At 37.3% G+C, this 144,179-nt stretch overlaps 4 protein-coding genes across 4 annotated transcripts; 1 reads left to right on the top strand and 3 right to left on the bottom strand.

Moving 5' to 3' along the window:
* Nucleotides 1–30,447: 30,447 nt before the first annotated feature.
* On the top strand, nucleotides 30,448–32,143 carry LOC139737875 (uncharacterized). The gene is made up of 3 exons (XM_071648542.1): nucleotides 30,448–30,558; nucleotides 30,780–31,269; nucleotides 31,683–32,143. The coding sequence occupies exons 1-3, from the start codon at nucleotides 30,448–30,450 to the stop codon at nucleotides 32,141–32,143; spliced, it is 1,062 nt and encodes a 353-aa protein (XP_071504643.1).
* A 34,709-nt stretch (nucleotides 32,144–66,852) lies between these two features.
* LOC139737874 (uncharacterized) lies at nucleotides 66,853–77,672 on the bottom strand. The gene is made up of 5 exons (XM_071648541.1): nucleotides 77,627–77,672; nucleotides 76,284–76,478; nucleotides 71,299–71,397; nucleotides 70,011–70,181; nucleotides 66,853–67,148 (listed from the first exon to the last, which is right to left on the bottom strand). The coding sequence occupies exons 1-5, from the start codon at nucleotides 77,670–77,672 to the stop codon at nucleotides 66,853–66,855; spliced, it is 807 nt and encodes a 268-aa protein (XP_071504642.1).
* Nucleotides 77,673–99,469: 21,797 nt separating this feature from the next.
* LOC139737873 (uncharacterized) lies at nucleotides 99,470–99,847 on the bottom strand. Its single transcript, XM_071648540.1, has one exon. It carries the CDS (start codon nucleotides 99,845–99,847, stop codon nucleotides 99,470–99,472), a length of 378 nt encoding a protein of 125 aa, XP_071504641.1.
* A 5,226-nt stretch (nucleotides 99,848–105,073) lies between these two features.
* Nucleotides 105,074–107,735, bottom strand: LOC139737872 (uncharacterized). Its single transcript, XM_071648538.1, has 4 exons — nucleotides 107,246–107,735; nucleotides 106,659–106,936; nucleotides 106,052–106,589; nucleotides 105,074–105,816 (listed from the first exon to the last, which is right to left on the bottom strand). The coding sequence occupies exons 1-4, from the start codon at nucleotides 107,733–107,735 to the stop codon at nucleotides 105,074–105,076; spliced, it is 2,049 nt and encodes a 682-aa protein (XP_071504639.1).
* Between the last annotated feature and the right edge of the window lie 36,444 nt (nucleotides 107,736–144,179).

Below are 144,179 nucleotides of genomic sequence, written 5' to 3'. Positions count from 1 at the left end.
TCAATTTGCACAGACAAGATGGCATCTGAGTAAAAAGTGATTATTTTGTGAAATGATCCTTGTAACATGGTCTTTGCGTGTGCAAAATATGGGAAAGATAAGACATGTATTCACTAAGATACAGGGTGAAACACCTATGACCTTTGACCCTAATTTACATACCCAAGATGGTGTCCGATCAAGTAGCTGTTATTTTATGAAATAATTCACGTGACATGAACTAAACATGTGCAAAATATAGAAGTGATAGAGGCCGTTTTTCTTGAGTTATTGCAAAGAAAGTTGCAGAAAGAAAGAAATATCTCAATACATCGAAGATAAGCCTGAATTTCAACCCAATTTTTTGACGTGATTTTGACATCGTATGAAAAAACGAAGGGCACACTTACGGTAGCGTAAAGTCTCAGCTACAACATATTAAAATCTGGGAGAAATTTACCGAAGCTTAAGTGAGCTAGTGCTCGATAAAGATAGTCATGTCAATTTTCATTTCCAGAAAAACTGCACTCCCATAGAGATAACACGTAAACTGGTCAAATTTGACAAGATTACTTTTAATCCATTTTTACGAGGTGATACCGTTATCCAATCAAAATATTGTAATTCTATGTTTGAAAGAACATTAAATAAGCTACATCATACTGAAATCTGGGTGAAAATTGACTAAGGACTAGTGAGATATGCTCGAATGAACTTGAAATTTGATGACGTCATTTTGAAAATTTACTTTTTTTACTTTATTAAGAAATTTGATATCTTTTAATCATTTTGTCAGCATTGCCACCCCATGAAATGACATGTACAACTCATCAGCTTTCAAAATATGTACAGAAAATGGGGGGTCACCGTCCATCCTGACGAGTAAAATCGGATTTAAAATTGGCAGTTTTTTGGCATAGTTGCACTGTATATCGCCATTGACGCGCGCGCGGAATTTCAACTTTGACGGGCCCGTATGACGTCATATTGAGTCGGATTGATTTGAAACTTGGTATAAATATTCCTTAACATTTCAGACATCCGATCAAAGTGAAAAAACTGGAAATTTCAATTGCACATGAGCTGTGCGTGCGTATATGCGCGCGCGCGTACGCGTCCGTCCGATTTTTTCAATTTTTCAAAAAATGCTCCAAATGGTCTGAAACGTGTGCAAAAAAATTTTGAGCTCGATTGGAGCATACAAATATTTCAACGCGCGCGTACGCGCACGTTTTAAGAGAAAATATGAATTTTGAGAACATGAGTAGAATGCGCATAATTTGAAATATATGTGACGTAAATTTCATTGAAAAATTTCATTCCATTAATGAGATATGATTGAGAATGTGTTTTCATATAATGACGTCATAGTGACGTCACGGTCCACTGATCACAATGATACATTAGATTTGTCGTCTTTGGGACATGATGCATACATGGTATAATTTTGAAATTGATAGGCAGCGGACTTTCTGAGCTAACCTCTGCACAACTTTTGCGGAGAAATAAAGAAAGAAAGAAGAAGAAAGAATCCGTACAGATACAGAAGGTGATCCGAAGGATACTCGGATCACCTAACTAGAGATTGTAATTTGTCATCACTGACAAATTAAGGTGATCCGATTTTTTTTAATCAATGATTCGAGTGCTAATAGTGCAAAGTCTCAGCTACAACATATTAAAATCTGAGAGAAATTCACCGAAGCATAAGTAAGATAGTGCTCGATAAAGAGAGTCATGTCAATTTTCACATCTAAAAAATTCCCTCCCATAGAGATAATACGTCATAGCGAAGATAGAAAAAGAAGTACATATGACCTTTGACCCCACTTTGCACAGACAAGATGGCATCTGAGTAAAAAGTAGTTATTTTATGAAATGATTCCTGTAACATGGTCTTTACGTGTGCAAAATATGGGAAAGATAGGACATGTATTCACCAAGATACAGGATGAAACATCTACGACCTTTGACCCTAATTTACATACCCAAGATGGCGTCTGATTAAGTAGTTGTTATTTTATGAAATAATGTTCGTGACATGAACTAAACATGTGCAAAATATGGTGGTGATAGGGTATGTTTTTCTTGAGTTATTGCAAATAAAGTTGTAAAAAGAAAGAAATATTACAATATATCGAAGATAAGCTGTAATTTCAACCAAGTTTTTTTACGTGATCCCGACAACGTATGAAAAAACAAAGGGCACATTTACGATAGCCCTACGTCTCAGCTACAACATATTAGAATCTTAGAGAAATTCACCGAAGCATAAGTGAGCTAGTGCTCGATAAAGATAGTCATGTCAATTTTCATTTCCATAAAAATTGCACTCCCATAGAGATTACACGTAAACTGGTCAAATTTGACAAGGTTACCTTCAATCCATTTTTTCGAGGTGATGTTGTCATCTAATCAAAAATATGTAATTACATTTATGAAAGAGCATTTCATAAGCTACAACATATTGAAATTTAGATGAAAATTGGCAAAGGATAAGTGAGATACGCTCGAGTGAACTTGAAATTTGATGACGTCATTTTGAAAATTTACCTTTTTTTACTTTAGTAAGAAATTTGATATCTTTTAATCATTTTTCCAGCATTGCTAACCCATGAAATGACATGTACAACTCATCAGCTTTCAGAATATGTAAAGAAAATGGGGGGTCACCGTCCATCCTGACGAGTAAAATCGGGTTTAAAATTGGCGTTTTTTTGGCATAGTTGCACTGTTTAGCGCCATTGACGCGCGCGCGGAATTTCAACTTTGACGGGCCCGTATGACGTCATATTGAATCGGATCGACTTGAAACTTGGTAGAAATATTCCTTGACATTTCGGACATCTGATCCGTGTGAAAAAATTGAAAATTTCAATTTCATATTAGCTGTGCGTGCGAATATGTGCGCGCGCGTACGCGTCCGTCCAATTTTTTCAATTTTTCAAAAAATGCTCTAAATGGTCTGAAACGTGTGCAAAAAAATTTTGAGCTCGATTTGAGCATACAAATATTTCAACGCGCGCGTACGTGCGCGTTTTGAAATAAAAATGAATTTTGAGAATATGAGTAGAATTCGCTTGACTTGAAATATATGTGACGTAAATTTCATTGAAATATTCCATTCCATTAATGAGATATGCATGAAAATGTGTTTTCATATAATGACGTCATAGTGACGTCACGGTCGACTGATCACTATGATTTTACTTGTGCTGTCGTCTTTGCGACATGATACATATATGGCATAAGTTTGACATTGAGAGGCAATGCACTTTCTGAGCTAACCTCTGCACAACTTTTGAGGAGAAATAAAGAAAGAAACAAAGAAGAAAGATTCAGTACAGATACAGAAGGTGATCCGAGAGGATACTCGGATCACCTAACTAGAGATTGTAATTTGTCATCACTGACAAATTAAGGTGATCCGATTTTTTTTTATCAATGATTCGAGTCCTGATCGCAATAGGCATGACCATACAAGTTTCATCTGTGTTTAGAGACATTGGCCGTGTGATGTTTGCATTCTCATTTAGAAAAGGGAGTCATATCTGCCATCTTTGGTACCAAATTCTGTATACACTGAATAACGAAGATACAGCAATGAATACATATGACCTTTGACCCACCTGTGCACTCCCAAGATTGCATCTGATGAAATAGTGGTTATTTTGTGAAATGATTCTCGCGACATCGTCTATACGTGTGAAAAATATGGGAAAGATAGGACAGGTATTCACTAAGATACAAGATGAAACATTTATGACCTTTGACCCTAATTTACATACCCAAGATGTTGTCCGATCTAGTAGTTGTTATTTTATGAAATAATGTACGAGACATGAACTAAACATGTGCAAAATATGGGGGTGATAGGGCGTGTTTTTCTTGAGTTATTGCAAAGAAAGTTGCAGAAAGAAAGAAATATCTCAATACATAGAAGATAAGCTTTAATTTCAACCAATTTTTTATCGTAATTCCGACATCGTATGAAAAAACGAAGGAAATGAAACGATAGCGCAAAGTCTCAGCTACAATATATTAAAATCTGGGAGAAATTCACCGAAGGGTAAGTGAGCTAGTGCTCGATAAAGACAATCATGTCAATTTTCACATTAAAGAAAATTCCCTCCCATAGAGATAACACGTCATAACGAAGATACAAAAAGAAGTACATATGACCTTTGACCTCAATTTGCACAGACAAGATGGCATCTGAGTAAAAAGTGATTATTTTGTGAAATGATCCTTGTAACATGGTCTTTGCGTGTGCAAAATATGGGAAAGATAAGACATGTATTCACTAAGATACAGGGTGAAACACCTATGACCTTTGACCCTAATTTACATACCCAAGATGGTGTCCGATCAAGTAGCTGTTATTTTATGAAATAATTCACGTGACATGAACTAAACATGTGCAAAATATAGAAGTGATAGAGGCCGTTTTTCTTGAGTTATTGCAAAGAAAGTTGCAGAAAGAAAGAAATATCTCAATACATCGAAGATAAGCCTGAATTTCAACCCAATTTTTTGACGTGATTTTGACATCGTATGAAAAAACAAAGGGCACACTTACGGTAGCGTAAAGTCTCAACTACAACATATTAAAATCTGGGAGAAATTTACCGAAGCTTAAGTGAGCTAGTGCTCGATAAAGATAGTCATGTCAATTTTCATTTCCAGAAAAACTGCACTCCCATAGAGATAACACGTAAACTGGTCAAATTTGACAAGATTACTTTTAATCCATTTTTACGAGGTGATACCGTTATCCAATCAGAACACTGTAATTTTATGTTTGAAAGAACATTAAATAAGCTACATCATACTGAAATCTGGGTGAAAATTGACAAAGGACTAGTGAGATACGCTCGAATGAACTTGAAATTTGATGACGTCATTTTGAAAATTTACTTTTTTTACTTTATTAAGAAATTTGATATCTTTTAATCATTTTGTCAGCGTTGCCAACCCATGAAATGACATGTACAACTCATCAGTTTTCAAAATATGTATAGAAAATGGGGGGTCACCGTCCATCCTGACGAGTAAAATCGGATTTAAAATTGGCAGTTTTTTGGCATAGTTGTACTGCATATCGCCATTGACGCGCGCGCGGAATTTCAACTTTGACGGGCCCGTATGACGTCATATTGAGTCGGATTGACTTGAAACTTGGTAGAAATATTCCTTGACATTTCAGGCAGCCGATACGTGTGAAAAAACGGGAAATTTCTATTGCATATAAGCTGTGCGTGCGTATATGCGCGCGCGCGTACGCGTCCGTCCAATTTTTTCAATTTTTCAAAAAATGCTCCAAATGGTCTGAAACGTGTGCAAAAAAAAATTTGAGCTCGATTTGAGCATACAAATATTTCAACGCGCGCGTACGCGCACTTACCAAGAGAAAATGTGAATTTTGAGAATATGAAGAGAATGCGCATAACTTGAAATATATGTGACGTAAATTTCATTGAAAAACTTCATTCCATTAATGAGATATGACTGAAAATGTGTTTTCATATAATGACGTCATAGTGACGTCACGGTCAAATGATCACTTTGATTTTAGTTCGATTGCCGTCTTTGGGACACGATACATACATGGTATGAGTTTGAAATTGATAGGCAGAGTACTTTCTGAGCTAACCTCTGCACAACTTTTGGGGAGAAATAAAGAAAGAAGAAGAAGAAGAAGAAGAAGAAGAAGAAAGAATCCGTACAGATACAATAGGTGATCCGAGAGGATACTCGGATCACCTAACTAGAGATTGTAATTTGTCATCACTGACAAATTACGGTGATCCGATTTTTTTTTTTAATCAATGATTCGAGGTCTGATCGCAATAGGCAACACCATACAGGTTTCATCTGTGTTTAGAGACATTGGTTGTGTGATGTTTGGATTCTCATTTAGAAAAGGGAGTCAAATCTGTCATCTTTGGTTCCAAATTCTGTGTACACTAGATAACGAAGATACAGCAACAAATATATAATTTAGGCATGACCATACAGGTTTCATCTGTGTTTAGGGACATTCGCCGTGTGATATTCGGAATCTCATTTAGAAAAGCGAGTCAGATCTGCCATCTTTGGTACCATATTCCGTATAACACGTCATAATAAAGAGACAGAATGAAGTATATTTGACCACTGACCTCACTTTGCACAGCCAGGATGGCATCTAAGCAAAATGTGGTTATTTTGTAAAATGATTCTTGTAACATGGTCTTTGCGTGTGCAAAATATGGAAGAGACAGGACATGTATTCACTAAGATACAGAATGAAACATTTATGACCTTTGACCCTAATTTACATACCCAAGATGGTGTCTGATCAAGAAGTTGTTATTTTATGAAATAATGTACGTGACATGAACTAAACATGTGCAAAATTTGAGGGTGATAGATGCTGTTTTTCTTGAGTTATTGCAAAGAAAGTTGCAGAAAGAAAAGAAACATCTCAATACATTGAAGATAAGCTTTAAATTCAACCACGTTTTTTAACGTGATCCCGACATCGTATGAAAAAAACGAAGGGTAAAATACAATAGCCCAAAGTCTCAGCTACAACATATTAAGATCTGGGAGAAATTCACCGAAGCATAAGTGAGCTATTGCTCGAAAAAGATTGTCATAGCTTCATTCGCAGAAAAACTGCACTCCCATAGAGATAACACGTCATAATGAAGATACAGAAAGAATATATGACCTTTGACCCCACTTTGCACAGACATGATGGCATCTGAGCAAAAAGTCGTTATTTTGTGAAATGATTCTTGTAACATGGTCTTTGTGTGTGCAAAATATGGGAGAGATAGGACATGTATTCACCAAGATACAGGATAAAACATTTATGACCTTTGACCCTAATTTACATACCCAAGATGGTGTCCGATCAAGTAATTGTTATTTTATGAAATAATGTACGTGACATGAACAAAACATGTGCAAAATATGGGATTAATAGCCATTGTTGTTGTTCATCTATTGCACAGAAAGTAGTAGAAAGAAAGAAAAATAAAGAAAAAATTATGTTATTTTTATAGAAATTTGAAGGAGAAGCATGAAAAAATCAGAAAAAGATAAAGTTAGGAAAGGAGATTAAGACTAACTAAAGAAAAAAAAAGGAAAAAAAGTGTTCAAAAAAAAAAAAAACTGGCAGGGGTGAGCATCGAACCAGGGACCTTAGGATTACGAGTCGGATGCGCTATGCAATGACCTATTTCATGCTCCATAGGCCCTGTGTATTAAGCAAAATGACGCTGCATCGAAGCCACATGCAATTTTTCAACCAAGTTTTTCGATGTGATACCAACGTTGTATGAAAAAATGGAGGTCACATTACGATAGCCCAAAGTCTCAGCTACAACATACTAAAATCTGGGAGAAATTCACCGAAGCATAAGTGAGCTAGTGCTCGAAAAAGAGAGTCATGTCAATTTTCACTGCCAGAAAAACTGCTCTCCCATAGAGATAACACGTAAACTGGTGAAATTTTACAAGGATACTTTCAATCCATTTTTACGAGGTGATGCCGTTATCCAATCAAAATGTTGTTATCACATTGATGAAAGAACATTTCATAAGCTACAACATACTGAAATCTGGGTGAAAATTGGCGAAATTTAAGTGAGATACGCTCGAGTGAATTTGAAATTTGATGACGTCATTTGGAAAATTTACTTTGTTTACTTTATTAAGAAATTTGATATCTTTTAATCATTTTTTCAGTATCGCCAACCCATGAAAGGACATGTACAACTCATCAGCTTTTAGAATATGTCAAGAAAATGGGGGGTCATCGTCCATCCTGACGAGTAAAATCCGATTTAAAATTGGCGGTTTTTTGGCATAGTTGCACAGTGTATCCCCATTGACGCACGTGCGGAATTTTGAATTTGACGGGCCCGTATGATGTCATATTGAGTCGGATCGACTTGAAACTTGATAGAAATATTCCTTGACATTGTGGACATCCGATCCGTGTGAAAAAACTGAAAATTTCTATTGCATATGAGCTGTGCGTGCGTATATGCGCGCGCGCGTACGCGTCCGTCCGATTTTTTCAATTTTTCAAAAAATGCTCTAAATGGTCTGAAACGTGTGCAAAAAAAATTTGAGCTCGATTTGAGCATACAAATATTTCAACGCGCGCGTACGCGCACGTACCAAGAGAAAATGTGAATTTTGAGAATATGAGTAGAATGCGCATAACTTGAAATATATGTGACGTAAATTTCATTGAAAAACTTCATTCCATTAATGAGATATGATTGAGAATGTGTTTTCATATAATGACGTCATAGTGACGTCACGGTCGACTGATCACTTTGATTTTAGTTCGATTGCCGTCTTTGGGACACGATACATACATGGTATAAGTTTGAACTTGATAGGCATAGTACTTTCTGAGCTAACCTCTGCACAACTTTTGGGGAGAAATAAAGAAAGAAGAAGAAGAAGAAGAAGAAGAAGAAGAAAGAATCCGTACAGATACAATAGGTGATCCGAGAGGATACTCGGATCACCTAACTAGAGATTGTAATTTGTCATCACTGACAAATTAAGGTGATCCGATTTTTTTTTATCAATGATTCGAGTCCTGATCGCAATAGGCATGACCATACAAGTTTCATCTGTGTTTAGAGACATTGGCCGTGTGATGTTTGCATTCTCATTTAGAAAAGGGAGTCATATCTGCCATCTTTGGTACCAAATTCTGTATACACTGAATAACGAAGATACAGCAATGAATACATATGACCTTTGACCCACCTTTGCACTCCCAAGATTGCATCTGATGAAAGAGTGGTTATTTTGTGAAATGATTCTCGCGACATCGTCTATACGTGTGAAAAATATGGGAAAGATAGGACAGGTATTCACTAAGATACAAGATGAAACATTTATGACCTTTGACCCTAATTTACATACCCAAGATGTTGTCCGATCTAGTAGTTGTTATTTTATGAAATAATGTACGAGACATGAACTGAACTTGTGCAAAATATGGGGGTGATAGGGCGTGTTTTTCTTGAGTTATTGCAAAGAAAGTTGCAGAAAGTAAGAAATATCTCAATACATAGAAGATAAGCTTTAATTTCAACCAATTTTTTATCGTAATTCCGACATCGTATGAAAAAACGAAGGAAATAAAACGATAGCGCAAAGTCTCAGCTACAATATATTAAAATCTGGGAGAAATTCACCGAAGGGTAAGTGAGCTAGTGCTCGATAGAGACAATCATGTCAATTTTCACATTAAAGAAAATTCCCTCCCATAGAGATAACACGTCATAACGAAGATACAAAAAGAAGTACATATGACCTTTGACCTCAATTTGCACAGACAAGATGGCATCTGAGTAAATAGTGATTATTTTGTGAAATGATCCTTGTAACATGGTCTTTGCGTGTGCAAAATATGGGAAAGATAAGACATGTATTCACTAAGATACAGGGTGAAACACCTATGACCTTTGACCCTAATTTACATACCCAAGATGGTGTCCGATCAAGTAGCTGTTATTTTATGAAATAATTCACGTGACATGAACTAAACATGTGCAAAATATAGAAGTGATAGAGGCCGTTTTTCTTGAGTTATTGCAAAGAAAGTTGCAGAAAGAAAGAAATATCTCAATACATCGAAGATAAGCCTGAATTTCAACCCAATTTTTTGACGTAATTTTGACATCGTATGAAAAAACAAAGGGCACACTTACGGTAGCGTAAAGTCTCAGCTACAACATATTAAAATCTGGGAGAAATTTACCGAAGCTTAAGTGAGCTAGTGCTCGATAAAGATAGTCATGTCAATTTTCATTTCCAGAAAAACTGCACTCCCATAGAGATAACACATAAACTGGTCAAATTTGACAAGATTACTTTTAATCCATTTTTACGAGGTAATACCGTTATCCAATCAGAACACTGTAATTTTATGTTTGAAAGAACATTAAATAAGCTACATCATACTGAAATCTGGGTGAAAATTGACAAAGGACTAGTGAGATACGCTCGAATGAATTTGAAATTTGATGACGTCATTTTGAAAATTTACTTTTTTTACTTTATTAAGAAATTTGATATCTTTTAATCATTTTGTCAGCGTTGCCAACCCATGAAATGACATGTACAACTCATCAGTTTTCAAAATATGTATAGAAAATGGGGGGTCACCGTCCATCCTGACGAGTAAAATCGGATTTAAAATCGGCAGTTTTTTGGCATAGTTGTACTGTATATCGCCATTGACGCGCGCGCGGAATTTCAACTTTGACGGGCCCGTATGACGTCATATTGAGTCGGATTGACTTGAAACTTGGTAGAAATATTCCTTGACATTTCAGGCAGCGGATACGTGTGAAAAAACCGGAAATTTCTATTGCATATAAGCTGTGCGTGCGTATATGCGCGCGCGCGTACGCGTCCGTCCGATTTTTTCAATTTTTCAAAAAATGCTCCAAATGGTCTGAAACGTGTGCAAAAAAAATTTGAGCTCGATTTGAGCATACAAATATTTCAACGCGCGCGTACGCGCACGTACCAAGAGAAAATGTGAATTTTGAGAATATGAGTAGAATGCGCATAACTTGAAATATATGTGACGTAAATTTCATTGAAAAACTTCATTCCATTAATGAGATATGACTGAAAATGTGTTTTCATATAATGACGTCATAGTGACGTCACGGTCGACTGATCACTTTGATTTTAGTTCGATTGCCGTCTTTGGGACACGATACATACATGGTATAAGTTTGAAATTGATAGGCAGAGTACTTTCTGAGCTAACCTCTGCACAACTTTTGGGGAGAAATAAAGAAAGAAGAAGAAGAAGAAGAAGAAAGAATCCGTACAGATACAATAGGTGATCCGAGTGGATACTCGGATCACCTAAAAATGCAATGACGATGCTTTGACTTTGGGAATTCTGAATTTCGAACCTTCTGGAAGATAGATTATGCTATGTACGATATGGATTTTGGCTTAACAAAATGTGACGATTACTTCAGGAATATCGATTCTGGAGCATCCTCCCAGAAGAGTAAACCCTTACTCATAGAGGCCTACCCATGAATTTAATATTTGTATACTCTTAGTGACAGAAAAGGGTTCTTACGATTTTGTTATAGGCCTACATTTGTTCTCATAGATAAGACACATAGAAAGGGGATTGACCCCTACATAATATTTCGACATCGGTTCATTAGTGACATTGGTTCACTGAAAAAAAAAACTACCTATCCATTTTTTACTGGACTCTGAAATCATTAGAGACAATTAGGAATGGAAATTGCAATTTCGAAAACAAACAATGCAGTTCATGCTTCACAGCCCTCTTTCTCCTAGAAGGTAATTTCCCAACAGTTTGTTATTCAGCATGTGTTTCAAAGGATGGGTAAATTCACGATGTGATTGATTTGAAAGCTGGATGAAAGCTGAAAATGATCGCCTTAGACTATATGTAACCGAAAACAGAAGAAAGAAGAAAATAAACGATAAATGACATGTTTAATTTCATGACATCATGTGGGCCTGTATCTTTGTAATACAGAACGTTTCTATAAATTATACAGATCATTCTGTTGTCGATAAACCACATCATGACATTAAAGACAATACCAAAACATTCAATACTTAGTCCACCAACCAATGCATCCATGTGGTCATTATTTTGTCATAGGCGTATCAAAAATAAGTTGATTCAAACTATTTCGTTAAAGTCTTCTTTTTTTTTCTATTTTTTTTCTGGAGCTTAAGGTATAGTGTTCCATGAGACAACGAGAATTTTAATCGGTTTTATCATTACCTATAAGAGTCCACCATGATTATGATTGATGATACTAGACAAAATATCCTTCATCGGTGAAAGTGTACAAGGTTGTTATCATTAAATGACTCGTAGTTTCACACTTCGAGTCACACTCAATGATACAATTCTTTAGTTTTCTTACGCAAGGAGACACTGTGTTATAGCACAAATTGTCGCCTGGCGACAATTTGTGCAGAGGGCTGACTGCACAACTGCACTGCACAAATTGTCGCCTGCCCTCGAAGCACACTGGGGTGGGGGGGGGGGGGGTTACGGCACACTTTGGTAATTTACCAAAGTGTGCAATTTACCGAAATGTGCCGAAACAGGGGGTAATATCATTCTTAGCCTTTAGCCAATGCGGTCTGGGTTCATATCCTCTGTGTGTCTGAATCGAGACTAATTGCAACATTATGTAACATTGCAACATTATGTAACATGTGCCTCGCTCATGATTTCTGTATTATCTCCTGAACTTCCTTTGTACACATTTGGTATCTCTGCTATTGTACACTGCATCTGACTTGTACCTCGCTCGGGTGATCACGCAACACTCAAGAAGTCTGTGCCGCGGACATTGTTTTCATTGTTTTCTTTTTTTCTTTTTCTTTTTACTTTTTGGCGTTTATATTTCTCCAATTCAGAAATTGTCATTCCTTTAATTACATAATCAAGTAAGAAATAATCTCACATCCGCATCTGGGAATCTACACCCTACAAGCAATGCTTCTATGTAGATTCCTCATATTTCACATGTTCTATTGTCTTATAAGCTGTACGTGACAATTCATCCAGGCTTTTGTATTGTGATGTTTATGTTTTATGTATTTGTTGAAATGTGGAATATGGAACAATAAAAAACAAACAAACAAACAAACAATTGCGCTAAAGCAATGATCACTGCTGTAAACGCTGAGAGGAAAGCAGCGCGCGAGGCCTTGTCCAAAGGCTATATCATTCTTGACACAGACATTGGAATGGCAACACACAACTTACATGGCTACATCCATGCAAACAAGCCATGTACAAAGCTAGTTACATGTTTCGAGGAAGTGTGTATGTGCGCGCGGTCACGATAATTGAGTGTCCGTTTGTGTGTGTGTGTGTGTGTGTGTGTGTGTGTGTGTATGTGTATGTGTGTATGTGTGGGGTACGCATGAAGAGGAGAGGAGCGGATGAACCGGGTAGGGGTTTGAGAAACGTTTGTGAGTGTGTGTGTGTGTGTGTGTGTGTGTGTGTGTGTGTGTGGAGTGGGGGATGATGAGTGAGTGTAAGGGAAATGGATGTGTGTATGTGTGTTATTGCATATGGAAGAATGTGTGTTGATTAGGTTAATCAAGATAGCTTTTTTTTTTGAGAGGTATGCAGAATTTCATGTCATTTCCATTACATAAACATGGTATGATTTGAATATATATATATATATATATATATATATATATATATATATATAAAGAGTTTCTTTGCAAAAAAAAAAACGATGAATCCATATTAGACAAACGGAGATATTTGCGATTAAAGGTCAAGAAAAATAAAGAGAATAATAAGAAAATTTTGCTTCTTTTGACCATAACTCCAAAAATGTACCTTCATATGTAGTGACGAATATATCATTTAAAAGGTATTGTTTTGTACTTTATGACAGAGACCTGTACTTCAAAGTCTTCAAAAATGGACTTATCGGTTTTTGCAAACAAACTCTTCAATGTGCTAACTGCACGTTGGGAAAAAATGATTTAGAAAGAGAAGAATACAGCTGCTTTTTTATGTCAATTTCATTGTTAACATGGACCTGATATTGAATAAAATTGAAATAGACAATATCATACACCCCCCCCCCCAAAAAAAAAAAGTGTTGGAGGTGGTAAATGCATTATACGGATTTGTGTGAGTGTGTGTTAGCACTTGTTTTATACGTGTATTTGGGGGGAGTGTGTATGGCAGTTCGTTTGTGTTAAAATCAACTAACAACTAACGGATCAGGAGTTATGAGCCATAATAGAAAAGCGCCTTAAAAACTTAACATTGACCTCTGCCTGTGTCGTTTGACCTTGAGGTGACCTTCATGTTTGGTAATACCATTATGTGAAACTTTACATAACCGCCCTTCCCTCAAAGGTTGACTGAAATTGAAGCCCTGGGTACAAAGCTCTTTAAGTTTTGTGTAGCGTTACGGACGGACGAAGGACGGACAGACGTCGCAGGTGATTCCTTATTACTCTCCTCTCACCTCCCGTAGGATCGGAAAAAAATAAAAAAGACTCATACACATACATACATACTGACATACATGTATGCACACACACACACACACACACACACACACACACACACACACACACCTATTTACACGCCTTGCACCCAGCCAGCAGTGTACCTTCTGTCTCTGTACAGAACAATATACGCGACAGCCGGCGAATGGGTATAACGTGCCTTTGTATTGAAAACTTCGAAACCACCTCTCATGCTGCCTTTGGTAGAATTCATCATTTAATTCATTTCAGTTCATTCTATATCATGTCATTTATTTCATTCTCATTTTTCTTCCAACAAATGATAACACAAATTAAATCACAAATGTAATTATAAGCGTATATTATATATTGCAAAGTATGACAATCAATAGTAATCAACATATTAATAAAGATATACACACATACTGGAAATACAAAGTTATGTTTGCAGGGTAAAAGTGAAAACTGAGAGGTCCACTAAAAAGCACTCTATCATTCATTCATTCATTCATTCATTCATTCATTCATTCATTCATTTATTTTTTCCATCTCCAACAGAACTTGCAAATACATTTTTTTTTTGTCACGTAAAACGTAAGTACATAATGCGTCAACGATTACAAGATATGAAGTATGATATTTAAGGAAAAACAAATGATAGGGTAAAAAAAAAAACACAAAACATTTTGAAGTTTAGAAAATGCAGGAGATGGGAAGGAATGCTGAAGAAAAAATGCTTGTAGGGTGCATTTCCCCCGCCCCCAACCTAATAAAAAAAAATATGCATAACATATCATTAATATTTCACTTTTGTACACGAAAAAATTCAATTCACAAAAATGAGTTACACAAATTACCAATAAAAACCTAACTAGCCCTAGACAGACACCCAGACAAATCCAATTATTACGTCGCTGCCAAGCAGAAAATAGAACGGGAGAGAAAAGGAAGATAATATGGTTGGAAAACAGAAGAAAGAAAGAACTATGTCGATTGAGAAGTGAAGAGTGAACGGAACCGCTGTTTAAAGGCATACGCAAAATATGAAGGGGAAAATGAGAGTGAATATTCCAGTAATTCTGAAATTATTAAAAATTCAACAAAATTTGACCTTTTTAGATTATAATGTGAAATATATATATATTTAATGATGACGTTCAAATGAACTTTTATAAATACATCTAAGAAAAGATTCTTTAACTTAACTTTAAAACAATTCAAACTTGGAGCAGTTTTTAAAGTAACTGCTAAGGCTTTTCCAAAATTTTGGTCCAACAAAAGTAAATGTGGATTGAGTGAATATAGTTCTGATTAATGGTAAATGAAATTCATTAGAATGACAAGTGGGATATCTATGGAAGGCGTTGTTTCTCACAAATTCCTATAAAAGTGGAAGGTAATAGATTATTAATGAATTTATACATGAATTTGCCAAGATGATACTTATACAAATCAGTTACCTTTAAAATTTTATTTTCAAAAAATAAAACGGCTGTATGAGATCTTCAAAATACATTGCAAATTATACGCAGGGTTTTTTTTTTTCTGGAGACGTAACAGTCTATTGAGATGCATTGAGTGCGTATTACCCCAAGCTATGATACCGTGATTGAGATAGGGCAAAATCAAAGTTAAAGGGATCGTACAGTTTTGGTTGAGACCTAATTTCAGGTTTCTAACATTTTTTGGTGAGATAATGAGAAACCTCTTATGAAATATGAAAGAGCATGTAATTCTATGAGGAATTCAACGTTTATTTGATGAAAATTGGTTTTGAAATGGCTGAGATATCCAAAAAGAGCGATTTTGATAAAGTGTGGGACCCACACTTTATTACGATCGCTTTGTTTTACTTTGTTTTTGGATGTTTCATTCATTCCACACCCGATTTTCATCAAATAAACTTTGAATTCCTCTTAAAATGGTATGCTTTGTACTATATCAAAAGTGTTTTCTTGGTATCTCGCAAAAAGTTAAAAGCCCAATTCTCATCTCCACCAATACTGTACTATCCCTTTAAATATATCATATGGAGGGTTGGAATGGGAAAATACAACTTAACTTTATTTATAACACCAATGTTACAAGATATTGTATGATAAATATTATCAATATGTGTCTTTATTATCAATTGTTAATTCGAAAAACTTCGTTGATGAAACTACCTCTATAACAGTATCATCTAAAACTATGAAATTATTAGGAAGACTATTCGAAGAATTACTCAATAACATACACTTAGTTTTGAGAAGATTCAAAGACAATTTGTTTGATCTTATCCAATAAAGCAACTTTTGAAGCTCTGAATTAAATATATCCACCAAAATGTGGGGATCCGAATGGGAAAGAAATACATTTGAATCATCTGCAAACAATAAAAAAGAAAAAAAAAGTGTGAAAAACATTTCTCATATCATTTATATACGTTATAAACAAAAGAGGTCCAAGTAAACTGCCTTGGGGAACACCGCATCTGACTGATCTTTTAATGGAACTTTTACCAGATAAAGAAACAAATTGTTTGCGATCAGTAAGGTAGCCCCTGAACCACTCCAGGGCCTTCCAATGGATACCATAGTGATACAATTGAGTATATGAATATAAAAACGACCCAAGTCCAATTTTTGGCCAAATTTAGTTTGACATGGGAAATTGTAGCTTATGCATGGACTCATCTTTTGTGTAAATGATAAATCCTAATTACCTCCGGAAGTGCTCGAAATGAATGAGTTAAATCTTATATTAATGTAAGAATGAAGGACTTGGATCATTCTTACATTCATATAATAGCGCCCTCTCTCATCCTTCTCCCATCTCTATAGCAGAATATCATGTATATGAATCAAAGAACGACCCAAGTCCATATGAATCAAAGAACGACCCAAGTCCACCACACAAAATGGCCTCTCCACAATTAATGTAAATGTTAATTGTCATAATAATATATGTTCTAATTTGTATATACAATGTTGCCTTCCCATCACAGTTAAATAGAATATTATTGGACAAATAAAAAAGAGATATGAAGTTTTTTTTTTTAAGTACTCGAAATGATCTTCCATGGACTTGGGTCGTTCTTATATTCATATACTCAATTCATAAAGAAGTATTTCATGATCTATGGTGTCGAAGGCCTTGGAGAAGTCCAGGAAAACTCCCACTGTATGATAATGTTGGTCAACGGCTTTGCTTGTAGATTGTGCACCACTCAATACTGTCTTTAAGAATACTTTATAATTACAAGCACATAATATATAATACAAAAAATAAGACAAAATGAAACAAACAACAGAAACACAACAACATAACATGAATAAACTAATGGGGATACGATTGAAAAGAATAGGGCAAAAATGAAATCAAAGGAAGACGGGAAAGATAGAAAGAAAGAGGATGCCTACACGCTGAACAAGAGAAACGGAAGAGCGGATTGAGGAAGTATTTCGGACAACTGGTGACTGCACGCAGCTGTGAAAAAATTATGGAAATAAAATACAGAATTCCATTACTTTACAATGCCATTTTTCATTGCGTAAGGATGAATTCAATAACTGATGATGAACCTTATGTTTGCTGTAACCTAGGTAATGAAAATAAATATCTCAGCCACAAATTAGCAAACAAGATTTCAAATTACGCTTAAAAGAGTATAACGATGGAGAACTTTTTATTTCAGAACTTAATGAATTCCCAAATTTAGGGCCGGTGTATATAAATGTATTCTGAGCTAACAAAGTTCTCAAAAGGGGTAGATGAAACTCATTAGACCGCCAATTAGGATAATCGTGAAAACATTGATTTCGTCGAAACATTGAATTAGAAATATTGGGGAGAGCATCTGTGTTGTATTTGAACACGAATTGACCCAGTTGAAAAAGACACAAATCTTAATCTTTAAAATCTTATAGTTGATGAAAATTGAATCTGAGTGGGAACGTGGCAAAACCCCATAGATATTATACGAAGTACTTTTTTGTTTTTGCAATAACAATAATTCATCTAATAAAATTTGATGGGCGCTGCCTAGTGCTAAAGTTCCATAATTGAGATAAGGTAATATTAAAGAAAAATACATTGTTAACAAAGGAGACGATCGAATGTGAAACTTAAGTCTGTTAATCAGCTCTTATCAACTGAGTCACTTTTTTTCAATTCAGAGTTGACGGCGTCTACGAGAGTAACTGGGGTTTGATGAGAAAAGAAAACATTCGAATCATCAGCACAAAATATTAATGAGAGTATGTCAGATGATTTGCAGAAGTCATTCTATATACCATTCAAGAAAGTCGATCGGTTTTGGTAGAACGGGATGCACTACATCTTGTCATTTTAACTCTGGAAACTTCTAAACAGTGTAACATAACATTTTACTTTCTACCTCTATCCAATACGAGCACATTATGTACGCTGGTAGGGCCTATAATATGGTGGCGTGAGCAAGTATAGACTTATTGCAACTGATTGACAAATTGCCCTATATCGACGTGAATAAACACGGAATTGATCAGTGTTTTAGTAGTAGCCATGAAAAAAAAAATCATGGGCGTACATACTCGAGCAGGATTCGAACCTAGGACCTCCTCATCACCGGACAGGCGTCATTTCCACTAGACTACCGAGCTTTCGCCCGACAGCAGCAAGTTCTCATTGTAACTGATTGACAAATTGCCTTACATCGACGTGGCTACTACTAAAACACTAATCAATTCAGTGCTTATTTACGTCGTGTAGGGTAGTTTGTCACTCAGTTGCAAAGAAAACATCTCGACGGAAGAACTTTGTGAATTAAAAAAAAAAAAGTACAGGCTTAGTCTTATTTCCAGACCCTTTGCCAACCTGACTCCTCTGCGACAAATTCGCTGTCTTTGCCGAAGGCAGGACAAATCCACTTAAAACTACACCAGTTTTCGACGTTGAGGGCATCAATATCCTGAATAGCAAAATAGTACGAGCAGTGGGTCTGGAATTCATACCAATATAGTCACATTTATTATGTCACTCCGCACGACTTCTTTTTTTTTTACGTTTCCCTTCATCATTACCATCATCATCACCATCATTATCATCATCATCATCATCATCACCATTATCATCTCAAACATGACCTCCTGAGATAAATAAGGACTATTGCAGCTTCAGCAATTCAAAAGGAACAACAATGCGCTGAAACAAAGAGTGCAATACTTAATGTAATACATAAGATACTGCTTGAATTTATAGTTGCAATGCTGCCACTTTTAGGCAAACCACAGAGCAACAAACACTCAGGTATCCTTACAATTCTCAACTGTTTCTATCATCTTGTAGTGTTTACAAAATGCGGTTGTAATCTTTAAAGTAAATGAACACGAATATGATCACAAATACTTTCTGAGTCTATCATTTTCTTCGGGGCGGGGGGAGGAAGAGGGTTGTTATCATTTCCGATAAATCGTCGAGTAACTATTGTATCATGGTGGTGACTGCATGGCATTGAGGTGTTTTCCTACAGCTCCTGAATAAGAAAGGAAAATGACTATCGAATGAGGCTAAAGATACCTGAACAGGTATTTTTAATTTGAACATAGTAAACTTTGATGAACCATTCAAGTGCAGTACAATCCCCGAGAAGATGTGCTGAAGGAATTGTACTGCATAGAGTTACACTGATTTTTTTCGTAGAATCAAGAAACCTTATACATGCAAAATACATGACAACAATTTCGAATTGTCGTCATCATGTTTGCCAATAATTCCAGCAATATGCATCTGCAAAATTTAGCAGAAGTATTCTTGAGATATATCATCGACATTCATCTATCAACTATTAGGAAATAGAGAAGGAAAACATGTTGGTAGACATAATTCGACGGATAAATGACTGGTAAACAGATCGATACATGGATAAGGATAATTGTAAACAGTCAGAAGGACAGAAATAGGTGAAATACCAATAGCTATATGATCACTCCAAGTGCAGTGATACCTTATCTCTAAGATGAAATCAGCGAATGAAATAAATCTGATGGTGAAATCAAATGTGACCCTGCACCACGAAACAAACAAAAAGTCGCCAGACATGAATTTTCAGTTAAGACCAAAGTCTGAAAGAGCAGACTTTAAGCTTTAAAATGATGTATAACTCAAATCAAATGGACTCTCCTAACCTATCTAAATATTGGGAAGAAAGCACAAACTCAGGAAAAGTGTGAACTGAGAAAAGAGGCTCTGAAGTACAGTGTTATTCAAGCGCTTAAAGGGGAAGGCTATTAACTGATCAGTGGGACTCAGTGGAAATGCTGGGAGATGATTGTTCCAATCCTTATGGGATACATTCAAGAGTTCATTGCATATCTATTGTGTGAAAATGATTTGCTTCAGAATGGTCTCATATTCAAGTAATGTGCAGTTTAATGCTTCCAGGTTAGCGTCCCTGGTCAGTGACGGAGCATTAATCTGCACATTACTTGAATATGAGACCGTTCTGAAGCAAATCATTTTCACACAACAATAGATATACAATGAACTCTTGAATGAATCCCATAAGGATTGGAACAATCATCTCCCAGCATTTCCACTGATTCCCACTGATCAGTGTGCCTTCCCCTTTAATCTAAATCAAGCCGTGCTGGCTGTGAGATGAATAGGACAAAAAAAGAAACAGGAAGTAAACCACCGGAGTAACAACAATGAAGGGATTATCAGATTAAACTGAAATTAAAGATGTCTCATTAACACATTCTGTCAATAATCAATGCCAACTGTCAAACCAGTTGCATTATCCTTTCAAAAGTTATTAGAGTTGAAAGTGAAGAGTGTGTACAAGGTTTTTCAAAAATGAAAAGGGGACTCTAAAGACACACCTAATCACACAATTTTACCTAAAATGTTCGAGATAAACTGCTAAAAAAAACCACTTTTTCCTGCCCGTTTTATGATCCCAAATTCTAGTATGATGTAAAAGAAGACTTGCTCTTTCAGAAAATATTAAAAAGTCAAGATTGGCTAGGTTGACCCATTTCACATTTTTGTTCAGTCTTCATACAAAATCAGTGTCTGCGACTTTTTGTTCGTTTTGTGATGCACGGTCACAAATATATAAAAAATAGGAGCAGATAAACAAAATAAAAAAGTGTACACGATATTACATTGAGGAGGCAGATTGGGTGAAAAAGAATCACACCAATTTTGGCAATTTCATCAGGTCTTCTTGCTCTTCTTACCAATTGCATGAGAACAATTATGTTTAGCGCGCTCTGGAGAAGCGTCTCAGATCTATTGTACGTGTGCATGTTCATCTGATGAATATCTGCAGCTCATGCCAATGTACGGATTTGAAACCTGGGAAGTGTTTTATAAAGCTGTTTGTAATGTTACGAACAACTTACGAGGGACTGGTGATCAGTTGCGATGTGCTATACTTACTAGAATTTCAATAATTCACCACAAGAACTGATCACCAGTCGCTCGTAAGTCGTTCGTAACTTTATAAACAACTTTATGAAACAAGGCCCTGAACCGTAATTTCCACAAATGCCATGATTGAACGGACTGACCGTTTGTGGTCAGAATCGTCCCACTAGCAGCAGTCATTGTTCCCTTTTAATCAAAGTGATGGATAAATTAAGATTAACACAAAACCATGATATTTTCTTTGAAAGGAACGTTTTATTGAGTTTATTTCTAGCATCCGGTTACAATAAAAAGAACGTTGTGTTACACAAATGAATCGATACAACTTTTTATACATCAATGTTTTTGCATTAGATATCAATTTCATGTACACGTTTAAGAAACCGGCCCGCGAAGTATTACAGAAATTGCACTTGTCAAAACAAAACAATAATATTTTCTTTGAAAGGAAAATTGACTGAGATCATTTTTACCCTCTGCAGTTACAACATATTAAATGACGTCGTGTTAGAGAAATGAATTGATAAACATGAAAGCTTTTCACATACTGAAAAATGCTTCTGACTTCTTTGCAATAGACATTTCATATTTTACAAGTTACAATTAATTTCAACTAAAGCGGGGGAGGGGGAATTGGGGTTGGAATTCTGTGCGAGGGAGAGGAGCGACGGGGGGGGGGGGGGGGGGGGGGTGTCCCCATCCAACACGAGGAAGATTTTGCACTGTCAGACCTGAAATGTACTGATCTGGTGCACACTTCTGGTGAAATTTTGATTTGTTTTCCTGTAAAAAAGAAAAAGTAAGAAAAAGATATTGGTAAAGAATATTCTCTAAGCACATCCTAAAGTTGTAATTTACCTGTGGCAGTTTCGACGACGGGCTGTCATCTTTCTCAAACAATGGCTAATATTGGCAACTCCACATGACCGGAGCTTTTGCATTGTTAGGATTGACAAAGAACAATCCAATATGTAAATTTGTGGAATATTCGGAAAATTGTTAATCCCAAAGTGTGCAGAGTCTAAATCAATGGATGGGAACCGAGAGGGAGAATGGTAAATGACAAGAGAATGAGGGAACTTTTTAAATTTATTATACAATTGAAATAATAGATCTGATGCACACTTAGATTAAACATTTGTATATCTGTTTAAATGAGCACTAAGTATACAGGAAAATGACCGAACGGGGATGGAACTACGAGAGAGAGATTATGCATTTTCAGAATTGAAATTCAGCAGTCTTTGGTGCACATTTTGGATAAATATTTGGATAATTTTCTATCAAATAAACAAGAAACAATGTCTCATTACTGGAATTGATTGCCCCTCCCCCCTCCATCCATATGTATTACATGTATTGATTATATACGTATACATTTCTAAAAATATTGCCATTAATACTCCCACTCATTAAGTAAATCTTAAAAAAAGTCTAACATTATATTTATACAAAAATTCATAAGTATTTTACTTGTTCAAGCGCACATGCAATAACACAAACGCACACAGACATACCCACTCACTCACTCACTCATTCAACATTTACTCGAGGTGTCTCTCAATATAGGCTCTTTTCTTTAGTTTGATTATTTTGTCTCAAACAAAAAGGTTCAATGTTATCCTTTGTAAATACAGTGTATTATGCTGAATGATGACTATAGTACAATAATTCATTAATGATAACAAAAAGAAAACTGTCATGTTAAACTCTTCATTGGGTATCAATTCCAATGTATATTACTTGGTCAATAGAAACGAGCTAAAGATGACATCAAGTGATAAAGCAAGCATTCAAGCGACTTCTTTTTATCTCCTCCAAATGACAAACAACGTAAAAAACTGCGTAGCCTTCAGACACTACGCCACTTCTGCCTTTCGAATCTCAGATTAAACAAAGCCATCACTACGAAATTATCGGTATGCACCAAGAATCACCACAATCTTTAAAGCATCTAATGATCATGATCATCATAATCATCATCATCATCTCAAATATTGATTTCATTTATCCGTATGACAGCACTGGCAGACTGATAATGATTATTGTAATTATTATTATTCCTATCTTCATTGAAAGTTGTTAATCTCGTCGTGTTGTTGTACTAGCTAAAACCTTGTTTCGAGGGTCTAGAATAGGCTTTTCGTTGACTTTGTCTACTGATTGTTCTCTGCCTCTACTACGTGCCATTTCAGTGTTGGTGATTTATTTCCCGCAAAAGGAATGAAACTTCCATTCCCCATCTGCACCAAATCCAGTAAAGACTCCGACATAGTTGATTTGTGTAGTGTTCGGATCTTCCACGTCCAGCAGGGGAACATCGTTGCCATAGTGACCGAACTTCAGACGACCATTGCCAAAGTCAAGTCAGAAGCGGTCGAAAGTAGGCCGTCCGGACAGGGTCAATGTGTCATTAAAGGGAGGAAACTGACATTGATCCACAGGCCAAAGACACCACCGCATGCTTCCCTTTGTGTTTTGATAAGCTCCAATTGCTTTAGCAGCCAACAAAAGCAGACGAAAGAAAACATAAAACACATGTATGTGTATATGTACATATATATATTATATACATATAATACGATGGAAGCCACCGAAAATTTGAGTTGCTCAATAAACTCTATATTGGCGAAATATTGCATTACCGGTTTATTCTTCGTTAAATTGGAGCCAATACGTGAATTCGCAACATATATATATATATATATATATATATATATATATATATATGTATATATATATATAGTGAGAACTTTGAGCAAAGAAAATGGGTTTTCATCGGGATTCGAACCAGAGACCTCCGGATTACTAGACCGTACCGACTGAGCTATTGAAAGCCCTAGATCGGTGTTCGTCCCAAACCCTTAACACTCTTTGCTGTGTGGTCAGAAGCTATAGTGTTTGTATGTGTGCCACACACACACATTAACCTGACATAAACCCAAAGGATGTAAATCAACTTTGGAATAAATGCGAGGGATCGCCGAAGCGATGCAGCTTTTTGTAATATATTTTGAAACAAGAGAGGGAAAACTGACTAGAAACAAATAATAATAAATAGTGGGAACTTTTCTTTGCTTAAAGTTCTCTGTCATAAAGTATAAAATAATACCTTTTAAATGATATATTGGTCACCACATATAAAGGTACATTTTTGAAGTTATGGTCAAAAGAAAACGAAATTGTATTATTATTCTCTTCATTTTTCTTGACCTTTATTCGCAAATATCTCCATTTGGCAAAAATGGACTTATCGGTTTTTGCAAACAAACTCATCATATATAACGAATTGATTTGTATACATTGTACAGGCCTACATCGCATGACGGGTCATTCGTATTCCTTTAGTCTTTGTACTTTAAAGTATATCATTGTATAGTGTCTACCAGTCGCATTCGTCAATATCCAAATCTTGCCGTGTTGACAATCAGCAGTTTCAGCATTCGAGTAAAACCTTCAAACATATAATCTATTATTTCAAGCAACCCTTAAGTAAATCTGATGATTACCGTTTACTGCAAACAATAACTGACCAATTCAAGAAAGAAAAAAACAACAACAAACAAACATGGATCATATTCCTGGTACATAAATCTATATAGACATGTGCGTTGTAGGTGAATAATCCTTCAGCATTTCACTGTTTGACACCATAATACTGATATAGCGTATCCCCCCCCCCCCCCCCAAACAAAACAAAAAAAAAATACAACGGGAACCTTCGCAAGGATATCTTTATAAATAGTGAATCAATCCAAATACAAATTCAGGCTATGAAACTATATCCCATTGCCCACATCTTAGAGAAAACCCCATTCGGTTTGCTTCTGTGGTCAAAGAGAAATGAGGAATTTTGTAGAGGATGTCAAGAATCTCTTCCCTCCAAGTTCTGTCTATTGTATTCATGCACAAAAGCATGGAAGTGCTTAACTTGGAAGAATCAGACTCATGACATACTTTACAACAATCCACATTTCTCTGTCACCGCTTAACCAAATTGAATAGGGTTTTCTGCAAAATAGAGTTAAGATTTTATATTTTAAGACTCTGAAGTAGCATTTAGACAGCTTAATCATATTGGGTGTTATCTATGCAAAATTTGATCGTATTTTTTTTTTTTTTTTTTTTGGGGGGGGGGGGGACATACTGCATAATGTGTTTGATACCGACATAGTTTGCAGCTAGCCGGTCAGAACAAATATATGAATGCGATAACAATTATTCAGATGCTGTAAGTAGCTCTCATGAAACAGTTGTTCCTGATATTTTACTAAATAACATGATGATTTATTAATGACCACTGTACAATGGACTTTGTTAATCTTATTAAAAGTTCCATGTGACAATTGCGACTAGCAACTGAAGTTATAGGAATGCGCTTTTCCCTAGCCTGAGAATAATTTCGATATTTCCTTAGCAAGGGCGCCGGAAGCGGGGGAGGGGGCAGAGGGGGCATTCCCCCCCCCCCCCCCCCGGCCCAATTCATTTTTTTCTCTCTTTTTTTTTTGGGGGGGGGGGGGGAGGGGCAAAATGAGCCCCCCCCCCCCCATGCGTAAACTGGAACAATGATAATCATTTACAAAGACCAATATGAACAATAAAGGTACTTTACTTGTATAAAAATTTTCAATTTCATAGAAACTGAAAAGCAAAATTGCCGCCCCTAACGGGGCACTTACACCTATAAGTAAATTTAGTGTAGGGCCTATGAATAGTAGCCTCCCATCCTTCAACGAGTGTGTCACCTGAAACATACCTTTAGTAACCCCTTTCATTTTCCTTTTCTTGTAAGTTTCTAGCAATAAGAATAATTTACATTCCTCGAGCAGTGCGATCACGTCTCACCTTTTAATGAATACATTCAGACTAAAACCTAATGACAAAGTAAAAATGGCTCACCAATGCATTATGGTGCTGACCTAGCCTATGCATGCCCAGCACCCAGCGGCTCATCCGCATTAAGATCTTAGGGGTAATGGCCAATCCAAAGATTGCGAACGAGTAGCACTTTCGTGACTTTACAATGAATATTTTCAACAGTTTCGGCTCATTAATATTAGGTTATAGTTAGGAACAGCTATCAGGGTATGTGCGTTCATGAGAAACGAATATGTACAATGATTCTGAGCTCTCGCTCGCGTCCTCCGCCCATATAGATATGTCGTTTAATACATATTTCTAAAGGATATTGCATGACAAACATGACTGCAGTTATTTTTGTGTCACTTATAGAGTATAATGATATAAAATTAAGTTTTATCAGACGTGAAAGTCTATATAAAATCCGAAGCTCTCGCTCGCTCGGAAATTACTAGTAAAATGAATAGGTTTGTTTTGATAAAGCAGTAATCAACAGTGATTTTTCTATGTTTAATTCAAACTGTTTAAATGCTCTATATACACGACTTACATACTCTGTTTATACAAAAAGTCCCAACCTTGCCAGGGGGTATCCCCATCCCACAACCTCCCCCGCTTGTCTCCCCTCGCAGAGGATTATTTCATAATCATAGTCCCTCGCAGTGTCCCTTTTACTATTTAATTTTCTAGAAATTTGTTTATAAATGCTCAAAAAAAAAAAAAACAATCGGCTTTTTTATTCTGTATGTACATATAATCCCAACCGTGACCCCTCCCATCTCCCTCCCGCTCTGTCACTTCTCTCCCTCGCCGAGGATCTCACACCGTCACATCGTGCCCCCGTCGGGATTTTGCCCCCCCCCCCCCCCCGAAAAAAAACAACAACAGCAACAACAAAAACCAAAAGTGTTCCTTGTTTTTTTGTTGTTGCCTTCTTGTTGTTGCCAAATTGTTTGCTGAAGACATTTCTGTTAAAGGGTGTGTACAGTTCTGGTCGAGGTGAAGATTTAGCTTTTAACGTTTTGTGAGATATTCAGAAACCATTCTATGAGATGCCAAAGAGCATGCGATTCTAGGGGTATCAAAAGTTTATTCGATGAATATCGGTTTTGAAATGGCTGAGATATCCAAAAACAAGGTGAAACAAAGAGTTACTAATAAAGTTGGGGCATGTCGCCTTTTATAATTAGCACTTTTTTGGATATCTCAGCCATTTGAAAACCAATTTTCATCAAATAAACGTTGAAGCCGTCTTAAAATTACATGCTCTTTCATATTTCATAAGAGGTTTTTCATTATCTCACTTAGGAATGTTCAAAACATGAATCCCTACCTCAACCAGTACTGTACAGTCCCTTTAAATAGGCAAGGAAAATGCACTCCTTTGTATTATTTGTTAATCATCTCAGTATTTTGCTATGACTGGCGAATGATGTGCAGGTATAATCTTAGTTTGGAAGATTTTTAATGGATGGTTTGAAGTAATTTAGAGGAAAAAAACAATTAGTAGGCATTTTACCATAAGATATATAGATAAAGCAAACAGGCATATACATTTACAATTATATCATTTTGGCCATAAAAGTGATGATCAGATCATTTTGAATTGATACAGCCCAAAATGCATTTGCACAGCAAAGTCTCTTTGAACGAGGCAATGCAGTATGTCCCCGCCCCCCTCCCCCCCCCCCAAAAAAGGGGGAAATCGAATTTTTGCATTGATAACACCCAATATGATTAAGCTCTTTAGATGCTACTTCAGGACCTTGAAATATAACATCTTAGCTTTTTTTTTTTAAGGAAAACCCCATTCAGTTTGGTTAAGCGGTCACAGAGAAATGTGGACTGTTGTAAAGCATTTCATGAGTCTGATTCTTCCAAGTTTAGCACTTGGGTGCTCTTGGAACTGCATATTAATCACGGTAGTACGGTGTGTAAACACAATACACAGAACATGTAGGGAAGGGATTCCTGACATGCTCTACAAAAATCATCATTTTTCTTTGACCCTGAAGCATAGTGAATAGGGTTTTCTGTATTAAACTTAAGTGTTTCCGAGTTTTTCCGGGTTTTTTATTTGTTTCTGGCCGTTTTTATCGAAGAAGTATAATAAACTTAGCGTCCAACAATAACAAGTATAAACAAAAATACGCAAAATAGACGCGCAAATAATCCTACGCGAGGATTTCAGCCTACTATGACGTCACTATAGATATCAACATTAGTACTAGTACCGCGTACACACTGCTAGGCGCTGGTTAGCAGGCGCCTGTAGTACTGCTTGTGATTATGACGTCAAATGCACTTACGCTAAACGCATCATGTACTGTACTAGAAATCATTTCAAATTTGGTTAGCATGGTAACTTAGCACGCAAACCGCCTCCACTGGTAACGGGCTTCCTGTAAGCTGTCTCGCTCCTTACCAACATTTCTGCCTTACCTTTTTCAAATCAACTTTAGGTTTAGTGTTTTTTTTTTCTTTATCTAACAAAGAATTTTTATTGTATACAACATACATCCGTTTATTTATTTATATTTTAAAGCATGGATGAATACTTGAAATAAATAATCTTGGTTTAAGTTATACATCATCATATACAAAATAATATAGATGCATTAAACAAAGATTAAATGATTGAGTACAATGTACGGTGTCCAAGGTTAACGCTGCAGTCTTCCTAGTTCTATATCTTCCTCTTTTCGACGAGTTTCCTGTCTGCTAGGCTAGTTATACGTGGGTAGGTAGGGTAAAGGCGCCCGCCCCCATTAAAGCCAAGACTTCACCGGTGTTAACGGGAGGGTTTTTCACCCTCTTGCTGACGGAAAAGGCGTTACCCTGTACTGCGGTACAGGAGTAGGCAGGTTAACTCTTCATTCTTCTATTCCTTTCACTCTCTTATTTTGTCTTCTTTTTCTGTCCGGGTTCTAACTCGTTTCTGTTCAGTTTTATTGGATAAGTACTTTGAACGTTGCTTTCAACGATATTAAGTAGGAAATAAATTAAAATACGTTGAATAGAGATGCACAAATTTCTACGTAATTGTGTATGTATTGTGACATCTTAACATAGATCTCCTCAATTAGAAATAAACGCTGGTTAGCAGGCGCCCTGTATTGCTTACGCTCATGACGTCACACACATAATAAGTTGCTCCTCATCTGGTACGGTACGTAATACGTAGTACAAACTTTGTTCCTAGCAGTAATTTCAAGTCTGGCAGTACAAGGCATACATCTGTCTACTGATATTATTAAACATTTTGTAAGAAATACAAGCTGTGAAGTGTAATACAAAATCGAATGTATTATACTGTACAAATAAAAAATCGTCACTGAGTAAAGTTTATACGGTGCCAAATGAAAATGTTATTCTTTTGACTTTTATCTTCCTCTCTATTATTTTTTATCTGTCTGCTTGGTTAATTATCTGCTTGGTTAATTATGGGCGGATGAGCTGCCAGGCAGCCAACGGCCATGGTGAAAGAGACCAAGTCGGATTCAACGACCAATAGTTGTTAGACTCTTCAGGGCGCGCCACTCCATATTCTGTGGACAGCGGTCGAAGGTTGCAGCTATAATCCATATATCAGGGGAGGCAGGCCTCTTCAGCCCAGTTAAGCAATCTGCATACGAGAAGGACACTCCGATGTAAAACCTACGACTCAAGAACCTCGCTGCTACGTCCTAGCTTGCTTGGCTACAGCACACGAACCTTGGGTGTAAAGAGTGGGGTCAGTACTGCGCACACTGCACTCACCTTAAAAGCTCCTTTGCGCAGGCCCGAGGACATGTCCACGTCCTCCTCCCCCTTAAAGTCCTGCAGCGATGGGAAAGGGGCGAAAACGGCAGGTGAAAGATGTCACTGGCAGCCGCAGCTCCAATCCTACATGCAGGCGGTTCAGGATATTGGTCGCTTAATGCTGACCTTGAGACGACAGCATCATTCGGCAGCACCTTGAATGACCAAGCAGCCCTTTTTAGGGATAGCACTGCTTGCTCCGCATGGAGAGGGGCCTAGAAAAGGTGGCCTAACCAAAGCTCGTCTCCTCTGACCTAGTTGGTTAACCGCGGCCAACGGGCATCTTCCAAGCGGTCGAACAAAACAGAACAAAAAGGTCACACCTCCTTCAAAAGGTGTACACAAACTGAAGTTAGCATGTTGGAACGTCAGAACAATGTTGGACACGGACACAGACCTGAACGGCGGTCCGCCCTCATCGCTCATGAGCTCTCCAGACTTGACATAGACATAGCTTTGCAGATGAAGGTAATCTCAAAGAACATGGCGCGGGCTACACACTCTACTGGTCTGGGAAACCTCGGTGTGAACGACGTCTATCAGGAGTTGGTTTTATGGTCAAGAATTCCATCGCCTCCAGGCTCGAAAACCTTCCTACATGCCACTCTGACCGGACTATGTCCATGCGTCTCTCCCTTCGCAACGGTCAATATATCACTTTGTTCAGTGTCTATGCCCCAACCCTTCAGGCGGAACCAGCCGAAAAGGATAAGTTCTACACTGATTTGCGCATCTTCTCCCAACAAGTTCGGGAAGACGACAAGGTTATCATCCTTGGTGACTTCAACGCCCGCGTTGGGAAAGACTCAGAAACCTGGTCAGGAATCCTTGGTAAACATGGCGTCGGAAAGTGCAACGACAACGGACGCCTCCTGCTGGAGTTCTGCACAGAACAACAACTAGTCATCACAAACACCCTTTTCCAGCAGAGGGACAGTTTAAAGACTACCTGGATGCACCCCCGGTCCAAGCACTGGCATCTGCTGGACTACATTCTGGTTCGCAGGAGAGACCAACGTGACGTGTTTCACACCAGAGTTATGCCCAGTGCTGAATGCCACACTGATCATCGGCTTATTCGCTGCAAGTTAAACCTTCATTTCAAGCCTAAGCTGAAATACAGAGGGGCCCATCAGAAGAAATTCAATGTTGCTTACCTGCAGTCAGCTGAAGTGAGATGTAATTTTCAGACGAATCTCCAAACAAGGCTTGAAGGTGAAAACTAATTCAAGGACATTTCTCCTGAAGTCTTTTGGGCTAGGATGAAATCAGCCATACAACAATCCTCCAAAGAGGTGTTAGGACTCTCCTCCAGGAAGAACAAGGATTGGTTTGACGAAAGCAATCAGGAAATCGAAAAGCTACTTGCTAAGAAGCGATCTGTCCACCAGGCTCATCTCACGAATCCATCCTGTCCAGTGAAAAAAAAGTGCCTTCCGTCTTGCGTGCAGTCACCTCCAGCGCAAACTTCGAGAGATCAAGAATGAGTGATGGACAAACCTTGCCAAACAAACTCAACTTTGTGCCGACACTGGCGACCTGAAGGGTTTTTTATGAGGCACTGAAGAGTGTCTATGGTCCCTCACACCAAGTTCAAAGTCCTCTTCGTAGCGCAGACGGCGAAGTTCTCCTCAACTACAAGACATCCATCCTCACCCGATGGTCAGAGCACTTTCAGTCGCTCTTCAGTGCCAACCGCATAGTACAAGAATCTGCCCTGCTCCAGATTCCCCAACAGCTCTTTAAACCTGAGCTGGATGAATTCCCTACCCTCGAGGAGACACTTAAAGCGATTGAACAAATGAAAATCGGCAAAGCAGCAGGTGTGGATGGAATTCCCCCAGAGGTATGGAAGGCTGGTGGAAAAGCCCTACACATCAAGCTTCACGAGTTCTTCACGCTTTGCTGGAACCAAGGCCAACTACCTCAAGATCTTCGGGATGCAATTATCATCACCCTGTACAAAAACAGAGGAGAGAAATCAGAGTGCACCAACTACAGAGGAATCACGCTGCTTTCCATTGCGGGAAAATCCTTGCTCGAATTCTTCTGAATAGACTAACGCCTAGTGTCGCAAAAAGTGTTCTCCAAGAATCTCAGTATGGTTTTCGCGCAAACAGAGGAACTGTTGACATGGTCCCTCAGACAGCTTCAGGAAAAGTGCAAGGAACAAAACAAAGGACTTTACATTACCTTTGTTGACCTAACCAAAGCCTTTGACACAGTGAGTAGGAAAGGACTCTGGCAAATTCTGGAGCGCCTTGGTTGTCCCCCGAAGTTCCTCAATATGATCATCCAACTGCATGAAAACCAGTAAGGCAGGGTTAGGTATAACAGTGATTTCTCCGAACCCTTCCCAATTGACAACGGTGTAAAGCAAGGTTGTGTTCTTGCACCGACCCTGTTTACAATCTTCTTCAGTATGATGCTCAAACAAGCCATGGAAGAGTTCAATAACGAAGATGCTGTTTACATCCGGTACCGCACAGATGGCAGTCTATTTAATCTGAGACGTCTGCAGCTCACACCAAGACGCATGAGCTACTCGTCCGTGAGCTACTCTTCGCAGATGATGCCGCTCTTGTTGCTCATTCAGAGTCTGCTCTCTACAGCGCTTAACGTCCTGCTTCGCAGTTACTGCTAAAGCATTTGGCCTTGAAGTAAGCCTGAAGAAAACCGAGGTTCTTCATCAGCCGGCTCCTCGACAGGATTACCAGTCCCCCCACATCACCATAGGGCAAACAGAACTCAAAACAGTAGATCAATTTACTTATCTCGGCAGCACCATCACATCAAACGCAAGAGTCGACAAAGAAATTGACAACAGACTTTCTAAGGCAAGCAGCGCCTTTGGTAGACTGCACGACAGAGTCTGGAAAAACAACCACCTGAAAAAGCAGACAAAGATCAGCGTGTACAGAGCCGTTGTCTTACCAACTCTCCTGTAAGGATCCGAGTCATGGGCCCTCTACCGGCATCACCTACGCCTTCTTGAGCGCTTCCACCAGCGATGTCTCCGCTTCATCCTAAACATCCACTGGAATGACTTTGTCACCAACATCAAAGTTCTTGAGCTGGCAGAGACTACTAGCATCGAAGCCACACTGATGAAAACTCAACTGCGCTGGGCTGGTCATGTCTCGAGAATGGAAGACCATCGCCTTCCGAAGGTCATGCTGTACAGTGAGCTCTCTTCTGGACACCGAGACAGAGGTGGACTCAGGAAGAGATACAAGGACTGCTTGAAAAAAACCTTGAGCACCTGCAACATCGATCACCGACGGTGGGCTGCTATCGCCTCTGATCGCACATCTTGGCGCCTTACTGTTCGACGAGCAACAGCCACCTTCGAGGATGATCGCAGGGCCCGACTCAACAGAAAAAGACAACAGAGGAAAAACCCAACACCCAACATCAACCAACCGACTTTCCCGTGCAATCGCTGCAACCGTGCCTGCCTGTCCCGCATCGGACTCATCAGTCCCTTTCGAGCCTGCAGCAGACGTGGACTTCCTTAAATCTTCGTTCGCGAAGCAAAGCCATACAGTTGGTTAGTTAGTTCGTGTGCAAAATAACTCAAAAAGTACTAGTAGTTAAAGGTGCATGGTCCCGGTGTTTCAGTCAAATGCATACGCGGGCGCATGGCGCAAGTTTCCTATAGAGACCTACGCTATCGACTCCTCAATAGCGCTTACGCTTTGGCCCACTTCCCCGAGTCCGAAGAAGTCCGATTCACTGTAGTCAGTGGTCCGATCACAGTTCGGCTCATGATTCGGCTGAGGGGATGACAGCTTCAGCAAACTTCTTTTGTGATGTCATAATAAGAAGCACATATTCACGCACCCTGGTATTACTACAGACTGCGCAATGCGCAGAGAAGACAACGAAGGTAATGTTACTATACAAATGATGCACAGGATAGAGTGCGTTAGTGGAGGCGTATAGCGCACTCGAGGGTATTTACAATTTATTGTGAAACATGCACGAGGCGAAGCCGAGTGCATGTTGCACTACAAAGTAAATACCCGAGAGTGAGCTGCATCTCCACTAACGCCACGAAACAATTCTGTGCATCATTTGTTTTATAAGATAGGTCGAAAATTAGAAAACTAACAGCATTTTTCAGCGTTTTTCACGTACCTTTGTGGGTCAAGACGTCCGAAGATGTTCGTCCCAAACATTTACGCACGTCGCACTCGGAAATCCCGCACGGAAGTATGATGGGGAGTTGGGTTTCCGGACACTTAAGTTCCCGCATGAAAACTTACTTATTTTACATAGAATATGCACCCTTTACCTTAAAGACTTGATATAGACTCCTCATATAGGCCTACTAGACAACATACTTTGAAAACGGCGTGAGAATTAACCTGCTAAATCGTTGGATTTGCCCTTCAAAGTGACTCCATGTACGCGTCCGGTCCCACAACGCTTGGTCTACTGTACTGTACGTATGTGTAAGAGTATACGTACGCCACACATGATGTTATGTGCACAAGGGAAGAAAGGCCGGCCGGCCGGCAGCCCGAACTAGCACTATAGAAGTTGTTTACAGGATTGACAGCGCGTATGCATGCAATTCAAAGGAGCCGCCGTGCGCACAGACGATCGGCAATAGGATTTAACACGCAGTGCTATGGGACTAGAATAACTAAAGCACACGTGACTCATTTCAGCGCTTCCTATTGGCTACATTCTTGAACCCATTTTATAATTAGCATTAGTAACACCTAGGCACCTACTCTTGATGACAGCTCAACTTCGGTAATCTTCGTATCAATGCTAACAGTGATCTGCAGTATCATCAACAGCGCCCATTACACTACCGCAGAGACTCCAACTCTCCCGTTTTCGATGGGAGAACTCCCGCCGAAAACCCATTTTTGCAAAATCTCCCGTTCTCCCGTTTGAGATTTAATTTCTCCCGCCCTGGCTCCGTTTCTCCCGTTGGAAAGGATTTCTTACTTATTGCTATTGTATGTTAAAAAAAAAGCCTTAGATAGCACCAGAGAGCATCTGGAACCTTAGGAACGTTGCGCTTCGCACACATCAACTTGGAGTCTCCCGTTTGCTAGGGGTTTCAGGCGGGAGAATCTCCAGATCAGAAGGTGCTTGCGGGGTTGAAGTCTCTGCTACCGGGACTATGTACCTTTAATGGCTTGGTATGAAACTTGCAGGAAAGGTTGAGAATGACACAAGTAACAAACGATTAACTTATGGTAGTGATTTGAGAATTTTGGGGGAATTTATGAAGGATAATTTATATTTCTGCAGGAAGGGTCAATGAACTTGGGAATTCAGGCTGCGCGTAATTGAGGTTTGCATGCGCGCACTAAAGTGCGTACTCTAGTTTCTGCTAGGGCGGGGCGCGCCGTGCAGCTGAGGGTTTATGACGTAACAACGGCTTCTATATTGGGAAATCGGGCGACTTTCAGCACAATGCTGTAAGTACGTATGGGTGGATATCACTGATATCTTTATTAGCAGAAAGAGATCATTGGTGGAAATGAGCTGCATGCTTGGCGGAGGTCTGCGCTCTCAGAGTGCTTCTCCAGTTGGTAAAGTATCTGACATGCTTGATAGTAATTTATGTTGTGGGATTAATCCTTATCTTAAGTATTCAAAAGTACCTGAGCATTGATTTTATTTACAGCGTACCTTTTTTTTTCTAAATGAAGCAAAGTTTAAGTAACATATCTCATATTAGCTTATCGCAACATTAGGTTTTAACGACGTCGGATCAGTAAATTTTTGTAACAAGAGATTCAACGAATAAATCACGGCTTCATGCATGCGTGAGGTTGCCTATGTTTAATACATTAAATTACACTGCTATGCGGCATTACTTTGATCTTCTCTTAATAAGAGTCTCAAGAAGGGTAACGTATATGACTGCGATCTGGCGACATGAATGATCTCCTAGAGAAATATTGACGCTTTATAATGTTATGTAATAATATTTGTCATTCATGCACTTGAGGGGCAACGGAACGAAGTACAAAAAAAAAATTGATTTGAATGATATCTTAACGACTCAGAACTTGTTATATGAGCTCTTCCTCTTCTGACGACATGGGGTATTTAGGGCTACATCAAACTTCGGATTGTATTTCTTATAATATCCCGGATGTCCCAATAGCTTTATAAATATGTATTTTACAGGTCAAATCTCTCGGATAAATTGAACTTAAAATGTTGATTTCTGAGGAACAAAATATCGATTTAAACTGTATGGTAACACGGAAATGGCGGTTTTGCACACTTTTTGGGAGAATGGCCCGTTAATCTTATGTTTAAGTCCAAGGCAGACAAGGCACTGATGAGAAATAAGAGAATGTTAAGCAGTGTGGTGAAGGTTGAGGTGTTAATTATTTTAGTTACAATACTATTATTTCTGCAAGTGATGGGATTGTGAGCAATCATTCTTGGATATTAGGAGTGTTCTTTCATTCATTTTACTTTTGGAACTTTCCAAAAGTGTATCATATATCCTGCCCGACGCTGTTTTCTGGCATATCTGTCGACTCCCATCGCTGTCTGTGTGCAAGTGATCTGTTCGTCGATTTTGGAAATACATGTGCACCTTAGAGCAGTAACTTGCGCTTTTGTTCTTGTCAGTTTGTACAGTCTGGGGTGTATCTTTGGTCAGTGAGTACAGGATCAAGTCATTTTTAAGGAGTAGAATCTGCTTACGTCTTTCGTTCCCGTTGTCTGGTGTAGAAGGGAAGATTGCTATCAGAGGTTTCATGGCAACGCGTGATAAGATCGTCATTACAAGCGCCGCTATAAACCCGATCCATTTCTCAAAATTGACATCTTCTTCCAAGAAGATGAAAAGCACTGTAATTAAAATGAAGAGTAGGATCACTGGGATGAAGGTAACAATCTGCCTTCGCATGAATTTCCAAAAGGGAAGATATTTGTCAATGAGGGCTTGTAGCAACACTCGGTAAACAAACGTGGGTGTATGAGCGCCTATTCCTGATTGGGGCTCTGATGGAAGGCAATAGTGAAGTATCGTGTGTCTGTTATTCAAGGAATCTACCTCTTTAGCCATATCGAAAATGTCAATGAAAAAATTTGAATATGCCGAACTCAAACCATTTGACCCGTATAATAAGACGTAAATGAATACTATAATGACACCAAAAAGCCAAAATTCGTTGATGTCTTTGTAAAATAATATTATCCCTGCAAGATATAAGACCAACACTTCCAGTATCATTACCATTACAGTCAAAATTCGCCATATGCAGAGGAAATATAAAACAATGTACATAATAATTCCCTTCAGCCCTTTCATCCTACTATAACATCTGATCTTAATAATCAATAGCAGGCAGCCAAGGATGTAAAAGACATTAAAGGTAATATGGTTGGTACATAATGTTTAAAGATGTGGGAAATACGTTATAGTTTCACAACGTGAAATTGTGTTTGGATTTATTCAACATTTTTAAAGTTATCGTTGCGGAGGGTACCGTTGTATTTTTTTTTAACATACGGTATGAAAAAATGTAATATAAGATGAATGATGCTAACACTCAGATAATTCACATACTAAGCATTCTGATTATCAAGTTTGAATGCTAGAATGATCCGATTGACCGAGAGACAGAACGCACATTTGCATTCTAAGTGTGAACATCTGTCTGCGTGTTGGCGATTAGGAAACTATTGTCCGTCAGGATTATAACAATTTAGCCCTCAGAACAAAATGGGTGAAATATATTCACGCAAAAGAAGTGTATAATTGCTTGACCTAAGATATTCCTGTACTGTGCTGGTAAAGAGAGATGGCTTCCTTTGTTTGCAAGTTCTAACGAACTTCTTGCCTAGTTCATACATGTTGCTCACTTTACCATCAATGCTGGACAGACCAATATGGGCATCGTTATCAGCGCGAACCTCAAAATCTAGTCTCGTCACGCCTGCAGGCACGCACCATCTAGGAAAGGTGTATGTTCTTGTACCGTTAACATTGGGAGTGTGTAGCACCGTGCAGTCTAGGATTAATCATAGCGATAATAATATGAACCAAGGGCTGCCAATGCTACAGGACTGTCAAAGCTCTTTGGATTTTGTTTAATCCAATAATATTTGATATTTTAGCTTTCATATCGTTTCGTCATTATTACTTTGTGTCCTATCTCCATTGATTGCATAGCAAATTTACACCAGTATTTTTTCATGGAACCTGCGTTTACAAGCTTTGCTTTTGCGGTTCCATCATATTTCACAAGCTATAGAGAATTGTCTTATGTACATTGTGTATAATGCTTACACACTTTCTGTTCATGACCCGACTTATAACATATTTTGTATCTTGCTTGGTTTGTATTCTTTTTTTTTTTTGATGTATTTTGATGTCAAATGAAATGTGAAAATAAACGTGCTGGAACTGTTCACTGTGTCTCGAGTGCAAGACCAGTGCGGTTTCAGCTATTCAAATCAATAAAGCCCAGGCTATTTTGAGCATTTTTTGCCAAAGGGGAGGGAGCACATTGTACCCCAATGTAACTTCTTTATTAACTACAATGTACTACAGTCTTACTTGACACATGGCTACAACAACTGTTCTCTACAGGACCAATCGTTTGAAATTTCCCAAGTGTACCCATTGTTCTTTAAAAATATGTAAACAAGTTAACATGCTGTAATCATTTATTTTTTGGTCATTCTTGATATTGATGATAAAAAAAATGATACTATAGGGAAAAAATTGGATGAAAAATGACACAAAAAGTCAAGTCTATGGAAAATGTTGTGTTTTCATAATCAATATTATCTATTTCTATCATATCTCTTGTTTGATGCATAATTATATCACATGCGACCGTTCATCACAAAACCAACAGAGTCGCACTCCCTGAATTTGATTTGATTTGATTTTACGTGAGGACTTAAGAAAGGTGAAACGGGTCAATCAAGTTAGTCTTGAGTCTTTCATGTCTTCTTAAAGAACCATTCTTCTTCTAAATTGTTCTTAGTTTGGGATCGTAAAGTGAATTGAAAAAGTGCGTTTTCAGCAGTTTTCTACAACTTTTTTTTTTGTGTGTATATAGAGTAGTGTGATGAGGTGTGTCTCAGAGGTCCCTACTCATTTTATTTTTTAATCGCACATTCTTCCTTATCCAACCTAATACCTTTTAAAAGGATATTGCAACTGCTATGAAAATTACCATTAATCATGGACCGAAATGTGTTGATAGAGGATGCCTAGTTTCAGCTTAAAACAACAATTTCTTGATTGTTATAGTTTCCGCAGTTTACATCTATTTTCATGTCCCATTCATAGCACAGTTAGCAAGGATTGGTTTAAAGGTTTAAAGATTAATCACTTGTCATGAATAGATCATGTACATTACAGCCTGTTTTCTCACTTCACAATATTCCAGAGTATGTAATATCTTTCCAATGAAGAGTGATACATCGTTATAAAGCTCAGAGTCTGCTCTTCCTATGTCTGGCAACGTTTTGTTTGTTTTGATGGAGGGAACGTTATCTAATTTTTGAATTATTGGAAACTTAGGGCTGATGGCATTTCAAGGTTATTCTAATGTGCCCATACTTCTTAACATTTCTGATTCACATGCAGCGCTTTTACTGACTACACAGCAGCAGTTTTCATATCATCAACGAATGTTTGTGTATGCATGCGTGTGTGTATATATATGCATAATTCTAAGAAAAGCCAAAGGCATTTGAATTCGTTCCCTAGGACCGGGGCAGTGTGGGAGAGTCCTCTGCATTTGGCTCTTCTACATAACATGAAAAAAAAGCCAACATAAGAAAAAAATCCATGACTTTCCAAAGGTCAGGAGGTCCTTCCAGTCGATGATGAGGGTGGGGAGTTGTGAGGTGGGGATGGCGGGATATTATTGACCCTTTACCCCGGGACCTCCCCCCCCCCCCCCTCCACCTCCCAACACACACACAAATAATAATAATACTGTATTGTTTATCATATGAAGAGTTTGTTTGCAAAAAAAACGATAAGTCCATATTTGCCAAATGGAGATATTTGCGATTAAAGGTCAAGAAAAATAAAGATAATAATAATACAATTTTTGCTTCTTTTGACCATAACTTCCAAAATATACCTTCATATGTAGTGACCAATATATCATTTACAAGGTATTGTTTTGTACTTTACTACAGAGATTGTACTTCAAAATCTTCAAAAATGGACTTATCGGGTTTTGCAAACAAACTCTTCATATATACATCAAATTGTTCGGCAAACGAACCAATCTATGCAATGACCTTTGTCAGTGAAAGTGTTAAGCAGGCGTCAGATTGTCTCAAATATTAGCAAACTAAGACTGATGCATATCAAAAGGAAATCTTCAAATTCGTCTCAAATCGTATAATCATCAGACTGAGTTCATTCATGGAGGTATCGTGAGCCAACTTAGTTAGGAGTTTCATAGGCTCTAGAAGCTGCAACGTCGTGAGCGGTGACAGAAATTTCTTGCATGCAGCTATTGTGTTTCACTGGTGTGTTTTTATAGGGTGAACTTCGAAGGATTCCCATCTTATTGCATTCGTGTGTGATGAGTGTGCATCGTGTGATCTTTGGTACTTTCTCCTACTATTGACCGGATTTTGACCATGCTCGGGACCAAGAACTTCGCACGAAACTGAAAATTCGTAATGCCAACTTCATTGTTTGAATTATTCAACTTGGTTAGATACAAGAAATCCCAAATAAATCTGCAAAAGTTGGCTTTGGAATGAAAAGATATTCATACATCTCAAACTTCCTTGCTAATAGTATCAATGAAATAGCAATCATTAATGAGCAACGTATACAAATTTAATATCAATATTGTATTCTTATTTCTTTAAATAAGAAGTAATCTAATATCGACATGTTAACAATTAAATGATATGTAAATGAGCTGTACATTACAGGCTACGTCATTCTTTTAAATGCCCTCTTCAACTACCACGAGCAAGGACACAGTATCATTATAAAATGTTGGAGCCAGTTTGTTTAATACATTCCCTGGAAATGTTCAAACATGAACATCCATTTGTGGATAAAAGAAGGCTGTCTCTAACGATTCAACTGATTTGTAACAGTGATTTGCTCACATTTGTATATATTCATTTACATATACTGATTTATCATTAATCCATATTGTAGTGTACAGTGTTAACCATGTATTTTGGCAGTTTCATGTATATAGAATAATATCGTTTATTACTGCAGGGCTCATCTGGAAATCAGTTTTACAAAGCTGAACAGACATGCCCTGCAGTATGAAATAAATAAAACATAATAAATAAATGCATACATAGATAAACAACTTCGGAACCGTGTAACGCCACCCTCACCTTTGAAACTATAGGGATGGAACAGAAGCATTAATTTTTCATATTTCTCACCGCATGTTGATCCGAAGAAATTGACGGAGCAGCTGCAGTCGTAGCCAGTCAGAGTATCTGAGCAGTTTCCTCCGTTAAGACAAGGGGTTGATAAGCACGCTTTTACCCGAGATATGAAAATAAACACATAAGGGGAGAAACGCAACAAATCACCTAGAAAAAGTCACGTACATTTTCCATTAGCAAATATTTCCAAACTTGTACTTTAACAATCTCTGACAGAGGCGCCTAGCAAGTGTATGGTACAAAGTTTATATCTTCATAATTCCGTGACATATTGATTTGGAACTATCTATCCGCCAGCTGTAGCGAGCATGTGACTACAAATACTAATCAAGTTTTGCACGAATCATTGAATATTTCATGTCCAAGCGACTGTGTGTGTGTATGTATGTGTGCGCGCGTTTGTCTGTTTGTTTGCTTATTTATTTGCATTTATTTATTTATTTATTTATTTATTTATTTATTTATTTATTTTTTATTTTTTTTTTGGGGGGGGGGCTTTTTGCTTGGTTAGCACTACCATCCAGTCTCTTAACTGGTAATTTCCACTCCAATGCCTTCTGTTCATCAAGAGAATAAAATTGCATAAGAGAGACAGTAAAAAAAAAAAAAATAATATATTTTTTTTCAAATTGACCTTGTAAGTCATAACCAACTAAAAATGTGACCGTGCACCTCAAAACGAACATAAAGTCGCACACACTGATTTTGCGTGAGGACTCAAAATAAGTGAAATGGGTCAACCTAGCCGAACTTGACTTTTCCATATTTTCTGAAAGAGCGGGACTTCTTTTACATTATGCTAAAATTTGGTATCATAAAACGGGCAGGAAAGTGTGTTTTTTAGCAGTTTATCACGAACATTTTTGGAAGAATAGTGTGATTATATGTGTCTTTAGAATACCTTTTTCATTTCTGAAAAACCTTGTCCACACTCTTCACTTTCAACTCTAATAACTTTTGAAAGGATAGTGCTACTGCTTTGGAAATTGGTAGTGATTATGGACAGAGTGTGTTAATGAGGCATGCTCAATTTCAGTTTAATCTGATAATCCCTTCATTGTTGTTACTCTGGTGGTTTACTTCCTGTTTTTTGTCCCATTCATCGCACAGCCAGAACGGTTTGGTAAAGATTTAGCGCTTGAATAGACACTGTACTTCAGAGCCTTTTTTCTCAGTTCACACTTTTCCTGAGTTTGTGCTTTCTTTCCAATATTTAGATAGGTTAGGGGAGTCTATTTGATTTGAGTTATACACCATTTTAAAGCTTAAAGTCTGCTCTTTCAGGATATGGTCTTAACTAAAAATTCATGTCTGGCGACTTTTTGTTTGTTTTGAGGTGCAGAGTCACAAATGCACATGTGGACCAACGTGGAATCAGTGTGAATCCCGACTGTGGTGTCTTACGTATACTGCCTGTAGAACGAAATAAAATATGCGACCGTGCATCTGAAAACGAACATAAAGTCGCACACTGAGGACTGAAAAAAAAAAAAAACAGTGAAATGGGTCAACTTAGCCGAACTTGACTTTTTCATATTTTCTGAAAGAGCGGGTCTTCTTTTATATTATGCAAAAATTTGGTATCATAAAACGGGCAGGAAAGTGTTTTTTTAGCAGTTTATCTCGAACCTTTTTTGGAAGAATAGTGTGATTAGGTGTGTCATTAGAATCCCTTTTTCATTTCTGAATAACCTTGTCCACACTCTTCACTTTCAACTGTAATAACTTTTGAAAGGATAGTGCTACTGCTTTGAAAGTTGGCATTAATTATGGACAGAATGTGTTAATGAGGCATGCTTAATTTCAATTTAATCTGATAATTCCTTCATTGTTGTTACTCTGGTGGTTTATTTCCTGTTTTTTTTTTTTTGTTCCATTCATCGCACAGCCAGCACGGTTTGGTAAAGATTAAGCGCTTGAATAGACACTGTACTTCAGAGCCTCTTTTTTCAGTTCACACTTTTCTTGAGTTTGTGCTTTCTTTCCAATATCTAGATAGGTTAGGAGAGTCCATTTGATTTGAGTTTTACATCATTTTAAAGCTTAAAGTCTGCTCTTTCAGAATATGGTCTTAACTAAAAAGTCATGTCTGGCGACTTTTTGTTTGTTTTGAGGTGCAGGGTCACATATGGCCTTACTTTGGGCCACAAATAGGTGACGTGAAGATAGATAGATATTATGTCTGATAGGGATTACTAGAAATCGAGGCGCCTCGGTATTGAAGACATTGGCATGGCATTCAGTTGATAAACTTGGTCCCTGAAATCCGCTTCATTTTAACGGAGACAGTCTTCAGGAAATACATCATTGTTATGGGGATAAACTCAACAAAATAATGCACATTGCTACAAAATAGACTAAATGAATGGAGGTGGATATTGGGTTGCGATGGGGATACAGACTTTTTGCCTGATAACGGTAACAGGCTGACAAAATACTACTCCGAGCACTCCTTTGGATGGGAATTTTGCTCCAAGAGAAAGAGAGGAAAAGAGTATAGTAATTTTCTTGGGTTTTTTTTTTCGTAGTAAAGCTGCAGTCAGCGATGACAATGCTTTATAAAGATACACTACAAAGGTACTTAGGGTATCATACTGAGGTTATTAGACTCTCTGATTGAAACGATTCATTTTAACAATACTCTCAAGGGCACAAACTAGTGAAAGTTTGTCGGACTCAGTGTTAATTCTCATGCAGTGGAACAACACATTTTGAAGTGCATTCAGCAAGATAAGCGGGGGAATTATAAAACAACTCCTAAGCTTCCATGGATTTCCAAGTCTATTTTACGTTCCATAAATAGGAAAAATAAACTGTTTTATGTATTTAAAATGAAAAAAACTGAACAAGCACAGATTAAGTATACTTTGTATAAGAATACTCTCACTAAGATAATACGTATTGAAAAGAAAAAAATATTATTATAAACAATTAGAGAGATATAGGTGTGATATGAAAAGTACATGGAATGTATTGAAACAAGCAATGAATATTTCAAATGGAAAGTTAAGTATTTCGAAAATAAGATTTAATGATGAAATTATTGATAATCCTGTTGATATAGCAAATGTTTTTAACACATATTTCACAACAATCGGAGAAAACCTTGCTCAAGAAATTCCCGATACTAATAAACATTCCTCTCATTTTTTAAATCGATATAATATGAATTCAATATTTTTTACCCCTTCCACGAGGTACGAGATTACTGATATTGTATCTGGTTTGAAAAACAAAAAAAGCTCCGGTTATGATGACATAAGCAATATGATTTTGAAAAGTGTTATATCTTCTGTTGCGGATCCTTTGGCACATATTTTTAATTTGTCAATGTTAACGGGTGTGTTTCCAGAGCAAATGAAAATAGCTAAAGTTATTCCCATATATAAGAATGGAGATAAGTTAGGTGTTAGTAATTACAGGCCTATTTCTTTACTATCTTGTTTGTCCAAGATTTTAGAGAAAATTATATATAAAAGAACGATGAATTTTTTAAAGATGTGTGATTTTTTACAAATTCGCAGTTTGGATTCCGAGAAAAACATAGCACCTGTCATGCTTTGCTTAATTTTGTTGACAAAGTAGCACATGCTTTAGACAATCGGTCACATTTGATTGGTATCTTCCTGGACTTCTCCAAGGCCTTCGACACTATAAACCATATATCTTACTCACAAGTTGTCTCATTATGGTATACGTGGGAAGGCCTTGGAGTGGTTCAGGAGTTATCTAACTGATCGCAAACAATATGTATTTTTGAACAATCATAATTCTGATATGAGAGAACTGAAGTGTGGCATGCCACAAGGTAGTTTATTGGGCCCACTATTGTTTATTGTTTACATTAATGATTTTTGTGCTTCGTCAGATGTGTTATCGTTCATACTTTTTGCCGACGATTCAAATGTTTTTTACTCACATGAAGACCCAAATATTCTTGTGCAGACAGTTAATTCCGAATTAGAAAATTTATGTGAGTGGATAAAAGCAAATAGGTTGTCTTTGAATATCCAAAAAAAAAAAAAAAAAAATATATGCTTTTTAGTAACACTTTAGATAATTTAGATATGGACATTTGTTTTGGTGACGCTGTCTTAGAAAGTGTTCCCCATATAAAGTTTCTCGGTGTTACAGTTGATAACGAACTTTCTTGGAAATTTCATATCGATAATGTTTGCAAGAAAATTTCACTTAACATAGGTGTTATTAATAGATTAAAACTGTCTATTCCTCAGCATTTGCTGTTAACATTGTATTCATCTTTGATATTGCCTTATTTAAATTATGGAATTTTGGTATGGGGAAACACGCATCAATTATTATTGGATAGCATTCTACTGTTACAAAAGAAGGCTCTTCGCATTATTTGTAATACTGTCCCATATTCTCATACAGATCCTTTGTTTTTTGATAACAAGATTCTGAAAATTAAGGATTTGTTTTTATTACAATTAGGGTAGTTTATGTATACTTATAATAATAATTGCCTCCCGTTTGTATTTAACTCCATGTTTATGCGTAATCGGACATACCATAGATACCCAACTAGACAATCAAATGAATTTCATTTACCTCTGTTAAGAACCTTGTTAGCTCAACAGACTTTTATTTATGTAGGTCCAAGATTCTGGAACTCCCTTCCTATGGATATAAAAAGTGCACCTTCATTGAATTCTTTTAAAACGAGATTGAAAATGCTTCTTTTGAAGTCTTATAATGTAACTGAATGTTTTTAATTTTGTAATATATTTTGTGAGCACGATATCATCTTCTCTTCTTTGACTGAAAGGCTGCGTTCTCTTGAGGTATCACTTATTTTTAATACCTGGTAGTATTCTATACGTGCTCTCGTTCACTCGTCCTCACAGTTGAATCTCTTCCGCTGGAAAGCTGCTCGACAATTTGTCACTTTCGAAAACACTTGGCTAATTGTCTCTGTGGGCTTTCGCCCTTGGTGTATGCATCAACAAATTTTTGGTTTCTCTCTCTCTCTCTCTCTCTCTCTTCCTCTTTTCCCTGTTTGTTGTTTCTTTTTTTCACATTTTTGCTTTCTTCTTTTCTCTATTCCCCGCTTCCCCAGTTTCCCGCACTCTTTGTAGTTGTAAGTTTTCACCCCATTTTCCCCCTTTCCCTCAGAGGTATCAACATGTTACAAGCTTAGTCTTTTGAGTGGGTACCTCCACTTTTTTTTTCTCCTCAGTGTGTATATAGAGTGTATGTATCTTTATTTTACTGATCATGTAGACAAGAATATGTTGTTAATCCTGTCTGGTTATATATATTTACAACGAGTCGCATGTCGAGTTCATGATATTGTTTCTTATACATTCTGTTGAAGAAAGAAAGTGAAAATAAAGTTCGAATAAAGCAACAACATTGTATCACAATCAAAGCCTTACGTAGTAGGGTAGTCTGTGCAAAATTGAAGCAGTTAGCAAAGAAACGACAAGTTTCCTTTTATCTTATTCCCTAGAAATCTTCAAAAGCTCTGCAAAACACAATTCTCCGCGATGTAAAGAACATTGAATGAAAAAAAAAAAACAAAACATACTATGAAAAGAGACATTAAATTACGATCTGGCAGAAGCATCTCCTAAATCAAAACTACCTGGAATATGACACGAGGGGCATGGTTGATTCATTCTTTGTTGAATGGCCCCCACTCTGTTAGCTAAGCGAGGGAAGGAATCACAAATTATATTGCAAAACACGATTTGAACCAGCCGTTTCTGTTTTAGGCAGTGCAGAATATTTACCAATGATATCATTGAAACAATACTTGTGCAGTCTTGCAGCACATTTACTACAGAACAGAATTCTGAAGAAAAAAAAAATGCAACGATAACATTATCAATCATAAAACTATTCTGTAAACGTTTTTAAGCTGTCTGCATTCTCAGGGAAAGGCTGTTTCAAAACAGATCTAAATTTGCAATGTTTTACAGCATTAATATATGTACACACACACACACGCACACACACACACACACACACACACACACACACATATATATATATATATATATATATATATATATATATATATATATATTAAAACGACCAAAAAGTCGCACACACTTATTTTGTGTGAGGTCTGAAAACAGATGGAATGGGTCAACCTAGCCAATCTTTACTTTTTGATTTTTTTTTTCAAAAAGAGCAAGTCTTCTTCAACATTTGAAAACGGGCAGGAAAGTGTGTTTGTTTGCAGTTTATCTCGAACATTTTTGGTAGAATAGTGTGATTAGGTGTGTCTTTAGAGTCCCATTTTCATTTCGTAAAAACCTTGTACACCATGGGCGTAAATCGCGGGGGGGATGGGGGGATATATCCCCCCCTGAAATGGAGGAGGGGGGGATGGCCTGTACAATCATCCCCCCCTTGAATTTTGAAAAAAAAAATGGAGGAAGCAGAAATGTGATTGTATCAATTTTGGCATATTGCATGACGTTTGTACGCCGGCCTTCAGACAGGTAACAGAGCTGAACAGCATTCTATCTTGTAGGAAAATGTATACATAATTTTCTCAAGCGCTCGCTCGCTTCGCTCGCTCGCGAAGAAAGTAACATCGACATACACTGTACTAGGTATGGCTCAGACGTTGACAACGTCAAATAGTATAGGCCTATATGTAAACATGCTATGACGCGAGTAACTGGGGACCATCTGCAAGATATATACGAAAACAAACAAACAAACCAACAAACAAACAATAACAAAAACTATATCGCCATAATTGAACCCCCTCCATTTCCTGAATCATTCCTGAGAAACGACAGTGACTGGTAACTCAGTCAGGATACATCTATGAGCATACCCAAGGAAGATCAGGGGCGTCGAATCTATCTCGGGGGTGGGGGGGGGGGGGGGGCAAAGGGGCATTTGCCCCGCCCCTACGGGAGTGTTTAGGCAGACAAATCATTTATCCCCCAAGCAATTCCGAGATGAGGACAAATCTCGAACTTTCTTAATGGAAAATTGTCCAAATATCGCCAGAACTATGCACCAGATCGTTGTATTGCAATCATAAACATGCAAAAGTTCCACTATACAGGATCCCTTTCGATAGACTTTGTACACTTTTGAGATTGACGTATATTTCCCTAATTTATCAAAGAGTGTGCAGCAGATCTTTCACTTAACAAAAGCACCCTCATATACAGAGGCGTCGATGGGGGGGGGGGGGATGGTTCCCCCATAAAAGTGGGACAAACAAAAGCGAAAAATATAGCTACAAACGGCAGTGTTTGGAGTGTAAAATGTCAAAATTTTAAAGCTCGCTCGCTCCGCTCGCTCGCATTTAATCGCTATGCCATTCTCCTGATGCTGCTGCCAGTGAATGGCAACAGTTGCGCCCGGTGCGCCCCGGCCCCTTAATTTCCAAAGCGAAAAATATAGCTACAAACGGCAGTTTTGGGACTGTGAAATATCAAAATTTTGAAGCTCGCTCGCTTCGCTCGCTCGCATTTAATCATTATGCCATTCTCCTGATGTTGCAGCTAGTAATTGCCAGCAGTTTTCGCCCGATGCGCCCCCCTTAATTTCCAAAGCGAAAAATATAGCTACAAACGGCAGTTTGGGGACTGTAAAATGTCAAAATTTTGAATCTCTCTCACTTCGCTCGCTCGCATTATCATTATGCCATTCTCCTGATGTTGCTGCTAGTAATTGCCAGTAGTTTTCACCCGGTGCGCCTCCTTAATTTCCAAAGCAAAAAAATACAGCCACAAACGACAGTTTTGGGGACTGTAGAATGTCAAAATTTTCAAGCTCACTCGCTTCGCTCGCTCGCATTTAATCATTATGCCATTCTCCTAATGTTGCTGTACTGCCAGTAACTGCCAGCAATTTTCCCCCGGTGCGCCCCCCCCCCCCCCCTTAATTGCAAAAGCGAAAAAATACAGCCACAAAGGACAGTTTTTGGGACTGTAAATTATCACAATTTTCAAGCTCACTCGCTTCGCTCGCTCGCATTTAATCGTTATGCCATTCTTCTGATGTTACTGCCAGTAATTGCCGGCAGTTGCGCCCCGTGTGTCCCCCCCCCCTTGATTTCCAAAGCGAAAAATACAGCCACAAACGACAGTTTGGGGACTGTAAAATGTCAACATTTTCAAACTCGCTCGCTTTCATTTAATCGTTATGCCATTCTCCTGATGTTGCATGCTGCCAGTAATTGCCAGCAGTTGTGCCCGGTGCGCCCCCCTTAATTTCCAAAGCGAAAAATATAGCTACAAACGACAGTTTTTGGGACTGTAAAAAGTCACAATTTTCAAGCTCACTCGCTTCGCTCGCTCGTATTTAACCGCTATGCCATTCTCCTGATGTTGCTGCCAGTAATAGCCAGCAGTTTCGCCCGGTGCAGCCCCCCTTGATTACCAAAGCGAAAATATACAGCCAAAAGCGGCAGTTTTGGGACTGTAAAATGTCAAAATTTTCAAGCTCGCTCGCTTCACTCGCTCGCATTTAATTGTTATGCCATTCTCCTGATGTTGCTGCCAGTAATTGCCAGCAGTTGCACCCGGTGCGCCCCCCTTAATTTCCAAAGCGAAAAATATAGCTACAAACGACAGTTTTTGGGACTGTAAAAAGTCACAATTTTCAAGCTCACTCGCTTCGCTCGCTCGTATTTAATAGCCAGCAGTTTCGCCCGGTGCGGCCCCCCTTAATCAATTTCCAAAGCAAAAAAAAATACAGCCACAAACGGCAGTTTTTTTACTGTAAAATGTCAAAATTTTCAAGCTCGCTCGCTTCGCTCGCTCGCATTAATCGCTATACCATTTTCCTGATGTTACATAGTGATTGACAACAGTTGCGCCCGGTGCGGCCCCCTTGATTTCCAAAGCGAAGAAGTACAGCTACAAACGGCAGTTTTTAGCATGTAAAAGCATTATGTCAAAATTTTCAAGCTCGCTCGCTCCGCTCGCTCGCATTTAATCACTATGCCATTCTCCTGATGTTGCTGCCAGTGATTGACAGCAGTTGCGCACGGTGTGCCCCCCCCCTTAATTTCCAAAGCGAAGAATATAGCTACAAACGGCAGTTTTTGGATTGTAAATGTCAAAATTTTCAATGTAAAAAGATTTCACCGTGGGAGGGAGAACCCCCCCCCCCTACCATACCCTCCCCCCCCCCCTCGCTAGCTTCGCTCCCTCACGATCTCATAACCGCTCCCCCAATCCTGTCTACGCTAGTGATAGGCCCCACTATTTAGTAGGCCTTCGCAGTGATGTCGCACAGGCGGAGCAAGAGCTGAAATACCACGATTTAGTCATTCAATAATATATTGTGAATATTTCATTTTCTATTGCTTTTTTATGAAAATACAATCAAACATTTCACCAAAAGTGTGCACCAGATCGCTGAATTTCAGGTCTGAAAATGCAAAATCTTCCTCGTGTGGGAGAGGGACACCCCCCACACACACACCCTCCCCCCCCCCCCCCCCGTTAACCCGGTCGCTCCGCTCTCTCACAGATATTTTAAAAACAAAAAATGTCTTCAAACTTTTAAGGTCTGATTTTCCGCCGCAAGTCATCTGACAAGCAAAAAAAAAAGCAACAACAAGAACAAAAAGTCTTCATATTTTTGTTGCCACTTTCCTCCCACTTTATATTTCATGCAAAAGAGTGGGACATCCGATCCCTGTAAAGTGTGCGTGGGGGGGGGGGGGGGATCAAGCTTCTCTCCCCCCCCCCCCCCCCCCCCCCCAAGGCTGCGCCGGTCCGGTTATGGGCTTGTAATCGTGGTGATGGTGACCATCCCCCCCACTTCTCAGTACGGATTTACGCCGTTGGTTCCAATAACTAGATACATCAATTTTGGATATAGTTTTAAGGCGAGTAATTTTTGATATAGTTTTAAGGCGATTTTTATATTCAAGCAGCTGAAGAGATTTTTTCAATCTATTTCTGTATACGAAATAAAAATGGGATTGTGAGAGAAAAGTCAAGAATTGTTTGCCGAAAAAAAATGTCAGAATGTTATATTTTTGTTATTTCTTGTCAGACAAATTTTAGTGATTTTGAATTCTTTTGTACGGAATATTCTTCTCTTTCTTTTGAAGTTTCTTTTTTTCTTGGGAGGGGATGGAATTTCCTCTTTCAAGCTTTCGAGCTGCAAAAGTTGGATGACAATGTATCTTTGAAAGTGAATCCCGTCCAATTTAGGGGGGGGGGGGGGAGGCTACCAGCGAGCGTTTCTAATATCAGCGGGATTGTTATGTCCTTTATCGATCATTATTCATTTTTACCAATTCTGTCTTATAATCTTACTTTATTGAGTACCTTATTTATCACGTTCCATGTGAATGCGTATCACGTTCTTCTCTTTTGCATTTCTTGTTATTGATACCTTGTCGTAAATTTACAAATTATTTATCTAGGCTTACATTGGAGTTGTTTTTCCTTATTATAAGTCAATATATGTGGTTACCACATATACAATTTATATAACTTGTAACTGATCTCGACTGTATCAATTCTTGTTTTGCCTTATATAATGATAATATTGTTTTGATTTAGTCTTAAACTTCTGTAATATGTAATTTGATGTGCCTCTGTTTGATACACTTTTTTTCTTTAAAGAATACAACCGCTGTCGGTATACTAAGTCATGATTTAAGGTTATATTATTTTCAATCCTTTTTTTCGTACAAATTACTGTTTTGATTTGATATCATTTGTACCATGATATAATTATGAAGGTATAAGGAAAATGACAAATAATCAGATACACCATAAAACAAAATACCGCTATGACTATCTTTATTGATCAAAAAAGTAAATATGAAGGGTTTGTTTGCAAAAACCGATAAGTCCATTTTTAAAGATTTTGAAGTACGATTTCTGTCATAAAGTACAAAATAATATCTTTTAAAAGATATATTTTTCACTACATATAAAGGTATATTTTTGAAGTTATGGTCAAAAGAAGCACACAGTTTCTTATTATTCTCTTTATTTTTCTTGACCTTTAATCGCAAATATCTCCATTTGGCAAATATGGACTTATCGGTTTTTGCAAACAAACTCTTCATATATTATCAATAAGTTTTTAACATGTTTTTGTTTTCCTGGTTGGTTTGTAAGCACTTCTGGAAAAAATAAACTATATATATATACATATATATATATATATATATATATATATGGAGAGAGAGAGAGAGAGAGAGAAATACTACTATCATCATTTAATTTTACCTTTAAGGAATACACGAACACAAATCCAAAAAAAAAAAAATCCAATGACTTTATATTAAAATCTCTCGGGAAAAAAATACACATTTTTTTTTCTCTGGATAATCTTAAGTTGGTTTGAAATTAAAAGTAAACATAAACATATTTATCATTGAGCATCTGAATATCGGAACGACCCAAGTCCACGGAAGACCATTTCGAGTAAACTTAAAAAAAATCATAGTTTCTTTTTTTTTATTTGTCCAATAATATTCTATTTAACTATGATGGGAAGGCAACATTGTATATGTGACCGTGCACCTCAAAACGAACATAAAGTCGCACACACTGAAGGACTTAAAATAAGTGAAATGGGTCAACCTAGCCGAACTGACTTTTTCATACTTTCTGAAAGAGCGGGTCTTCTTTTACATTATGCTAAAATTTGGTATCATAAAACGGGCAGGAAAGTGTGTCTGTTTAGCAGTTTATCTCGAAGATTTTTGGTAGAATAGTGTGATTAGGCGTGTCTGTAGAATCCCTTTTTCATTTCTGAATAACCTTGTCCACACTCTTCACTTTCAACTCTATTAACCTTTGAAAGGATAGTGCTACTGCTCTGAAAGTTGGCATTAATTTTGAACAGAATGTGCTAATGAGGCATGCTTAATTTCAATTTAATCTACTAATCATTTCATTGTTGTTACTCTGGTGGTTTACTTCCTGTTTTTGTCCCATTCATTGCACAGCCAGCATGGTTTGGTAAAGATTAAGCGCTTGAATAGACACTGTACTTCAGAGCCTCTTTTCTCAGTTCACACTTTTCCTGAATTTGTGCTTTCTTTCCAATATTTAGATAGGTTAGAAGAGTCCATTTGATTTGAGTTATACATCATTTTAAAGCCTAAAGTCTGCTCTTTCAGAATGTGGTCTTAAATAAAAATTCATGTCTGGCGACTTATTGTTTGTTTTGAGGTGCAGGGTCACATATACAAATTAGGACATATATTATTATGACAATTAACATTTACATTAATTGTGGAGAGGCCATTTTGTGTGATGGACTTGGGTAGTTCTTATATTCAGGTCTGTTATCATATATATATATATATGTATATATATATATATATATATATATATATATATATATATATCATATATGCATATACCTTATATATATATATATATATTATATATATATATATATATATATACATATATATTTATATGTATATATACATATTTGTATATATGGGTGAGGGGAATGCAAAGGGGAAAAAAGTGCATACGGGTGAATCAACTATCGATAATACTCATGGTAATTTGGCTACAATAATTGTGTGCATTGCGTTAAATTTTCGTCCCGAGAAATCTGGTGTATGCCAATGGAACTTTAGATTTCGTGGTTTCTTCAGACTGCGTCGCAGATGGCGTTATGACAATAACCGTGAGAGAATCACATGGTATGATATTTACGTATAGCTTGCCTTTTGAAAGCAAGCTCTCCATACAATCAAATGTGAGAGAATATTGCCTACTCTCGGACCGTTTGTCCTGTGCTGTGTTGGATGGATCAACCAGTTGGCTTCTGATGTTTTTATTTTCACAAGAAAATAAAAATGTCCGCTAAATCCAAGTGCCCAAAAGACAAAGATCCACAGAAAGGATGGGGCTTTGTAGTTCTCCCCTACATCATTTGAATTTGAGATATTTCATTTCCTGATGTTATATTCTTGCATCCAACATGGAAAGCGGCTTTTTGATTATTTCGTTCTAAACGAAAGAAGTGAGTGAAGCACGATATTTAAAACTCGCTTCAATCATAATTGTGACTATAAAATGGATCGCACTTTACTGTTTTAATGTTCTCTGACTGCCGGTCACCCTTTCAATCTCATGTCATGCTTAATTCAAAAGAATATCTTAATGTATAGTAAAAAAAGCAACATAGATAACGCTTACGTGAGTACATATAGTTTTGAGGAACTTTGAATCACATACGTTTCCATAAAACATGGATACAATATCATTATGATATCTAATTTTGTATTTAGATAAATAAACAAGTAGTACTAAGCAATAGGTCCTACTATCTTCTTTTGTAACTCTGTTATCTAAAAGAGGAATTCACACACACACACACAAAAATGGATAGCTTGTAAAATTTGCGAATTACTCTAGAAGATGAGAGCATGATTGTACCACCGCGGTGGTACAATCATGCTCTCATCTTCTAGAGTAAGTGCCTACGGTGCACCGCACCGCACCGTGGGCACTTGTCTGGAGGGATGACAATGACGCTGGCCACGGCAACCTGCTCAAGACACCTCACTCACCATCCTTAAAGGGGAAATCCAGTCCAAATAGAAGTTATTCTGATAAGAAAGAGTAAAATCTCATCATACAAAAGCCTAATTAATTATCTATAAAATGACACCTTACTTGCTATGATTAGGTGTTCTTGGAATAACTGGCGTAGCCAGGGGGGGGGGGGGGGGGGGGGGCGATGGGGGCGGTCGCCCCCCCTAAGATTTGGACCGGGGATTTGGGAGGCGGAAAAAAAATGCGTGTATACTGTATGCATGCACATGAAGCGGGTCTCCTTTGCAACCTTTCATCAAGTAAGATATTTTCATTGAATATTTCACTCAAAGTGTGCACCAGATCGTTGAATTTCAATTCAAAATATGCAAAATCTCTCGTGCTTGGGAGGGGGTATCCCCCTCCCAAACCCTCCCCCTCTGTGCCTCTTTCCCTAGCTAACTACACTTTTTAGATTTACAAAAAAATTATGAATAATTCTGAGTGCATAAGACTTATCACTTATATTCCGAAAACTCAAGGTTCCCTCATGTATAAGGGGAATTTCCCCTTTTAATCGACCCTTTCCTCCTTCAGCCCCCCCCCCCATCAGTTTGTTCGCTTGTTTGTTTGTTTTTTTTTTTTTGATTTCCCATATGTTGATTCCATCAAATATGCGTATACGAGATATCTCAATTTCAACCTTAAAAAGGCAAAAGCTCCATCGGAAGGGAAGGGTGGAGATAACACTCGCCCACGTCTTCTTCCTGCTCGCCCCCCCCCCCCCCGCCATGCATAGAAGTAGACTGTGGCCATGCCCAGATCGCTTTATTTCAATTCTAAAAACGCAAAAGCTCCGAGAGCGGGAGGGGGAATCCCCCTTCCCCTAAGCTCTACCTCACTAGACTTTATATATACACACAGATGATGCACATTCGGAATAAGAGCTAAATTCCGTGATTTTAACACTTCGATGAAAAAGTATTGAACCAAAAATTTGCGCCAGATCGCTGAATTTCAGGCCTGAAAACGCAAAATCACCTTCGTGTGGCAGGGGATATGCCCCTATCTACACCCTTGTGTGCATGCTTTTTCTGTTTGATTGCTGAACAGACAGCGTTCATGATATTCAATGTAAGAATTAATACAAGAAGACTAGTGTATTTAAATTATACCCGGTGAGATAGGCAAATTGTTCAATAATAATCTACACTAAAATATACTGCAACCTTAAACAAGTAGGACTGTTTCAACTCGTTAAAACACGCAAAAACATGCGTCAAATTGCACCATTTGCAACATCAAAATGCAAAAAGTTCTCACCGTGGGAGGGGGGACAACCCCCTCCCACACCCTCCCCTCCCCCCTCGGTCGCTCCACTCGCTCGGGTTCAGTTGCGTTCATGATATTCAGTGAAACGAAGTAATACAAGAAGTGTATTTAAATTATAGCATTTTATAGGCAAATTGTTCAATAATAATCTACACTAAAATATACTGCTATAAAGCGGGACTGTTTCACGTCGATAAAACGCGCAAAAACATGCATCAAATTGCACCATTTGCAATATCAAAATGCAAAAAGTTCTTATCGTGGGAGGGGGGACAACCCCCTCCCACACCCTCCCCTCCCCCTTCGCTCGCTCCTCTCACTCGGGTTCAGTCGCGTTCATGATATTCAGTGAAAATAATTAAACAATAAGTGTGTTTAATTATACCATTTTATAGGCAAATTGTTCAATAATAATCTACACTAAAATATACTGCTACCTTAAACAAGTGGGACTGTTTCACGTCGATAAAACGCGCAAAAACAAGCATCAAATTGCACCATTGCAAAATCAAAATGCAAAAAGTTCTTACCGTGGGAGGGGGGAAACCCCCTCCCACACCCTCCCCTCCCCCCTCGCTCGCTCCGCTCGCTCCGCTCTCTAGGGTTCAGTCGCGTTCATGATATTCAATGAAAAGAATTAATATAAGAAGTACATTTAAATTGTACCATTTTATAGGCAAATTGTTCAATAATAATCTACACTGAAATATACTGCGATATACCTTAAACAAGTTGGACTATTTCACGTCGATAAAACGCGCAAAAACATGCATCAAATTGCACCATTTGCAACATCAAAATGCAAAAAGTTCTTATCGTGGGAGGGGGACACCCCCCTCCCACACCCTCCCCTCCCCCTTCGCTCGCTCCGCTCGCTCGGGTTCAGTTGCGTTCATGATATTCAGTGAAAAGATTTAATACAAGAAGTGTATTTAAATTATACCATTTTATAGGCAAATTGTTCAATAATAATCTACACTAAAATGTACTGCTATACAAATGTATACCTTAAACAAGTGGGACTGTTTCACGTCGATAAAACGCGCAAAAACATGCATCAAATTGCACCATTGCAAAATCAAAATGCAAAAAGTTCTTACCGTGGGAGGGGGGACACCCCCCTCCCACACCTTCCCCTCCCCCCTCGCTCGCTCCGCTCGCTAGGGTTCAGTCGCGTTCATGATATTCAATGAAAAGAATTAATACATGAGATGTATTTTAATTATACCATTTTATAGGCAAATTGTTCAATAATAATCTACACTAAAATATACTGCTATATACCTTAAACAAGTGGGACTGTTTCACGTCGATAAAACGCGCAAAAACATGCATCAAATTGCACCATTTGCAACATCAAAATGAAAAAGTTCTTACCGTGGGAGGGGGGGACACCCCCTCCCACACCCTCCCCTACCCCCTCGCTCGCTCCGCTCGCTCGGGTTTAGTCGCGTTCATGATATTCAGTGAAAAGATTTAATACAAGAAGTGTATCTAAATTATATCCTTTTATAGGCAAATTGTTCAATAATAATCTACATCAAAATAAACTGCTACCATAAACAAGTGGGACTGTTTCACGTCGATAAAACGCGCAAAAACATGCATCAAATTGCACCATTTACAACATCAAAATGCAAAAAGTTCTTACCGTGGGAGGGGGGACACCCCCCTCCCACACCCTCCCCCCCACCCCCCGCTCGCTCCGCTCGCTCGGGCTCGGTCGCTTCGCTCCCTCGCAGACTAACCGCCCCCCCCCCCTAAGATGAAATCCTGGCTACGCCGTTGCTTGGAATGTGCCAAACAGCTGAGCATGGGGACAGATCAAAAGTGACAAGTCGCAACAATTCTGCTATTGATTATCTACAGTTTTGATGAAAAAAGCCCTCTGGAATAAGTAATGCTAAAATGAGAGCACTTTCAAAAACTCTCATTACCTAAACATGAAATGACTGTTTAGTCTACCTTTATGTTTGATTTTAATATGCAGATACTACTGCAGTTTTTAATTCATGGATGGAGACTGGAATCTAATAATAATCTGTCAATGCATCCCTTTCAAGCATATCCTACCCTGAAACGACATAGCAAATGGGAATTATATTGTTTGACATAACACGTTTGCTCCTTTTTTGCAACATTTCACATTTGACCTTTTCTCATACTCAGTCGTACTGTGCTTTCAAGGAATGTATAATGTAAACAAGTGAGTGGTCGTTGTAAAGAAAATTAATCAGGCTATCTTTTGGTGTCACATTTGAATTAAAATGTAATGATGTAGTTTAAGAGAAACATGATACATCATATTGGAATTGCTCGACTTCTTTGAGGAGTTCAGTTTGTCATATAATTTGGAAATATCCATGTTTTCATTAAAACGCAAATACTAGGCACAAATATTAGGCTCAAATCCTGATATTTATAACCAAGTTATCTGATAACTCCTTGATATAACTGATCACTATACTGAAGAAATTCAACCAGGAATAACATAATGTTTTAGACTTGAATGACAGAAACGTCGATTTCTTTTATTTTGTATACGATCAATGGAAAATATTGTGAGGTTATGACATGGTTAGCTCACTCGGTTGCATATTCATATCCTCTGTAAAAGAACTGTTTTGGAGAATTAAGCACTTCCTTATTTTTCATGTGACTTCAGTCAAACTATTATCATTTTTAATTTTTATTTTCAGACTAACCGGTTTTTTGTTTGTTGTTGTTGTTGTTGTTGTTTTCTTTGGGGGGCGGACAAGATTTCCCCTTTAAAGGCAAACACCGGCTTCTCTGACAGCAGTACAATCATCCATTCTAGCTTGTCACCCTCGAAGATTCATCGTGCTCTTCACGACGGTTTTGATCGCGAAATGAGCCATTTCAACCGGGTTGACGAAGGGTGAGTATGGAGAATAACAACGTCTTTGAAAAAAACAAAAAAAGCCTGGCACTTTGGCGTTGACGTGATTGAAGACATTTTATGAACGGAGACGAATTTACGCTTCACACATTCTAGCCGATGGGAGGCGGGAATTTATCATTTCAATCATAAATGAAGTTTTTAATGTGATATCTTTGAAAATAACTGAAAAAAAAGAATTATAATGACAATATTGAAGGTAGATTTTGCAATCTGTGTGTTTCTCGGGACGGATTTGAATAATATATTAAAAAAAAATGATATTAATCTGTAGAAGTGCAAAGAAAAAATGGACGGGAAAGCTTATATCACCCAATCTACATTCCATAAAAAGCAACAACAACACCAACAAAAATGCTATAGAATTAATAGTTTGCTACTGATGACGAGATCCTGAAATGTCTTAGGAGGTAAGATTATCAGTGATGGTGGCGACACGTATACTGGGCATATTGTATACTTCCACTGAACAGCAATCAAGAAAATTGCTTTGTGTACCACTCAGTACATTCAGTGTCTCGGCGAGGTTAATAAGACCATTATGACACGCTAGATCTTTGTGTCGCGGCTGTTCACCTGTATTGAAAAAAGAAAAGTCAAACACTGTATATTGTGACAAACTACCATCATCTGTCGTAATGTATAACTATGTAATTCGTTGTGATAGACCATTGATAGACCCTTTCAATAGATTGGAAGCAAATTCCAAACGGTTGAAGATCAAATGTTAGTCCTTCTGAAAATTGTATTTTGTCTTTAATGTTGTAAGGAAGGGGCGGAGTTTTTATTTTCTGTCTTGCATAATAAATGGCACGTGTGTGCGCACATAGCAACGAGAAGTGCGCCTTTTACAGTTTCAATTGATGTGAGGTACTTTGACGTAAGAATTAGTTTTCCTGTTGAAAGGTTTGATGCCCGCACTTCTACGTTCTACCAAGAACAGTTATCCAGAATACCATCACCATGGCAGAACATGTCTTGCTTCTAAACGTTCTCGGAATGTGCATATTTTACACGTTCTCTTTCGATTTCGGTAAGCATAAATTTTAGACTTGGGAGATAAAACTATAAATTGTGTGTTTATAATAATGTGTGTGCGCTGTGTGTTTTGTCGTATGAAACAACGTATATGCATTTAATGGGGAAGTCATCAAGTTACCATTGAACCTAACATCAAATGCATCTTCTCGGTTTCTATAGTGAAAGGTGCTTAAGGGAAACGTCACGTTGTATAAATTCAGTGAACATAAAGTTTAAAAATCAGTGAGTAATACGGACAAGATGTCCTCCATATCTTTCTCTGCTTCTCTCCCCCATCTTTCTTTCACTCATTTTCTTTGAAATTGGTTTGTTTTGTGTTTTCTTTGAGCTAACATATATTTATATAGTATGTATATCTATGTATATATATACATATATATACTGCAATTATATAACATGACCCTGCATCACAAAACCAACAGAAAGTCGCCAGACATGAAATTTTGGTTAAGAGCATATTCTGAAAGAGCAGACTTTAAACGTAAAATTATATATAACTCAAATCAAATGGACTCTCCTTACCCATCTAAATATTGGAAAGAAAGTACACATTCAGGAAAAGTGTGAACTGAGAAAAGAAGATCCGAAGTACAGTGTCTATTCAAGCGCTCAATCTTTACCAAGCCATGAATGGGGAAAAAAAAAAACCCAGGATGTAAACAACAATGAGGGAGTTATCAGATGAAACTGAAATTGATCATGTCTTATTAACACAGCCTGTCCATTAATAATGCCAACGTTCAAAGCAGAAACATCATCCTTTCAAACGTTATTAGAGTTGAAAGTGAGGAGTGTGTACAACAACGGCGTAAATCCGTACTGAGAAGTGGGGGGGATGGTCACCATCACCACGATTACAAGCCCATAACCGGACCGGCGCAGCCTTGGGGGGGGGGGGGGGGGGGGGGGGGGAGAGAAGCTTGATCCCCCCCCCCCCCCACGCACACTTTACAGGGATCGGATGTCCCACTCTTTTGCATGAAATATAAAGTGGGAGGAAAGTGGCAACAAAAATATGAAGACTTTTTGTTCTTGTTGTTGCTTTTTTTTTTGCTTGTCAGATGACTTGCGGCGGAAAATCAGACCTTAAAAGTTTGAAGACATTTTTTGTTTTTAAAATATCTGTGAGAGAGCGGAGCGACCGGGTTAACGGGGGGGGGGGGGGAGGGTGTGTGTGTGGGGGGTGTCCCTCTCCCACACGAGGAAGATTTTGCATTTTCAGACCTGAAATTCAGCGATCTGGTGCACACTTTTGGTGAAATGTTTGATTGTATTTTCATAAAAAAGCAATAGAAAATGAAATATTCACAATATATTATTGAATGACTAAATCGTGGTATTTCAGCTCTTGCTCCGCCTGTGCGACATCACTGCGAAGGCCTACTAAATAGTGGGGCCTATCACTAGCGTAGACAGGATTGGGGGAGCGGTTATGAGATCGTGAGGGAGCGAAGCTAGCGAGGGGGGGGGGGGGAGGGTATGGTAGGGGGGGGGGGGTTCTCCCTCCCACGGTGAAATCTTTTTACATTGAAAATTTTGACATTTACAATCCAAAAACTGCCGTTTGTAGCTATATTCTTCGCTTTGGAAATTAAGGGGGGGGGGCACACCGTGCGCAACTGCTGTCAATCACTGGCAGCAACATCAGGAGAATGGCATAGTGATTAAATGCGAGCGAGCGGAGCGAGCGAGCTTGAAAATTTTGACATAATGCTTTTACATGCTAAAAACTGCCGTTTGTAGCTGTACTTCTTCGCTTTGGAAATCAAGGGGGCCGCACCGGGCGCAACTGTTGTCAATCACTATGTAACATCAGGAAAATGGTATAGCGATTAATGCGAGCGAGCGAAGCGAGCGAGCTTGAAAATTTTGACATTTTACAGTAAAAAAACTGCCGTTTGTGGCTGTATTTTTTTTTGCTTTGGAAATTGATTAAGGGGGGCCGCACCGGGCGAAACTGCTGGCTATTAAATACGAGCGAGCGAAGCGAGTGAGCTTGAAAATTGTGACTTTTTACAGTCCCAAAAACTGTCGTTTGTAGCTATATTTTTCGCTTTGGAAATTAAGGGGGGCGCACCGGGTGCAACTGCTGGCAATTACTGGCAGCAACATCAGGAGAATGGCATAACAATTAAATGCGAGCGAGTGAAGCGAGCGAGCTTGAAAATTTTGACATTTTACAGTCCCAAAACTGCCGCTTTTGGCTGTATATTTTCGCTTTGGTAATCAAGGGGGGCTGCACCGGGCGAAACTGCTGGCTATTACTGGCAGCAACATCAGGAGAATGGCATAGCGGTTAAATACGAGCGAGCGAAGCGAGTGAGCTTGAAAATTGTGACTTTTTACAGTCCCAAAAACTGTCGTTTGTAGCTATATTTTTCGCTTTGGAAATTAAGGGGGGCGCACCGGGCACAACTGCTGGCAATTACTGGCAGCATGCAACATCAGGAGAATGGCATAACGATTAAATGAAAGCGAGCGAGTTTGAAAATGTTGACATTTTACAGTCCCCAAACTGTCGTTTGTGGCTGTATTTTTCGCTTTGGAAATCAAGGGGGGGGGGGGGGACACACGGGGCGCAACTGCCGGCAATTACTGGCAGTAACATCAGAAGAATGGCATAACGATTAAATGCGAGCGAGCGAAGCGAGTGAGCTTGAAAATTGTGATAATTTACAGTCCCAAAAACTGTCCTTTGTGGCTGTATTTTTTCGCTTTTGCAATTAAGGGGGGGGGGGGCGCACCGGGGGAAAATTGCTGGCAGTTACTGGCAGTACAGCAACATTAGGAGAATGGCATAATGATTAAATGCGAGCGAGCGAAGCGAGTGAGCTTGAAAATTTTGACATTCTACAGTCCCCAAAACTGTCGTTTGTGGCTGTATTTTTTTGCTTTGGAAATTAAGGAGGCGCACCGGGTGAAAACTACTGGCAATTACTAGCAGCAACATCAGGAGAATGGCATAATGATAATGCGAGCGAGCGAAGTGAGAGAGATTCAAAATTTTGACATTTTACAGTCCCCAAACTGCCGTTTGTAGCTATATTTTTCGCTTTGGAAATTAAGGGGGGCGCATCGGGCGAAAACTGCTGGCAATTACTAGCTGCAATATCAGGAGAATGGCATAATGATTAAATGCGAGCGAGCGAAGCGAGCGAGCTTCAAAATTTTGATATTTCACAGTCCCAAAACTGCCGTTTGTAGCTATATTTTTCGCTTTGGAAATTAAGGGGCCGGGGCGCACCGGGCGCAACTGTTGCCATTCACTGGCAGCAGCATCAGGAGAATGGCATAGCGATTAAATGCGAGCGAGCGGAGCGAGCGAGCTTTAAAATTTTGACATTTTACACTCCAAACACTGCCGTTTGTAGCTATATTTTTCGCTTTTGTTTGTCCCACTTTTATGGGGGAACCATCCCCCCCCCCCCCATCGACGCCTCTGTATATGAGGGTGCTTTTGTTAAGTGAAAGATCTGCTGCACACTCTTTGATAAATTAGGGAAATATACGTCAATCTCAAAAGTGTACAAAGTCTATCGAAAGGGATCCTGTATAGTGGAACTTTTGCATGTTTATGATTGCAATACAACGATCTGGTGCATAGTTCTGGCGATATTTGGACAATTTTCCATTAAGAAAGTTCGAGATTTGTCCTCATCTCGGGAATTGCTTGGGGGATAAATGATTTGTCTGCCTAAACACTCCCGTAGGGGCGGGGCAAATGCCCCTTTGCCCCCCCCCCCCCCCCCCCCCCCCCACCCCCGAGATAGATTCGACGCCCCTGATCTTCCCTGGGTATGCTCATAGATGTATCCTGACTGAGTTACCAGTCACTGTCGTTTCTCAGGAATGATTCAGGAAATGGAGGGGGTTCAATTATGGCGATATAGTTTTTGTTATTGTTTGTTTGTTGGTTTGTTTGTTTGTTTTCGTATATATCTTGCAGATGGTCCCCAGTTACTCGCGTCATAGCATGTTTACATATAGGCCTATACTATTTGACGTTGTCAACGTCTGAGCCATACCTAGTACAGTGTATGTCGATGTTACTTTCTTCGCGAGCGAGCGAAGCGAGCGAGCGCTTGAGAAAATTATGTATACATTTTCCTACAAGATAGAATGCTGTTCAGCTCTGTTACCTGTCTGAAGGCCGGCGTACAAACGTCATGCAATATGCCAAAATTGATACAATCACATTTCTGCTTCCTCCATTTTTTTTTTCAAAATTCAGGGGGGGATGATTGTACAGGCCATCCCCCCCTCCTCCATTTCAGGGGGGGATATATCCCCCCCATCCCCCCCGCGATTTACGCCCATGATTGGAACATGTTCTTACTTCTCTTAGCTAAAATTACGCCCCCGAAATATTATACATAACATACACGTAAAATTGCGAGGGTACGACACCAGTAAGTGGCTCATATCAATGTTCATAAGGGCAGGTCATGAATTTTTTTTTTTTTTAAATAATGCGAAATAAAAATGCAATATGTTCTTGCCGTATCATCGATTTATTTTAATTGTTCTGTAGTGAACATTTATCTCTTTCTTTTCAAGTTTATTTATTTATTTATTATAATTTTTTTTTTTTGGGGGGGGGGGAGGTGGATTTCCACTTTAAAGGTTCAGGAAAGTTCATTCCATTCATTCATTCAATTTTCTTTTTCATGTTGGGAAGGGTTAGGGTGGGGGTAGGGGTCATTATCCTTATTTGTTCTGTTCCAGGAGGGTCAGATGATGGATTGACTCTTCTATGCATTGTTATCTTTGAAAACATTGATTTATTTCCTGCTATTGCTACGTCAATCTTATGTTCTTTGCTGAAGCTGGACCTGGCATGAAATATTCGGTACAGCCATTACTTGACGAGAAGACTACAGCAGTGACGTCACTGCCGGGCAATGATACAAATAAGATACAAAGGGGATTCCACAAAATTCAGTTCCTTACTAAAACGTCACTGTCGTTCGGCGTCACAAACTGTTTTGATTTTATTATCCAGCGAACACAGCAACTAAACTTTAAACACTTTTGAACGGATCGTCAGATTTCTTCAAACTTCATTTACGGATTATGCATTTGCTGGTATTGGTTGTAATTCCATTTAAACTTCCACAGTCTACCGTCATATCTGGCAAATTTGTATTTATCGTGTTCTCAGAATAGACTACTAGATCGATGACGCATTACAAATGCTGTACTTATCATTTATTTATTCTTTTACAATGGAACTGTTGATTTGTCTTTTATAGAAATATGGTTTCATTGACGCTATCAATGGTTATATATGACAATTTTTTACTTTTTCGTTCTATTACAGAGGTAAAACTCAACATTTCCGATACACGATCCGTAAGGCAGTTTGTAGACTTTTCGGAAATAATGAAACATGTATCAACCGTCAACGTCATTCATAACCTAATTTCACACACTCATAATGCACAATTTATCCAAACTCTTGGTAAAATCGTTTTGTATTTCCAGAATGTACCATTACTACATTAGTTAATTTAGTAAAAGTGGGTGAGTGTTTAACACGAAAACTCACCAGTCCTCTGCGTATAGTTTACACAATAACTAATTATCTACGTGGATGCGCACACAAATATATACACGTCACACAAACACTTGCTGTAGAGACTGTGAATTCACATTCACACACATATCCCATAAATATGTACCGATTAATGTTAGGCATTCGCATCGTTTGATTGATATGATAGTTAGAATAAATGTGAATGTGAAATTAGATGACAGAAATCCCGCTTTGAATAAAGTGATGTACAACGCACTAGCAAAATGCGACATGAAACATGTAGTAAATTCCTCTAAGAAATAAAAGAGCAGATTTTGAATATTTCCCTCCCTATGGCTTCTAATCTTTGAAGATGCTGTATTGCCAAGGAGTAAAAGATACATTTTTTCTTCAAGCAAATCATTTTTTTTTTTTCTGGAGAGACTGTACAGATATGTCATACTGGTGAAAGTAATTTGAAAATGAGTATATGAATATAAGAACGACCCAAGTCCATGGAAGATCATTTCGAGTAAACTAAAAAAAAACTTAATATCTTTTTTATTTGTCCAATAATATTATATTTAACTGTGATGGGAAGGCAACATTGTATATACAAATTAGAACATATATCATTATGACAATTAACATTTACATTAATTGTGGAGAGGCCATTTTGTGTGGTGGACTTCGGTCGTTCTTTCATTCATATGGACTTGGGTCGTTCTTTGATTCATATACATGATATTCTGCTATAGAGATGGGAGAAGGATGAGAGAGGGCGCTATTATATGAATGTAAGAATGACCCAAGTCCTTCATTCTTACATTAATATAAGATTTAACTCATTCATTTCAGGCACTTCTGGGGGTAATTAGGATTTATCATTTACACACAAGATGAGTCCATGCATAAGCTACAATTTCCCATGTCAAACTAAATTTGGCCAAACATTGGACTTGGGTCGTTCTTATATTCATATACTCAAATAGAATATAGTGCATTGTCAAGAGTGCGATTCTGAAATATTTCATACGAGATAAAAGATAGGGCATCGTCAGTGATTCATCAGTGATTTATATTCCGCAAAATGAATGAAACTTCCAGTAACCTTCTGAACCATATCCGGTCCAGATTCCAACATAGTTGATTTGTGTAGTGTGAGGATAGCCCACGTCCATGAGGGGAGCATCGTTGCCATAGCGACCGAACTTCAGACGACCATCGGCGAAGTCCAGCCAGAAGCGGTCGAAGGTGGGCCGTCCGGACAAGATCATTGTGTGGTAAACTGTCAGATGGCTGCATAGGTCGTATTGGTCCGAAGGGAGGCAAAACCGAATACCTCCTTTTGTGTTTCCATAGCCTCCAATAACTTTAGCCGGTCACACAGTGGTTGGATGAGGATATAACATACACACACAAACATTACTTATGGTTTATAATTAGTATGATTAGCTGCACATATGAACGAATGCAGTTATTTTCAACATTATGATTTCAGCTCTCAAGTTTATACACTGTTTTACGCAGTACCCAAAGGTAAATTGTATGATTGATATTGGCTGCAACATTTCAATGAATTTGGCAGATGTAATCGAATGGAAAACTAAAACGCGCATCGTCGGTCTGATGCATAAGACACACACGTGTGCGAAAGAGCAGAGAGAGAGAGAGAGAGAGAGAGAGAGGAGTGAAAAAGCATTCCAGGGGCAATCAATATCAAGCGTTTTTTTTTTTTTCTGTAAAACAAAAACATGTTAGGAGCTATACAGAAATCCATTTTTAACTGAGCACAGGTAAGAAAATCAAACGTAAAGTCCACCAAATTGAATATAAGTTCGTTTCTGATTTCATACACATATCAAGCGCAACGATTGTAATGAAACGCAAAGTTTCGTTTGATACATGATGACCAATGAAGCTACCGACATTGTAGGAAAAACTTACTGTGACCTCCAGTGTGGTGGTATTTTGTTCAAAAAAGTAAAACCAGTCGGTAAAAGAATGGCAATGAAAAAAAAAAAAACATCTGAAGGATACTTTCCATCAAGTAAAGAATGTAGTTCGTCGGTGGTAAATTCAGCCCCGGCGATAGGGTGCAAGTGTGAGAAAATAACACTTGTTTTAAGACCAGATTTTCTGTTTTTGATGCTCAGTTTTGACGTTATTTTCACAGGTTTATCCTTACTAAAACCCAAAATATATAACATTGCGAGTTAGAGAATAGTTCCTCCTTCAATTACTTATACAGATTTAATCATTTGAGGGCTTCTGAGGTGAGATATTTCGATTGTCCTGCAAAAACCTTCCCAGCGGCTTTGTGTATACAGGCTGCCTATAAGTAACATGCAAATGAAGCTTTGAGGTCATGCCTTTTGCATGTTAATTGTATCGTATCGTCGTGCCTGAATTACACCGTTTGTATTAAAGTATTAAACCGAGGGGAAGTAAACGGCATCCCCTCCCCATTGATCGTCGTCTAACGAAGACAACATTGCATATTAGCACACATGCACGTAGCTATGGCAAAGTGTTCTACAGATACGTGTAACGCCGTATCTATTTAGGCGACGTACAAATCTTGCAATGACAAACCTGCGAAATTTAAATCATAGAGTTGATATGTCCTTTCCTTATATCGTGCCTAGTCATTTATGGTTCATATATATATATATATATATATATATATATGTATATGTATATATATATATATATATATATATATGTATATATATATGTATATATATATGTATATATATATATATATATATATATGTATATATATATATATATATATATGTAAATATATATATATATATATATATATATATATATATATATATATATATATAAACGCCTCAAAAAGTTTGGAAATCTGAGTTTGATCAATCGAATTTCTCATTTTTCCTTAGAAATAATTTATTTGTGCTTAGTACTACACAAAGATCGTTTAAATTCTCGTTAAAATCTTACTATACATGTTAGGATTATCGTATGCATAGAGGACTGGTGCAGTGCTTATTAAAGTATGAGGTAAGTACAGAATTTAAAAGGGGTAAAATGGCACAATTGTTGACGTCAGTGATGGAGTTTCCTCCCCATATGGATGAGTTCCCTATTGTTTCTTTGGTTTTCATAATCATTATACTGTAACCTCAGCATTGTTATGGATTGAAACATGTATACGTTCAACCAAACAGATAAACAATCAAACACACATACACACACACAAACACAAACGACTCAAACCATTTTTATCTCACAGATCCTCGCCACATTAACCGCAATAAAGACATAAAGAAGTTAAATGGCATGGTCTTGATTTTATTGGAGTTTCATCTTTATTTTGTCTTCATTTTGTCGTTATTTTGTCTTTACGTTATGTTTACTTTGTCTTTATATTGTCAATGAATATCTGGTGGACGACCGAAGTGCTTACACCACTTCCTGGCACCGTGTCCTCATGCTACTGATTAACTTCGTGATTCGTTGCTGAGGAATGGCATTCCAACTCGTCAACCAGTATCTGACGGAGTCCTGCCAATGTTGCTGCATTTGTGACCCTCTTCCCCACATCTCGGCCAAGATGATCCCAAATATGTTCTATGGGGTTGAGGTCTGGGCTGCATGCAGGCCAGTCCATTCTAGTGATGCCCTCTCTCTCGAGAAAGTCGCGCACAATTCTCGCTCTATGTGGTCTTGCGTTGTCATCTTTTTGAAGCATCCCAGCTTCAATTTGCCCTTTGGCGCGGGATTTTTTAACATTGTTTTCACGTGGCATGATGTACAACCACAAAACTTGATGAACCATCCAAATTGCCTGGTATGGCACCACTGAAAACTGGAATGTGAAGTTAAGATGTCTATTGAAATTTGCCTTCATGGCCGACCAGTTGAGAACAAAAGACATACCACCACAGAACATGTTCGCTGTTTAATCTTCACGACCATTCTCATTCATAAGGACCGTTCTTGTTTATTTTTCAACTTTTCAATGCAGACCTTATCAGCCACTTTTGAGTGCATCCCTTTTCGTGACAGCATAATCATAATGAGTAAGATATCACCTTAAAGAGAATTTAGTAGTATTTCCATTGATATCAGGCATGTATTGTAGAGTGCTTACAGACTGGAGAAATTAAGAACTGAAGTCAGATTTCCAAACTTTTTGTAGAGGAGTTTATGTTACTTAATATAGTTCTACTTTGTTACTAAATTGGAATGAATTTCTCACCTAGTTCATACATGTTGGCCTGTTCACCATCAATGCTGGACAGACCAATGTGGGCGTCGTTATTTGCGCTGACCTCAAAATCTAGTGACGTCACACCCGCAGGTATGCGCCATCCAGGAAAGGTGTATTGTCTTGTATCCCCAACATCAGGAGTGTGTAGCGCAGCACATCCTACGGACAAAAAAAAAAAGAAGCTTGAATATAGGGCTGTAACGCCGCCGCAGTCAGGGCTGTCAACGGTTCTGACATTTGTTTGAAGAATGTTATCTTTATCATTTAACAAGTACGTCAATGTCTGTAAGAGATTGTAAATATAACGACAAAACCTATCTTCAACAACTGAAAACTGATATTATACTTAAAAAAGCGGAAAGGTGGACGGGAATAGAAAAAAATAGTTATTCAGGGCTGAGATCTCGGTAACAAAGGGAGTTAATGTACTTCTGCTCTATTCTAAGTATCTACTTAAATGTTGTGGCGAACGGCCCAGTATAGAGTGCATACATATTAACAATGCACAATATTTTTATGTGCATAGTTTGCATGTGTCTGTGTTCGAAAAGACTTAAATTCAACAATGTCACTTGCGTTTGAAATTGTATTCCAATACCTCTTTACAATGTGGACATCAAAAGAAACAATGATACAAAGGGAACTTACTTTCTATAATGAAAGAAAACATACCATTTCGAATATCCATATGTTGTGATAATCTTAAGGATTGTTTATGGGCATTTCCTCCAGCATTTAAAGAGTCCCTGAATTGCATATGCATGTTGATTTGTTTTGATTTATGAATCAGATATCCTTATCATCACTCATGCGGTGAAACGAATATCTAGAAACATTCCATATATTTTTAACGATTTTTTTTTCTTCAATTCTTCTGCCTTCTTGGGAACGCTAACAAAAAAGTCCTTAAAGTCCAATATTCATGTTGTGACCTCATCTGTCAATCATTGCTATTTTAAAGTACTGATGTGTTTAACAAAACACATTGGAATGCACTTTCCCCTCGACTCAGCATAACTTGCATGGATCTGTGATATTAAAGTGACTAACAAAAGTCATGGCGAGGGAACATGCAACATGCATTTGCAATTCAGGAGCCCTTTACGGCATTGCATCTTTGCATTCATACGATACGAAAACAAAATACATGCACAGGCTGTGAAAAATCACAGAAGCAACACTGGTTGATGTTTATGTTCTTTATCTCCTATATATTCATACTCTAATCCCGGTCGGTCATAGAACAGACACTCTAAGCATTTATAGTCTTTCTTACCGCACGTTGATCCAAAGAAATTGATTGGGCAGCTGCATTCGTAGCCAGTCAGAGTTTCAGAGCAATTTCCTCCGTTGAGGCACGGGGACGACAAACACGCTTTAGTGATACCGAGGATAAGTAGTAAAGGAGACATGAAAGGAGGCATGGATATGTTTATATATATATATATATATATATATATATATATATATATATATGAAGAGTTTGTTTGCAAAAGCCGATAAGTCCATATTTGCCAAATGGAGATATTTGCGATTAAAGGTCAAGAAAAATAAAGAGAATTATAAGAAAATGTGTGCTTCTTTTGACCATAACTTCAAAAATATACCTTTTTATGTAGTGACCAATATAAAATGGTATTATTTTGTACTTGATGACAAAAACCATAACTCAAAATCTTTAAAAATGGACTTATCGGATTTTGCAAACAAAATCTTCATATATATATATATATATATAGATATGTATATATGCATGTCCTTTAACGATTATTTATATATATTATACATAATCGATAATATTCTTTATTATTCATATAATAAATGTATGATTTATATCTTTAATTATTATAACCACTTTTGTTATTTTTCTCTCAGTATCAATACTTGAGAAAGAGCGAGTCGCTCGAAAATCTGTGTGCAGAAATAAACCGTTGGTGAATACAGCATGAACTTTGTTCCAGTTTTGTTTTTTGTCTTATTATCTTGACAACGTACTATATATATATATATATATATATATATATATATATATATATATATTAAATGTATATACAATATATAATCATATGTAATGAAGGTATGGTTTATGTCTAATGTTGTCCGTATTGGATTTCTCTATATCATTTTTCATTCAAGTTTGGAACAGTGCATAAAGATGATAAGACGATGAATTATCATCTTCAAATCTTGCAGAGGGAACGAGAGTATGACTGCATTCCATACATATACTGTTAACTGCTGGTTTAAACAGACGACAGGGGCAATATCAACAAAAAAATATAGCAAATCTGTGATTGAGAATTTTTTTATTATAATGACGGCACATCAAAGCAAAGGCCTTTTTATCATCTCTCATCTAAGTGGTGAAGAATTAAGAAATAAATGGACAAAATTTTCATGTGATCTCAAACTGACTCGACCCATTGAAACTGCTTCTAGCTACAACACAAGGACATTCAGACAAAGAGACATAAGTACGCCTTCCTAAATGTATCTCCGTGAAGGGCGTTGATGGAATCGGCAAGGCCACAGGATTTGAAACAGTTAACACTTAATGAACGTTGATCCGTAAATTTTAAGAGTGGATTGCTGTTCATTGCAGCATTTAGAATGGTTAGCCCAAGATAATGAATGACAGTGAAAGAGGCGTGGTATATCTTCATAAGGCTAAACTTATCTAATGCAATTTGCTATGAAAAATGGACGAAGCTGGAGGCGCACAGGGTATAACGAAGGTTACGGGATTTTCGCCTGAATGTCGTGGCTGGCTGACAAAGTAGTTATCATCGATAATGGATGGAACTGCACTTCTGCCTTAGAGCAGACAGGAATCTTTCTCAATACCAGCTTAAGAGAGAGAAAAAAAAACGAGAAAAGAGAAGGGGGGCTGTAGGGATATGCGCAGAGGAAGAGATCACCGTCAAAACAGTTTACAAGAGTCAGTTTTGCATATATGTGGCCCTGCAGTACAAAACCAACAAAAAGTCGTCATATGTGGATTTTCAGTTTAGGGGCAGACTCTGAAAGAGCTGACTCTAAGCTTTAGAATGACGTAGAACTTAATTCAAATGGACTCCCCTAACCTACCTAAATACTGGAAAGAAAGCAAACACTCTGGAAAAGTGTGAACTAAGAAAAAGGCTCAGAAGTATGATCTATTTAAGAGCTTAACATTTACGAAGCCATGCTAGCTGTGCCATGAAAGGGACAAAACACAGGATGTAAACCACTGAAGCAACAACAATGAAGGGATTATCAGAAATTGAGCATTTTCTATTAGCACATTCTACCCATGATTAATTCTAACTTTCAAGGCAGTAGCGTCATCCTTTCAAAAGTTATTAGACTTGAGAGTGAAGAGTGTGCAAAAGATGTCAAGACATGAAAAGTGGCCTCTAAGAAAAGCCTGTTCATTCTATACTCGAAAAACTGCTTAATGCACACTTTCCCATTCATGCTATTATACCAAACTGAAGAATAATGTAGAAGAAGGATTGCTCTTTCAGAAAAAAATGACAAACTTAAGATTGACGTGTTTGAGCCATTTTAACTTTATTGAGTCCTCACTTAAAATCAAGGAGTGCGACTTTTTGTTTGTTTTGTGGTGCATGGCGACACACACACACACACACACACACACACACACACACATATATATATATATATATATATATATATATATATATATATATACATATATATATATATATATATATATATATTTGCTCAAAGTTTTCGCTATTTATTATTACAATTGTTTCTGGTCAGTTTTTCCTTCCTTGTTTCAAAATATATATACGTGTATGATATATAAGTGTGTGTGTGTGTCTGTGTGTGTGTGTGTGTGTGTTTGTGTGTGTGTACATTCTTAGAATCCAATATTTAATGCAGCCCTTGATTCAAATGACCTTCTCAACGATATTTCCATGATTCGCGAACGTATCATACAACGATTTCCTTTTTGCAATCTTACATAGCGTGTATAATATACTTCCTTTATTCTTTCTTTTAAAAAGTTTTTTTTTTTCTAATATTCGCAATAATTTTCTGGCGAAAGCATTATCTGCACAGACCTTCTATCTAATGGTATGCACAAAGTGAAACAATCATGAAATTGTCATGAATTGTATACGAAAAGACAGGCAATTATAGGAATTTTTATGACCGAAGAACAAAAAAAAAAGCAAAACAAAACATGTGTCGTATGTATGTGAAGTGTAAAATCTCTCAATTGTGAAGTGTTAATCTCTCAAAACTAAAGCAGCACGGTTGCCACCCTCACTTCCTAACTATTCGAATAATGTCAAAAACACGCCTTAATAATTTTCTCACCGTATTAATATCCGATAATACATAATAATAAATGATCGCTTTATGGCCATCACATCACTTTCAATTTTCAATTTAAATCTCGAGTTCAATTTAAATTCTATTTTCGTATTTCTCGATAGAAAATACACAAGATATAAAAAACCTAAAACTACAGAATGTCCAGTTGAGATATATATGTATATATATATATATATATATATACATAAACACACCAAAAAATACTACAGAACTGTCGATGTGTCATTTTCAATCAAAGTAAAATAATGTTATATAGAAATACTTCACTTTAAATGGAAGATAAAAACAAATCACACAAGGTCGAGGTTCCGCCGCTCCACTGCCCGTCACTAATTACCGTCAGTCATGATGGCCATTCTGCTGAAATACGCAATGACTAGTAAACATGCCATCACCAGCAATGGTTGGATCCAAATGACTTCATTCTCACTCATATAACTGCTTGACAAACATGTTAGTGTATACTGCTTTTGATTACAAAGTAAACGCACTGATGCTAACTGATTCCGCGTTTAAGGTAACCATTTCAAATCCTCTCTTTTCTCTTTTTTGAGTCAATTAGTCTGGATTCAAAGAAAACTCACTTTTTCAGTGAGTGTCAGGACAACTTTTTGGTAATATGTAATTATATATATATATATATATATATATACATATGTATATATATATTATGTAAAGAAGTATGCAGATTCAGCATACATGTAGGTTATTAATCGTTTTCATCACCAGACCTTCTTTTGGACAGATCACAGTTATAGTTGTTCGAACTCGTTCTAATCATCAGAGAATGACATGAATAAACGGTAAAGTGAGCGAATGTGACAAAGTTTGATTTAGAAAATGCACAGGCCTGAGGGAATGTGAGTGCAGATATTAAACAAAGGCATTTACATGTAGGTGGCTCAACTGAAATAGCGATAACAACGGTAATGATGAAAACGATAAAAAGAAATAAAAGGATTTTTTTTTCTGCAGCTTTTTCTGCCAAAGTGATGTTCAAATTCAGGAGGGTTACTCACACAAACAATACAAGTTTTGTTATCATCATGACAGATGTAAGCAAATATCAACATGAGAGACATGCAAGACAAACCTAAAAAAGTTTGCTTTAATCAAAGGTCAAAATCTAAGTTATTTCGTTTAACATTGTGTTAATTCACATGTTAACGCCATGAATGTTACATTTTATCGAATAACATAAACACAAAAATCCGCAACGAGAAGCAGCGCTTCATTTAGTAATAGAGCCTGAAGGCCCTCGGTATAACGAGAAAGGCATACAGGAATAAGTAAATTCTTTTCATTCAGATGTATCAACTCGCCAGACTCAAACGAAAACTTAATATATGGGAAAATTGAAAGAAATAAGCATTACCGATGTCCAGTCTAGGCATAGATTATTGGAATGCATGGTTTAAACAATCAGTGTGGGCATATGGGGAGGGCTGGGTTTTGCAGTTACTGAAATAAATGAGTTTTGTTCGTATCAAAATTGTACAAAACAAAAACGTATTAATTCTGTTGGATTTCCCTGAAATTATCTTAATTGTATACTTTATGTATGGATACAATGTATGTGTATATGTTTGTATTTGTGCATGCGCATTGCTTATTTTATAAAATGTTTTATAATAGTGATTTTATAAAGCAAATGAAGAGTGATACTGAAAGGACTCACAAAAATGGAATTCCCTACAACACAACAAGTTTTAAACAGCTCCCGCAGGACATATAGAGTAAAATAGAAAACTAAGAATATTTTCATGATTACTTTCTGACACCAAGTTATTTGGCAACATTTGGAAAGGTAGCAATGCAAGCCTAAAATTGAAATGAAAGTTCCAAGTAAACAGATAAACTAAAACTGAAAATGTCTGAAGCATCAACTTTGCTATAATTTGTGGAAATTACCTGGAAGCTGACAAGAATATCGATTTTTGATCCGCTGGACTAGCTCCGGATTGTTGCCAAGCAACCAATCATCCGCGGTGGGAACCAGCTTTAGTTCCAATTTCACAGTCTGCCCGTTGGTGAGAGTGGTGGTCCCACAGCTTACTCCCGGGCACGTTTGATCTATTGCTTGTTGGGTGGCTGAAACAAGGCCACCTATAAGCGTAAAAGGCAATCGTAGCAGACAATGCATTCATGTCTGTCATAATTTGAACATAATCAGAACATGGTGTTTTTTAGAGTCAAAACTCTTGTTTGGATTCAAGACTCTTGTCCAATATCGCAATGAGCTGATAGTGTATCGCTCGATAATTACAAAGACGATAGACAGGCATTTTGTAATAAACAATCATGCGATCAAATGAACGATCAATTCATTCATTACTCTGATGTCTTTTGTATTAATAAAAACAATTTGAATCAGGATGACTAATGTTAAGTATTGTTAGATGTACAAAAGCAAACCATAGTCATGATAAAATTGTTTGTAGATTAAACCGTCAACAGTTATGGTTTAGTAAGAAAAATAGTGATATCTCCTTATGTTTTATTGTGAAATTGTTGTATGGAAACATGTTTTATGATGCAACTGACCTACACATATGCATCAAATATGATAACTCGAACACTTTTATAATCACTGCTCCCAATGGTAAGCTGTACCTTTAAAGTACATTTACCACGGAGAGAAAAAAAAATCTATATTTTGTTGACTACCAATATCATAACCCTACATCTATGATGTTTCGAGGAAAATACAAGTCATGCCAAATGTAATGACAAAGAGTAAATGAAGACTGTGTATAATGATATTTACACTTATGCCTTGTTAGCTGACACGGACTATGGATTTTACAGTGAATATTACAACATTCCATTAATGTCCCATTCCTTTACACTACTCGTAGACAATACAAGAAAACAAATTTTATCATAGATCTAATGGTGCCTTGTTTCACAATTGGATTCTTCATAAAAATACACACAAACACACACACGTAATAGTATTCAACAAATAATACACTTATAGACAACATTTACAGTAATTTATATAGCTATTAGGCTGACTGCACGTAAATGTACATCTAGGTTTCCAATATTTTGATCTCCTCAATAGTGTAATTTTCAAACTCACCGCGGTCGAAAGCGAATGTGAAAAACAAGCAAAGTCCAAGCACACCTCGTGGAAAAATATACATGCATCTTTCCATGGTGATCACATTCTTGATACCTGTTCTGATTTTAGTACTATTGACATCAAATCGTTCACCAAGAAAACTAATGCCTGCGCCGAAGCTCCTCACCTCCATAGAACTGCGATTTGAGTGTAGCCTGCGTTGCCATGCGCATGCTCAAAATTATACAAGACTGGGTGAAAATAGGACCCACCCTTTGACCATTAACGTGTCCTGCACTTACACAAATTTACTGAATGGTTGACAGATTTCGCCAACATCCTCGAAAACATTCATGTCGGAGCAATGTGGCAGAGTGGATAAGAATCCCGATTTTCAATCGTAAGACCGAGTTCGAATGAATTTCATTGCCTTGCAAGATGTTTATTTTTTCTTTGTTGTCATTGTTTTCGTTGTTGTTGTTGTCTTAGTATAGTGATCATATCTCTCTAGACCTATGTGTATAAAGTGGGTGTTTTACAAGTAGTGTCAACACTTAAAGAGGTTGTCGTAGATAAAGAATTATGTTTATCAATAGCATTTTTTTTCTATCATCATTATAATTTCTATGGCTATCATTATTTTCACTGTTTTCAGAAACATCATTTATGTTCTTACTATCATTTGCAGCGGCATCATCATTTTATTATGATAATTGTAATAATCATCATTTTGATATTATTTTCATTGTCTTTATTGTTTTGAGTAAATGTGTTTAAAGGAAACATACATGTATCACTGGTTACGCTCATTTTCATCTTTCCTTCTCTAACATTGACTCTACAGATAAAATTAAATTATGATGAATGTAACCTTGAGGGGATCGCTAATGGGGGGAACTATCAGGGACATGTCCACATGAGCGCTAGGAACCAACGCTCGTTTGTAGTTTTAATGTACACACCGATGATGTGTATGTGATTTGTAAATGGGCAAATACACTGTAATTGTGTTCGCGCGTATATTTATATACATGCTAGCCGATGGCCCTCGCCGTGGAAACATACCAAATAAGTTATGGCGCGCTACAACCAGTGACGGCAATGGTCCCGGATTTTGCCCAAAAACTACATATCGGCTACCTATAAAGATGGAAGAAAAAATAACATGTTATTGTTTGTACAGTGTGGTGCATTCCCCTGAGAAGTCTCTTTTATTTTCACTGTATAAGTCAGTAATCTTTGGCTGTTCCCGGACATTTTTCTGCTTGAGTAGACAATATTATCTACACTAATGTTATAGAAACTTGCAAGAAAAAACAACCAAAACATGAACATATACCTTAAATCAAGGAATACTTCAATTTTTATTTTTCACTAATTATTGATTGCAAGATTGTAATTACTGTCTTCTCTCAAACTGTTCTTAAGAAAGAAGAAAGTAAAATCATTATCGTATAGCTATAAGCTATAATGTCCCGAAAACAGATACGCTTTAAAAATTCGGCCTTTAATGAATAAATGGTAACTGAAGCGAGTAATTGATAAAGGTGTTTCGATACAAAAAAAAAATGAAGTTCTTATTTCTGTTATAAACACAGTGCTTCCTTTTTTGAAATGTTCAGACAAAGAAAGAAATGAAATGATGAATAAACCAAAGGAACAAGCAAGGAAGGAAAAAAAGCACGTTTCGTTACGTGCTGCTTCGTCCGGTACACCTACAACGAAGTTTCTGGAGATTTATTAAATCGTATATTGTGTGCATGAAGTGTTAGGAATTTATTTTCTTTCTTTTTTTTTTGTACAGCACAAAATATTTCAATTCAAAACTCACAATTCAATTCAAACTTGATTTTATGCAGATAGATATGCCTGTAGTTTAGTTCAGGTGTCTCTTGTTGACTATGTTGATGGTAATACGCCGATCACTACAGACTGAAATTAAACACTTATGTGGTATGTGGCTAGGAATAGAGATTTGTTTTGTTTTGTTTTTTCGTTAGATAGAGATCATAAGACCTGGCATATATATCACATTTTTATGCCAGAGGAATGTATAGTGAAACTTCCCAAATGCCTTGACATGGTTTATTTCGATTGCACACCATCTTGCGTGTATGTGTGTGTGTGTGTGTGTGTGTGTGTGTGTGTGTGTGTGTGTGTGTTTGGGAGTGGGGGTAATAATATGGCTTTAAATCGTTCGCCTATAGGAAACGCAGAAGTCGAGCATGCACAGATAAGCAATTACTGCGGGCAATCCATCCACCTTCCCAGATGGAAAACAAACAACCATTTTCCAAGAATTTCTTTTTAAGGAATGTTTTCACTGTGACTGTCTCACATTTGAAAAATGACGCTCGGGCCACATGGGAGATAAAAAACAGAAAACAACGCATTTGAAAAGAGATAAACACAATCCAATCAGAAATAAAACGTAAATGCAAAATAGAAAAGTTAGCCAATGGAAATAAGTTTTGTTCGAAAAAGTTATCAATCCATTTCAAATTTGTTCCAAAAGTATTTTTCCTTTTTTTTTTTGTCCAGTAAGGCTCAATGAGAACCCCCGTGTAGAATTATCATGACGCAGATGTCATACGGAATATTTGTTTGGGAATGTTTTATGCATCAAATTTCATTTACATTATGAAAGACAATACACAATCACATAACCTTTAAAACATTACTAGTGATTCATAGACATAGACATAAAACTACACTAATTGATTGAATCGTATGTTATAGATTCCTGAAAGTCATCACAAATTTGACACATTCAAACACCCACACACACCCACATCACACACAGTGCCATGTTGACTTGTCACATCAAATACAGAGATTAACATTTCCTCCAATGTCATGTAACTATGACATGGATATTGATATCATTGTACGTCTATCATGTGAATTATATCTATGTTGTACCTGTGTTCTGTATAATATCATCTAAGACCGCTGTAATGCGTATGTACGCAAATAGCAAAACTTTTCAGAAATTGACAACTAAATCCAGTTGCATTGAAAGAAATTATTGAAGAATACCAAACCTTTATATATATTTTCTTTATCTTGCTATGAATTTACATTTTCAGAAACGACACACAGATAATGAGTTAGGTGCATTTAAAATAGATTCGATGGAGATATTGGGCGTGTTAATTGATTCATAATTCCCTTAAAGTTTTTGTTTTTAGTTTCGCAGTGGAATTAAATAATTATTTATAATTTAAACATCATTTATATTGATCATAATTATTTTACTCTTTTCGGATATTGGACATGCATACTGTGTACTATGGTAACTTAATACACTTACTTACACAAGTGAAGTTTCTGTCTATAAAATCTCCTTCTCTCCTTCTCCGTGGTGATTGATTGCAAGATGGCAAAACGCATACTCTCTGAATATTTGAAATTCTTCTTGATTGGTAATTATAAAGAAAATGTTATTTTTTTTCATGAATACTCGTATCATTTAAGTTCCCATCTTTGTATTGAATAAGAAGAGTTGTTTGAAGACGTGTTACTTGTTACTTTATGACCATATTACGCAATAAACTCAAGCAAAAATAAAAAATGGACACGCTACATGCTTTTTTTTAATTTCATGTACTTTGGATATGAGTTACATATTCACATTATATTTCAAAATTTATCATACTGATACCGCTTCGAATCTCTTTTTGTATGGATACTTATTGGGCATGAGCAATGTAGAGTGACTCCAGAAAATGTATTTCAGTGTTATATTTGCCATTTAAAAGTCGAGAGAGACAATTATTTAAAATGTTACACCACTTTACCATGATATCTTAAAGGGGTTGTAGTACAGTACTGGTTGAGGTGGGGATTCATGGTTTTTACATTCCTAAGTGAGATAATGAGAAACATCTTATGAAATACTGAAAGAGCATGTAATCTTAAGAAGGATTCAACGTTTATTTGATGAAAATTGGTTTTCAAATGGCTGAGATATCCCAAAAAGTGATAATAATAAAATTATTATCTCTTTTATTATTACATGCCCCGACTTTATTAGGATCTCTTTGTTTCACCTTGTTTTTGGATATCTCGGACACTTCATAATCGATTTTCATCAAACAAACTTTTGATACCCCTTAGAATTGCATGCTCTTTGACATCTCATAGAGTGGTTTCTGAATATCTCGCAAAATTTTAAAAGCTAAATCCTCACCTCGACCAGAACTGTACACACCCTTTAAACGTGATTCTTCTACCAGTTTAAAAGTTCGTCGGAAAAAATTGAAATAGTCGAAGTCTTAAAACGACAATGAAAAGTAGGGAGGTTCTTAATTTTTAAGTTTAGCTTTTTGTGTCTGTGTGTTTCGCAAAACGAACCTTTTAACAGTTGATGTAAAATTAAAGCCTTATAATCGTGGCGAGTGGTTTGTGCGGCACGGAGACGAACGCAACACGCTGCCTCCTCCAACCCCCCCCCCCCCCCCCCCATTCTGTATCAAATATTGTGACACCGAATGAGAATAGCGCTGGCTCAATGGGTCAGCGAACACACACTGCGGCTCAAAATCACGTGATCCAAAATGGCTGTCCGAGTCACGCGAGCCTCCGAATGGAGGCACACTCACAGTGCGCATGCGCATGAAGAGAAGCCAAAAGAGCCATGCGTCTTCTGCCCTCTCTCCTCCAATCACCGCAGCTCGCGGTCGCAATGTTTGTGAATGATGCGTACAAACACACACACACACACACACACACACTTCAGAAAAAAAATCCTGTGATGATGCCGGATCACAATTTAAATGTCGTTTTCCTCACGATTACCATGTCGACACACATGAAAACACCGTTTTGTTTTGTTGATGTTGTTGTTGTTTTTTTTTTTTTTTTGGTGTGTCGCGATTCGAATCGCGATAATTGGTGGCTGTGTGAATGGTCCTCTTGTCAATTTAATTGCATTCAAATTTATTTCGAATGAATTTATCAGGAATTGTCTACATCGAATATATATTAATAATACTGTCATTTTTTTTTTTTTTTTGTTTACAAGACAATAGTCGGAATAGAACATACAATGTGTTTACATTCGAATATAAAACTGAAATATATACGTGTACAGATTGAAGAAAAGAATGAGATAACACGTCAATTGGGAACCACTCGGGACAAAGTGAAATCAAATGATCAGACGGAATTATGACACATGTTTTGGGAGTGCAAATGCAGAAGACTGTCGTCAAATAAGCTTAAATCCTGAAGATACGACAGCCTTGAAAAAAAAAGAAATGGGCAAAACATACAAAACATAAGTCTTGCGTGACAAACCTCTCATCTCGCCACAAGTGGTCAATTAAAAGCAGGGAGCATTATCGCTATGCAATAGAAAACGAGGCCTTTGAACAAGTTGAGTGGATACCACTTTAGTACCATACACTTCTAGTTTTCGATCGGCACACAAACGGAAGAAATGCTACAAACAGCTTCCAGCAGATGTGAGAAAGCAGGATAACTCACTCGGTTATTTTCATGTGCTGAGATTCAGGTCTATAGCGTGAAAACGTCATGGCCTTGCTGTGCGTATGGATTGTATTTTTTGTTTTGTCTATTCATCAGAGTTCGGCGATAACAAGTAAGCGTGCTATTAACATTTGTATACATGTATATGATTGCTTTCAAAAGATTGTTGCCGGTATACCACGTCTTTGTACCAAACGTTTGTTATTAGTATGACCACTCATATCACAAAAATAACAAAGTGAAATAATCCCCGATTTCCAATCAGGGCTCAAAACAGCTGAAATTGGTCAACCAGTCAATCTTTGTTCCTATGTATACATTCGATTTTCCAAAAGAACCATTCTTAGGTTTTGAATCAATAAACGAGTGGAATATCGTATTTTGGTAAAATGTGTGTTTTTTTGTCAAGAAATCTTTCTTTTCTTCTATTTGGTTATCATAGACTTTTACATTTCCTTACATCTTTTGTATGTTTTTTGGTCCATTCATTGCAAAGTTATTCGCTTTAACAATACCTTATTTTGAGCCTCTTTTTCTCACTAAGCATTTTTTCAGAGTCGACTATTATTGAATTGTACATCATTTTACTAAAAGGAGAGAGTCAATGTCTTATCTTTCAGAATCTGTAATTTAAGTTTATATTCCGTGTTCCATCATCATCATTCTTTACACGTTGAAAAAGAACATCACAAAAATTATCAAAATTGCAACACCCACCAATCAAAATCAATGTGTCTGATGTATCAATAAACCAGGTAAACAGTGTTAAATATTTGGGAGTCTGGCTGGACCAGCACATGACTTGGCAGGATCATGTAAAGTACATCTCAAGCAAAATTGGTTCTAGGCTAGCCCTATTGCGCAGAGTCAGAAAGTACCTTACCACAGATAGTGCCAAACTGCTCGCCAATTCTCTCATTCTCCCTTATTACGATTATTGCAGTATCTCATGGAGCAACTGCAGTAAAGGAACAAAAGACATTCTGATTAAGCAACATAAGCAGATGGCAAGAATTGTCCTTAAAACAAACATGCTCACTTCTACTTCCGAAATGTTCCGTACTTTGAAATGGATTGATATGGAAAAAAGATGGGAGTTCCAGAAAAGCAAACTATTGTTTGACATCATGAATGACAGCGCACCCTCTTACTTGTGTGACATAATCACATTGTCCACCCGCACTCATGGATATCGAACACGAAGTTCGGAGAATTATGGTGTTATTATTCCAAGAGTAAGAACTGAATGTGGTAAAAGATCCTTTTCAGTTGACGGTGCTCTACTATGGAATAGCCTGCCACCCCAAGTGCGAAATGCCCAAAGTAAGAACGTTTTTTGTTCACAGTATTTGAAATGGTGTTCTGGGTAATAAGTTTATCAATTTTTTTTCTCTCTCGCGGGATGTTGATTCACGTTGTAGCGGAGGGTAGAAGAAGAAGCAGATTGTATGTTGTTGTTTGATATTGTATGATGATATTGCAATGTTGAGTATAGTTGATTTTGTTGTTAGAAATGAATGTTCACTTTTGACGTACAGAATAGTATAATGTATAAGTGAATGAAGAGTTTAGTGTAGATAATAGTTTTTGATTTGGTAAATTGATAGAAAAAAATTTAATGCTTGTATAATTTTTTCTTCTCAGATATGTATATTTTGATATATATGATATATTTATATTCATTTAGGGGGTGCATTTTTTTTTTTATGAACTCAGACAGTAAGTTGCATTTTTTCCCATCCCGGTTGCAAACTGCTACATTTAGTCTCATTCTTCATTTTCCCAATGTTATGATCAGTTCTATTCTGTTTGAGGTACTATTCGGAGTTATGTAAATGTTATTTGTTGTGATTGTCACCTTGTATGTATGTGTTTACAGGGCCCCCTGGAAAACAGTACTTGATTACTGACGGGGCCACCCTGTATAAATAAAACGAAATAATAATAATAATAATAAGAAGTTAGAGGAAAAAAATACAATGATATTCACAGTGAATGCAAATGAATGCAATTATTTCAAATCTCGTTACTCCAATTAATTGATATTTTCCTACATTTGTTTTTGGGTGCTTATTTGTGTAATGAATAATGAAAGAAAATTTGAATATACGGAGTCGGGAGTATATGCAACTAGATTTGCTCGACAATTACTTTAAGCAGAGTCTGTATTAATTCTGAATATTTAAACTGCCCTTGCATTAGTTGTATATGGTATGCATTTAGTTATCAGGAAGTTATGGTAAAGTTTTACAATAATATACTGTACACAAATACCAATGTCAATCCATCGGCTCAGGAACATAGACTAGAAGAGTCCTCCATTTTCCTTCACCATAATTTGGATGTAATAATGTGAATGTTAGTATTCATTTTTCGATTCTGTTTTTATAACTATACATTGTCTTTTGTTTTCCCCCAGAATCTATTGACGTTGACGGAAGCAAACTAATTACAATCTCGACGTTCACCGAAGACTCAAACTGGAACATCACCTGCAGTGCAGGGAAGAAAATCTTATTTTCGTTCAACAATTTCAAGCTTGATTCACAATATGAAGTCATAAAAATCACAGATTCCTTACATTTCATAAATGACGATTCTCTGCAGTCGATAACGCTGGGTGTTTTCAGTGGAAACATGGTCCCCGAGCCTGTCGTTAGCATAAGTAATGCAGTGTGGATGACGTTTACGTTTTATGAACACAGACAGCGTCCAGGAACCGCAGAAATAATTGTGACAGCGATACAAGAACGAGGTAAATGTGATGCTGATGTGCCGTGGAGTTGAACTTAGCAGTTCAAACAAGGTGCCTTGCATTTTGTTACTCCTAAATGTGATACTCACGTTGATAGAAAAAGAAGCATGATCGTCGCAAAAAAAAAAAATCATTATCAGTTATTGTTATCATGTTTTGCGGCTTTATATGGGTCTGATTCAGAATGATGCCATCAATACATATCTCGGATTTGACACAGAACTTGTGATTGGTCATTATTTTGATTAAAAGACAAATTGGGCATGCAGTGGTGAAAATTAAGAAACTTACGAAGGAAATATTTCCAGAAAATAAAGCCAAAGGCGTGCCATGTCAATTCAGGAGAGTCTCTAAAACATGTTGAAAATAAAGCTGCTTTGAAAATATAATGTTACACAATCATTACAAAAATGATCAATGTCATAATTGCAAAGCCATCATATTTGTGAGACATTATACTCAAATTGAATATCATTTCGTGAAATCATTCAATATCCTGCCAAATAACATTCTTATAGGATAAGAATTATTGCAATAGTATACCATAATAGTATGCATCCCCTGTTTTCTTTTTCTTTTTGTTTTCATCAAGATGAACATGGAACCAACATTTACATATTTACAAAATGTGCATAGTCACATATTGATGTAATGCTATGAACAAACTGTGAATACATTTCTTGGTTGCCTTGTCAGTTGAGAGCAAAATGTCTTCATTCATGTGGATGCGAAGTGCCATACTTGGAATAAATGGACACATGACAGGTATTACGGGGCTTGTCATATTTTTTTCATGGCCACTGAAAGGAATTAATGGGAATTTCTGTAAGATGAATTTAACAAGGTATAGTTTCTTACCCTGAAATAAAAGCACAAAGTATAAATTGTAAAATGTGACCGTGCATCACAAAACCTACAAAACGTCGCTAAGACTATTTTTTGTTAAGACTAAAAATAGGTGTAATGGATCAACTCAGCCGTATTTCCTTAAAGAGCATTATAGTAAAGTTTGAGATCATAAAAAGAGCAGAAATTGTGTTTCTATCAGTTTTCATTAAAACTTTTTGGTAGAATAATGTGAATAGGTGTTTCTCGTAGAGTCCTCTTTTCATTTCTTAAAAACCCTGTCCATACTCTTCATTTTCAACTACAATAACTATGGGAAGAATGACGATAATGCATTGAAACTTGGTATTCATAATCATCTCCTGAATTTGTTAATAAAGCATGCTTGATTTCATATTACTGTTTAATTGTTGTTATGCTAGTGCTTAACACGCTTAACATCCCTGTTTGTTCCATTCATCTCACAGCTAACACGGCTTGGTAAAGATTAAGCACCATAATAGATCTTGTACTTCAGAGCCTCTTTTCTCAATTTACACTTTGTAGAGTGTGTGCCTTCTTTCCAATTTTAGAATAGGTTAGGAGAGTCCACTTGAATTGAGTTATACATCATTTTAAGTCTTAAAGTCTTTTACAATCTGCCCATAACTAAATATCCATGTGCGGCGTCTTTTTGTTGGTTTTTATGATGAAGGGTCACAAAGTATTTTGAAAGTAATCAATGTGAAAAGTCGTTATTCCCAGATATAAACCTACTGAACGTGCAAATACCAAAAAAAAGGAGAGAAATATACCTATCAAAATGATGTAATGTCTTAGAAAAAATCAGCAAAATTATTTGGCATGGATATATATTTTTTTTATTAATACGCATAGTTTGATATTCTGTAAGCAGTTGCATTTCGGACTTTTAGAGGTGATTAAAAAAAAGTGGCACTAAACGAAAAGACAATCGGACTCCACAACAAATTTTAATAATGTCCTTGCAAATCATGCACCTGACATTTCATAATCATTTGTTATATATTAAAATATATACAGAGTATTTGAGACTGGAAGAGAACATGCTTTTCACCCTGACGTCGCCAAATTACCCTTCAAACTACAGAGATAATTGCTATCGTCTTATGAGATTCAAAGTTCCGGAGCACACTCTTATTGGCGTCGAGTTAAAATCGTTCTTTTTGGAAGAGGATGTGGATTTTCTGTACTTTATTCAAGAAGAAGGAGACAGTCCTCAGAGGGAATGGACAGATTCAGTTATGAATTTGACGGCTTTGACAGGTTCTTTGTTGCGGAACTTGAACTTTAACCTATCGACGTCATATCTGACTGTCCTGTTTACCAGCGACTACAGGATTAATCATTCCGGGTTTTGGGTCCAGCTTCGAGCTATTAATGGTAAATATCCCATCCGTTACCATCTGCGCATTTGTAAGATAAAACACAATAATAGTGTTCATGAATTTGTGAGAAATAGGTATTTGTAAGAAGTGGTATTTGTAATAGTAATTTCAGTAATACCACCAGGTTCAGCGAAAGAAATAGTGCTAGTGTCCAACGATAGGGAAATAATAGCACCCTTGGCGGTGCAAATCCCTTTCATTTACACACAAGTGCTGCTTACGCTGCTATCTTAACCAATGAAACTACTAAAATAATATTCCATTGTTGTACGAAATAAGATATTGCCATGGCTAAGTAATGTTTGCTAAGCCATGCATATGAAGTTGGCAAGTCGCCCTCTTGTTTTGAGGTTATGCAGAAAAAAAAAAAACAATTCACGTTTATTTTCCTGAAGAGTCATTTAACTCACCAATTAGCAGAGGACACAAATAACTGTAAAACGAATGTCTCAAATGTGAAAAACAAAAAGAATTCTGGTATATGCAAACGTGAACACTGATATCTCGACAACACCATTGCATAAACATTAAAAACAACACTTTTGAATTTCGGCCAAGTAGTCCAATGAGTGGACCGGGTTACTGATCTTTTGACGTGTACAATATAATATCCATTCATAGAAAATAACACACATGAGGAGACAAAAGGGAAATGAAGTCCGCAAACCTTACCTTATAGCAAGATTGATATGATACTTACGGTTTTGTGCTAAACAATAGTTCGACGTAAGTATCAGGTATCAGAAAGACTCTTACCATTATAGTCAAAATGATAAAAAGCGCATTTGAACCGATCTGTATGGAATCTAAGTATTGACGAAATGATATTTTACATTATCTTAAACTTTTTTCTTACTTGTTCATTTATTTCATCGCAACGTAGTATTCCATTCATTTGAAAGGCTTTCCCTACCTGACATATTTCCATGGTTGTTCAAAAATACGCGGATACGTTATTAATCTGTCGTGTTTATTATAATGTATAATTTCTGATTTTTTATATTGAAGCTCCCCCCCCCCCCCCGGACATTTGCAGAACTTTCGCATTAGAGTCTTTACCAGTTATGTGTATTGACGGATCAAATGCATACCTGTGTAGGTCTGTGATAATCTGCCAGTGCTAACCGTCATCCAACGGGTCAAATAGTGTATCAACCCTTTTAAATCCATCATATGCAATTACCCATGTTATTTTGTTTTTCACGGAGTGGTGGTGAGAGCATTTATCGTTAACTTGATTTTTCCTTAATCATTTTAGGTAATAAAAGTAACCATTCCACATCATCTATTATTAAGTGAAAACTGCTTCGCATCATCTGCCGTGCTTGATTTTGGAGGAAGTAACTACATCGTGCCCCATGAGGTTTAGGCTATATCTATTTAACACAACCTATAAGTTGGCGTTGCTGTCCTTACAGGGCAGTATTTAAATTAGATTACAATTATTCTTATCATTGATACCAACCTCACATGTCCATGCCTATATCCATACAAAGATTTTGTTCAATATTATCAAATTTTTGACTGGCTCTGAAATAAGATATGACGAAGATCCATTTCTCCACACCCTTCTTTCTTTCTCTCGGTGTCCATCTTTTGTCAAGAAATATTAGATGTGTCTTTCAGTTTCTTTCTTATTCCTCTCAACATTCCCTTTTTGTTATTTTTATTATATGTTTAATAATGACTACGATACAAGTTCCGATGAATTTCATAAAAAAAAAGATACAATTCATTGTTTCAATGGTGTTTGTGGCAGCGAATGACACACGGCCTTATGTTTACGATACAACTATCCCTTCTGCAGGGACGAGTGACTACACAACACTTCCTCCTGGTAAGTCTTTGGTCGTTCATCACATCAAGATTTTGACACTGCAACATGTGTTTGATGGTTTAAATCATTCCTGCGAAGAAATAGACCTTAATAGTTAATTTTTTTTTTATAATTCATGTAACGTGTCTTACCACCCTGCATCCATCATGGCCATTACTTAAGGACATCTTTCTCAAAATACAATGGTGACAGGTGTGGTCCTTGGTTGCATTTAGTTTGTTTAGTTTTCTTTTAACTTTGTTTATGTTTCCAATACAAGTCCTTACATTGTGTAATTTATCAACAAGGAAGCTCGATTATCCTATATTCTTGTTGTTGACTGATCCACGCTACACAGAGATGTAGATGTTAAATACGCAATTAGATAATGTGAATAAATTATATTCTGTAAAACATTGCATTCTAAGACTTCTAAAATATGTTTGTATGAAATGAATATCCTTCGTGTTTTTAGACTGTGTTCTCTCTTAAATCAGTATGTATCATGATGTAAACCCCTGTATGCCGCATCATTCTGAGACAACAACGTGGTCATGCCCTGGTAAACATTGTGTTTTTCTATTGTATATACCTTGTATGTGACCGTGTATCGCAAAACGAAAACAGAAGGTCAAAAAGTCGCACTCACTGATTTTGCGTGAGGGCTGAAAATAGGTGAAATGGGTCAACGTAGCCGATCTTGACTTTTCATATTTTCTGAAGGAGCAAATCTTCCTCTACATTATGCTAAAATTTGTGTTCATAAAAATGGACAGAAAAGTGTGTTTTTGTAGCAGTTTATCTCGAACATTTTTGGTAAAATAGTGTGATTTGGTGTGACTTTAGAATCCTCTTTTCATTTCCTAAAAACCTTGAACACACTCTTCACTTTCAAGTCTAATAACTGTTGAAAGGATGATGCTGCTGCTTTGAAAGCTGGAATTAATTATGGACAGAATGTGTTGATAAGGCATGATAAGTTTCAGTTTAATTTGATAATCCCTTCATTGTTATTACTCAGGTGGTTTACTTCTTGTTTTTTGTCCCATTCATCGCACAGCCAGCACGGCTTGGTAAAGATTAAGCGCTTGAATAGACATTGTGCTTCACAGCCTCTTTTCTCAGTTCACAGATTTCCTGAGTTTGTGCTTTCTTTCCAATATTTAGAAAGGTTTGGAGAGTCCATTTGATTTGACTTATACAGCATTTTAAAGCTTAGAATCTTCTCTTTCAGAATGTGATTTTAACTATAATTTCATGTCTAGCGACTTTATGTTTGTTTTGTGATGCAGGGCCACGTATAGATTTTCGTTATCTTAGACATGTAGTGAGCAAAGTTGTAGAGAAAACGCCAAGCTTACTTTGACGTAAATTGTATGACAAATCTAAGATTATTTTTTTTTTTCAAATGACCAGCAGCCACATCATTGTAAAGGAACAAAAGAAGGACAGAGACTTAGAATTTACTTGAAAATCCAGTAGGGAACACCACTTCATAGTCACTCAAGTCATAAAAATCCAAGCTAAGTGTGACAAGAAGGGAATCGCGAAAAAAAATCACGTTCATTGTGGTTTGGAGTATGGGGATTTTTCGATCGGTTTTGGGCGGGTTTGTACGTTTGAGAAGATTATGCGAGCTTCAAAGTTTGGCATGCGAACATGGCACATAAAGATTCAGGAGAGTTAGAATAAAGCCTTATTGTGATATTTTGCCATTGAGGTATTGGGCACAGCCATTTTCAACCTTTTTGCAATTGAAGGATTTTTGTCACTGTATTGTATTTCGATGTCTCTGGTAACGTTGCCACGGAGCTCCAGCACAGAAAACACACTGTGGTGCGACCTTATTGACACTCATCGCCGTTATTAGTGTGCTTATTCTGGTCATCTCGTCCTTGACCGTGGTTACAGTGGTCTTGAAGAGAAAATACAGGTAGGTACAAGATAGAGAAAAATATATATACGTATGATAGAGGCTAATGATTATTTGACTCTGAATTAAGGAATCTCTAAATATCATCAGGGTCGTGTGGTATAAAATACTATGAATGAAGCTTAATTCAAAATAAAACCAATGGACTATTTTTGGTGTTTTAAAACTAATGTAGCATCTGAAGTATGGCCGCCAATAAGATAAATCAAGTATATTCTGTTTAGACTTTGCCTTTTGAGATGAGAGAGGTTAAAAATACCAAAACCACCGGCGATTGACAGAAGAGGGCTTCAAATAAGTCACAGACTGTTCGCTCCAGGTCCACCAATGTCTTTTTATACCTAAAGAAAAATAACAATGCTGTAAGGAAAATGGACTTTTGATGCCTAACATATCTTTTTCACATTTCTTTTTTCTTTTTCTTTTTTTGCTGATGGTATGAAAAGGCGTTCGTATACGTGAGTATAGAATATTAAATTGTAAATCCAAATGCATTGAATGAAACGTTTTCATTCCAGTTACTTTTACTTTGTAAATCATTCATATATATATATATATATATATATATATATATATATATATTATACAAAAGTGACAATAATATCACAATTGTAGCATGACAATAAGACAAAACAAACAAAAGAGCAAACGTACAACCAAAATGTTGGAATGAACATCTACTGTATGTGATATTATTCAGTATAATTGAGTTTCTTTCTTTTTTTATTACCGAACAATGTCTATACAGACGCGAGAAAAGGAGCTTTTCAATACGGCTGCCTGGAAAATCGACTGTCCGGGATTCTGCCGAAGTATCACAGCATGCCGCAGGAATTGCTGCCTCCGACTACACGCATCTTGATCAAACTACTCGCGGTCATTCCAAGTACGCGTCGCTGTTTGAGAACACCTCAAGAAAGATCAAACATACATATAAAACAGATAACGCCCAATCCGATGACGTCATCAGTGAGGTCCTTCTTGAGCACAACGACGAGACGAATATCACATTTACACCTGCTGGTGGCGGCAAAACAGGCGATTATGCTATATCTGTCGACCTTAGGAGCAACGAATACTTACCTGACACAACAGATTACGCTCAACCCCACGAGTATTACTGCACCGACGAAGTCATCCCCGAACATAACTACGAATCGAGGATCGTGATAACACCAAGGCCTGCTGATGAGGAGATGGCATACTATATTGCTCCTGATGACCTACCGAGCAACGAACACCTGGCAGGAGGTGGACTAATCCAGGATTCTGATTACATGTACATCGATGAATAAACCGATTTAGCGTCTTTTTATGTGTAAAGTTTTTCATCGACAAGTCTGAATGAAATATAGAGCAGTTCTGTTTAGGACTGATTATATTATCACTATGTAACTACGTTAAAGTGTTCTTAATTAACACGCACATAATTCCAACACAAACACACACACACACACACACAGGAAAAAAAATGCATGTGTTAATATATATATATATATATATATATATATATATATAATTATATATATATATATATATATATATATATATATATATATATAGTTGAGACAATGTAGATAACAGAAGATGTCGCATGAAACCGGCAGAGTTGTGAAGCTTTCGACCGTGGTCTTCCTCAGCTTTAATGTCTGTTTGTGAAAAGAAATATATGTTTTTGAGCATAACAAATCTGAAGTCATAAACACAATATATTAATTATATATTGAGCATGAGTTAATAGTTACATGACAAAATTGTACACAAAATGTACACAGAAAAGTTATACTGTGCGACACAATTTTGTTATATTATGTGGCAAGAGAATGAAGATTGTTTCAGCAATACTTTTGGTACATAAAATAATGTGTATATTGTATATTTCTGTGTTATGTACCTAGGGACAAGTGGCAACACACTATCCACTCTCTATCCACACTCTAACTGTACCCGGGTTCCATGCCTGCTATTTTGATTGTTGGTAAATCAGCTGTAGGGGTTAATGACCACGAGAATGTTCATTGTATCGTAATTGTTAACAATTCTTTATCTGCACTGACACGACTGACACACTTGTAACACTGAACCTAATTCTTTACACTACCCCACTCCTGCCTGACATGCACCACCGCACACAAACCTTCCCCCAATATCACATGATCACTCACATCCCGCCACAAGACAGCCACAAGACATCCAGGCAACTCAAACGTCTGCTTAGCAGGTAATTATATTATTTAATTTATTTATGATTATGTTTGATAATTTTTATTGTATGATATGTTTGTATGCTATATATACTCACTATACACTCATTTACAGTTATACATTGTTGAATGTGTTGCAAAGTGCCAAAAAAATATTGCCAAGTATGTCATGTAACTATTAACTCATGCTCAATTTATATTTAATATATTGTGTTTATGACTTCAGATTTGTTATGCTCAAAAACATATATTTCGTTTCACAAACAGACATTAAAGCTGAGGAAGACCACGGTCGAAAGCTTCACAACTCTGCCGGTTTCATGCGACATCTTCTGTTATCTACATTGTCTCAACTATAATTTCACTTAAGATGACAGAGGCGTGCGGTAGGAATATCAGCATCATCACACTATATATATATATATATATATATATATATATATATATATATATATATGTAAACGATGTGCACTGCACTTCCCGTTGCACCATGATGTGCAGCTATCACGTAATGTCACTCATTGTAAATGAATTCTGATTTTGGAATAGATGACCAACTGCTACTGAACCGCACAAGCCAGTATTTTACTATCAATGAATTTAACAGTCAGTTTCCTTTCAATAACGCAAATCAGATTTGTGCTAATTTTAGTTTAATCCATTTCAATTTAAGAAGTTTAAATTAAACTTTTAAAATGTTTGAATTGTTTTTAAGTTCCCTCAATGATTTTTCATTTTCCGTCGTAGGAGTTACCGGAACATGGTTGCACACAAATTCCCCGGACCTATTTGGCATTGACAAGTGCAACTTTTTTTCGGAATGACAGAAAGCATGGCATAGGAGGTGGGGTTGCCATGTACGTCAATACTCAAATTAAATTTAAAATTCGAACTGATTTGTGTATTCAGGGAGCAGAAAGTTTATCTATTAAAATCTTAAATGATAACGAAAAAATATATATAATTGGTACCATTTACCGTCCTCCACAAAATGATAGTCAATTTTTTTTTTGATAACTTCGACCATTGTGCTAACGAAATTCTTGGAGAGAGAAAATCCATTTTCTTGATGGGAGATTACAATATAGATTTATTACAACCTACCCATTTTCATGACATAAATTATTACTTTCCAATTCACTGCTTCCCCACATCAATAAACACACCAGAATAAACAACACCACCCATAGCAAAACATTAATAGATAACATAATGTCTAACGTTATAACAGAAACCTGTACAAACAGCATTGTTTATTCAGATATATCCGATCACCTATCGATTTTCATGATTAATGACAAATCTGTAACAACCCCAATACGCCGCCAACCCAAACAATATTTGAAAATGCATAGAAATAAAAAGCCACATAATATTGCCTCATTGAATCAAGATCTATTCTAAGAATAATGGGATGACTTCTTTGAACTCCAAGATATTAATTCTTCTTATGAGATTTTCTTACAAAAATTGTCAGATTATTATGATAAACACATTCCTTTAACTCCCAAAGAACTGGAAGGAAAAAAGCTCGGCAACCCTGGATTACTCAAGGTCTTATACAATCCATTTTTACTCGAAACCGTCTTTATAAAATATCTCTGAATAAACCTACTCCTGAAAACGTGAAAAGGTATAAAACATATAGAAATAAATTAACTACCTTGATTCGAGATTCACGTATTTCATATATTTCGTAGAAACTCGAATCTAATAAGGACGATAAAAGTGCTCTTTGGCGGACCGTTAATGAAATACTCAAAAAGAAACCTGCGGAATGTCCTGACAGCATTACTCATAACGATAATGTCATTACCAATCCTGACCAAATTCAAAATATTTTAAACAATTTTTTCGTCAATGTTGGTCCTTCTTTAGCAGCATCTATTCCCATAAATGATTTAAAAAAATTATAAAGATTACTTATCTGAAAGTATTCAAAATTCTTTGTTTTTTACTCCAATTAATGAATAGGAAATTATTGATACTGTTTGATTTCTGAAATGTAGTAAATCCTGTGGGCCTGATAATTTAAGTGTGAATTTGTTGAAAATATAATTTACCCCCTAGCAGCCCCTCTCACTCACATATTTAATCTATCCCTACTTAACGGAAAGTATCTAGACTCCTTCAAAACGGCCAAAGTTAGCCCCATTTATAAAAGAGAAGATCCCTTAATGGTGAAAAATTATAGACCTAGCTCATTGTTACCTGCAATATCGAACATTTTAGAAAAAGTAGTTTACAAGCGTCTCCACTCGTTCATGATTGAAAATGAAATATTAAATGCGAATCAGTTTGGTTTCAGGAAAGGATTTTCTACCGAGTATGTTATAATTAAATCTGTCGACAATATTATTGATGCGCTTACTAAAAAGGAGCACATAATTGGAGTCTTTATGGATCTTAGTAAAGCACTATTGACCATGACATTTTACTTGAAAAATTACATAATTATGGTGTGAGAGGGATTACTCTGTCGTGGTTCAGAAGTTATCTAAGTCATCGAAAACAATCGAAAATTGCGTAATTGCTGTGGGAATTGTAATGCAAGCTACAAAATCAACTTCCAGCAAGTTGAGCTTTGTTCATATCGGTGACAAATATCTTCTGCCACTGTGTTCACGTTTGTGTATCTGAAGCGGCGTTCCCACTATCGTGCGACCCGTTACGAACGCCACGACTGGACATCCGTAACTGATCGTGGAAGTTTTGCTCAACTCATCTGAAATTTCACGATTGGATACGAGGTGAAGCGAGTCGATACGTGTTGGTACTCTTGGATGCAATATGGTAGCGATTGGTCTATTTCAAGTGATACAATCTGTCAAGATCTGCTCTCCCGTTCAAATACGATCCGATGGAATTTCCCCAATTGAGTCCACGATCTAACACGATCATTGCGATCGGGATCCTCGATTTGGTACGTGCAGCTACGGTCTGATACGATTACAGCGAGGCAATGCAGTCTGTCGAGATAGGATATGATATCTTCCCCGATCGGGATCAAACGCTGTCCCCATTTGAAGTGTGATTGGATCGGAATGGCAATAGTATAGCCCGGCTGGCAGTGAATTTCATCGTTTCCTTACCTCCTGCAGAGTAATTACAATCCACAGCCATCGATGATGACAAGGGTTTGACAGGTTGAGGATGCTGACAACATGACCTTTGTAGTATTGCGAATGACGATCATCAGAGGAGGAAGAAGACAACGACCAGCATCGAGACCAGACACAACCTCAGAAACTCCAAGTCCGTCCTCTACCCCCCCCCCCAAAAAAAGAAAGATAACAAATGCTTCCGCTAAAATACTTGTATAAAATACGTTGACATGGAAACTTAAAGGAGGATGTTACTTTTTTAATGCTAACATAGTAAGTTTAATTTACCGGCAATACAAGAAAGTTGACCGAATTGATAGTATTGCTTGTATGTTTAATTTCATATTCACAGAGTCTTTTATATGCCTCTTTATTTCAAGTAGATTAACTCATGGTTAATTGAAAGATTGACTGGTTTGTCTTATTTTTTTTTGTTTGTTTATTCAACAATGTCTAACATAACCGATATACACACTTTAAACGTAACTCCCCTTTATCCAAATAATGCCACATTTCAAACAAAAACGTTTCAAGCAAAATTAGTTGGTGACCTTTATAGTAATGTATAAGAGTGACCTTAGATTCAATGGTCATTTTTTAAAAAAAGTCACAGAAGTTAATTTTGTGGGGTATGTGAAACGGTCTGCTTTGTTGAATGTTTCAGTGGCATGTTATTCTTATCATCTGTTGTGCCACTCCCCTTATTCAATTCTTGCTCCATCTTTAAGTGAGCATGCTCACTCAACCAAGATACTTCTCCTTCTTATGCTCACTCGAAATTGTTGGTTACAATATGTGATGTCAATCCTTTGAATAAATGAAATGGTTTTTGCAGTTCAGGGGGTGACCAGAGCCATTTTCCTCTAAATTTGTGCTCACCAAAACAACATAAAACATTAAATGTGTCACAATAGGGGTGAAATGGTCAAACGATTGATAATAAACAACAACTATAGTCATTATATATATATATATATATATATATATATATATATGACTCTGCACCTCAAAACAAACAAAAAGTCGCCAGACATGAATTTTTAGTTAAGACCATATTCTGAAAGAGCAGACTTTAAGCTTTAAAATGATGTATAACTCAAATCAAATGGACTCCCCTAACCTATCTTAATATTGGAAAGAAAGCACAAACTCAGGAAAAGTGTGAACTGAGAAAAGAGGCTCTGAAGTAAAGTGTCTATTCAAGCGCTTAATCTTTACCAAACCGTGCTGGCTGTGCGATGAATGAAAAAAACAAGAAGTAAACCACCAGACTAACAGCAATGAAGGGATGATCAGATTAAACTGAAATTAAGCATGCCTCATTAACCTATTCTGTACATAGCCAACTTTCAAAGCAGTAGCACTATCCTTTCAAAAGACATTAGAGTTGAAAGTGAAGAGTGTGGACAAGGTTTTTCAGAAATGAAAAAGGGATTCTAAAGACCCACCTAATCACACTTATATTCTACCAAAAGTGTTCGAGATAAACTGCTAAAAAAGACACTTTCCTGCCTGTTTTATGATACCAAATTTTAGCATAATGTAAAAGAAGACCCGCTCTTTCAGAAAATATGAAAAAGTCAAGTTCGGCTAGGTTGACCCATTTCACTTATTTTCAGTCCTCACGCAAAATCAGTGTGTGCGACTTTATGTTCGTTTTGAGGTGCACGGTCACATATATATGACCCTGCACCACAAAACAAACAAAAAGTCGCCAGACATGGATTTTTAGTTAAGGGCAGATTCTGAAAGAACAGACTCTAAGCTTTAAGATCATATAATAACTCAATTCAAATGGATTCCCATTACGTCTCTAAATACTGGAAAGAAAGCACATTCTCTGAAAAAGTGTAAACACAGAAAAGAGGCTCTGAAGTACATGGTCTAACTAAGCGCTTAATTTTTACCAAGCCGTGCGAGCTTTGCCATGAAAGGGACAATACAGGATGTAAACAACTGGAGCAAAAACAATTAAGGGATTATTAGATTAAGCTGAAATTAAGCATGTTTTATTACATGGTACAGGGTCCATGTTTCGCAGCCGAAGAGCAGAGATGACAGGACAACTACATTGTTCACCTTGTGTTTGGTTGAAAGGCGAAGGATTTTGTGCTGTAGGACTTTCGTGCGTAGTCTTCCAAGTGCCAAGCTGGTCAGCTGTATGCTTGCTGGTATTTCACTGTCAAGAGTACCATCACTGGAGAGCGTACTGCCCAGGTACTTGAAGCTTTTGACATTCTTAAGCTGTGTACCATTAACAGTGATGTTTGGCTGGCAGGGTGCACTGTTCTGGCTGGAGGAGGACTTCTGTCTTTCCCAGACTGATTGTCAGGCCAAACATCTTCGACGCTTCAGAGAACTTGTTGACGATCTACTGTAGGTGGTTCTCTTCGTGTGCCATCAGAGCACAGTCATCTGCAAACAGAGCTTCAAAAATGAGCCTTTCCAGCACCTTTGTCTTTGCTGCAAGGCGTCACATATCAAACAGCGACCCATCTAATCTGTACTTAATGTAGATACCGAGCTCAATGTCTCTGACAGCATGGAGCAGGACCTGTGCAAAGAAGAGGTTGAACAACACTGGGGCAAGCACACAACCTTGCTTTACACCATTGGAGATGGCAAATTTTTCGGATGGTTCGCCATTTGACAGAACCTGACCAGTCATATTTTCGTGGAACAGTCTAATGAGTGTGGTGAACTTTGCTGGGCAGCCAAGTTTCCTAAGAATTGTCCAGAGTGCTTCCCCGTTGACACTGTCGAATGCCTTTGTTAGATCTATGAAGACAGCATACAGGCTCATGTTCTGCTCTATGCGCTTTTCCTGGACCTGTCTCATAACAAAGACCATGTCAACTATACTACGATTGCATCGAAAACCACACTGAGTCCCAGGGAGGTTTTTCTCTGCTACTGTGGAGATCAGCCTATTCAGAATGACACGGGCAAGAATTTTTCAGCAATGGACAAGAGAGATATGCCTCTATAGTTACCACAGTCTGCTCTTGAGCCTTTGTTTTTGAATAAGGCAACTATGGTGGCATCACGGAAGTCAACTGGCATTTTTTTCTTCATTCCAGATACTGGTATTAAAAGCCTCAAAGGCCTGGTCGCTGAGTGCCTTGTATACCTCTGCAGGAATACCGTCCTGGCCAGATGCCTTTCCAGGCTTCATCTGTTTGATGGCTTTCTTGACTTCGGCTGTGGATGGGGGAACATCAAGTTCCGCAGGCAAACCAAAGAGCTGGAACAGTTCCACATGCGCTCTCTGCGGTCCATCATGCATATTCGATGGCAAGATTGCATCACAAACCAAGAGGTCTAGGATAGAGCCAATACAGCAATCATTGAAGCCAAGATCCTCCAAGCTCAACTTCGATGGTCCGGTCGTCATCCGCATGGAAGAGTCGAGGATCCCTCGACATAGGCCTATCTTCTATAGCGAGCTGTCACACTGCAATCGCAATCAAGGCAGTCCCAAGAAACGTTGTAAAGACAATCTCAAGGCCAACATCAAATGGGCGCATTTACAACCCGTGAACTTGAGACAGCTGCTGCTGACAGATATCGATGGCGAGCCTTAACAAGGAAGGCTGTAATTGCCTTAGAAGATAACCGCCGCCAACGCCTTGCGGCTGCTCGGGAGAGACGGCATCAAGCTGCATCTACCTGTGTCCCATCGTCTGGCATTCCATGTCCCACCTGTAACTGCATATGTGTGCCTCCAGTTTTGGACTACGCAGTCACATGCGGACACATCAACGAGGGCGCAACACATGTAGTCTTCCTCGGACTTCGAGAGACAACCAAGCATATATTATTGTATATATTAGAACCCCTCATAAATACTCTTGTTACTTTTCAGAAGTTACATTTTGCATTTGACGTGTGCTCAGTCATGCACGGTTCAGGAAACCATTCTCATTGTTTAAACTGACTTTAACCAAAACGAGCAGAATACATTGTATCTTTGTCATTCCTCTCTTTCTTATTCCAAGACCATCTGATGAGATGATCACGATAAAAAATCAATCGTGCCAATCGTAGAAAATTTTCAACAATCCAAAAACCTTCTTCGATTACCGCGATAGCCAAGATTGATCTCAAGACTGAGATCCCACGACGGAGACCACGATTTCAATCGTGGCACCAATAGTGATAGTGGGAACGCCGCATAAGCGGTTATCAAGGCAATTACGCTTGTTATATTTGTGACATGAAATATTGCAGGTCAATAGTTTGATCATCGTTTTCACAGATATTTTATGACTACAAGGCTTTATAGTGAATGACTCAATGCGCTTCGTTTTCAATTGTATAATACAAAGTACTCTGACTTATTCTATTGTCAATAGGATACAGGAATAAATGGAGCACTGACCACTCAGGCATTTTAATGTTACAAGCAAGCAAACTAGATATCTCATCAAAATCAAGTCACTTCACCATAGGGTTTGTATTGTTCATGGGTATAACACTGAATGTGCAATATTTGCGACTCATATCCTCACCCACCGTCTATGTGAAAGAAACTATAGGAAACATGATTGGATTGAATCGACATCAATAAATAGGTGAGTGTAATCTTTTTGTATATTCAAAAGATGCTTGCTACTGTCACTTGATTGTTGCCAATTGAATATCGACTAAACAATTTAGTGAAGTTTGTTCAATATCGCAAAAAACCCCTGTCAATTATGAACTTAAATACAAAAAAAGCACAACTTCAAAGAATCAAACCAGTCAAACTTTGGATAAATTTCAAACAGTCAATTAACTTGCCTTTTAATATACCTTTCCCCTCAAATATTCAAAAACATGTACCATAAATACAATAATCACAGTCAAATGTACTCCTTTGGTTTACAACATAGACCGTAATTTCATTGTAGATTTGATGGTTTTACGGTTTTGCAACAGTTTCAATATTCAAAAATCTTGCAATATATTTTGGTTAGCTTGACCTAAAACCCTAAGATGCACCAATAAAATGATACCGACTTTACATGGGGGCGGAAATGTACAGCTCCGCGATGGGGGAGATCACGCGTGAGTAATCGTGGTGATAGAGTTCGTCGGCGAGTCGCAATCGGTGACGAGGTCGTTGTCGGAGATAAGCGAGGTCGTTCAAGCCAATTTCGAGACCAAAAAGCGTGGGGTTCGAGGAGTTAACAGTCTTGGCCAATGGCCGGCGTCTACGAAGGAGACATGGAGCTTACTTAGCCCAGCTAAGTTTGTAGTAAGACGAGGAACGGGATGAGGAATCTCTGTGGTCTTGGGTTTGGAGATGTGCTTTGGTGTGCTGTGGCAGCCAAAAGGAAGTCCCGAAATTGCAAGTCTGACAATTACTTGCTCGTGGGGGGATCCAAGTCGAGGCTTTTTCACACCCAGAATCCACACACATCCAGTCACACCACTGTGAGGATGAAGAGCTCAACCTCTCAACTCAAAGGTTCAATATGGAGTGCCCCGATTTTCCCTCACACAACTCTATCCTAAACACAGGACTGCACACACCCAAAAACTTAACCAATTATCTCCTACCCTGCCAAGTAACCTAGCAACTGAAAAACACTTTAATTACCGCATTCCTATGCCTATATCAACTGTGCACAGCCCCAGCACAGCTAGCTAAAACACCTGACTGAGATTTTGTTAAAATTAGCCAAGCGCGGAGACCTACTACAGCACTAGGCTGAACAAGAGAGAATGCAAATGAGTATGCCGTGCCAGAGTGAGGTTAAGAAAAGAAGTAAAAATGCAAATGAATCTGCCTTGCCAGAATGAGCTTAGGGAACAGGGTGACAATTCGCCCCCTCCTTAAGAAAATTTTCCGGGAAAATTTTTACCAGTTCAAAATGAAAAGGGCCGGTAATTCATGGCCAACGTCTGTTTCTACATATATACAACGAGATGCAAATTCTGCACGGTAATTCTTTATATATATATATATATATATATATACACTATCATTTACCGACCATACTTACAGTTAATTTCATTTTCCTTCTCTGCAACAAATTGGGAGAAAATAAGATTTATTCTTTCTTCCTTTGTAACATTTTCTGCATCTGAAATGGAAGAAAAAAATTTTTGTTAGATAAAAATGGAGAGAAAATAATTAATATTTTAACCATCTACATGGGCTCACTTCTGCTTCTGTTCCTGCAGAAAGATAGAAATTTAATCGAGTTAATATAATTTCCTGCAAAAGAAAACAAAATGCTGAAATTAGTACACCAGCCTTCCTGCTGAAAATGCAATATATCATAATTTCAATAGTACATCTCTCAGTGCCAATCCCTTTTTTTTTTGTTTTACTCCAGACGACTCAAGAAATCTGCGCCTACATTGTCCTTACCCTTAATGGCCTCTATCCGAAATCTGTATGGTTGAAGGGCCAATGCCCAACGAAGAATCCTGGCGTTGGCGACCTTTGACCGTCGTATTGCCAACAGCGGGTAATGGTCAACTTCAATCACAAATTCCCTGCCGTATAGGTAGGTCTCAAATTTGAGCACTGCCCAGACAACTGCTAGACATTCTTTCTCGATAGTAGAGTAGGCTCTCTCTCTAGCTAAGAGTTTCTTACTAGCATAGGCTGTGGGAAACTTTTGACCTTCATGTTCCTGTAGCAGCGTGGCTCCAATGCCTGTATCTGAGGCATCAGTACGTAGAGTGAATGTCCTATTGACATCTGGGAGATGAAGGATGGGTTGGCTTGACAACTTCAGCTTCAAGGTATTGAATGCTTTGTCCTGCGGCTCACCCCATCTGATGAGATTGGGTTCTCCCTTTTTTGTCAGATCTGTCAGGGGTACAGCTATAGCTGCATAGTTCGGCACAAATCTGCGGTAATATCCCGCCAATCCTAAGAAGGATCGAAGCTGCTTCTTGGTTTCTGGTCTCGTAGCCTGTTGAATCTGGGCAATCTTGTCCTGATTTGGTTGTACTGTGCCTCTGCCCACATGATGACCCAAGAAGTCTAGTTCTGCAAAGCCCACAAAACACTTAGCAGGTTTTGCCTTCAAGTTTACTGCTCGTAGTCGTACCAACACAGCTTGGAGAGTCCTACAATGTTCCTCCCAAGTTGGGGTATGAATCAAAATGTCATCGATGAAATTGTCCACATTTGGCATTCCCCGAAGAGCCGTTCTCATAATTCTGCTAAGACTAGCGGGAGCATTTACTAGTCCGAAGGGCATTGTAGTGAACTGGTACAGTCCGTCATGGGTTATAAAAGCCGTAAGGGGCTTAGCCTGTTGTGATAATGGCACTTGCCAATATCCTTTGGTTAGGTCAATTTTGGAAAAGTAACGATCACCAGCCAACTTGGCAAAAATTTTCTCCTGGTCCGGGATCGGCTCCGAGTCAATGACCGTAGCTGAATTGAGTTTCCTGAAATCACAACAAAAGCGGTTTGACCGTCCTTTTTCTTGACCAGTACGATGGGTGATGCATAAGGCGATGAAGACTGTTCAATGACGCCTAAATCCATCATTTCTTGAATCTCATCCTTAACGACCTGTCGAAGAGCATGCGGTAAGGGGTATGGTTTACTACGAATTGGTTCACTATGAGTGAGTTTTATGTCATGTTCACCAGCACTCGTTACCCCTGGAACATCAGTTAGTACATCTTCGAATTCACACAGTAACGACGATACCTGACGACGCTGTTCATCAGTTAAATTTGTGTCAACATTATCACATCTACACCTTGAGTACGCTTGGTAGTTGGAATGTGAAGTAGATGTTCGTTGGACATCCTCTGATAGGACACATCGCCATCTTCACTGACGTCTTCTTCCTCAACAACAGAGACTGAGGCTACTTCAAATGGAGCACCAACATCTGGAACATCATCCCTGTGAACATAGAGCTTCAACAAATTAGCACGGAATGTGGTGATCCTACTTCCTAGATCAATGCGATAATCGAGCTTCCCAACAGTACCAATAACTCGAAATTGGCCTTTCCAATGCATGAGGAGTTTGTTGCTGTCCGTGGGGAGGAGCACCAAAACTTCATCTCCGACCTTGAAGGAACGCTGCCTAGCCTTGCGATTATAGTTCCGTCTATACTTTTTCATGCGACTTCAGCAGCTCCTGTCGGGCGATGTCACAAGTTTTCTCCATCCTTTCTTTCAGATCTAGCACATACTGATACGTAGATTTGGTATCCGCTTCCGTGTCATCCTGGGTCCACAACTCCTTAACAATCATGAGGGGTCCTCTCACAACTCTACCATAAAGTAGCTCAAATGGTGCAAAGCCTGTGCTGTCCTGTGGTGTTTCTCGGTATGCAAACAGCAATGCATCAATGTAACGGTCCCAATCAGTAGGGCGTTCCTCACACATCTTGTTTAGCATGCGTTTGAGTGTACCATTGAATTTTTCAACTAGGCCATTGCATTGTGGGTGATATGGTGTTGTAGTCACATGACGAATCGACAGCAGCCTGCTAACTTCCCGCATTACGTCTGAAGTAAACTGCGATCCTCTGTCGGTGAGCATCTCTTTTGGGAAACCAACCCGCGAGTAAATGCTAAGTAACGCTTCTGCTACCGATGAGGTGTCAATGTTTCGAAGTGGCACAGCTTCCGGGTAGCGCGTCGCGTAATCTACCAATGTCAGGATATATCGATGACCACGTGATGATACTGGCTTTATCGGACCAACGATGTCGATGGCGACTCGGTGAAATGGTTCATCGATGATCGGGGTTGTTCCCAGCGGAATCTTCGTCACTCTACCCTTCGGAATAGCACGTTGACATGCGTCGCACGATCTGCAGAACCTTTGGACATCAGCCTGCACACCTGGCCAAAAAAAAAAAGAGCAAGGATCTTGTCACTTGTCTTATTTGAACCTAGGTGACCACCCATAATGGACTCATGTGCCAACTTAAGAATGTTTTTCCTGAGTTTTTCCGGAACAACCAATTGGTCTATCTTATCTTGTGAGTTTCTAGTCATGGAATAAAATTCCTGTACAACAACCCATCTTTGAATACAAACTTCGACTTACTACCGTTTCTACTTTCTTTCACTGTACCTGACGTAGCATGTTGCCGAAGTTTATCTAGTGTAGCATCAGCCTTCTGTTCACGTCGGAAATCATCTGGTGTGACGTTTGACACCTGGCCTGGTACCTTCAGTGCTCTCAGTGGTTTGGTTTTGTCTTCCTTCTGCTGTCTAGTCTCAACTGCCTCCAGCAATTCTACCGGTTTCCACTGGCAGTCAGGATCTCCTGGATTACGGACGCCTTGTACATTACCAAGTATCAAGGGGTATACTGGGTTATTCATGCACAATACATCTAACTCCCCTACAAGATATGGAGTGTCAACTCTTACTCTGGCCACTTGAAATCTTCGTGTAGTTCCGTCAATCGTCCGCCATTCGTCTGTCATCTGTTGTGGTTGGACCAAGTCTGTTCTGATGACTGCCGTTGAACATCCGCTGTCGCGAAGAACTTGAACTGGCTTTCCGTTGACGTGTCCTTCCACAACCGGCATCTTGCGAATCGGTTTGGCTCCGCAGGCTGCGCTCATCACTGGAAATGCCATACCACGTTCCTCCATCTGGACCACCTTATCACAAGAGAAACATGAATCAATTAGTAAACAGCCTTGTTCATATTGATTACCCGGATTTCTAACCTGTGTACTGAATTGACCTGCATCATAAGTATAATCATCAGAACGAAGTTCTCCTGTCGCCTGGACATCTGACTCATTCGGCACCGGTGCACCACTGTCTTGTCCGCTTGGATGTGGAGAGTCATCGTTCGATGCACTCACACCTGCCGCCAGCCTCTCTGGGGGCTTGTTCCTGCGGTAGCAGTTACGGGCAATGTGACCGATCTTGCCGCATATGTGGCATCCTGGACGCTTGGAAGCCTCATTCCTCTGCCCTGTGCTTGCTCCTGCCTGTGAACCTAGTGTGGTGCGAAAGTTAGAAGAATTTGAAGTTAAAGGATTGGCTTTTGCTGGGGTCTTCCCACCTTGTGCTAACTGCCAACCCGATCTGGCATCTAAGAAGCGATCAGCTACTTTTGACAATCGTTCCAAATTTGTAGGTTTGTTTTCTCTAATGAAGATAGACATTTCACGTGAACAACTTTTGTGAAACTGTTCAATCAACATCAATTCGAGTAATTCATTATAACTCTTTTTTGAGCCTGCAAGTGACAACCACTTTTCAGCATACACCCGCATCCTATGCACAAACTGGCTGGCTGTTTCACCTGCCTCCGGTTTTGCACTGCGCAATTTTCTCCTGAAACCCTCACTCGTCAAGTCATATCGCTTAAGCAACGCCGCCTTAACAGCTTCATAGTCTCCAGCCTCTTCATCGGTTAGCCTCGCGTATGTGTCGAGTGCTTTCCCAGTGAGGAGTGCGCTTAAATTGATGGCCCACGAGGACTGTGGCCAAGATTGCGCGCGAGCATAGCGCTCAAACCTATTTAGGTAGGTATCTAGATTATCTTTTGCTTCATCAAAAGTTGGTAATTTTGGTGGTCTTACGTGCGGTTCAGAACTACCATTACCACTATTCCCCTTCTCCCGTTCCAAGTCTAACTTCAACTGAGTTAATTTCTGTTCTCTTTTAACTCTCTCTCGTTCCTCAGCACGCTCTTCCCTAGCTCGTTTTTGTTCCTCTGCAATAAATTCTCTCAACTCACTACCACTCAAGCCTGTGGATTCCCCAATGCGATGCAATTTTTCAATCTCCATTGTGAGATTAGACACCAACAGTTTAACAAAACAGGGACAACTTACAATTTGTATTGCTGCGGCACCCGATCAGCACATGTCCAACTCTCCATGACCAATCATAAACCTGTATACAATGACAATTCCAAAAAATATATGTTACATATCAACATCAAACATCCTTTATAAATGAGGATTTCACCATGGTACACAGTGATAATAACCCTGGATCCTAAATACAACAGTTACTTATACTTTAACAGAGGGGTCCCTTCGTGGTCGCCAAAATGTCACTTGATTGTTGCCAATTGAATATCGACTAAACAATTTAGTGAAGTTTGTTCAATATCGCAAAAAAAACCCCTGTCAATTATGAACTTAAATACAAAAAAAAGGCACAACTTCAAAGAATCAAACCAGTCAAACTTTGGATAAATTTCAAACAGTCAATTAACTTGCCTTTTAATATACCTTTCCCCTCAAATATTCAAAAACATGTACCATAAATACAATAATCACAGTCAAATGTACTCCTTTGGTTTACAACATAGACCGTAATTTCATTGTAGATTTGATGGTTTTACGGTTTTGCAACAGTTTCAATATTCAAAAATCTTGCAATATATTTTGGTTAGCTTGACCTAAAACCCTAAGGTGCACCAATAAAATGATACCGACTTTACATGGGGGCGGAAATGTACAGCTCCGCGATGGGGGAGATCACGCGTGAGTAATCGTGGTGATAGAGTTCGTCGGCGAGTCGCAATCGGTGACGAGGTCGTTGTCGGAGATAAGCGAGGTCGTTCAAGCCAATTTCGAGACCAAAAAAGCGTGGGGTTCGAGGAGTTAACAGTCTTGGCCAATGGCCGGCGTCTACGAAGGAGACATGGAGCTTACTTAGCCCAGCTAAGTTTGTAGTAAGACGAGGAACGGGATGAGGAATCTCTGTGGTCTTGGGTTTGGAGATGTGCTATGGTGTGCTGTGGCAGCCAAAAGGAAGTCCCGAAATTGCAAGTCTGACAATTACTTGCTCGTGGGGGGATCCAAGTCGAGGCTTTTTCACACCCAGAATCCACACACATCCAGTCACACCACTGTGAGGATGAAGAGCTCAACCTCTCAACTCAAAGGTTCAATATGGAGTGCCCCGATTTTCCCTCACACAACTCTCTCCTAAACACAGGACTGCACACATCCAAAAAAACTTAACCAATTATCTCCTACCCTGCCAAGTAACCTAGCAACTGAAAAACACTTTAATTACCGCATTCCTATGCCTATATCAACTGTGCACAGCCCCAGCACAGCTAGCTAAAACACCTGACTGAGACTTTGTTAAAATTAGCCAAGCGCGGAGACCTACTACAGCACTAGGCTGAACAAGAGAGAATGCAAATGAGTATGCCGTGCCAGAGTGAGGTTAAGAAAAGAAGTAAAAATGCAAATGAATCTGCCTTGCCAGAATGAGCTTAGGGAACAGGGTGACAGCTACATGATTAAAGCTGTCATGTATGTGTTTGCCTGAAGATGGAAGTGTTATCATGTTATTTTCGAAGTTGTCAACTAAGGACGTCGTTTTGCCGTATTCTCTCTTTTTTTAAAAGAATATTTGGCACCGCGAAAGACAGAACAAAAGGATATTAGTGTTTTTTAGGTACGTGTATCTATAAAAACAAACGTGCGAAATTATATAGTTTGTTTGTTTACTATCTTTTTTTTTTCTTGTTTTTTTAATATTCAAAGTTGGTTGTCATTTGCATTCTTCCCACCTCCACCGGTCGGATCGTTATGAATGAGTACGCCTACTGGGTGCTGTTCGTTCTATCGAAGGTTCGTTATTCCGAAATTCGTTAATCCGAAAATGAAATAGGGTTCGCTATTCCGAAGTCTTATCTATCCGAGAATGAAATAGGGTTCGTTATTCCGAAGGTTTGTTGGACCGAACATGAAATAGGGTCCGTAACGAACCTTCAGAATAACGAACCTTGTTTCATTTTCGGTTTAGCGAGCTTTCGGAATAACAAAAATTATCACATTGTCGGATTAACGAACCTTCGGAATAATGTATCTTCGGAATAACGAATCTTCGGACTAAAGAACCTCCGGAATAACGAACCTTCGGAATAGCGAATTGCAACCGGCCTACTTGGCAATAAAGTGACTAGTAAATGAGCATCTGCACATATAGGACTAATTATATTGGTAGCTGGAGTGTTGCTCTAGTTCTTGTTTCTTAAGGTCTCTTTGCATGAGTCAGCTTAGTATTGTATTGAAAGTGTGTATCTGCTTTGCACTGTATGTACATTTGTATGTACCACGTTAATTACGCTTATACAATAATTCAATTCATGATAACATTATGGTAGAGATGTTTGTGTCTTACTTTCATGTTTCTGTCTACATCTGTTTCCCTTTCTCTCTCTCTCTCTCTCTCTCTCTCTTTCTCTCTCTTTCCCTATCTCCGTCTCCCTCTATTTCTGTCACTTTCTCTCCCTCTCTTTCTCTCTCTCTATTCCGATTGAGCTATCTTGTGCATAATCTCGACTATATTGAGTGCCGTTCCATAAACGGGAGCTGCTGAAGAAGTTAAATGATAAACGAAACGTTGCTAAAAGCGAGGTCAATTCCGCTGCTGTTGTTATTGTTGTTGTTTTTATTGAATAATTATAGCAATTTATCTACTTCGAGTGGATGAATGAGCAGAATTTAAATTAGTTGTTGAAGTTGTAGTTGAAGATGCGGGATTTTTTTTTTTTTTTTTTTTTTTTTTTTTTTTTTTTGGGGGGGGGGGGGTCAGGTGCGTAAATTGTGACTCTCGCAAACACATGACCACAAGTTGCTTCTTATTAGAGGGGACGGGATGTTTACACGCAACGTTGCTCAATGGGACCCGAGAATTGAACCGGGGTTTTTAGGATCGTGAGGCAGACGCGCTGTCGACTGGTCAGTCAGTCTGTCTTATACTAGCGATTTAGTTGGTCAATTTTCCTGCTAAAACAAGTAAAACCTACATTGGTAGTTGCATAGACACTTTGATTCCTGTTTTGATAGTTGGGAATAAGGTCATGTATGCCTACTCACGTCACACACGTCATACCATCAAATTTGTAAAGTTGTATAGCGTACTACTTCAAACCTATAGTAATATCTACTTCTCTGTGTTTGAAATAGTATTATTTGTGAATAATTGCCGGTTATGTTCCAAATGTCAATGTGTTCATTTGTTTTCTTGTTTATAAGTAAATGGTAGGAAATATCAAATGACTTGAATTTATGATACATGCTGACAACTATATCTTAAGATGTATTATCTGAAAGCGCTTTTCTATTGACGTCGTCCCATGACGCTTGTTTTGGGCTATCTTATACACTTATTTATACTTACATTTACTTTTTCTGTTAGCTTACCATTTTTGCCTGCGTTGGTAGATGTTCGATAATAAAAGAGGTTTAATGAAGCCCACTTGAAATAACAGCCTAAACAAGTAGTTTCTTTGGGGTCATGTAAGTGTGTAGAAACAATGCACATAAGCATTTACTACTCATATTTGCTCGTTTGATACAAGGAGATCACATAAACACTGACAACGAAACGAATTTCATTGTACTCTATTGAGATGAGTTGTATTCCCAAATGTTCGAACCTCTAAACTCTACAAAGAACATCACAGTGCTGGAAAAGGGCAGCGTCTTCACAAACAATACAAAGAAACGATATAAAAGTACTAATTACCATTCAAGAGTCGTTAGTTCCGCTTACAGTAATCACTTACAGTGACAATACACAATGATTGAAGACGAAACTAAATTTCATCATGGTTGTGGGACAATTGCATATTATTGTTACCACTACAAGAGGTATAACTACTCAACGTGGTAATGCTACGAGCATTGACGGTTTTTACACAGAACATCGATATCTGAGAGATTATCTCTTTGTCACATTTATATTGAATATATTCATACTTCAACATATTGTGAAATTTATGATGAATAACTGAAGTTGTCGCTTGTCACTTATGGTAAATATTCGAGAGTCACCTTTAATGTGTTTTGTTTTCATTCTGATGTTAAATCAAATATCGCTATGAAACTAAATACGACTCTTGACTGTTCCATATGCAGCAGGTAATAATTATAAACATGATTTATTGAACGGGATTTGAACGGGATTAAATGAAACCACATTAATCTTATGTGGACAAACAATGCATAACTCTTTGTTGTACAATAAGTAATTATAGATCATAATGACCTCAAAAGGAATGAAAGCAGCCACATCCTGAACACGAAAATAACGACATTATATCAGCCACTTTTTGAATGCTATTATGATAAAGGGAGTTGAAGTCAAGTGACTTATATGCATCTGCATTAACAGGTGTTAAAATAATAATTTCAATGTGTGGAAATGTGTGTGCATGGTCTACTCTTTGATTTACTTGCAATACCTCAGGAGAAAAAAAAACAATATATATGTAAATATATATATATATGTATATATACACCGTATGCCCCCCCCCCCAAAAAAAAAAAAGAAAAAAAAAGAAAAAATAGAACGGAACCCTTCGCAATTATAACTTAAAAAAAAGTGAATCATCCAAAATACAATTTCAGAGTACGAAACTAGAAATAATTGCCTACATCTTACACAAATCCCCATTCGATTTGCTCTGGTGGTCAAAGAGAAATGAGGAATTTTGTAGAGCATGTCAATAATCTCTTCACTTCAGGTTCAATCTGTCTATTGTGTTCACACGTTAATGTGCAGTTTCAAGAGCACCCAAGTGCTAAACCTGTGATAATCAGACTCATGGCATGCTTTTCAACAATCCACATTTCTCTGTGACCGCTTACCCAAATTAAATTGGCTTTTCTGCAGAATAGAGCTGAAATGTTACATTTTAAAACCATGAAGTAGAATTTAGATGTTTTAACCACTTTGGATATTATCAATGCGAAAATCCAATTGCATTTTTTTTCTGACATACACTACACGTATAGTGTATAGAGATAACTTTGTTCCCTTGCCGATGGGAGGGTTATAATGGAATAACTCACTTATTGTACTCTTAGAATTGTTAGGTGAAGGATATTCCCAATGTTAGAACCTTTGAGCTCTGCAAACAAAATTGAAGTGTTCGAAATGTGCCACTTCTCCAGAAACCATGCAAAGAAACAATGTGATGTTGGGGTATAGACGTTCATCAATAAAGAGAGAGAGAGAGAGATGAAAGTAAACATAATTTTTCCAGCTCACATATTTCAAAGAGAATTTTGATAAACATCAATGTATTACAGACCATAATCATTATGAAAGATAATTGAACTGTCTGTCAACCTTGTAGGTTATTTCATTCAGCTTAAAAAACCAAAAACAAAAAAAAAATAAAATTTTCATAATTTGATTGACATTCGAAGGTCTGGACCACTTTTCTTGGTATTTTGTTAGTATTGTTAGTATCTTCTCTAATGTCATTTGTATTTGGATTTTGCAGAAGATTCTACATTTTACTCAGTTATTTTCAACCTTTGTTTATCTTGGGCCCACAAAGACATTGTAGGGATCATAGGTTTATATTTGAAAAAAAATTAAAGATATTTCTGTTTGCGTTTCATTTGCCTTTTGATATCATTGTTATTATGGCAGAGCACCAACACATGAAATAAAATGTCAGCTTGCTCATTTTGGTTGAGTTTGGCCTTCACACAAGGGTCTGCAGCCAACAAAAGTGCTTTACACAGATTTTTTTTTTTTTTCACAAAATGTTTTGACTAATGGGAAACTAGATCTCCCTATGTCAAACCTGGCTTCTACCCTCTCTGCAAATTCGTATGCCTCTTCTGAAAGTTGATAATTGACAACTTGTAGCTTACATATGTTAACATTTTTTTTTTTTTTTTTTTTTACACGGCGAGTCTTATTTACCAAGTCATCAAATGCAACGTGTTTACCGCCTTTGATATCAAATGCCACAATCACCCTCTCTCTGCGTTATCACTCATCTCAACGCAGTATTTCTTTTTAAATCAATATTACTTATAACATCACAAACAAAACACCCGTTGGGAGAAACCATCAGGTCCGACACACGCTACCGACTAGCTTTAGAGTTTTGTTTGATTGAGGGCGCCGTGCAAGAAAGATTCGTAGTGATATTGACTACCGGGTACGTGATATTTTTCATGAGTTGGTTTCGTCAGTTGCATCCCGGCCCATGTACAAACTAAATACGGGGATTGAAGACATGCCATCTTGACCTTCATACATGCACAATTTGTAAAATAATTGCATTAACAATTATGGGAAGTACATGGGTGATGATTATGTATTGGTACTGAAATACGATTTTTTTTTTTTTTTTTTTTTTTTTTACAAAATCATAATCTATTGAAAATTCACCTAAATTGTTGTAAATTGTATTTTCGTTATTAGTAAAGAGGAAGAAAACGATATCATAATTACTCGGACACACTAAAGGAATAATAAAAACTCACAAATACACAGAATTCACAACGTAGACATGTGCCTAATGTGCAGTAATGGCAATCATATCATATACCTTATCATCTATAAAGGGTAAAACGATAACTTGAATGTGAACTAGTATGCCTTTTTTGCAGCTTGTTCACACAAAGTTGCATTATTATCACAGGTAATGATTTCTGCTATGTCCTATTGAAAACAAAAGCAATTCGAAGTTTGAGAATAGCATTTGCAGGTGTGTACTAGCTACAATTGTACATACGCACACATGTCATATCATGAAAACACATAGGGGGATTTATGGTAAATTGCAAACTCCCTGAATTGAGGTGTAAAAGTGGAATGAAAGGGGTATTACTGAAAATCTGTCGAGGCAGGATACGAACTGCTGACCTTCTGTTTGGTACTTAGGCCACGTCGGACATGAAAGTGGGCTTCAAAAGCATTATGCGTGTATAAAGATCATGTCCATCACGCTGTGTGTCTGAGCGAGAAGGTGACATAATATTTGCACTTGCGACATTTGTGCCTCAGTCTTAATTTCCCCACTCCCACTAACTTACCGTTAGGGTTACAGTTGTGATAGTGCTTCAGGTTTAGTTTGATGTGAGGATTTGGAAAATGCTTAGGGCTATGTTTGTGGGTAAGCTTTATGTTTGGCTTAGTGTGGCGATATTTCTTGGGAGCAATTATTGCAGGGGCAAATGTCATGGAACCAAGCGAGAGTGCCTTGAGTGTCATTTTCTTCATTTTGCCCCATTCTCCTTCAATTCAGTTCGCCGCCATTTTAAGTTCCCGCAGTCTATAATGATTATACACGACAGTATGTGAAACGAACTGACTTCCTCGACCAGCTCGACTTCTTGTTGTAATTGTGTGCCTGTAATATACGGATTGCAGACGTGTCGTGCCTGTAGGGGTAGCGTGAATGAAAAGGCTCCCGCGTATGGCTATTCAGGATATTGACGCCCTCAACGTTGAAAACTGAAGCATGTTGTCAATTCGTCAAGAAGTGATCATTTCGTGGAGCAACGTAGACGAAATCATTATTTTCTTAAGGAAATATTGTGAATTTGTAATTACGAAATGAACATTTCGGTGAACGAAAGAGAGATTTCCTAGGGCCCTCTTGCGAGGGTATGCTCTGGCTTGTGACTTGACTCGGTCTCATGAGATGACTCTTAGCTCTCCCACATGCAATTACTTACGACAAGAAGAGTGCCTTTGAAAATGGCTAGTAATACGGATAATTTTTGGCATTGCCTAATAATGGTTACAGCGAGAGATAAATAGATAGATAGAGAGAGAGATAGATAGATAGATAGATAGATAGATAAATAAATAAATAGATAAATAGATAGATAGATAGCTGGAAAGAGAAACACAGGAAAGGCGTAAACAAATGATATTTAAAAAGAGTGATATCAACTCGGAAAAAATAGAGAGTAATATGAACTTATAAAGAGCCCCATACAATTGATATATCTATACCCTTTTGTATTTGATAACAATGTAATTATAACGGTGTAACGATGTAATTATACGGTATTCATTTTACTCGTTTGACTGTACGATCTCACTCTGTTGGGTTCACCGGTGTAAATTAATGGAATTCAGTAAGTACTGGAATGTGCTACTGGTGTTTGATTTCCACATCAAGGAAAGATATACAATGGAAAGAGAAGAAAATTGTAACATTGATCATATGTCCTGGTTGAACGTGACATATAAGTCAATCACTACGACTCAGAGAAGCTGTGCTTTCTCGCTACTAAACACTGGCGAAATTTCGTAAATACAAAGTATTTATACTCCAAGGCGACCTTAACTCCCATGACTCTGTTTCGGGTGACAACTTTTCTTCTCAAACCTTGCAATTTCCATACTATTATCAAATGGGTCTTTAACAGAGGCTAAAAAGGAAACAGGAAAGTACCATCATCAGTTTGTTTAGTAAAAGATAGACTGACATGTCAGACTGATAGACAGACAGACAGGCAAGACAATTGCAAGTGATGGGTGATGGGTGAATACCAGAATACACAATGCCTACTGACTTTCGGTTGCCACACTAACGGTATAGAAATGCAATACACTACCCCGACGCTAGATTCTGAATAAAGTGTAAATCACTTGATCATTTGATCTGCTGGAATTCAGTTCTTATAGTCACATGAGATCGTTTTTATACATCATGGCCTTCCTAGGAGTCCGGATTCTAATTTTGGCGTGTTCTATTCATCCGAGCGTGCCGATGATAACAAGTAAGCTTGTTTCTTTTTTAATTGTAGTCATAAAAATCTTAAAGCTACTATTTATTTTTGTTCTTGTATGTATAATGTTGTTGATATGAAATTCGTTTGTTCAGAGTAACGACAATTTGTAATATCATTGCTATGTTATGCATACATTACTAAAAAAAAAAAGCACACAAAAGGTTACAAAGGTGCATACAAACTGATATTTCATTGTAGTCCTGTATGCTATTCCCTAAGCATAATTCCTAATGTGAAGTATGAAGCAAAGCTGGAAGGTAATGAGTTGTTCTTGAAAGCATATTTTCAAGAACGCTACTTAGTGATAATTGAACAACTGCTCTGGTAAAAGCTATGCGTGATTTTTAATATCACGACTTGAACTCCACACTAAAAAAATTAGCCAACTTTTTTATTACTATCAAAGTAAGGCATATGTGACCCTGCACCACAAAAGCCAACAAAAAGTCGCCAAACATGGATATATTTGCTTAAGAGCATATTCTGATGGGGCAAAATATGAAGCTATAAAATAACAATGTAACTCAATTCAAATAGACTCTCGAAACCTCAGTTAAATGTCAGAAAGAAAGTGCGTGTACATTCTGGAGAAGCGTGAACTGAGAAAATGGACTCTGACTTACAGGGTCTATTCAAGCGCATAATCTCTACCAAGCCGTGGTAGCTGTGTCATGCAAGGGACAAAAACAGAATTCAAACCACTATAGAGCAACAACAATGAAATGTTATCAAATTACGCTTGAATTTAGCATGCTTTATCAACACATTTTGTCTATAATTAATGCCAACTCTCAAAGCAGTAGCATCATCATTTCTTAAGGTATCAGAGTTGAAAGTTGAAAGTGTAAACAGGTTTTTAAGAAATGAAAATGGATTCCAAAGACAATGCAGAATAAGACTTGCTGTTTCAGAAAATATGAAAAAGTAAAGATTGCAGAGGTTGACCCTTTTCACTTTTTTTTGAGTCCTCACACAAAATCAGTGCGTGTGAATATTTGCTGGATTTGTGATGCCCGTTCACAATTCAATTACAGCTGTATCAATTTTTCATCCTTTCGGGCAGCATATGATGACAATGATGATGATGATAGAAATAATAATATAGGTTTTCCCGCTCAATTTCAACATTGTATCACTCAGTTTAATGATAACATCATTAAAATTCGCGATAGTTGTGATCGCCAATACAAATTGGCATTGGATTTCGTATTTGTTCATTCGATTTAGTTATTCTTTCAAAACGCTTTTCAAATGAGTCATTTAAATCTATAGAAAGAGCACACAATTTAACAAATGGTTATTTAATTTCATTTTCTCTCGTTGGAATAATTTATGCTCTTTGTGCAAAACAAAATTCAAATGAGTCACCTGCAATTTAGATAAAGAATACGCAGATTAAGGAATGTCCATTCAAAAGAGTTTTCCTTCGTTCGAAATAATTATTCTTGCAACACAATTTTCAAGAGAGTCATTCACATTAAACTAGGAGCATAAAGATTAGAAAAGGGGCATTCAAAATCAGATGTCAGTAGCATAGGTGTTTCTTCAGTCATTCAAAATCATGAAAGGGCAAGCAAGTCTTAAATAAGTGCATCTAATTCAAGATGCATCTTACAAGAAAACAGCTATTACAAATATAGGTATACCAAACTCATTCTCCATCAAACTACGTTCATGAACAGTTCGTCGAGTTAGTTGGCAATAATGGCAGACAACCATCCTTTACGATACAGACGCATATAAAATGAGGATAGGAGGCGCTTAATAGACGCATTTGAGAGCGAGGATAGAGACTATCTCGAGCTTGCCGATAACCTTGGTATCAAGAAGTCTACCGCGAGGTCAATTGTCTCCACCTTCTTGATAACAAAAAAAAATGCTCTGATATGAAACTAATTTGCAGATTAATTCATTTGAATGCTCATACGTTAAATCGCTGAATGAATTCCATTGCCCAGATTTTATTCTTGAAAGACCGATATGGATCGTTTGAAGTCAGTGCGTGAATCTGAATGCACTTTAATTGATTTGAGTGACAACAGTTTGAAACAGGGCGGGAAAACCTATAGTAACGATAATAATAATAATAATTATAATGATAATAATAATACAATTTATAATGATAATAACAACGACAATGATACCAATCGCAATAAAATAATAATAAAGAAAGTAATAACATGATGATAATATTACTTATTATTATCATTATATTACATCATCATTATTATTACGATTTATCTTATAAGAAACTTAATTTACGCCCAATGCAGTGTATAAAAAGTTTGATTGTGTAATCATTAAGTGTATACATTTCTTCTTTGCGATTTTCTTCTTGGATACTTATAATGACCTAAAAGATAACGATAATTATAATCACAAAAAATGTTTACAAATTATAATTTGTCAACCATTTTTCTCTTTATTTTTTTTTTCAGGATCTGTTCATGTTGACGGAAGCAAGCAAATATCAATCCAGAATGTCGCTGGCAACTTGAAATGGGATATCACTGCAAGCCCAGGGAAGAAAATTCTAGTTTCGTTCGATACATTCTTGTTTAGTGCCGGATACGTATCTCTGAATATTGAGGAAGCTTTAAGAATCAATGACCAAAATGCAACGCACATCATTAAGCTGGCTGATTTCAGTGGAAGCAGAGTACCTGAACCTGTCATCACTATAAGTAATTCAGTGTGGATAATATATCGGCAATTCTCCGGGCGACACTTTGGAAACGCAGAAATAACTGTGACGGCGATACAAGGACCGGGTGAGTTTAAAGTCCGTTTAGCCTATTATACATGTAGTTAAACTTGGAAACTAAAAAACGTAGTATTGATTTTGTTTTTTTTATGCCTCCGCCACGAAGTGGTGCCGGAGGCATTATCTTTTCGGGTTGTCCGTCCGTCCGTCCGTCCGTCGGTCCTTCCGTCCGTCCGTCCGTCCGTCCGTCCGTCCGTCCGTCCGTCCGTCCTTCCGTCCGTCCGTAATAAATTTTGTGGACAGGGTAACTATCAAAACCTTTTAAGGTATCCTAATGAAACTTGGCATGTATGTGTATTAGGGGGTGAAGTTGTGCCTATCAACTTTTGGGTGCACATGGTCAAGGTCAAAGGTCAAAAGGTCAAGGTCAAATACGTAAATTTTCACTATTTCCTCCATATCTATGCAATGCCTGAAGATATTTTCTTGAAACTTAGTGTATACATGTATTACCCAATTAAGATTCTCTGGTGAAAGTTTTGGGTCATGAGGTCAAAGGTCAAAGGTCAAAAGGACAAGTTAAAATATTAAAACTTCGCTTTTTTCTCTGTACCTTGGAAATTGTTCAAGGTATCTTCATGGAACATAGTATATATACATGTACTGACTGGCAGTTATTATCTAGAGAATCTAGGGTTCATAGGGTCAAAGGTCAGGGGTCAAAGGTACAGTGCAACACTTCAAATTTTTACTATTTCCCTCATACATGTATTTATGTAATGCCAGCAATCTTTTTTTTTTTTGCACTTGGTGTATGCATGTATAACCTAGATTATGTGGACATTTTCTTTTTCTCTTTTTTTTTTGGGGGGGGGGAGGATTTGCCTCAAAGGTCAAAAGGTCAAAGATCAAGGGAAAGTGCTGAACTAACTTTTTCCTCCATATCTCAGAAGTTGCTCAAGTTATCTTGAAACTTACTACATATTTATGCATGTTCTGCCTGACAGTGATTATCCTATGAATTTTAGGGTCAAAGGCCAAAAGAAAATGGTAACAGTGTACTTTTCAATACAGAAATTACACTTTTTCTCCATACCTTGAAAATTATAGTATTCATACACTTATGAATGGGTCAAAGTCAAGTTAAAGTCCTTGAATCCCCAAATACATCTCTCCTATTCATCTAATTAAACCTAGGTAAAGGAAGGTGAACATTCAACACATTTGTGACAAACATGTAATTTCAATATTTTGCCAATATTGTGAAAATGTAATTATACATTGTCCACATGTACTATAGACCTATTAGGAGAATCATGCATTATGGCGGAGGCATAGCAGTCGCCTTAGCGACATTTCTAGTTAAATATGAGTTTATTTTTAACGAAAAAAAAGCTTCGCCACAACGAATTCGTATAAATACAAGTCCTTGTTGTATTGTTTTTAATATCAGAGTTGTTTGAATAACTTTGATGCCAGAAGATGCCAGAACAAGCGTTCTGTTGGTTGATTACTGCATTTATTAAGACGTTTTGGGCATTTCGAGAGAAATAATGATATAGAGATATGGAAGTTTCTTTCTGAGAAGTCAACAGCAAGAGATAGAAAGAGCCTAGAATACGTAATAAGAACGGGGGAGAGGATTTCGACTACTCGGTTATATTCATACTTCGTCTTTTAACCCTTTCAATACGGGAACCTGGTGGCCTGTGTATCAATTCTATGGGCATTTAAGAATTCAGTATGGAACGGGTTAAGCTTTTTCTAGTTATTTTACATGAACTATCCCATGATGGATGAACAACATTAAAATGGATGCATCGATATCGTTGACAAACGTCATACGTCTTACCATTTGAGAAAATGAGACGAGAAGTTCGTTTAATTGGGCATCATAGTAGACTTGGACCTTCCTCAACTACACAATTTAGTGATGGATATGATTTCATTCATTCACAATACAGTCATTGACGGACTCAAGATCAGACAGCTGTCTTCGGTGGCTACTTTTTTGGTTGTGTATTAAATGTTTGATTTCACATTAACGTTTTTATTTCACAAGCGAAGACGCTGGAGCTTTCAGTTGGAATTAAAAAGAAATATCAAGTTTATCACTATCAACTATCAAAAACAACTCCACATAATATGTGACACTGCACCTCAAAACAAACAAAAAGTCGCCCGACATGAATTTTCAGGTAAGACCATATTCTGAAAGAACAGACTTTAAGCTTTAAAATGATGTATAACTCAAATCAAATGGACTCTCCTAACCTATCTAAATATTGGAAAGAAAGCACAAACTCAGGAAAAGTGTGAACTGAGAAAAGAGGCTCTGAAGTACAGTGTCTATTCAAGCGCTTAATCTTTACCAAACCGTGCTGGCTGTGCGATGAATGGGACAAAAAACAGGAAGTAAACCACCAGATTAAAAACAATGAAGGGATTATTAGATTAAACTGAAATTAAGCATGCCTCATTAACACATTCTGTCCATAATTAATGCCAACTTTCAAAGCAGTAGCACTATCCTTTCAAAAGGTATTAGAATTGAAAGTGAAGAGTGTGGACAAGGTTTTTCAGAAATGAAAAAGGGATTCTAAAGACACACCTAATCACACTATTCTACCAAAAATGTTCGAGATAAACTGCTAAAAAAACGCACTTTCCTGCCCGTTTTATGATACCAAATTTCAGCATAATGTAAAAGAAGACCCGCTCTTTCAGAAAATATGAAAAAGTCAAGTTCGGCTAGGTTGACCCATTTCACTTATTTTCAGTCCTCATGCAAAATCAGTGTGTGCGACTTTATGTTCGTTTTGAGGTGCACGGTCACATATGATGCATCTGTTTATTTGTTCAACGTGTTTCGTATTGCAGAATACATACAGCTGGAAAAAGAAGTGCTTTTCAACCTGACGTCGCCAAATTACCCATCCAACTACAGAGAAAACTCTTATCGTCTCTTGAGATTTCAAGTTCCAGAGGACAGTCTCATTTCCATCCAATTCAAATCGTTCAATTTGGAAGGAAATAAAGATCTTCTGTACTTTGTCCAAGAGGGTGAGGAGAATGGATACGGGAGAGTGAGTGGTTCAGTTATAAAGTTCACTGGTCACTGGACTGGTGCTCCGCTGCAGAATTTGAACTTTAACTCATCCACGTCATTTCTCACAATCATTTTCACCAGTGATCACACAAGGAATAAGCCAGGATTTTGGATCCAGCTTCGAGCCATTGAGGGTAGATATTTTGATTCCTTATCTTGTACTCATAAATGTTTATGAAGTGGTGGCGTCTATTCTGGAATTCGAGTCAGTAATGACGGCTGCAGTTGTCATAATGACATCGATTACAGTTTGTTATTTTTAAGGTTCTTAACTCCGAAAATACAATAAAGATTAGTGTTCCAAAATCGTTGATCCGGAAATGGAACACATTTCTTTGTACCCACCACTTCTTCATTCTGTTTCATTTACTTTTTTTTTTTTTACTCGTTTGCTTTGTCGGATTAACAAACGTACTTAACAGGTTTTTTCCCACTTTCGGAGTAAAGAAACAGGGGGAATTAACCCCAAATATACAATGTACGTGTGGATTGAGTGATGTCGCACCCCCTTTTTTTAAGGTGGTCATCTGTCATCGCACGCGCGTTCTTTTTTATTCGGGAAAACGGGTCATATTGTTCTTCTTTTTTTGGGGGGGGGGATATTTCGGGGAAAACCCGAAAAATTTATTGAAGTATTCATTTATTTATTCCGTTTTCTTTAAGAAGGGTGACCCTTTCCTCAGCACACTACAGGAACTGCTCTATAACGGGACATGGCAACACATACAAATACAATTTGAGTAAAAACACAAACTTAGAAACATAGTAACAAAACGGAATCACATACATAGATATTTCATACAAATATTCATACAAATTTAGCGAGCGCATACGAAAATCAAAATGTTGTACACAAGTCATTGAAAACAAAAATCTAATCCAGAAAAATGAAAAGAGAAAGATGTAAATTGCAAATACAGAATCTAAGACATTAACCTTTCGAGGGTGGAAAAGTCCGTTCGTCAAACAGACATCAATGGCCTGGGCAGAAGCTCTCTCTCTCCCCCCCCCCCCCCCCCCCGGGGGGGGGGGGGCGGACATGACGGCTACAATGCACAGAAGGAAAAAAAAAATCTAGTATGATATCAATTGTATGCCCTAATTTGATAAGGAAAGAAGATCTTTATTATATTAATAAGTTGTACCAAATAGAGTAGACATTATGGACGTCATAAGTGACTTTCACGTAGTTCAACTCTCTAAGTTAATCTATAGCATACATATTAGGTTAAATATCACTGATTAGTACAACACCACATCATTCTTTCATCATAGGAAAGCCAAGTCAGACAAATTCTTTGTAAGTGAGGAAGTAAAAATCTCAGAATTTAAAGGGATGGTATATAGTATTGGTGGAGATGTGGATTGGGCTTTCAACTTGTTTTTGACAGATTACCAAGAAACCACATTTGAAATAATACAGAATATACCATTCCAAATTCTATTTCAGATTTTGTTCAATGAAAATAGGTTTTGGCATGGCTGAGACATTAAAAAAAAAGTAAAACAAAGCTATCCTATAATGTTTGGTCCCACCCTTTATAAGGATTGCACTGTTTTGAATATCTTTGCCATTTCAAAACCAAAAATAACAATTGAATTCCTTTTGGAATTACATGATCTCTAATAAATATATCAAAAGAGGTTTTTCATTATCTCTCCAAGAATATTAGAATGTCTATGCAGTAATGATTATCAATGTTATTATTTATTTATCTTTTTTTTTGTTACTATTCAACTACTGTGAAGGTCGACAAGATTTTCGCTTTCGTGGATCCCCTTTCTCCATTGCTTTAATCACGCCTTTGTATAATTTTTGCAAAATAATATTATGGATTGTGTGTCTTAAACTGTTATGAATCTATTCGCACATGTATTTTGTATTATGCCTTCTCGCTTGTACTTCTCATTTTTACTAGCATGCTTATATTGAATTACCTGAATTTCCTATGATGACGCTCAGTGTAAGTTGATAGGTATAGGTCAATCAGATTCACTATCATGTGGTGGGAAAAGGATCTTAGGTGTATTTTTCTCCTAATTTCAATTTTACTCTTTATTCATACAAAATCGCTTCCAAAGGGGATTAAGTAGGCCTACTTGGTCTGATCAAAAGGTTTTTTAGTCGACAGACGTAGGAAGTGCTTCTCTTAATATCATGAAATGAAAAGACCCTAGTCAGACTGCTTTTGAAATTGTTCCTGTGTATAGAATGAACTTACAGAGTGATACAAATGGTTTGAATTGGTTTAGTGGAAAGCGACTAAGTCGGCTTCCGAAGTTAAATCTTTGTCATGTTCTGCGAGATTCAAGTCTTTTAGACCTCAATATAGGCGGTTCACATGCATATCCCCTGCATAATTGTATATTGTATATTATAACATGAACACGTAGTTTGATTTTGATATTTTTTTTTTATTCTGTGTAATAGTTGTTAATCACAATTCATGTCTTAATTACTTATTCAGGAGAAACATGTTCATCGTCAACACCATCGCAGACGCAGGAGGCAACGGATGAATATGATGCAACAGTCCAGTTTCTGCACTCTGGTAAATTAAGAAAGTGTAGTAAAAAATTAACCTGATTTACCTTATAGGCATCACTGACCTGGGATCCCAAAAGATTTCTGTTATTTTGTCAGAGCATGTTATCAAACATTAATTCATCATAAAAGACGCATGAGTTTTTTTTTTTAAATACATAAGTCATTATAACACAACGTCTATATACTAACAAAAAGAGTGATATAGTATCGTCTTTGTGAAGAATATGTTTTAAAGGTCCTGTTTACCTTAGGGAGCAATGATGAAAAAAATGTCCGAGGTATTATATTTGATGCATCTGTATAGGTCAGTAGTATCACAAAACATCCTACCATATACATTTTTTTTTTTGCAATAAAGCCTAAAGTGTAAGGAGCTATCACTATTTTTTCCCATTAAACAATAACTGTAGACGGTTTAATCTGGAAACAACTGTATTATAACTATTGTTCATATTCTGTGTATTTAACAATTATTAATATTGATTATACTGGTTCAAATTTTTACATTAGTTGTTTCCATCCCTAACCCACATCTAAGAACTATTTGTAGCATTAATGCTGTTTTTTTTCATCTGCAATTGGTAAATTATGCCTTTAATAAAAGAACCATGAGTTTAAGGATCTCTTGAAGTGTACGAACTTACCCTTTTCTTGGCTTTTAAGGGGTCTCCATGGTAACCGCTATGCAGGCATTGTCAAGTTGACCCAAACTTGATACACTCATAACAGATCTTATATATGGTTATGTCAGTGTGTCAAAGGTATAGCATGTCTGCTGGTTTTTTTTTTTAGATCACCACTATAATAGAGTTTCTATGCACACTTTTACATATTGTGTCTACGATGGAGCGTGTTGTTGTTTCATTTTGTCCCTTTTACCTCTTCTTCGTTCCTTCCTAATTTGATTTTATGTCAGTTGAACTTGGTTTATTTGATTTTGTTTCATATATTTGTTTGTAGTTTCATGAAGTCATTATGCGTTCTTTTATGTATTCCTGAGGGTCCCATGTCGTACAAGCTTGGCCTTTTTAGTTGTAAAGAAGGAGAAATAAGTATACGGGAAAATATAAATGGTGTCTACAAAAACTGTTCAAAAGACAACTAACGTTGCATTGCCTGCTTTTTTTTTGGGGGGGGGGGGCTAGTCTTCAATTCAGTCAGCGTTTTTAATGAGTATATGCTTATTCCGGTAACTGAAAAGTCATTTCTTTTTCTGTGAGTTGTAATGCAAAGCATCATTGATACTTGTTTGTGTCTGTTTGTCTTCATGTTGAGGGCGGGTTTTTTTTTTTTCGTATCACATTTAGTAAATCAGGTAGACCCATAAGCAAGGTAGATCCATAAAAAAAGAGGTAGACTATGCTCAAAAATGTAGAAATTTGAACAAACAATTTATTTATAATATCAATTTCAATTTCAATTTCAATTTATTTTCATATTTCTCGATGGAAAATTACATCAAATATAACAAAATTAAATGAAATACATGACATACATAGAATATTGCAAATATGTAAAACATGATAGTGGTCGATCTGTTAAGTTTGGAATCTGTGAATGAATGCTAAAGAAATATGAAGGAACCTACTTAAAAGCTAGCTTGTTGAGCGTAGGTCCCGGTTAAAAACGAGTTTAAGATTGAGAAGGGGAGCACGGGTACAACAATGACCGGAACATAAGAGAAAAACAAAATAAAAAAGTACACTTTTTTAGTTATATAGCAAATTCTTCTCTAGTGCAGGTTAGGGGTCGGAAAAGCCACATGCTGTATATAGGCGGATGGACCATTGTCGTTCTGGCAATACAATATGACTTAATATATAATAACAATGATACCGTTTAGACAGTATTAGAAATGTGTACATTGCGTGTATTAAGAAGGGAACACATGCACCTGCAAATCCAGAATAAAAAGACATTCAACAACCAGTTGCAGTGCAGTGAGAATGTGAAATACCAGCTGTTTCCTCGTCCCAACTATCTTTAAAGAAGGAAAAATATACATAAACACAGTGATAGAATTTAAGGGCGCAAACAGCTGGGCTCTTAAAGTCCGGTTTAACATGACAACAACCCTGGAGTACAGTATAACGGGATAGTCCTGGACAGCACAAAACAGAATTTCAATGAGCTGATGTAGCGTAATTATTCAATAAATACTGTCTTAATTTGCATTTGAAGGATGATAGTGATAAACAACCTTTGAGTTCAGGGGGGAGGTCGTTCTAGTATTTCGGTCCCGCATACATAATTGTTTTCATCGCGAAAATTGTGCGAGTACGTGGAAGGTGATAAGCGTTCCGTTGGTGGGTGGGATAATTGTGAACTGAGTAGTTTCTTTTGAACATGTGAAGAAAAACATCAGGAATATCATTCGCGTTTATACATGAAAATACCTAGATTGTAATCAAACAAATCAATCAATTTCAAAATTTTATTCTTGTGAAAAAATTCATTTGTATGAGAAAATATCCGGCGTTATTGATAATTCTGATATATTGCATATATACACAAGCGCTCAAATGCACAAGTAGGATGTTATCTGAAGGAGGGTGTTGAGATCATTGAGGAAGTAAGTGTTGATATACGGCTAACAATCACTTCATTCGAAGTACCGCGGCTGCAGCTGCACTGTCTGTAGGTGTTGTTGCTGAAGGCATCCTTCAATTCTTGATTGCAACAACAATGCAGATTTTTTTATTATATTTCCTCATTGTGTTTGAATAGTTTTGGTTTTCAAATTGTGAGCATGCTTATTATGGATCATTGCGTCGGCAGCGATGACTGTGATTTTTATAATAATATTCCCTTATCAAATACTTAATAGTATTAAAGTAACCTCTCTCTTCTTTGGGTGACAGAAAGTGATTCCCAACCACATGTCTACAACACGCAGAGTGAGTCTCAATGGACGACTATGCTCCACCCAACACAGGTTAAGGATAGCCCTTTATCTATGCAGCCCGGTGAGACCTTGGTTGTTGAAAATGTGCTCTTATTGTTGAAAAGGAAGTGTGAGAGTTTAACAAATGTACATACGAGAATAACAGTCGTTTTCTCTTTTACATAGCATACATCATATACAATATACACTCAACAAAAAAAGTAAGTTCCCCCTAGCATTTTTGGATGTATCTCCAAAAGTATTTTACGGATTTTCATAATTCAAACGGGAATTGATAAGGAATTTTATTACTCATAACATGAGTGGCAAATCATTGCCACCAGATATCATCATTTGTGTGAAAAGAATGCATTTTATGTCAAAAGGCATGGAATCAAAAGTTGCACTTTAGTGATTTGCTATGACTTTTACACAATAGTCAAACAATCACTCTTGATTTTGAACTTTTAAGCATGGTTTATTGCATATTTCTCTATCTCTTTCTTTTCATGAGCATACAGTGAAGTAGTTAATAATTGATATGTCCACCATTCGCTTCAATGACCAGCCGGCATCTCTTCCTCATACTGTTAACCAAAGTTTGTACTTGGCGCTGCTCAATGTTGGCCCATGCTCTCTGGAAGATGCGCTGAAATTCTTGCAGTGAAGTGTCATCTTTCACCTTCTTACTCGCTTTCCGCTTAATGATATCCCAAAGATTCTCTAGTGGATTATAGTCAGGGTATCTTGCAGACCACTCCATACGTTCGATGCCATTTCCTTCAACAAACTGATCTACAACTTGAGCGCATGATGCAAAATGGCCATAGGCACATTAATGTGATTAACCCAAATTGGAATTACAAATCACATGGATTCTACCAACATTTTCATATTGAAAAGGCTTATTGTTTAAAAAGTATGCATAACATCTGTTTAATAGGGAAGCACATTGTATTTGAAGAAATTCCTGAGAATTACACAATGTAAAACGGTCATTCGCCAACTTACATAGGAAATGTATACAATATGCTTCATATAGCCTGAAGTGCAACTTTTTTCTCATGCATTTTGACATAAAATGCGGTTTTTTTTTACACCAATAATGATATCTGGTGGCATTGATATTCCATTCATGTTATGAGTAATGAAATTTCCTATCCATTCCCGTTTGAATTATAAAAATCCGTAAACTACTTTTTGAGATATATCCAAAAATGTTAGGGGGGAGCTTACTTTTTTTTTGCTGAGTGTATATATATATATATATATACAATGATATGTATATATTTATATAGTATACAATATTTATAATTATATACAAATGATCTTGTGCCACAAAACAGCAGAAAATAGTATGCTACATATTTTCCATGAGGACTCAAAATTACGTAAATTGGGACAATGTAGTACTTTTTCCTTTATTATTTTTCCTTCGACATTATTCTAATATTTGAAATTATAAAACAAACGGAAATTTCTTCTTTTTTTCTGTTTTTCTAGAACACATTCTTGCAAAGTATCTCGATTAGGTTTATCGTCTCAGCCCCCGATCCCCTTTCAGTTGCTAACAATCCTTTACACACTCTTTACTTTACTCTAGTATAAGTTTTGAAATGGTATTGCTTCTACATAAAAAGTTAATATAAGACATGAATCAATGTCAAGTTCATATTTTCAATGAGGACTCAAAATTACGTAAAATGGGTCAATGTAGTACTTTTTCCTTTATTATTTTTCCTTCGACATTCTAATATTTGAAATCATGTTTTTATATTCATATATATATATATATATATTTATATATATGGGGCATTTGATAAGACGTTTTCGACATTTCTTATCTTATGTCACTATTTTATTTTCATTTAACAACAGCAATCACAGATAACTTCTTGGAAATTATTGTGTTTACCATTGTCCTGATCATCGTGCTGATTCTCGCCATTGCTGTCATAATCGTCATCGTGGTCATGCGAAAAAAATTTCGGTAAGCACAAAGAAGAGGACTTTATCCTAGAGAAACTGGTTCGACTTTGCACCTTTTAGGCCTCAAATTGTGTCACACCTAATACTTCACACGTAAACCCATTTTCCTTAGAGTGTACGTGATATTATCACTTAAATATCATTGATGTAAAAAAGGCGTAAAGTTCAAAATAAAGATTTTGAAATATAGGAACGTTCTTGCTCTTGACATAAATGTAGCACTTGGCATTTTTTTTTTTGATAATGCATAATACAGAATTACGGAAATCTTATTAGACCTGTGGCTGGAAAAGAGCACAATCACTACGTTTTGGAGGGATCTCAACTCGTCAACGCCGAGAAATCCATCCAGTGTGTTCCTTTACAACTCCTCTTCCACGATAGGTAGAACAAGAATGCGGATTAAATATCGAATTGGCATGTTATCAGCCACAACTTGGGCCTGCAGATCAAATCACACAACGATTTCTATAGCTTGAAACTATTGTCTTTCTTGACAGTCCGCAAACAGTAAAACGACAAATTATCAGAAAAACGCGACAGTTATAACTTATATTTCTCATTGTAGGTTTGGTCAATCTTATTTTAAATGAAAACTATTTGTATTAATACAATTGTAAGTAGTCATTCATCCTGTGTTGACAAATTTAGAGCGAAAGGCTGTTTCTTTATACTTTAAAGAAACTCTATTCGATTCCAAGAACGTGTTAAACGCATGTATACGTGAACGTAGGAGTCGAATATTGTCATCTATGCGAAGGAATTATCGTTGAATTAAAGAAAATGAAATACGCTGTTCAAATTTTGCTATCTCTCAATGATATCGACGCAGAAAAGCGAATCATTCTAGCGGGTTACCTGGCAAGTCGTCCATCAGGGATTCAGTCGAATCATCCCAGTATGCTACAGTTAACACTCCCTCAAACTACATGACTCTTGATCAAACTACCCGTGGTCATTCCCAGTATGAGTCGGTATTTGAGACACCGCAAAGTCAGCTCGAGACAACAGATTATGCCCAACCTGATGACGTCGTACATGAAGTTGTTTCCGAGCACAGCTATGAAACGCGGGTCATGTTTACCTCTGCTCCTGATGAAGGGGGTACCGGCCATAATCTTGCTGTCGACTTTAGGAGCAATAGACACTACTTGCCTGAGACAACAGATTACGCTAAACCTGATGCCTGCATTGGCGATGTCGTGCGCGAACACAGCTACGAGTCCAGGATTGTGAATACACCTGCTGATAAGAGGATAACAGAGTACATCTCCTGATGATCTTTGCAGCAATGAATACTTTGACTGGTACACAAACACATTGAATAGACTGATAACGTTGTGTACGTGTGAAAGCACTTGATAACAAATTGAATCAAGTCAGGCTTTACACATCTCTTAGATCAACCTCGAACACTGGGCTGGCAAGTGATACCCTCCCTAACATCCACGAAGCACCCCTCTGGATCAAAAGACACACACACACACACACACACACAAACCACTGGTCCCAAATCCATACACCATGACATAAATGTTGACCAATGAACCCCACACAACACTTTCCGCAACCCCCTTCACTTTGACTCCAGACGTGCAGACAAACGTTGATTACTCTCCACTATCGAATAATGTGTGTAGACATGGGTAATATTAAAGGGATTGTACAGAGTCGGTTGAGACCTAACTTCAGGTTTCCAACATAGATTGATAGATAGTGAGAAACTTTTCTTTCATGAAGTATAAAAGAACATGTAATCTTAAGAGGAATTCAGCGTTTATTTGATGAAAATTGGATTTAAATAGCTGAGATATCAAAAAAGACAGCAAACCTAATACTGGTATATGGTGGGATCCACCTTTCATTACGATCGCTTCGTTTTACTTTTTTGGGGATGCCTCAGTCATACCAAAAACAGATTTCCATCATATAAACTTTGAATTCCTTTTGAAATGGTGTCCTCTGTACTATTCATAAATTTCATGGTTTCCTGGTGTCTAAAAAAAAAACAGTTAAAGTGATGGTACAGTATTGGTGGAGATGAAAATTGGGCTTTACCTTTTTTTTTTCCCGAGATACCAAGAAAACACTTATTATATAGTACAGAGCATACCATTTTAAGAGGAATTCCAAGTTTATTTGATAAAAAATCCGGCTTGGAAAAGCTGAAAAATCTAAAAACAACGTAAAACAAAACGATCGTTATAAAGGTGGGTCCAACACTTTAATAGGATAGCTCTGTTTTTTGGATATCTCGACCATTTCAAAACCAACTTTCATCAAATAAACATTGATTCTCTTTTGGAATGACATGTTTTGTCATATTTCATAAGAGGTTTCTCACTATCTCAACCAAAAAGGTTATAAAAAAAACCTCAAGTTAAGTCTCAACCAAAACTATACGATCACTTTAAAAGCCAAATTCTCATCTCCATCAATACTAAAAAATCCCTTTAAATGCATAATTTACCATTTGCAGATAAAACAAAACCCCAGCCTTAGTGCTTCAAAATAGTTCCCAAATGTGAGTTCAAAATAGAAACAAGCAATGTCAAAATTTGAATCAGTATGTTTAGTATTGTTAAATATTAAAAGAAAATGTGAACAATAGCTTAGATAAAAAATGTATCCAGATTAAACCATTTACAGTTAGGGTTAAATGAGATAAATAGTGATATCTCCTTATATTTTAGGCTTTATTCAAATGTATATATATATATATATGGTACGAAGTTTTGTGATACAACTGGCCTTCACATATGCATCAAAAGCGATATCTTGAACATTTTTAAAATCACTGGTCCCAAAGGTAAACAGGACCTTTAAGCCCCGTCATGTATGAGTTATGTGAATCTCATTTCACATGAAAAAAAATATATATGGTAATGTTTTATGTTTCATTATGAGCATTATTTCATTGCTAATTGGAACAAAATAAAACAAAATGATGTTATCAACATTGCTTGGTAAGAATATATCCGATTATATAATGAACAACAGAAATGATGATCCCGCGTCATAAACACTTATGTCAATATTGGCACTTTATGTTGAACGTAACCGAACGCTGTTACCATACAGGTAGACCAGAAACCTAACCTATTTTATTCCCTGTGTAATTTCACATAACCACTATTCTTTCTTCAAATATACCTGGCCCGAAACTAAACACAATTCTGAATTTTTCCATATATCGTGTTCAAATGTTTAATTGTCAGCATTCGAACACACGTTCTGCAGCATACATCTGTAAAAACGCCTCTATTATGACAATGTATCACAAAACGAACAAAACGTCGCAGGCACTGATTTTGTTTGAGAAATAGGTAAAGTGGGTAGTTTTCTAAAAGAGCAAGTGTTCTTCTACGTTATACTAATGGTTGGGATAATAAAATGACAAGGAAATTGTGTTTTTAGCAGTTTTCCTAGGACACTTTTTTTGGTAGAATGGTGTGACGAGTTGTCTCTAGTATCTCTTTTCATTTCTTAAAAACCCTGTCCACACTCTTCATCATCAACCCTACTAATGTGAAAAGGATGATGCTACTGCTTTGAAAGTTGGCATTGATTATCTACAGAATATTTTGATAACGCATGCTCAATTTCATCTTAATTCTATAATGGCTTCATTGTTGTTGCTACATTGATTTACATCCTGTTTTTTTATTCAATTCATCCAACAGCTAGAACAGATTGGTGAAGATTAATGGCTTGAATAGACTCTGTATTTCAAAGCCTCTTTTCTCAGTTGACACTTACCAGCATGTGTGCTTTCTTTCCAACATTAGGATAGGTTAGGAGACTCCATTTGAATTTAGTTATACATCATTTTGAAGCTTCAAGTATGCTCTCTCAGAATTATGCTCTTAACAGAAAATCCATGTCTGGCGACTCTTTGTTGGTTTTGTGATGAAGGGTCACATGTTGTAGTGCGATGAAGACCATGTATCAAATACAGAGGCAGTGTTGCATCTTCATTAAGCCTGCTGAATGGCTACGCTAACCGCAGCCCTTTCTACTGTTCATATGTGTATGTATGTATGTATGTATATACATAAAGGTTTCACATCTTTATAAAGTATGCTCACTGTACTTGTATAATCATGACGCATGGATCATAAAGAAGTTTTGTATGATACACAATAATTTCTATGTACGAGACAAAATATAGATATATATTTTTTATGTTGAAGTATCAAGGTAACCAGTATTGTTGACTTTTGCATAAAAATATATTTCAATGGAATCATTGCTTATTTCATTGCTTACTCTCGTGGTACTCGAAAAATGATCCCTGCATCTAGCTGACGTTTCTCCAAAATAAGAAAGCAAGTGTTACCGTTTTTCTTTTGAAGTTGTCCACCGAGGATGCCGTCATTCTTTGTGTTTGAATCATGAAAAACACTGCAGACGATACCTTAGAAATTAATCATTTCAAAGCAAATTTCTTCCTCTTTTGTGTCATGTCCATTAACGATAATACAACGATTTTTTTTTTCCTGGGCTCCAATGCTCGATTCAGTGGAAAATCCAGAGGGAGCACAAAAAAGAGTAATAAAAAGAAAAAAAATGAAATGAAACCCGGAAGTGGCACCAGAAACATTAGTTCCGTCCCCTCCACCTTACAGAATTCCTGGATCCTCCCCTGCTCATGTATTCTTCACTCTAATTAGCATTTCCCCCTAAGTTAGACGTTTAGTAAATATAAAAGGTATCAGGCTTGAAAATGACGGACAAGTAGTTAGGCCTATAAGGACATCGCACGAAAAGTGGCAACAAAACCGATTCCTCTGCACTCCATTGAGATGACAGTCTAGACAGTCTAGACTAGCAGAATAGGTCTATTGTGTGATCATGGATTCGTGTTCTTAAATAAATGACGCACATTAGTGTAAACTAGAGCATACACAAGGACTTCCAAGAAAAATAACAACAAAACCAATTTAGTGCGCTCTGTTGAGATGAGTGATATTCTCTATAGTAATTGTAAGCTGTGCTAACATGTGGTTTTTTCGGTTTGAAGTGCCACAACCACTTCATAAACAATGAAAAATGTAATTAAAGAGTAGTTTTGCTTTCTTAGAAGGACAATAATAAAATCTGAAAACAAAGCAAGTTTCGTGATGATTTATTCAGTCAACTGATTTTCTCTATGTGTGATATTTTGAGCTCGACGAATAAGACCGAAGTGCAACTAAAGTGCAAGCTGACACTCTTTTCAAGATACGATAGATTAGACAAACATAATATGCCATGTCTATTGTGCGGATAGGTTATTGAATATGTTGAGATTGGGAAGATAATAAAGAATAAACCTGAAATTAAACTGAAATGAAATACATGGAATTTGTTCGCTACGATGTGATGTGAATAAGGTCTCTTAATCCCCCCCCCCCCCCCGAAAAAAATACAAAAACTCGTGGATCGTGTTTGCCTAGTGTCGGACTCATAGCTTTTTTTTTCATAGTGTCGAACTCAAATGCTGGATGGCTCAATGGCTGTATATAAAATCGTGGACGTGTTTGAAGGCTGGTTATCCTACCCAATATGTCTATAGATATGCGTGCACACACCTTTACACACACAAATCCTTCCTAACACACCCAAACGTGAGTAGGTATACCCAATATACACCCATCATGTAGAAATATAATTGTAATTATAATAAAACATGTATGTAAATATCTTGGAAAGAAAATACCAGAAAGATGTATTCGTATAATGTAACCATCACAAAACAAAACAAAAAGTCGCACCCCTTGATTTTTATGTGAGGAATCAAAAAAAAAAAAAAAAAAAGGTGAAACCATAGTCAAACAAGTCAATCTTCAGTTTCCATATTTTCCAGAAAGACAACTTTTCTTCTTTATATACACTATTCCAAAGTTTGTGAGGATGAAATAAATGGGATAGTGGGTTTTCAGCAAATTTTCTACAACCCATTTTTGGTAGAATAGTGTGAGTGTGATCAGGTGTCTCAGATGCCCCTTTATGTTTTTTTTTTTTGCAAATCCTTTGCAGACTCTTCACTTCCAACTCTAATAATTTCTGAAAGGATCATGTTACTGCTTTGAAAGTATGCATTAAATCCGGAAGGAATGTTGATAGAGCATGCTCAATTTCAGTTTTGAATCGATAATTCCTTCATTGTTGCTTGACAAAGTATGATGATTGTATACAGGAATTGAGTCTATGTTTTATTTGTTCTTTTAAATACATATGTTTCTGTTGATGAGATGATGCTACATTGTTTTTTTGTGTGTGTTTAAGTGAATGATTGATTTGTGTATATTAAGGTTTTACTACAGAATATTATCATATTGTATACATTGCGCTATATATCATGACACATTAGGCAATTTCGACAAATATTGTAATGTGTGTTCTCTTGGTAGATCCTTGTGAAGGACTGATGACAGACCGAAAGCTCGAATAAAAAGGGGGAACAAGATCGGGAGCAACGTCAGCCTTAAATTTATTCTTATTTCTTTCACTGTAATATATATGTATATACATATATATGTGATAAGAACCTAAAATGGCATTAAAACGCTTTATCCGTTTAATGCCATTTTAGGTTTTTATCACAAATACACAAACACACCCACACACACACCCCCCCCCCCCACACACACATATGTGACTCTGCGTCACAAAACAAAAAAAAAGTCGCCAGACATGGATTATTAGTTGAGGGCGGATTCTGAAAGAGCAGGGTCAAAGCTTTCAAATGATGTATAGCTCAATTGAAATGGACTCTCCTAACCTGTCTAAATATTGGAAAGAAAGCACGCACTCTGGAAAAGTGATATCTGAGAAAAGAGGCTCTGAAGTATAGGGTCTATCTGTCTATTCAAGCGCGTAATCTTTACCAAACCGTGCTAGCGGTGCGATGAAAGAGTCAAAAAACAGGATGTAAACCACTGGGGCAACAGCAATGAAGGGATTATCAGATTAGAGTTAAAATTGACCATGCTCTATCAACACATCCTGACCATGATTAATACTACCCAGTATAAACTTTCAAAGCAGTAGCCTCATCCCTTCAAAAGTTTAAAGACTTGAAAATGAAGAGTGTGCATAGGGTTATCGAGCAATGAAAAGGGGCCTTTAAGACGTACCTGATCTCACTACTCTACAAAAAAAAAGTTGTAGAAAAACTGCTGAAAAAGCACTTTCCCATTCATTTTATGATCTCAAACTTAAGAAAAAGATTACTGTAGAAAAAGGGTCGTTCTTTCAGAATATATGAAAGAGTCAATATTGACCTAGTTGATCCGTTTCACCTTTTTTGAGTCCTCACGTAAAATCAAGGGGTTCGACTTTTTGTTCGTTTTGTGATGCACGGTCACAATTATAATATATATATATATGTATATATGCATATATATATATATATATATATATATATGCATATATATATATACATATATATATATATATATATATATATATATATATATATATATATATTCATATCTGCACTGTCTATATGAAAATCACCAAGAAATCAAGTCAAAAACATTTCCATGTACTGTACACTTACATGACTTTATTCAAGCTGTCACAAATCTCACTATTATACTGCAAAGTTTGACAAAGTGTTGCAAGGAGTAAGATGTGCTAGACATTCACCATCAGTGAGCATTTTACTTCTATTACAATTTTTTTTTTTTTAAACAAGTTGTTGGCAAAATCATTTCGTGGGCTGAGAACCAGAAGGGCTTTATCACAATTATACTGGTTGAGGTGAGGATTTAGCTTTAATGTTTCGTGAGATATACAGAAGCCACTCTATGAGATGTCAAAGAGCATACAATTCTTAGGGGAATCGAAAGTTTATTTGATTAAAATCGGTTGTGAAATGCCTGAGATATCCAAAAACAAGGTGAAACAAAGAGATCCTAATAAAAGGCGGGGCCTGTCGCCTTTTATTATTTTTGTTTTTTTTTTATCTCGGCCATTTGAAAAAAAAAAATCATAGAATAAACGTTGAATCCTTCTTAAAATTACTTGCTCTCTTATATTTCATGAGAAGATTCTAATTATCTCACTTGGGAATGCTGTAAACCAGAATCCTCCCCTCAACCAGTACTGTTCAGTCCCTTTATTCATGCAATTTATAAAGTTATTGTCTCAATACTGAATACTCATTTTAGTAGAATATTAATCAAATCGGCAAGGTGCTATTTTACCTGATATTTGGAACAATGCTCATAAAAATACCCGCTATTGATTAGATAAAGTTATCGTCTCATGAAAAGGGATATTTTCTTTTTTTATATTCATGGTTAAAGGGATTGTGTAGATTTGGTTGAGACCTAATTTATCTTTTCCGCCTTTTTCATTTTTTTTGTGAGATAATGACAATAAATCATGAAAGAGGATAGTGTACTTCTGAAGGAATTGATCGTATAGATTTTGAAATATTTAAAATATTCAAAACTAGATCGATCGTAAGGGTAGGACCCATCTCTTATTACGATTCTTTAGTTTTCCTCTTTTGTGGATGTCTCAGTCATTTCAAAACCGTTTTTCGTTCAATAAACTTTGAATTCCTCTTAAAATGGTACCCACACTATGCCCTGTACTATTATCATGAGTGGCATGTTGGTATCTCGTGGGAAGTTAAAATCCTCACATCCTCATATCCGTCAATACTATATCATCTCTTTAAATCTTGGAACCCGATAATGCCTTTCTGCTTTTCAGTAGACGATGTTTGTTACTACTTGTCATTCACAACCGGAATATTTCTAAACGTGAACAAACTTACACACAGTGTGATTTTTCTTTTTTCAATGCTAAATGATGTACAGAACCACAACATGACGCAAATCTCTCGTTTGAAGAGGCTACACCCCAGTAAATAATGCCAGTGCATATCTTGGCAATCAATGACTTAAAGTCAAAGATATAAAACACCTGTTTCTTGACCCTGGCCTAATCTAAGCATCAGTCATCGCCACAGCGCCACAGGAGGGGGGGGGGGGGGGGCACCGCGAGAGGAGGAGATTGTTTTGGTTTTGGCATGGGCCATGTAGCTCCATGGTGCGTGTGTGTGTGTGTACGAGTGTGTGTGTGTGAGTGTAGACATTCAGCGTATGCAGACAGAGCATGCCTGTACTGTAGTGACCGGAACTATTGTCATTCCATTTTGCTCTCCCCTTCTCCCTCCCCCATCTCTCCCCCCTCTCCCTCCCTCTCTCCCCCTCGCTCTCCCTCCCTCTCTCTCTCTCTCTCTCCCTCTCTCTCTCTTTCTCAATGATCCAGTCAGCAGGCTGATTGTAACCAGGGAGGTAGTCTCACCTCCCGTTGTAACTCACTGCCAAATAGCACATTGTCAGCACCGGCAAACTGGCAATGCTCTCCTTCTTATTCCTGTATTTTCGTTATTTACGGGTCGATTTTTTTCGTTCGAAATGTAAAATGGATGACCATAGAATTTCTCAATAGAATATAAAATTGAAAACTTTAGAAAGGATAGAGAAAATTGAGTTCACTTTAAATGGTCTGCCACAGGCAGATATCCTTATCATGCTCTTACGTAATACGACAGCTGCTTTCTCAACGATCCAGTCAGCAGGCTGATTGTAACCAGGGAGTAGTCTCACCTCCCCGTGATGTAACTCACTGCCAAATAGCACCGGCAAACTGGCAATGCTCTCCTTCTTATTCCTGTATTTTCGTTATTTACGGGTCAATTTTTTTCGTTCGAAATGTAAAATGGATGACCATAGAATTTCTCAATAGAATATAAAATTGAAAACTTAAAAAAGGATAGAGAAAATTGAGTTCACTTTGAATGGTCTGCCACAGGCAGATATCCTTATCATGCTCTTATGTAATACGACAGCTGCTGGAGTCATCAAACCCTGGCTTGGCCTCCAGGTTTGTCACGCCTGAGCAGAAAGTTTATTTGCAAATGGACAAGTACTTCGACTCCCAACTCCCAAACGACAAATATACGCACCCCACTTTCGGAAACCGCAGTTGGGGACTCGCCTCAAACGAGGGATTGACGGCATGATGAAATTCTAGTCTCTAACATGTCATGTCATGAGCTGTTTGTTATATTACACAAATATTACATTACCAGAACTGCACACACCCTTTAACATTTCGTCAGTATATGTCTAAAATAATGATGCCTCTTTGCTTTCTTCAAATACAGGTCACAGTTGCTTGCTTTTGCTTGGATTCATTATACACAGGATTATCTAAGACATAGAAGGGTCATCAGTAAACATAGTGAAGTCCCATCGCAAAACATCATAAAGCAAACCTTTACTATAATACAAGTGATTTTTATGAGGAGTGTTGATAAAATGCATGTGATGAGTGTTTGGACCTCTTTAGAATTTCAGGTGTCCCTACGTTGAGGTGTAATGTAAAACCATCTTTAAAGCTAAAATTTATTTATGGCTACTTGTAAGCGTATTTTTTTTATTTCATATTAATCCGTTCACGTCATGGCTCAACTCTCCCAAAAGTGGCACATGCCGTCCCAAGCTGGCTCAGCTCTCCTGAAGACATCGTATCGTAACCCTCCTCACACTGTGGGAGTGCTGGGCCACGTGACTTTTTTCTTTTCAAGGATTTATTTTTCTTTCAAATTAGGCAATGATTTATAATAAAATTTCGAAGGTACGCGACATCTTTATAGTTGTACTTCAATTTGGTAACAAACACTTGATTTCCAAAAAATAGCAATATTGGCTCGTCTCCTGCATGTCCCTTACATGCCTTTATTCAAGCTGTTTCAAATCGCACTGTTACGCTGCAAAGTGTTTGAAAGTGTTGCAAGGAGCAAGATGTACTTGACATTCACTACGAGAGAGCATTTCACTCCACTGCTATTACTAAAACTCTTAAAACAAATTGCTGGCAATATATATCAACAACACCTCTAGTATATATTTCTTACCCTTCACTTACAACCGGCATATTTACAAACGCAGGCAAAATTGCAGAAGTTGCACGCACACACACACACAAATGACTCCTCCCTAAATGTCTCTAATTTCCAATAATAGTTCTATCTCTATACTTCCTGGTCTTTCGTTTCCAATAGAAAGACTTGTCTACAACACACCATGTCATTTTTGTTTTTTGAAAGCTAAGTAATATACATGAACCACGATCAAATCCTGGTGCGTAACAAGACGTTTAATAGTCGTGTACATTACAATACATGACTCTATTCAAGGTGTCACAATTATCACTTTTACACTGCCAAGAAAGTGTTGCACTGAACAAATGTAGTCGACATGCTCCATGAGAGAGCATCTCAATCCTATTACTAAACATCTTTCAACACAAATTGCTGGCAGTATAACTACGCCTCTATTACATTAAAATGGTATATTACTTTTGAAACCTTCCACTCACAACCGGCTTATCATATTGTATCCAAAACGCATGCAAAATTGCACAAGTTGCTGTAATGTTACGAAAATGACTCCTTTATTATCTACAGCAATAGTTTTCCTCTCTGTTCTTCCTGGTCTCTTTTTTTTTGTAATTGAAAGACTTGTCTATAACAAACACTTTACTCTATATCTTTTTGATAGTACATGATGTACTAAACCACATAAAATTACGGTAATTGGAAAGGCTCATTCCACGCATATGACATTACTAGTAATCGAATATTGAGATCAGTAGAGTGTCGAATACCTTAGCTCAGCAAAAAACGTGTCATTGGTACGCTCATGGACCAAAGTAAGGTATTCGACACTCTTGACCACGCTATCCTTATACGCACATTACAGTGATATGGAGTTCATGGCATTCCATGAGATTTGTTTAAAGATTACTTTATCAAATAGAAAACAATGTGTATGCTACAAATCAATCATCTCTGAACCATTACATAATGCACTCCATATTAGCAGTTACATGGTAAAACGGTATATTTGTATAACACTGGACTAAAATCAGCATTTAAGGTGAACTTTTCTAAAACATTTCTTTTATGAATATATTTTCATAATACATAACACTCACAAGTCATACTCCTAACAAAACACAAGAGGCAGACATACAAATACACCAAACTTTAAACCCGTCTTTCTCCGAAGTAACATTTCTCAAGATGGACCCTTTTACCGTGGAACGGGCGATATGTAATGTGTTGTCCACCAAGGTTCTATATCGGGCCCCTTTGTATTCTTGGTCTACAAAGATGATATTTCATCCTCATCAATGTTACTACAATTAGAATTAAACAAAAAAAAATGTCGACGATACCAATGTATTCTGTTTCATTTCAGATTTGCAGTCACTCCTAAAAGGAAATAAAAACTTCCTTAATATGGAATTAGCGAAATTGTCTATATAATATAGTTGAAGAGCGATAGATTACCATTTGATTTTAAAAAGAGACTGGTTTTATTCATTTATATAAACGGGAAAATAATAAAGATACACAACATTTCAGTATTCGGGTGCATGGTTCATTAATAGAACAAACAGAAAACACTTATTCCTTGAGAATAGTATACATGAAAATTTGAAATAGAACGCCATGTGCATCATAATTATTTCATACGATTTCCTGTAATGTTACTAGGCTTACGCTCTATAGTAAGTTAAAGTATTACTCCAATGAATATTTTACTCCTGCTTTATGAGTTTCAGTTTCGTACATTTCATATTGCAACAATGAACAATTTCAAAATGTTAAAACATACAACTTTTACAAAAGAATGTCATGCGAATTACTATACAATAGACCTAACCCAGGTTTTATGGAGCATTCAGATTCCTTATTCGCAGAGCTAAACACTGTAATGGTAAATGACAGGTTTTTTTTTTTTTTTTTTTTTTTGGGGGGGGGGTGTTTTTTTATTATTTTTTTAAGATTCACTCTTTAAGTTTTGTTTATTAATCTGGCAGTAACCGTTTTTTGTTTCTCATGATCTTAGTTCCACAAGGACGTACATTCTTATTCAACAAGGCAAACTTTTAAAAAAAAGAATGTATTTCTGGAACTCTCGTCCATGTGATATATTCGAAATACAAAAACTATATGTAGTCTCAAAACAATGCTCCAAGCTAGATATTCAATGTTATAGTATGTTGATGCATGCTACCTATACATGAACTTCCTTCTTTTTTCCTTTTTTTCAAATTGTGTTTCTTTTTTTTGACGAGCCAAAAACGTTAAGGTTGCAGCTCCTCCAGCCCCCCCCCCCCCCCCCCCCCAGTTCAGCGGCCAGTGATCCAGGTGATAACGTATATGAACTAAAAGGCAAACAAAATTTCTGAAAGCAGTCAAACCTCTTCATTCCCTCTTACCTCTCTGTTCATATCTTAACGTTTTATTTCCTTTTTCTCTTCGTATTTATCGTGTATCATGCAGAAGGGCTGCAAGCATATCGAGCTTCACTAATGCTGGGGATAGCCCTTCTGGGACATTTACTGTCCGGCGTACGCTTTGAGATCAATCTCAATTCTCCTATGTGGATTTATATCGCATAAGTCATATGAAATTATTACAATTATAATATCTGCATTGCCATTAAACAGCATTGTAAATCCAGTACAGATAAAATTACTTTGTAAACAATGTGCGCATATATCATAAATGCTATCAATATCTATAAAAAAGGGGGACATGTACAATGCTGATGAAGAAACCAATGAATACAAGCACAGGAAATACAAATCAGCACAAAATCCCCTCACTATACACTCTGACTTGATGATAAATTCAAAGCAATCATCAACGTGTGTACTCGATAAAATTTGAACTATAATCCTGCTGAGCAAACTTTGAAGAGCTAGAGCCTCAATAATTATAGATACATCAGCTACAGCAATGCTAGTACAGTGTACTTACAATGTAATCGCTTTCAACACAGTGTATGATACCTGCATTTGGTAGCGAAACTGAATGAAAAATTATGGGGTAAATTAAACAAGGCAATTTTTACAGAGCCGAGGTTTGCAACTTGTTGATGGCTTAAGTGAATGGCGACTTACGCGCAAGCTCGACTCGTACATGCGAGTATAAATCAGCGTGTGTTCCAGGTCGGATGTCTGTTTGATAGTTCAATGACATTTTAATCTGCGACAATTGCTCCCATGAAACATCTCCACGCTAGGACAAGAGTAGACTCTACCCACAAAATATAACGCTAACCCTAATCCTAATCTTCACATCAAACTAATCCTAAACCCATCACAACCCTGTGATAACCCTTACCCTATAACCCTAACCCTTATTCCTTGGAGAAAATATGACCGAAGCAACTGTCACAGCAGCAAATGTCGTTTCAACCTGTTGGAATTTTCGCTGTTTCAGGTACGTGAATTCATGCACTCAGTTACATAATACAAATTCTCAACTTGAGGGCTATCAGTGTGTTGTTTGTTTTAAAGCTATACATGTGCGTCTCTTAGATTAATACACTACATAATATTGCTAGACAGACGATTAACATGATGTCGTCGACTAATGA

Source organism: Diadema antillarum, unplaced genomic scaffold, assembly GCF_040938485.1.
Source record: "Diadema antillarum isolate AM-2024a unplaced genomic scaffold, OU_Dant_1.0 seq00000711_RagTag, whole genome shotgun sequence".
In the NCBI taxonomy this organism is placed as follows: Eukaryota; Metazoa; Echinodermata; class Echinoidea; order Diadematoida; family Diadematidae; genus Diadema; species Diadema antillarum.
This window is presented reverse-complemented; position numbering and strand designations above follow the sequence as displayed.

Excerpts from the sequence above, each read along its gene's own strand:
- LOC139737875 (XM_071648542.1), top strand. The coding sequence starts at position 30,448 with ATGTTGGAACGTCAGAACAATGTTGGACACGGACACAGACCTGAACGG. Across the intron at positions 30,559-30,779 it reads ACATAGCTTTGCAGATGAAG|GCGGAACCAGCCGAAAAGGA; the intron begins GTAATCTCAAAG and ends CCAACCCTTCAG. Across the intron at positions 31,270-31,682 it reads GCAGTCAGCTGAAGTGAGAT|TTCAAAGTCCTCTTCGTAGC; the intron begins GTAATTTTCAGA and ends CCTCACACCAAG.
- LOC139737874 (XM_071648541.1), bottom strand. The coding sequence starts at position 77,672 with ATGCGCATGGCAACGCAGGCTACACTCAAATCGCAGTTCTATGGAG. Across the intron at positions 76,479-77,626 it reads CAAATCGCAGTTCTATGGAG|GTGGCCTTGTTTCAGCCACC; the intron begins GTGAGGAGCTTC and ends TTACGCTTATAG. Across the intron at positions 70,182-71,298 it reads TTTCTTTGGATCAACGTGCG|GATGTGCTGCGCTACACACT; the intron begins GTAAGAAAGACT and ends TTTTGTCCGTAG.
- LOC139737873 (XM_071648540.1), bottom strand. The coding sequence starts at position 99,847 with ATGGTCTTTGTTATGAGACAGGTCCAGGAAAAGCGCATAGAGCAGAAC.
- LOC139737872 (XM_071648538.1), bottom strand. The coding sequence starts at position 107,735 with ATGGAGATTGAAAAATTGCATCGCATTGGGGAATCCACAGGCTTGAGT. Across the intron at positions 106,590-106,658 it reads CAGGTCAATTCAGTACACAG|GTGGTCCAGATGGAGGAACG; the intron begins GTTAGAAATCCG and ends TCTTGTGATAAG. Across the intron at positions 105,817-106,051 it reads TCGGCAACATGCTACGTCAG|GTGTGCAGGCTGATGTCCAA; the intron begins GTACAGTGAAAG and ends TTTTTTGGCCAG.